The sequence below is a fragment of the Mytilus californianus genome, unplaced genomic scaffold, assembly GCF_021869535.1.
Source record: "Mytilus californianus isolate M0D057914Y unplaced genomic scaffold, xbMytCali1.0.p SCAF_11, whole genome shotgun sequence".
NCBI classification, from domain to species: domain Eukaryota; kingdom Metazoa; phylum Mollusca; class Bivalvia; order Mytilida; family Mytilidae; genus Mytilus; species Mytilus californianus.
Genome location: NW_026262593.1, coordinates 16452964 through 16573993, shown reverse-complemented (window position 1 = coordinate 16573993; position 121030 = coordinate 16452964). Strand labels below are relative to the sequence as shown.

General features: G+C 32.9%; 3 protein-coding genes across 3 annotated transcripts; 1 reads left to right on the top strand and 2 right to left on the bottom strand.

Annotated features, from left to right (window-relative positions):
- Positions 1-4271: 4271 nt before the first annotated feature.
- LOC127719670 (dnaJ homolog subfamily C member 11-like) lies at positions 4272-44437 on the bottom strand. The gene is made up of 17 exons (XM_052225902.1): positions 44352-44437; positions 41857-41986; positions 40163-40236; positions 39353-39445; positions 37957-38021; positions 36110-36287; positions 33407-33474; positions 32495-32559; positions 29442-29569; positions 28064-28158; positions 27197-27313; positions 23185-23340; positions 19162-19231; positions 8588-8691; positions 7164-7257; positions 6261-6390; positions 4272-4713 (listed from the first exon to the last, which is right to left on the bottom strand). Exons 1-17 carry the CDS (start codon positions 44421-44423, stop codon positions 4679-4681), a joined length of 1674 nt encoding a protein of 557 aa, XP_052081862.1. The 5' UTR covers positions 44424-44437; the 3' UTR covers positions 4272-4678.
- A 98-nt stretch (positions 44438-44535) lies between these two features.
- On the top strand, positions 44536-64562 carry LOC127719669 (dnaJ homolog subfamily C member 28-like). The gene is made up of 6 exons (XM_052225901.1): positions 44536-44644; positions 48757-49565; positions 51729-51842; positions 54631-54797; positions 61012-61212; positions 61772-64562. The coding sequence occupies exons 2-6, from the start codon at positions 48945-48947 to the stop codon at positions 62160-62162; spliced, it is 1494 nt and encodes a 497-aa protein (XP_052081861.1). The 5' UTR covers positions 44536-44644; positions 48757-48944; the 3' UTR covers positions 62163-64562.
- A 3311-nt stretch (positions 64563-67873) lies between these two features.
- Positions 67874-76423, bottom strand: LOC127719668 (ankyrin-2-like). Its single transcript, XM_052225900.1, has 4 exons — positions 76157-76423; positions 74235-74452; positions 72463-72640; positions 67874-71978 (listed from the first exon to the last, which is right to left on the bottom strand). Exons 1-4 carry the CDS (start codon positions 76392-76394, stop codon positions 67954-67956), a joined length of 4659 nt encoding a protein of 1552 aa, XP_052081860.1. The 5' UTR covers positions 76395-76423; the 3' UTR covers positions 67874-67953.
- Positions 76424-121030: the final 44607 nt, after the last annotated feature.

Genomic DNA, 121030 nt, shown 5'->3' with positions numbered 1-121030 from the left:
CAAGTAAGACTCTGGTTTGTTATAGGTTTTTTGTTGCTCAATGTTAAGTTTTCTGTGTTATATTGTATAGACTTGGTTATTGTGTTGACCTTATTATGTCATATATACTTGTTTCATATCAGTTAATTCAAGGAATCTGTATATTAATAAGAAGATGTAGTATGATTACCAATGAGGCCACTATCAAAATAATGTAGATTAAAGCAATTGTAAATACTTTGTTATGCTTCAAATTGTGTTTTCATTATACAGAATGGTGAATTTTATTGGTAGGTCGACCACTGCCTGTTAAAGTTAACACCTCAATATATCCCACTTGAACACCTTTAATATATTAACCACTGTTCTTCAAAACCCATGAGTTCAGCTTAAAATCTTACAATTCAAAAAGTTAGATGGACAAACTATGAACTATGTACTATTTGTTACACAGTTTGCTAGTGACCTAATATGAGATATATGGGGTCAGTAAATTCCATATGGGGTTCAAGCTTCTCTCTAACCCCATATGGAATTTACTGACCCCATATATCTCATATTTGGTCACTAGCAAACTGTTTATCTAATCATATTAGGTCACTAGCACAATGTGTTACAAATTTATCTTGCCGACTATCTTAACATGTGGCATTTCAAATTTCAAATAAAGAACCTACTTCCATTAGTCTATACAAAAACAAATGCCAACAGTAACAACTTGTTAGCTTTTAATGTGTTTTCTGCATTTATTTCAATCGTTCATCATCAATTTCTTCATCTGTTGTCCGGTGACTTTTCCTTGACGCAGTGTTGTTTTTATAAAGGGACGAAACACCACTACTAACCGTGTATTAAAATAAGCCAGAACTACTAACCCCATATGAAATATACACGGTCTCCACATGGTTGCTATTAACCAATGATATTCCTAGAAATGTATAGGAGGAAAGATAATGATGTATATATATGTGAAATTACATCAAACTCATTTTAAAAACATTGTAACTTAAAAAAAAATAGTGAAAATGAAGGGAAATGTAGATCCTTCTTAAAAGGATATCTTCAGTTTAAGAACAATTGTTTGGCAAAATACAAAGGTGTTATCCTGAAATCTTCAATAGTTGACAAACAAACCCTGTACCCTATTTTGGAAATTTACCCAAATTGTAGCCAATTTCAACATGTAATTTTTGGAAAATTTGAAAGAAAAGTTAGAATGTTTTCCACAGGCACATCTTCTATATATTTTAAAACATATTCTACAAAATAAAATTATACCTTTAAAAGTAGAGGTAAACTTTGTCAAACAAACCATACTCTATAGATGGAAAAATGTACTTTAAGGGGGTAATTCAATAACCCCAGCAGAATGTCAGGTGGCATACATGTCATTTTCAAAGGAAAAACCTGGGGAACAGCATGTAAAAAATGATTTTTAATCGTCATAAAACAACATAAACAAGAATGTGTCCATAGTAAACAGATGCCCCACTTGCACTATCATTTTCTATGTTCAGTGGACCATGAAATTGGGGTCAAAACTCTCATTAAAATTAGAAAGATCATATCATAGGGAACATGTGTACTAAGTTTCAAGTTGATTGGACTTCAACTTCATCAAAAACTACCTTGACCAAAAACTTTAACCTGAAGCGGGACAGACGGACGGACAGACAGACGAACGGACGCACAGACCGAAAAACATAATGCCCCCCTTCTATCGTAGGTAGGGCATAAAAACGCTTAACATATACCTATTCAAGTCCACATTCAACACATTAATCCAGTAAAGCCCAGACAAGATCATCCCAAATGTTTCAGAAAACAAGATGACAACAGACATCAAGTGATGGCAATAGCTTAACCAGGTGCCATGGAATGATGATTAGTTTATATAACCTCTAACCACCGATAAATCCACTGAGAAAATACTCGTAAAAAGTAGTGTTTAATTTGTTTATTTGAAGTCATCAAACATAATATTTTCCATCATCCACCGACAGCATCAAGAGCATTGATACATTCTAAAGTTAACTTACTGATTTTAGTGGACTTGACAGTGAAATAATATTTTAACATTGCAAAACACTTTAAGGTACAATAGTAGTAAGAGTCTTCATATTTAAGATGTGAATTCCTCCAAATTAAAATAGTGAACATTTCAATATTAAAGAAAAAAAAAAAAAAATACTGGTAATACAAATTTTAATAATAAATGACCAAGAGTAGAATTCAAAATACTTTTTTGTTGTTGAATTTTTTTTTTTTTTTTAATAATAAGGAAAATATTGAAAATATAATATCTTAATATCTTTGGTACACATGTTGTAATTAAAATCATTATAATTAAAATAAATTGAATAGATCATTTCAATCCAAATGTAAAAGGTATTACCAATTTTTGTAGAATCTGTGACATTTTGTCATAGTTGTAGATTCAGTCTGTGGTTAAATTTATTTTAGGCATCTATAACATTGTCAAAACTTCATAAAAAAAAGATACACTATGTTTCATCATTGTAGGTTACATAGTATCCAAGATCTTAATTTTTAAAGCTAATCTTTATATCAGTAATAAAGTTTAAAACCTGAATGAAAGACATTGAACCGTATGGTATGTTTCATTTGACCTTTACCTCATGGCTCATGGTACAGCTACCCTGTGTCCATGTATGAAGTTGAAATAATCTGTTAACACAATTTTCTAAAGGGAATCTCCTCCCCTTTTTTATATTTGTAAATTCTCAGGTTTAAAACAGCAATACATGACACATCTTGTCTTACAAAAGAGCAAAACAAGATACAATGTTTGAAAAATAATTATACTTGTTCCACCTGAGCAATTATGGCTCAATAACTGACTCTTCTAAAAATGTATGATTTGTGTTGTAAGATTTTTCTTCCTATTTCATGACAATCATTATTTTCACTAATAGTTAAAAACAAAACACACCAAGTAAAATAAGGCAATAGATATGAGTAAAAGTTATTATATATAAAGAGTAAAACAATTTGGTACAGTAAATAAAACTGTTGACAGAGATATTAAATAGTCTTACTTGCTTTAAAGTCAATGCCCAATGTAAAAAAAGCAATAAAACGGACAACAAAATTTATATGCATGTAATATACATGATAATGAAAATCTTTCCTTTGCATAGAATACTGGGTCAATTGTTTGAATTAAACAGTGAATAATGTAAACCAACTTTTTATGCTTTTTTTGCAACTTGTAGAAAAACATGAAAAATACCAGAAAAATAAATCACAAATAATTCAATAGTGGATCTTTTCTTAAAAATTCCATTGAAATAGCATTGGTGAAAGTATGTTGGTTTACCCTTTTAAAGACTGTAATTTTACATCATTTAATGTCTGACATTGGAATGCAGGGTCAAGTTCCTGAACAGTATTGAGATGCCAGTGTAATGACATATCTGTCTTGTCCAATATCAATAATCATAAGTAATTATGCATAAAGCCAACTGATAAGAAAGCACCAATTTTGCAAATACTATATTTCGTGTTAAGCACTTTCTATGGAACTTCCTGACAATTTATTCTTGCGATTTTCTAATGTTCTTGATCAGTCAGGGGTACTACTTAAAAAAGTGATTTCAGAATCACTCCCTCGAGTGATTTTGGTTGTGAAATATTAAAAATTTTCACACATACTTTTTAAAATCACTGAAACAAGTAATTTTAAAAGTTAAAATGTAATCACTTTAATAAGTGTTTATAACATTTTCTTGATATTTTTCCCACAAGCTTGATTTTTTTATTGGTAAAAAGACAACAATTCCATTGAAAAAACAACTATGTATATGCAGAAATTGTCTTTTGCTTGATAAGCCTGACACTTTTACAGTTTTTTTAAAATATGCAAAAACTGGAATAACTTGTAGATCAGGTCATAACCTTGAAGTAGATCATTCTAACTCTAAAGAAAACCAATCAGGTTACCTAATATTGTTGATCTTTGTCTGATAGTAAGAGTAGTTAATGAATTTTTGATTACAGAAAAATTCCCAAGGGTACTTTTAAAAGCTTTAGCGCACTAACTTACTGCCCAAGCGCACTGGTGAAATTAATATACAAAGAAAAAGGGATAATTGATTTATGTAGGAAAATTATAGAAAAGATTGTGAAAATATGGAAAATCAATGAAATTAGCATTTGAAGATCAAAGAAAACACTAAAATCACTTAAATAGGTGATAACTGAATTTATCAAATCACTGAAATAAGTGATGATGAAATCACTTGTTTAAGTAGCACCCCTGACTGTTGATGTTTAGGTATAATATCAATAATTTAACAAGATATGTTCAACAAAAAACCTGATTTGAAAACTGAACAGTGTTGATACTTTATGTGAAAACAAAAAACAGAACAACAAATCCTATGTTTTGTCTCTTGAAAGAAGTAACATAACAATGAATAATCAAAATATTCTCAGTACCAGATCATCTTTCAACACGTAATTTATCATGTTTCAACAACTTCTCATTAATTGTTATATTTTGATTTGTCAATATAACAGAAACCACATCCAGCTGTAGTAAACACTCTAGTGATTAGATTCTGTCAGGAACCGTTCTGTTCAGTGATAAAACAGACTCAGTTTAGAGTCCTTCAGTCAGCTGGTTTGTATAGAGTACAGATTGGCACACAAGTTTTCTCTAACTATCTTCCTTATGTCATACACCTCCAGAATCTTCACTTATTAAATGACCTGAAAAAAATAATTAAATTGTATTAATCTATCATTTGGTCTAAACTATTTTCATGATTTTATAGTGCCCCCAAGTTTCTATTCATTAGGTGGTAAACTAGGCAGGCAGCACTTTGTTGACTTTAATTGTTTGAATTGACTTAATTGTAGATCTTGTTTTTGTCCCCTCACGTAAAGCATTCCAGATGACATAGAAATACCAGGCTTCCATGTGTTCATCTGTCTGGTCTTGTAAGTGCTCACACTTGTACAATTCTTGCCAGATTTATAAACTTATAGACGACTATCAAATTTGTGCACTTTCCCCGTAAATTTCCTATGTCATTAATTCACAGTAAGAACTGATTGTTCAATGACGTCAATTTCGCTGATTGACCTTGGGTCAACCGGTGTTACTCATTAATTAAAAACTTCTCGAGATTGGTGTATATCAAAGGTTTATATCACGAATATCTTGGACAAGTTTGAAAATGTGTGCCTGTCAACTATTTTTAAAAGTGTTATGCCATTTGTAAATATGAATAACTTCCACAAGCAGTCAATAAACTTTTTTGTAGATATTGTCTTGTTGATTATTCTGGCTGTTTACTAATACTCTCTATCAACTGAATTTTGCTAAAAATGCAAAACTGGTTAAAAGTCATCAGGAAAGGGCAATAACTCTTATACAAATTAGACTGACAATCAGGTTATATTTCTTTATTTGTAAAGCTGGTCTTCTACTTCTGTTTTCAAGTTAATAGCATAAAACTAAGAAATGTGCGACAAATGGATATTTCAGGGGCAATAATCCCAAAAAGGGTTTTCCAATCTCCTGATAATTTCAAGGTATAAGGATCCTTAACCTCCTGATCAATTTTACTCACTTTTGTTGTAACTGCTTTAATTTTTTTTAATATAAAGCAAAAATTGTGGTCGTACCGATCTTCTTTTTATAGTAACAGCTGCCATGTTTGCTGGTCTAGGAACATAATTGACTTAATTTTGAAAGTGATACCTATATCAACACATGCAATCTGATTGGTTCTGAACTGATAGAGACTGTCTGGAACTATTTTATAAATGTTATCTGATTGGTTCTTGATTGGCAGAAACCATCCTCTACTTCCCTTGTAAATTTTTAGGTAATCTGATTGGTTCTTAAATAATAGAGTTTGTCCTGTACTTACTTTGTAAAGGTAATCTGATTGGTTCTTAGATAATAGAGTTTGTCCTGTACTTACTTTGTAAAGGTAACCTGATTGGTTCTTAAATAATAGAGTTTGTCCTGTACTTACTTTGTAAAGGTAATCTGATTGGTTCCTAAATAATAGAGTTTGTCCTGTACTTACTTTGTAAAGGTAATCTGATTGGGTCTTAAATAATAGAGTTTGTCCTGTACTTACTTTGTAAAGGTAATCTGATTGGTTCTTAAATAATAGAGTTTGTCCTGTACTTACTTTGTAAAGGTAATCTAATTGGTTCTTAAATAATAGAGTTTGTCCTGTACTTACTTTGTAAAGGTAATCTGATTGGTTCTTAAATAATAGAGTTTGTCCTGTACTTACTTTGTAAAGGTAATCTGATTGGTTCTTCATCTGGTACTGTTGTTTCATGAAGTTGGTCTCTAAATCTGTATTGTATATAAAGTGATTTGGCAACACCTGGACAAGGATCATAAAAACCTGGGATATCAGCCTGCAAATACACAAAAAACAATAAACAGTCAGCCTGAAAATAGACAAGGATCATAAAATCCAGGGATATCAGCCTGAAAATAGACATGGATCATAAAATCCAGGGATATCAGCCTGAAAATAGACATGGATCATAAAATCCAGGGATATCAGCCTGAAAATAGACATGGATCATAAAATCCAGGGATATCAGCCTGAAAATAGACATGGATCATAAAATCCAGGGATATCAGCCAGCAAATAGACATGGATCATAAAATCCAGCCAGCAAATCAACAAGGATCATGATAGAAAAATCAATGGGGAGCTTTCTCTCATTATATGTGACCCTATCCAAGGATGGATGGTTGCAATATGATTTAAAGTATTTTATGTTGTGTTTTGTATACTGTTGATTGTCTTTTTTGGTAGTTTTTCGTTATTTCAAATGGCATTGTCAGTTCGATTTTGACTTATGAGTATGATTATTCCTTTGGTATCTTTTGTATATCTGTTATTAAGCATCTCCAAATCAAGATAACCAAGATGACTGATGCATGGGTCAAAAACTATATACCCCTGCCAATGCATGATGGTGATACAAATGGAAGACTATGGAAAAATACCTTTTATCCACAAGGAACAGAAGTTTAAGAGCATGTACATGTATGTATAATATCTTAATAGAAACAAGCTGCTAAGATCATTTAGCAAGTCTTTTAGCAGAGATCCCTAGAAAAAATTCCACTGGAATTTAATATTCTATTCCTGAACCAGCTAAAAAGTTAGAAATACCTTAGATTTACTTTCTGGTAGCTGTAGTCTGGAATCCTTGACTAGACATTGTAAAGGAATGGTCACATTTATACATTCATCTTCAGATAATTCCCTGTAAATATATTTTATTAGTTCATATGTATATCATAATTATATTAATAAAAAATCACTGGACTCAAATGCAAATCAGTTCAAGTAGATTATTAGAACTGGTCCTATTAAAATTAAAGAACCTTTGTGAGCATGCTCACATACCCCACGTCTCCACATTCTCACTGGGCAAACAAAATCTCACCAGATTCCTAAGTTCAAAGACTCATAACTCCTATAAAAGTCAACTAAAAAAATTTCCTTGAGGATATGCACATGTACATATTATGTCCTTATTATCTACAAAGTTTCATAAAATTCTGTTGTGTGGTTTCAGAGAAGTTGTGATAACAGCAGTATATTTAGGCCAAAATTCTAAGTTCACAGTGGCTTAACTCCTAGAAAAAAAAAAAAATCATAATTTCCTGTCGATATGCACATCTACATAGTATTTCCTAACTAACTTTAAAGTTTCATGAAATTCTGTTGTGGGGTTTCAAAGGAGCTGAGATGACAAACTGTTGCAATAGTATATTTAGGCCAAAAGTCTAAGTTCAAAGGGGCATAACTCCTAGAAAAAAAGTTGAATCAAATTTCCTGTTGATAAGCATATCTACATAGTATGTCCTTATCTATGACGTGTCATGAGATTCTGTTGTGTGGTTTCAGAGGAGTTGTTAAGACAAAAACAGGACTAACAGAGGGACAGACAGACTGAGGGTCAAACATTATACCCATCTTTTGGAGCAATAAAAGTCATGTTCTAAGACAACTGATCTTTACTGTTGATAAAATAACTCCTTAAATTTAATTCATACCTTAATGCCAGTAACAAATTCTGGAGAAACTGGTCAGTTTTGGTTATTATTGCACTATCTTTATCTGTTACTATAGTAACTTATCATTCTGACAGAAGTCTACCATAAACAGCTTTGATTATATTTAGAACATGTTTATCTGTTACTATGGTAACTTACCCTTCTGACGGAAGTCTACCATAAACAGCTTTGATTATATTTAGAACATGTTTATCTGTTACTATGGTAACTTACCCTTCTGACGGAAGTCTACCATAAACAGCTTTGATTATATTTAGTACATGTTTATCGGTTACTATGGTAACTTAACCTTCTGACGGAAATCTACCATAAACAGCTTTGATTATATTTAGAACATATTTATCGGTTACTATGGTAACTTACCCTTCTAACAGAAATCTACCATAAGCAGCTTTGATTATATTTAGACCATGTTTATTGGTTACTATGGTAACTTAACCTTCTGACAGAAATCTACCATAAACAGCTTTGGTTATAATAAGACCATGTTTATCTGTTACTATGGTTACCTACCCTTCTGACAGAAGTCTACCATAAACAGCTTTGGTTATAATTAGACCGCTTTTACTTTCCTCAGTTTCTATAATTCTCTCCACTGTTCCCATCATCAGTTCTATCTGTCAATAAAGACCACACCATCAACAAAATTGTTATAAACACTGTTTAAACTAGAAAATTAACAAGCATGGCAATACATAGTCCACTACCGGGTCATGGTGTAAACAAAAAGAAAATATCAAGTCAATATCTTCAAGCATGACTAAAAACAGTGTGGAAAACTGAATATATGAGTGAATTTTTTCAAGTCCAAGGACCATAACTCTGCACAAAATTATCAGACCGAAACAAAAATTTGAACTTGATCCGTAACTTGTCATGATAAAACTATATACCAATTGTCAATCAATATCTTCAAGCATGATGAAAAAAAGTGAGGAAAACCTATAATACTCTAACATTAGATATGATTAATAGTTCTCTAAAATTAGATATGATGTAATACAATGTATATCTATTTTCAAATTACAATCAAATATAATTAATAGTTCCAAATATTTTTTCTTTCATTTGTCACAAACTAATAAAGATTTGTAACTTATCTATAAAATGTCAACAACTTTTATCTACACAATGTAATGTAATGCAATATATACCTTAATAAAAATAAATTATTATCTAATTAAAGGGTTTCACTTAATAAAAAAGTATATATATACATGTAGCATTCAGAAAATTAGTTTATACAAAAAAACATATAAACCTGCCACAAAATTCCTCAAACAATTTACCAAAGAATGTCTTTTAAAAAATGAGTTATCTCCCTTTGTACAGATATATGGTCGATCCTATTATAAGTTGGGGGCCCTTTTCAGCTCCAAATTCTAAGGATTTAGTCTTGACCCTCGTATAAGTCGGACAAAATTTGGGCATTTTTTTTTCAGCTGACAGTAACTGAACCGTGAACGCCGGTAAAACCAATGCAAATCCAGGAATAATATTCATTTCTGCATTAATGTTTGTTGGTTTGAATTTAGTTGATGCTCATCATGATAATTTATATTGCTGTTAATAATAAAGATGTATTCATTTCTCTTGTTTTGTTCACTGTTCAAATGTTAGATTAGCCATGTGTTGTTTACGTAATGCATCAATAATTTTGTAGGGTATGACTAACAACCTATTGTTTGAGAAAAGCGAATATAAACCAATATGAACCTGAAAAATTTAAAGTCAATCAACACTTGATGAAAATATTTTTCACAGCATACATAACTCGGTGTTAAATGAGCATGTACACTTCATAATTCTTATTATATTGTGATGATTAAAGGATTAAAAAAATTAAGTGAAGCTAATCAATATATTAAAATAACTAACTCCAACTCATTAGTGTCATCTGTTTACCTATCACTGATAGTTTTCACACCTTTAGTAAATACAACTCTTTGTCTCTTAATTGGGGTTATCAATGGATTATATTGGCTTGTCAATCAATTTTGTAATTTGTTTACTGAGACACTTTAATGAATAATATTTTGATTTTGGGAATGAATCTTAAAATTATTTTTTGATTATTATATGATTTATAAGCATTGAATTGATATCATGATATCACAATAATGACACAATAACTCCGCTGAAAACATCCTTTCACATATTTGGTACATTATTATCTCCTTTTCATTTTTGGTTCTTGGCTCTTCTTTTGGGTTTATAGGAAAACCATGTGACCATGAAAATCATTAACTGGCCACCCGCTGATTGATACTTCGACACAATGTTTACCAAAGAACAAATAAAACACAAAGACAGTATTGTAGTCATTTATTTTCAACAAAAACTTTTTATTTATTGATTTATGTAGGTTTGGCAATCAAAAACGTAGTTTTGACCAGGAAATTCACTCCTGACCACTTTTCTCAAGCTTGGATTTTTATAGCTATAAATACGTTACCATCATAAATTCTGAGTGTAACCCCAATTGCGTCATAGGTCAGATGGAAAATCCCGACTAAAAATAAACGTACTCTCACTGGTCCGGACATATACCCCTGTTTGCCCATATTCTCCCATTCAATTTCCATCTGCGACATCGGTCACACGTGCAAATATATACAGATTCAACAGAGAAGTGTTTAGTTGTTTGTAAAGTTTTTGAATAGCTTAATTGCTTTTCATATTGTGTATATTATTGGAAATTTATTCCCTTGTTTAGTTTGAATTTCTAAACAAATTATTTGTGTTTTTTTGACTAAAGTAAATTTTATTATGGACTTTAATTTGAATAGTCCGTATGTAAATATTCCTGGTTCGGACTATCTCTTAGATGGGTCACTACCTTTAAGTCCCCCCCAAACTACCAGTACAATGACCGGAGTTTCGACAACGGTGTCTGGTAATGCTACCTATCCGACCCTTTCACAAGGTTCAGCCATGCATTTTGGGGGGGTACCTACGTCAACTTCGGTGACTCATACTTTATCTAGGCCTGTTAATTCATCGGGTACTATTAGTTCTGTCCCAGGTACAGCTATGGGCTTGAACTTGCCAGGTTCTAGACCCCCATCATCCTATTGTGGGTATATGCTTCCCAACTCGGGCACACAACCTTTACCCTCATGGTCTCAGCCACCTTGGCCACAGTCTTACCCTTATGGTGGGTTTATGCCAAACCAACCTGGTTTTTGGCCTTATAGGGACAATTTCTATGGTCCCCCTTCTGGGGTAGCTACTGCACCACCTTTAGCTCCTGCTCCACCCGTAGCAGTATCTTTGACTCCTGCAGTAGCTCCTTCTACCACCGTACCTGACTCTCGAGCTCAATCTTCTAGCTCTTCTCATGGTACTCAGGGTTCTGATCATGCATCATCTTTGGATGGTTTTCAGAAGTTGCTTTTGGACTTTAGTGAGTCTTTCAAGGCTGAATTTAGTACTCTATCCAGTCGTATGTCTCTACTGGAGAATAGAGTTTCTTCTCATCAACCTTCTCCAGCTAAGTCTGTAGAATGTGATGAGAGGGAGGATGACGAGCTTTCTGTTTCCCCTGGGAGTCATGAAAGGGCTTTCCTCACTGATGAGGATGTTGAAAGTTCTTCTTCTCCCAAGGTATCGAAGACGGCCCCTGAGCCTTCTTCTAAGTCAGCTCAACAACCTCCCACCAAGGAGACTGAGGATCCTCCATCCTTGAAGGATCTTAGGGATAAGGTGTATACCTTGATGAGGGATGAAGCACATATCCCTTTTGCCTCTCCTTCCAAGCCGAAGAAACCTTCTTCAACTTTTGAAGCTTCCTGTGGTATTTCTCAGGATACTGTGACTTCTCACAATTCTTTTCCTGAATCTGGCCATATGGCATTTGCTTTACAATTTATTAATGAAGGTATCGCTAATTCTGCTAGTGAAAAGGTTGCTAATAACAATATCTCTGGATTTGGAATGTCATCCTTTTCTGATCAGGTTAAGTACAAGGATTTTGATATCTTTGATTCTTCACTGGGTAGACTTGTTCCCAGTTGTGACAAATCTATGTCATCTTTATTGGGAAAAAAGCCAGTAGATGGTCTTCGTCTCACTCAACCTGTTTGGTCAAAGACTGAGAATCTCCTTCGTAGTGCTTCTCAAGTTCTTGGCACAGCCGAACATTTTCTAGCTGCAACCGGACATTTGCTTAACAGCGAAGATTCGGTTGTTCCAGCAGAAGTACGATCCTTCTTACTTCAACTGGATAAAGCTCTAGGTTCATCTCAGTTGCTTTTAATGGGTTCTATTGCTAATTGCACCCTATCTAAAAGAGCAGAGTTTCTTGAAAACTTTTCTGTTGCTGAGCCTTTGAAAGATTCTTTACTGAAATCTCCACTTACTGACAAGATGTTTGGTTTACCCTTACAGCGGGTTCAAGAGGAACTCAGCAAAAACCCTCCTCCAGTCAAAGTTAGTGTACAAGTTACTAATGGCAAGAGGTCGGTTAATGCTACATCTAGTTCTACTAGTACTTCTGCTTCAGGTGGTCCTCCTTCTTCTGCTAAGAAAAGGAAGAATAACTACGGCAAACCGCAGAACAAACCCAATAACTCCGGAAAAAGCTCAGGTAAGCCTTCTGGTGGTTTTAAGGGTCCCAAGAAACCTGGGTCTAGTACCTAGGTTCTTGCCCCCTCGTACGTTATTGACAGCTTCCCCAGGGGAAAATTTACAACAAGTTCCTCAAAAATCAATACCAGTAGGGGGGAGGTTAAGTTTTTTCCTAAATCAGTGGAAGAAAATTACCTCAGACTGTTATGTGCTGTCAATAATTCGAGGGGGATTAACACTTCAGTTCAAGAACCCACCTCCTCTGTCTGCAGTTCCGATAAGTTTGTCTCATACTCAAGACCCAGTCAAGTATCAACTTCTATCAGTAGAAGTGGACACAATGTTACAAAAATCTGCAATAGAGGAGGTGTCGCTCTTAACTCTGTCTCCGGGATTTTATTCCCGTCTTTTTCTGGTTCCAAAGAAGACTGGAGGAATGAGGCCGGTCATAGACCTATCTATTCTGAACAACTTTCTTATTGTTCCCCATTTCAAAATGGAAACCAACAGATCAATCAGGGCTTCAATCCTTCCAGGAATGTGGACTACTTCTCTGGATCTTTCAGATGCTTATTTCCACATTCCCATTTCCCATACTTACAGGAAATACCTTCGCTTCGTTTGGAACAACAAAGTTTTCCAGTTCAAGGCTCTCCCTTTTGGCCTGTCTACAGCCCCTTTGGCTTTTACCAAAATCATGCAGGCAGCTATAGCTCACCTACATTCCCTGTCTATTCAGATTCATTCCTACCTGGACGATTCCCTTCTCAAGGAATTTTGCCCAATCAAATTGAGGGTTCAGACAGATTTGGTCATCAATTGTTTTCTGTCCCTAGGCTTCCTAATCTCTTGGAAAAAGTCAGAGATAATTCCTTCTCAAGACTTTGTTTTCCTGGGAGAACATTTCCTAACCAGTGTAGGCCTAGTCCTCCCACCAGAGGAAAAATTTACAAAACTATGTCAGAAAATACATTTATTCCTGACGGTTCAATCAGTCACAGCACGTCAATTCTTGCAACTTCTGGGTCTATTGAACTCACTGGCAGATGTAATTCCATTGGGACGACTTCACATTCGTCCGCTTCAGTTTTATCTGCACAAGTTATGGATTCCAGCTTCACAAGAATGGGAAGCATTGATTCCAATCACTCAGCCTTTATTTCCACACCTTCAATGGTGGTTAGTACGGGAAAATGTAATGAGGGGCCTATGTCTGTCCCCTCAAGTTCCCAGTCTAACATTATTCACAGATGCCTCCACCCTCGGTTGGGGAGCATATCTGGAGGGGCTTACAATCTCGGGAGTCTGGAATCCAGATCTTTTGGAAGAGCATATCAATGTATTGGAAATGAAAGCAGTTCTGTTTGCACTGAATCATTTCCAAATGTCTCTAAAGAACCAGTCTGTCATTCTGGCCACGGACAACACAACAGTTGTAGCTTATCTCAAGAATCAGGGAGGAACTCATTCACCTTCTCTTTATCAGATAGCCAGAGACATTCTCCTTCTGTGTTTTCAACTCCAGGTTCATCTAGTGGTGAGACATATTGCGGGGCACCTCAATATTCTAGCCGACACTCTATCCAGATCCCTTGCTCCAGTAAACACGGAGTGGGAACTACTTCAAGTAGTTTTCAAAGCTGTGACTCTTCATTGGGGGTCACCTCAGATAGATCTGTTTGCGACCAGTCTCAATCACAAACTTCTAACATTTGTGTCTCCGGTTCCAGATCCAAAATCTTTTGCGGTAGACGCAATGAGCCTATCTTGGAAAGGAATGTTCGGGTACGCCTTCCCTCCTTTCAGGTTTCTCTCCCCAGTACTTCAGAAAATAGCAGGGGAAAATTGCAAGATCATAGTTATTGCTCCAGCATGGCCGAAACAGTCTTGGTTTCCAGACCTTCTGCGCCTATCATGTGCTTGTCCTCTAGTTCTACCTCTGAGACCAGACCTTCTGTCTCAAATCAAGGGCAAGGTTCTTTATCAAAATCCAGAAAAACTTCATCTACACGCCTGGCTTCTCTCAGGGTTAGCCTCAGAAAGAGAGGTTTTTCTGAAGGAGCAACCAAGCATCTCACAAAGTCTGTCAGAGACTCCACTAGCATTGTCTATGATGCAAAATGGTCAATCTTCTCAGATTGGTGTAGTGAGCGGGAAATTGATCCTTTCCAAGTCACTGTACAACAATTAGCAGACTTTCTAGTTTTTCTTTTTGAATCCAAAGGATTACAATGGATTATGTCCCTCTACTATTAAGGGATATAGATCAGCTATTTCAAGAACTATTCATATTTCTGGTGGCCCAGATTTTGGAAACAATGAGCATATTTCTCTTTTGGTTCGTAGTTTTAGTCTTGAAAGACCAAGACAAAAAACTTTAGTTCCTAAGTGGGACCTTGGACTAGTTTTATCCTTTTTAAAACTTCCTCCTTTTGAACCAGCAGAAACAATAGATTTAAGGTTTCTTTCCTATAAATGCTGTTTTCTTTTAGCTTTGGCTTCTGGACGGAGAAGGAGTGAAATCCATGCCTTCTCTATTTCTGATGCTTGCCTTCGATTTAACAGGGATAAATCTTCTGTTACTCTTTTAACGGATCCTGCTTTTTTGGCAAAGAATCAGATTCCAGATAAGGGTGCAGAATCAGTCGTGATTCCTGCACTCCCTAGCGATTCTATTTCTGTACTTTTATGTCCAGTAAGAATCCTTTCTATTTATCTGGATAGAACGAGTAGTTTACGTTCTGTTTCTAACTCAAGACTCTTTATTCCTATTAAAAAAGGAATCTCAGATCTTTCTGTTAAAACTATTTCTACTTGGATATGCAAATGCATATCTTTAGCTTATGGTTCTTCTAAGTCAGAACTTTTAAATAGTTTTAATGTTAAAGCTCATGATGTTAGGGGTATCTCTACATCCTGGGCTCTGTTTAACAGTGCATCTTTAGAAGAGGTACTGTCTGCAGGTTTCTGGAGAAATGAGAACTCTTTTATATCTCATTACCTCCAATCTATGGCTACTTTTGCCGAGAGTTTATACTCTCTTGGACCTATAGTTTCAGCACAAAGATTGAACTTTCCTCCTGTTTCTTCTGTTACAGGGGATTCAGCTTTACGTTAGATTCTGTTACTCAGAATTTATGATGGTAACATATTTATAGCTATAAAATATTCAAATTTTAAAGTAAATTTGGATTTTATTAGATAAATACTTACCATCATAAATTATAGGTCCCACCCACCTCCCCTTCATCCCCTTTCCCTACGTTTCTGTCTTGAGGAAATTGAATGGGAGAATATGGGCAAACAGGGGTATATGTCCGGACCAGTGAGAGTACGTTTATTTTTAGTCGGGATTTTCCATCTGACCTATGACGCAATTGGGGTTACACTCAGAATTTATGATGGTAAGTATTTATCTAATAAAATCCAAATTTACTTTAAAATTTGAATATTTTCCTCTGGTCTCTAGATCTCGTCTATTAGTCGGTCCCCCTCTCTGGATTATGAATTTTACTCCCAATTTTCCGACTAATAAGCGAGTAGGAACGGTAGTACTCTAACATTAGTTATGGAGTTTTTTTATGGACCATAACGCTGGACTAAATCATCAGACCGGAAAAAAATTCGAACTTGATCTATAACTTGTCATGATAAAATTATATACCAAATATCAAATCAATATCTTCAAGAACTAAGAAAAAAAGTGTGGAAAACTGAGTTGCCGGACTGACAGATGGACAGATGGACAGAGTGGAAACCTAAAGTCCCCTTCGACTTCATTGGTAGGGGACTAATAAATGTGCAACAAGATGAACATCACAACCATTAAAACTCACATTTCAATTTCAGCTAAGGGCTTTTCCAGAAAAAAATTTGTAAGGGTTCCGCGGAACCCAGTGTCTCGCCTACTTTTGCTGTTAGTCGCAGGCTCAACAAAAATGGGGAAAAAATTATTAAAAAAATTCCTCTAGATACTGTCTTTTGATTGTAAGAAGTTCTGTTCAAGTTTGGTAAAAATCAAAGAAGGCTTATGAGTCTAAAAAATGTTTTAAAAACTTAAACTGCAGACTGTACATAATGTTAACTGGAATAAAACTAAGTCCATTTATAAGTAATATACGGAAAAACAGGAAATAAATTTTTACAAAATTTCCTTCTACATACTAGCTTTTGATCATAAACAAGATTCTGTCCAAGTTTGGTACAAATCCAGGATAGTTTAAGAAAGTTATTAAAATTTTGAAAGCTTTAACCACAGAGTGAATGTAATGTTAACTGGCAGAAAAACTAAGTCCATTTATAAGTAAAATACGGATAAACAGGATTTTTTTTTTAACAAAATTTACTTTTGAATACTATCTTATGATCACAAACAAGCTTCTGTCCAAGTGTGGTACAAATCCAGGATAGTTTAAGAAAGTTATTAAAATTTGAAAAACTTTAACCACAGAGTGAATGTTATGTTACTTTAACTGGCAGAAAAACTAAGTCCATATATGAGTAAAATACGGATAAACAGGATTTTTTTTTACAAAATTTTCTTCTGGATACTATGTTATGATTATAAACAAGCTTCTGTCCAAGTTTGGTACAAATCTAGGATAGTTTAAGAAAGTTATTAAAATTTGAAAAACTTTAACCACAGAGTGAATGTAATGTTAACTGGCAGAAAAACTAAGTCCATTTATGAGTAAAATACTGATAAACAGGATTTTTTTTTTTACAAAATTTACTTCTGGATACTATCTTACGATCATAAACAAGCTTCTGTCCAAGTTTGGTTGGAATGCAGGATAGTTTAAGAAAGTTATTAAAATTTAAAAAACTTTAACCACAGAGTGAATATTTGTGGACGCCGCCGACGCTGACGGAATGTAAGATCGCTATGTCTCGCTTTTGCGACAAAAGTCGCAGGTTTGACAAAAATATATTAGGGAGGGGTTGGGGGTTGGATGGCACTTGAATTATTTTTGTATGGGAGGGGGCAGGTCACGAAGTTCAAATTGTGTGTTTAAGTATGCAAAGTAAAATGCAATTTTATGGGTGATGGCCATACAAAACTAGAGGCTCTAAAGAGCCTGTGTTGCTTATGTTGGTCTATGTGCATATTCAACAAAGGACTCTCTCCAACATTGAAGACGAGAATAGAATTCATGACAAAAATCTCTGTTTTGTTGATCTTGTATTTCTGATCATTTAATCTGTTTAGTTTCTCTCTATCATCTTTAGGTTTTGCTCAAAACACAAAAGAGGGTAAAAAAAATCCCCATTTAAGGGCAATCACTCTTAAAAAAGTGACAGTCTACTAACTATATCGACAAAGTTTGACTTATTTGTAGATCTTGCCTTGCTGATCAGTTTTGTGATTTAAAGTGTCTATTTATCTACTAGTATTATAATTTTATCATATAAGGCAAAATGCAAAAAAAATTGGTAAAAATCGTCATTAAAGGGCAATAACTCCTATAAGGAGATGTTGGATGATTTCCTCATTTTGTCTTAATTGTAGATCATGTCTTGCTGATCATTTTTGCTTATTTAAGTTTCTATCTATCTATTATAATTTTAAGCTACAAGGCAAAAACGCAAAAAATTAGTAAAAATGGTCATCAAAGGGCAATAACTATAATAAGGAGTTGACTGACGATTTCGACCAAGCACACTTATTTGTAGAACTTGTCTTGATGATCATTTTTGCATTTTAAAGTTCTCTTTATCTATAATGATTTTCAAGATAATAGGCAAAAATTAAAAAAAATGATAAAATTTTTCATTTAAGGACAATAACTCATATAAGAAGTTGTCTGACAGTATTGACAGTTATGGACAATTGGTAGAGCTCATCATTCTGGACATTTTTGCCCTGTCAGATTTTCTCTCTTTATTACGGTTTTTAAAATAATAGAAAAAATTTGCATTTTATCCCTATGTTCTATTTGTAGCCATGTCTGCCATCTTGGTTGGCAGGCAGGGTCATCGGACACACTTTTTAAACTAGATACCCCAATAATGATTGTGGCCAAGTTTGGTTAAATCTGGCCCAGTTGTTTCAGAGGAGAAGATTTTTGTAAAAGTTAACGGAAGGCGTGCTAAGTGATGAGAAAAGCTCACTAGAACCTGTGGGCCAGGTGAGCTAAAATGTGCTTTTTTTATGGAACAGGCCAAAAAAATTCATGAATAAAATAATGAATTTATTGGATCAAAGGACATTTTACTATGCATTTAAGACAGCTTCAAATAAGAATATGTATGTGTCCATAGGACAACTTGCCCCATTCTCACTATCGAATTACTAAGCCTTTAATATGAAGGACCCAGGTCTTCATATTTGATACTGCTAAGTCAAACTAGTTATACACGAAGATGACCTGAATATTTGCAATAAGCCTGTTTGAATAGCATCTAAGCTATCTTTAACATTTACGGCTTGTGCCATACTCTAAATACAAGCTTTCGAACTTGCTATTTCTAAGCCTAATTATTCATGCATGAAATGAACCTTAATGATCTATACATACTGCAGATTCAGCCTCTTCTTTTTGTTGGGCATAAGTCTCCGCATGGTCTTTCTTCCTCTTCTCCAATTCTCTAAAATGTATGATACTCATTTTATAAGAAAGAATAAATTGTTTTTAAAAAAGCATGTTAAAAGACACAATTTTAATTTCAGAACTATTTCTTTGTTGTTTTATTTCTATTTGCCATCAGCTTTTACACTACAAATATTTGTCATGGTGAATTACACAGGTAAACAGTGAATTGATGTTTACCTCCTTACACAGGCTTTAAATAGTTTCAATTCATTAATTCAATGTTTACATAATTTACTAGTATAGATCACCAATGCATCAACTCAAAAGCTAACAAGAGTGCACACGCTGAAATGTCTCGCCTTCTTTACTAACCATTGATATTATGTTGATAGTCCAAAATATAAAGCTTTACTACAACTATCAACCTTACAATTATTCAATACACTAAATGTAGTTGACCTGTTGCTTATAATTTCTAAGAAACAGACTTAACCAAGAAAACTAAACATTTACCAATGAACCATGAAAATGAGGTCAAGGTCAGATGAACTTTACACCTTACAATCAACCTATGCATTAAATATAGTTGACCTATTGCTTATGGTATCTAAGAAACAAACTTAACCGTGAAAACTTAACATTGACCAATGAACCAACATATGAGGTCAAGGTCAGATGATACCTCCCAGACAGACATATACAGCTTACAATCCTTCTATACAAAAAATATAGTTGACCTATTGCTTATAGTTTAAGAAAAACAGACCAAAACACAAAAACTCAACACTGAGCAATGAACCGTGAAAATGAGGTCAAGGTCAAATAAAGCCTGCAAGACTGACATGTGCATCATAAAATATTTTCATACACCAAATATAGTTGACCTACCGGTATTGCATATAGTATTAGAAAATATCATATAAAGTTATAAAGGGACATAACTGAAGAATGGTAAAAGTGTTGCTACCCAAAATTATTATTGATCTGAGTTTTGTAGTAATAAGTAATGTGTATAAGTTTCATAACATTTGGTTGAGGCAAACTTAAGTTTGAGAACGGAAACAAAAATTTCAGCAATTTTTCCTTTTGTAAAGGAGCATAACTCTAGAACAGTTAAAGTGACACCACCAAAAATCAAACTTGATCTGTATTTTGTGGTAATAAGCATTGTGTAAAAGTTTCATAACATTTGGTAAAGGCAAACTAAAGTTAGAGAACGGAAACGAAAAATTCAGCAATTTTTCCATTTGTAAAGGGGCATAACTCTAGAACCGTTAAAATGACACCACCAAAATTCAAACTTGATCTGTATTTTGTGGTAATCAGCATTGTCACAATTTGTGTATAAGTTTCATAACATTTGGTTGAGGCAAACTAAAGTTAGAGAACGGAAATGAGATCAGCAATTATTCCATGCGTGAATGGGGCATAACTCTACAACAGTTTAAGTGACACCACCAAAATTCAAACTTGATCTGTGTTTTGTGGTAATAACCATTGTGTATAAGTTTCATAACATTTGGTTGAGGCAAACTAAAGTTAGAGAATGGAAACTAACTTTGGGACGTATGGACGGACTGACGTACGGACGGACGGACTGATGTACGGACGGACAAGGGTAAAACTTAATGCCCCCTCCACTATGACGGGGGCATAAAAAAGACCAAAACTCAAAAACTTAACTTTGACCACTGAACCATGAAAATGAGGTCAAGGTCAGATGACACCAGCCAGTTGGACATGTACACTTTACAATCATTTCATACACCAAATATAGTAGACCTATTGCGTACAGTATAAGAAAAACAGACCAAAACACAAAAACTTAACTATAACCACTGAGCCATGAAGATGAGGTCAAGGTCAAATGACACCTGCCAGTTGGAAATGTTCACCTTACAATCCTTCCATATACCAAATATACTAGACCTATTGCTTATAGTATCTGCGATATGGACTTGACCATGAAAACTTAACCTTGTTCACTGATCCATGAAATGAGGTCGAGGTCAAGTGAAAACTGTCTGACGGGCATGAGGACCTTGCAAGGTACGCACACACCAAATATAGTTATCCTATTACTCATAATAAGAGAGAAATTAACATTACAAAAAATCTTAACTTTTTTTTCAAGTAGTCACTGAACCATGAAAATGAGGTCAGGGACAATGGACATGTGACAGACGGAAACTTCGTAACATAAGACATCTATATGCAAATTATGAAGCATCCAGGTCTTCCACCTTCTAAAATATAAAGTTTTTTATATGTTAGTTAACGCAGCCGCAGCCGGATCACTATCACTAATGTCTAGTTTGCTGCGACAGAAGTCGCAGGCTCGACAATAAATTATGCTCTATTATATCACATAAACACAAAAAAATTTGTGGTCATCAGCACAATGTATATTAGAGATTCTTTATTTCTATTTAGTTAGAGAAATTTTTTACCAGTCAAATTCTGTTAAATGCATTGAAGCTTTTGGTTTGTCTGAATGTTAATTCAACTGTTCATGTTGAACTCTGATTTATTGCTGTGAATGCTTGTGCATTCTCCCTATCGTTTAATTTTGCATTGTTTTTATTTTCCTTGCTTGTGTTTCTTTTATATAAATTTTTATGATTTCAGATATTTCTTCCTTCGCTGCTGATTTCATTTACAATTGCTACCTGTTATTTAAATTGGAAAAATGTTTTATTGCATATAAATTATATATAATATATCCTGTTACAGTGTTCCAGCTTGAATCTCAGGGCAGAAGGGTGCTAGTTGTCTGAAAGGGCACTTTAGTGTTATAACCCAGATTTTAAGGGCAATGTTGGACAGTGTATAAATTACCTTGAATATTGCTAGGCTCAGCTGGAGAACATTAGTTGTATTTAAACCATATTCAGAAATTAATGTGTTCTTGATGTTGGTTCCAATAAGATTTTTTTTATTAAATTATCATACCATGAAAGATGGAGTTATACATGCAAAATTGAATGTTTAATGTAATTAAATTATCTACATTTAAATTACTTGTTCAAACATACAGTATATATGTTATTGGGAGTTATTTATTATTTGAATTGTTACATAAAATTTTTTTTAAGTGCACACCAAAGTGCTCCTCAGTAAGGAGTTTTATAGATATAACAGGTGAGACAGGAGATGATCATATTATATTGATGCAATAATATATTGCAGAGGTATAAACAGTTACTTCTCCATCATTGTTAAAAATAAATTTGTTGAGTGCTCCTATGTCAGGAGGATTATAAAATACAAGAAGTAAAACAGGAAGTGAATCTTGTTATGTTCAAAGTACAAATTTCTTTGATTCTTCTTTTAATTTCATACTCATGGTTATGAAACAAAACATTTTTTACCAATTAAGTCAAAACTATGTATGCCTTTAAAATTGTTTAAGATTTTATTTTTTATGTTATGCCTACTGAAATAATTTTTTTTATGGTGTACATGCTGTACATAAACATTACAAATGGATAACATGTGGACATTTCATTCTGTATTAAATATCTAGTATTTGTTCAATTATCTTAAATCCACTAATTAGCAGTAAACAATCATTAACAAAGGTGATAAAACTGCCAAAGCATTAGGTATTTAACTTAATCCCATTGTCAGTTAATTAGTGTTACACAATCAGGTAACAATTTTACCAGAAATGCCGGTAGGCATCAAATTTGGGAATTTTATTTTTTTGAAAAGGCAGAGGGGGGCATTCTTTTACTTTGGAGGGCCGAAGGGCGGGGATAAGGGCACCAAGAGCGGCCCGCCCTTCTATTTAGGGCAGGCGGGAACACTGTGTTAAATAAAAAAACAGGGATAAATAAACAACAGGTAACCAGACTACCTACTGGTTCTTTTTCTCCTCTTAGTAAAGTACTTATAACAAGATAACCTACTTTTTCATCAGTTGTACAAATATGTGATCACATTTTTACCTACAAAACATATTACTACTGCTTTCCAAACTTCTTGACAGGTAACCAGTTTACTTACTCTTCTTCCTGCTCTTTGAGGTAGGGTGTCACAACAAGTTTACGTACAGCAAAATATACAACCACAGGGAAAAATGTTCCATAGAATACAACATTGGGCATTATGTGTTCTGACAATTTCACCGGAAAAACAAAAGTCTGTTGTCCTCTTACTAGTCTGTAACAAAAGAAGTCTTTATTTTAAATAACTCATACAACAAAAAATATTTTTATTCAGCGAGACAAAAATCAACATACAGAAATATCTCAACTGTTATAGTAATGACCGGACTATATACTGTAAATTCAGATATTATAACTGCATTTATTATAGTTAGTTTTGAAGAACGGACAAAAATGCAAGATTATTTATTGAGATCTTAGGAAAATCTGTGTACAGATAAATGTATCAGATATCAGAATGTGAGTTCTTATTATTGCAATACCAGCCTGGTCGCATTATTTGCATTAATAAAAACCTCCCAATAATTTCTGAATTTACAGTAATCATAATGTTCAATAGTTGTCGTTTGTTGATGTGGTTCATAAGTGTTTCTCGTTTCTCGTTTTTTATACAGATTAGACCTTTGGTTTTCCCGTTTGAATGGTTTTAGGTGTAATACCACCAAATCATAGTACGTCACATCCGGTTGCATACGAAAATAGGTCGAAAAAAAATATTCCCTTGAATTTGACAGTTGTAGGTAATTGATCCTACATTTCATTGCAGTAAAACATTTCTGAGTCACAAACATATATCTTGGGTATTTCAAAGCACCATTATTTCTTTATTTGGGGTTTCAATAGAATATTTTGGAAACTTGAGGTTACATGGTTACTAAAGCTTGTACACAGGTTAAAAAAGGGGGAAAATTTGATTGGTTAACTTCCAGTGATGGTTATTTTCTTATATGCAATGAAATGTTATGTGAAATTTTTTCTATAGTACTGGACAGGATAAAACTTTACTCATGCCAAGTATTTCTTTATTTGAAACAAAGATAAATTCTGCACAATTTTTTGAAAAGTGCAAATTTAACAAAGACTAATAGGGGAAAATCAATGGTGGTATTACACCTAATATGGGAAGCTGTACATGCACCTTTGACCTTGTGAGTACTCTCATGTGTTAAAATTTCTTGCTATTTAAGTGAAATATTACAAATAATGAAATATTCTGAGTGGATTGAGTCTCCAAAATACATTTTATGAGAAAATTTCCTTGAAATAGGACTTTACCATGAATATTAGTTGACAGAACAAGCCATACTTAGAGTCTTGGGGAGCTTTTTCTCCTTATTTCTTATATTCTGCTATACTAGAAAATTTTTCCTAAGAAATACTTTAATAAATATATAGTTTTAAGTAAATGAAATTATTTTTAAAGAAGTAACAACAAATTATTCACCAAAAGAGAAGTTTTTTATGTCCCTCTCTGGAACGCGGCGTAAATTTAAGTTTTACGCAAGGACTTATTGAAACCTCCTTGGAGACAGTAAACTTTTATACGGATAGTTCAAGCAGCTTGAATACTTCAATTAATCATTTATAATAACATTCCTATCATAAATGAGTGAAAGTTACCCCAAAATTTTTATTTATTGGCTTAAAAAGTAGAAATTTTGAGGAAATGAGAGGTATAAATGGACCAAAAGAGACTTTATAAGGAAGAATAAGAGGTCCATTAGTAGTATTTATCATCCTAAAGTCATCTTTTGTATCATATTCAACTGTTTGTAGGCAGATGAGATAAATATTTGATCATTTATTGGTCCACACTATATTCTATCATGATGCGGCTTGGTTTGAATTTTTCGAAGAAATTTTGCTCGAATCGCTGTAGATGTCGTCTTACATTATACTAGATTTTTCTCAAACTATTGAACTGATTATGACAAAACTTGACAGGAATGCTTGAAATAACCAGTATTACAAAGGAAAAAAGTCACATACAGTTTATTCAACAAAAAAGTCTTCTTTAGGTGTAATACCACCAAATCATAGTACGTCACATCCGGTTGCATACGAAAATAGGTCGAAAAAAAATATTCCCTTGAATTTGACAGTTGTAGGTAATTGATCCTACATTTCATTGCAGTAAAACATTTCTGAGTCACAAACATATATCTTGGGTATTTCAAAGCACCATTATTTCTTTATTTGGGGTTTCAATAGAATATTTTGGAAACTTGAGGTTACATGGTTACTAAAGCTTGTACACAGGTTAAAAAAGGGGGAAAATTTGATTGGTTAACTTCCAGTGATGGTTATTTTCTTATATGCAATGAAATGTTATGTGAAATTTTTTCTATAGTACTGGACAGGATAAAACTTTACTCATGCCAAGTATTTCTTTATTTGAAACAAAGATAAATTCTGCACAATTTTTTGAAAAGTGCAAATTTAACAAAGACTAATAGGGGAAAATCAATGGTGGTATTACACCTTTACACTAGTCATTTTTGGGCCCTTTATAGCTTGCTGTTCGGTGATAGCCAAGGCTCCGTGTTGAAGACCGTACTTTGACCTATAATGGTTTACTTTTATAAATTTCGACTTGGATGGAGAGTTGTCTCATTGGCACTCATACCACATCTTCTTATATTTAATTAATGCATGACTTTTTTGGGACTTTTTTTGGACCTGAGGCGATCTAAAGCTTGACAAATTGAGTTGAGTATATATTGTTGATGATTGTTGAAGACTGTATACTGACTTCTATATGTAGTTTTTGTTATTTGTGTCATTGGGTTTTAAATTCATTAATGTCAAATATTGTTTACCCAACATCTCCTTTTATTCATAAATATCAGATTTTATCATCATATAACAACCATAATATCAGATGTAAACAATAATTTGAAAACTCAACTTTAATTCAAAACTGGAGTTGTTCAAAAAAGACACATCCTTGTCTTTTGGTTTCTGATGGTTAGTTGTCTCATTGGCAATCATATCATAACTCCTTATTGTCATTTCTGAATCTAAATGTTACTCAACTAATCCAGATCAAAACGATAATAAAGCAAGAGTATTGAGAGTTTAAATAAGTAGTTTCAGCTGAAACATATCAATGGTCCTGTTCAAAGCTGTGAACCTCATTAAAAGTTGTATTAAAATAATATTAAAAAAATCCCCAAAAATTTCCCTTTTAATAATTGAACAATATAGTTGATGACAGATATCTTGGATTAAAAGCTCGACATATGGTACAGCTATTGCAAAATGATGTTGACATCTAGTTGTCTTTGCTGTTTTACGATATAGACCAATCTAGGGTTGTTTTTTTATGACTGAGTTACACTGATTGATCAGAGGTCAATCGGCAAACATGACGTCATTGAACAATCAGTTCTTACTGTGGTATAATACATGTAACATAAGCATTGTGACAAAGGAAATGTACGGGAAAGTGCATGAATTTGAAAGTTGTCTATTGGGTTTCTTTCTCATCAACATGTATCCTACACATCCTTTCACAGTCATTACTGTTTTTTTAAGTTTTTTATTCTGTCTGTGCATTTTGGTGACATTATACGAATGGAATATTTAAATAAATGATATTCTTTGTCTACAACGACTCGTATTGACTGGTAGCCATCAGTTGTACTGAGCAGGGTTTTTTTATGTACTTTTTTCCATTTATAACATATAGTGTAGATAGGCAAGGGTAAAGCTTGGGATAATGGAAAAGTAGTTAACTGACTAGACTTAAGACAATGTTTTCTTATTGTTTGAATGTGTTGGTTGTGGATTCACTTCACTATGTTTTTCAAATATTTTCTATTCATGTTTTTCTGAAAAAGTGTATATTTTCACTAATCTTATACTTATTAGTCAAATATGTGTACCTACTTTGATATAATTACCAAAAATAAACCATTTACCTAATAACATGTATTTAGTTCATTTGAACATCTTTTGATCATTTTAGCATTTAACAAAGTGTTAAAAATATACCTGATTTGTACATACATGTATACCCCAAAAGGAATCCTTATCATTTTCGCACCTATCCAGCTGATGAAACATACCTGATTTGTACATATACCCCAAAAGGAATTCCTATCATCATTTTAGCACCAATCCAGCTGAACTGTGAGATTTTTTTCTGAATACCATATTCAATATAACTTTCTATTGTACCAAGCCTGAAACATTAAAATATTTAATAAACATTTATACTGATCAATATTGTAATTCATTCTGTTTCTCAAACAAATATTTAAATCTTTTCATTAAATGGTAAACATTAATTATAGGTAGCATTTCTCGATATATAAATTGTCTTTTAAGTGGTTGATTCTTTTTCTTTGATACTGAAATAACTATGAACAAGTCACCTGCTGAAATATTTTATAATACATGTGTTTTTTTAAGATGAATGAACTCTGGAACTGAGATCAAGGCTAAATGACATTTGTCAGACACACATTTATTCTTTATGAAACTGCATACCAAATATATTTAACAAAAAACTTGAACATAGACATTGGAGTTTATTCAAATAAATCCCTCAATTGTAACTTGAAGTCAATCCCTTACTGTACAAGATAGAGAGGAGGGAGATGGGAGTGTCATCCCGAATTCCTGGATAAATAAACGCTGAATCATAAATTCTTGAAAAAATTAAGCTTTCTTTCCCAGATACCGAAAAATAAATCATTAATTCCCCAAGTCCTGATGAGTGTAAATCCCAGATTCCCGCACAAATAAAGACCTAATCCCAACGTCCTGAAAAAGATATTTTTCCCCTCAAGATAAACATGTCAACCCTTAACCATAATGAATTAGAACATCATCATGACACTACCTTAACTGTCATAGCCCAGTCTGCCACTTCACTATCAAACAGATGGCAATTACAAAAGAAAAAGATGCCTTCTTGCAGCCATACTTACTTCCCTGCTACACGAACCTCAGCATCATGCGATTTAAATTTTCTAGATAAAGCAGCCTGAATGAAATTTGCTGGTATCCCCATCTGTAACCCTAACTGTAAAATAAATTACAAATAGATGGAGATGAGCATTGGAGTCAATAATATGTAAATGTATATTCTTGTTTGTTTGCCCTGACACTTATCTGTGTCACTATTGTAGAAACCAGATGTAAAATTCTCAACTGATATCTATGTTTTAGAACTGGCCTGGAGATTTATTAACTAGAGGCTCTAAAGAGCCTGTGTCGCTCACCTTGGTCTATGTGCATATTAAACAAAGGACACAGATGGATTCATGACAAAATTGTGTTTTGGTGATGGTGATGTGTTTGTAGATCTTACTTTACTGAACATTCTTGCTCCTTACTATTATCTCTATCTATAATGAACTTGGCCCAGTAGTTACAGCGGAAAATTTATGAAAATTGTAAAAAATTGACTATAAAGGGCAATAACTCTTTAAGGGGTCAATTGACAATTTTGGTCATGTTGATTTATTTGTAGATCTTACTTTGCTGTACATTATTGCTGTTTACAGTTTATCTCTATCTATAATAATATTCAAGATAATAACCAAAAGCTGCAAAAGTTTCTTAAAATTACCAATTCAAGGGCAGCAACCCAACAACGTGTTGCCTGATTGGTCTGAAAATTTCAGGGCTGATAGATCTTGACCTAATGAACAATTTTATCCTCCTCAGATTTGCTCTCAATGCTTTGGTTTCAGAGATATTAGCCAAAAACTGCTTTTTACCCTATGTACTATTTTTTAGCCATAGGCCATCTTGGTTTGTGGGCGGGGTCATCGGACACATTTTTTAAAATAGATACCCTAATGATGATTGGGCCAGGTGAGCTAAAAATACAGTGAGGATTTTCCACTCTACACTACACTTTAAATCTTCCTGTAAAAAGCCTAGAGGCAGTTATAAAAGATGGGATGCACAGCTTTACTACCATGGATGTATTTATATCAATTTTCATGGATTGAGGGAAAAACATATATTTCTTGATTACTTGATTCCCTGGTATTTTTATTTTGATAAACACAACTTTTTTTAAATATACACCTACAAAAGTAGTGCCCAAAAACTAGTTATGAATCCTCTCTCAACAATTGATATAGTTAAGATGAATTCTGTTCAGTGGTTGGATGTTAGAATGATAAAAGCAGATATCACTGTGAACTTTCACTAAATCTCCTGTAGTTTTTACTTACAACGTTAACATAGCATTGTTTGACTGATAATACATCACCATATATATCTCAGTGAATTTTAACTATAGATTAAATGTAGAACATGAGATAAACAATTAAAATAACACATGGAATATACCTGTAATGATAATTTAGCTGTGTAAGGTTGATGTTCAAATATAAGCAGAGTTTTCACTGAGGAGGACGACATACTGGCATTAAAAAGCATTTTTCCTTGTAAATTTTTGTCCAGTTGCCATGCTATCACTGAAAAATAAATAAAATGTAGTCAAGACTCAAAAGTTAAATACATAAGGTACTTTTTTGGTCAGGTTGTTGTCTCTTTGACACATTCCCCGTTTCCATTCTCTATTGTATTATAATACAATAAAATGCTCCGCAGGGCGCAGCTTGATACGACCGCAGAGGTCGAACCCTGAACAGTTGGGGGAAGTATGGACACAACATTCAAGCTTGATACAGCTTTGGATTTGGATTGTGATTAAATATTTGACACAGCATAGGTTTCTAACACAGATTGAATGTGGTCTAAGAACTTAAAAATTTTAAATTGGACATTCACCTATTATGGTCCAATATCCAAAATCTAAATACATGGTTAGATTCAGCATATCAAAGAACCCCAAGAATTCATTTTTTGATGAAATCAAACAAAGTTTAATTTTAGACCCTTTTGACCTCAATGTGGACAAAGTTGATAACGGGGCCCAAAAATCAAAAATCTAAATACATGGTTAGATTCAGCATATCAAAGAACCCCATATATTCAATTTTTGTTGAAATCAAACAAAGTTTAATTTTGGACCCCGATTTGGACCAACTTGAAAACTGGGCCCATAATCAAAAATCTAAATACATGTTTAGATTCAGCATATCAAAGAACCCTAAGAATTCAATTTTTGTTAAAATCAAACTAAGTTTAATTTTGGACCCTTTGGACCTTAATGTAGACCAATTTGAAAATGGAACCAAAAATTAAGAATCTAAATACACGGTTAGATTCGGCATATCAAAGAACCCCAATAATTCAATTTTTGATGAAATCAAACAAAGTTTAATTTTGGACCCTTTGGACCTCAATGTGGACCAATTTAAAAACGGGGCCCAAAATCCAAAAACTAAATACACGGTTAGATTCAGCATATTAAAGAACCCCATGAAATCAAGAATAAAACCCCATTGAAATTGGTCAAGAAATAAGCAATTTATAGGAAGTATCTTCTTTTGCACAATCCTGTGCTATTAAATATTTCTTGCTATTGCGCAATACTGTACAATTGACAATTTCTTGCTATTGCGCAATATTGTGCTATTGGATATTTCTTGCTATTGCGCAATACTGTGCAATTGAAGATTTCTTGCTATTGCGCAATACTGTGCAATTGAAGATTTCTTGCTATTGTGCAATACTGTGCAATTGAAAATTTCTTGCTATTGCACAATACTTATTATATAATAATTTACACATCCTGTTTGGTGTGTATCTCCTACCATATCATTATTATTTGATTTTAAATATAAATCAGAAATAACCAACTTAAAATGGAAAATTTTAAAAGAAACAAAAAAGGAAAAAAAGAAAAAAAGGAAAAAAAAATAAATCCCCCCCCAAAATTTTTTGAACCCCCATTATGATTCATCACCCCCAAACTCAATACCAGCCTTCCCTTTGTGGTATGGTACCTTGCAGTACAATTTCAGAGAGATCCATACACTTGAACACAAGTTATTGTCTGGAAACTAGAAAAAAATGTGTTTTTTTGGCCCCTTTTTGGCCCCAAATTCCTAAACGTTTAGGGCAATTACCCCCAAACTCAAACCCAGCTTTCCCTTTGTGATATGGAACCTTGTAGTACAATTTCAGAAAGATCCATACACTTACACACAAGTTATTGTCATGAAACTAGAAAAATGCTTGTTTTTTGCCCCTTTTTTGGCCCCTAATTCCTAAAATTTGGAGGCAATTACCCCCAAAATCAATCCCAGCATTCCTTTAGTGATATGGAACCTTGTGGTACAATGTCAGAGAGATCCATACACTAACACACAAGTTATGTCTGGAAGTTACAAAAATGCTTATTTTTGGCCCCTTTTTGGCCCCTAATTCCTTTACTGTTATTACCATAACCCCCAAAATCAATCCCAACCTTCCTTTTGTGGTATTGAACCTTGTGGTAAAATTTCATAAAGATCCATTCACTTAAACTAAAGTTAGAGTGCGAAAACCAAGTGTCTTCGGACGACGCCGGAGACGCCGGACGACGACGACGCCAACGTCATACCAATATACGACCACAAAAATTTTTTTGCGGTCGTATAAAAATAAAAGCATACTTGCCAACTCACATGCATTTTAAGTGTAATGCCAGCTTTTTCAACTGTTTGCACATGCTTTTTTCATCAAACAACATGTACATGCATTCCATGTCTTTACATGCAATCACATGCATTCTCATAAATTCTTGTAATGATGCAGATTTTGGTTTTTTAGTTATTTACTTCCTGTTCGAAATCCTCATGTTTTTTTCATTGATCATTTATAATAACAAGGTTGCAAATGGTTTAATAGGATGATTTTCAGAGCAAATAAGAAACCGCACATGTTTTTAATGCATTTTAATATGATGTTTCAGTGTCCTAGGTAGACAACTTTGAACTATAGAAGATAAAATAAAAGTGTGTATGTAATAAATGGATTATCCTTTATTTTGGTTTTCATTTATTTTATACTCATAATAATCATATTTGATTCATTCTTTCTGTCATATATTCATACTCTTAAAGTCATCTGAGTTACTCATTTTACTAACCCGATTTGACCTTCAATGACCTGACCTTTTCATATACATGTGTACTAACATTTATATGCAGGGGTTTGCATTCTTTCAATTAATAAAGTTGCAACAATTAATGTTTACTCTTGGTCTATTAGTGAATTTTGTACGGTCCTTTGGGAGTAACATCCACAGCTTTTCTCTTAGTAGATATTTATATGTTTAATTTGTTTTGTTTCAGAAGGTTTCTTAAAAATTATAAAGAACAGAGTAATATTCAATTACCCTTTATTATAATCATGATAAATATTGAAAATTTGGTTTATGCTAAAACAAATTTGAACTATCTAGATAAAAGATTTTGTTTTAATGTACAGACCCAATACACAAAACTCACCTGTTGACAATCCAGGTTTTATTCCATTTGGCACTGCTAAAATTGATACTGACCCTACACAAAAGCTGAAAAACAGTACCAGTTTGTCTAATTACATAATGTACATACACCCTATACAAAGTAGACATTTGTAATAAACATATATTTAGTATTCATCTCTATTTTCTTAAATTTTGCTTTGATCATTTTGTGTGATAGTTTTCCAAGTCAAGCTACTCAACTTCTGATTTTTATCAGTCGAGAAGAGTGGGAAGATGATGGAGTCACAGGTCAATGTCATCTATATCACTTTCAATGAGATTGTAGACCAGAAACTCCCTCTTGTTTTAAAATCCATAGATAATCAATAAATATCTTTACTTTCTTTATAATCTAATAAGTGGTCAGTTTGTTAAGGATGTCTGATAGCAAATGCATGGTAAGGTGTGAGTTTTATCCTATACCATTGTTTGATTTTTCTCTTTATATTTCAGTTATTGTCACATGTACATCAATCAATTACTTTGATGTTTATATTATAGGGGTCTGAAAAGTCTTCAGTAAGGTATGAGTTTATCATTGTATAGAGTTGTCTGACTGTTTGTGTATATTCCAGATTTTGTCTATATGTATGGGGTCTGAATAAGTCTTCAGTAAGGTATAAGTTTATCATTGTATAGAGTTGTCTGACTGTTTGTGTATATTCCAGATTTTGTCTATATGTATTGGGTCTGAATAAGTCTTCAGTAAGGTATAAGTTTATCATTGTATAGAGTTGTCTGATTGTTTGTGTATATTCCAGATATTGTCTATATGTATAGGGGTCTGAATAAGTCTTCAGTAAGGTATGAGTTTATCATTGTATAGAGTTGTCTGATTGTTTGAGTATATTCTAGATCCAGTCTAATGTACACCTTTTCATCGTTATATTACCATCTTCTGTTAATTTGATAAAAAGCCTGCAATCCTCCTCTAAAACCATTACCAATGGACACTTGAAACTACAAATAATAAATTCTACTTTAAATCATGATTACTATGAGTGAAATGTTTCTGTATTAAATGGAAAAGGAACCCTAATTGATGAGCTGAAGCATAATAATATCATATAAAAATAAAATTGATATAAATGGGGAATGTGTCCATTGGACACGGATGATGCCCCCCTTTTGCATATAATGTCATAAAGGGACATAACTCAAGATAGGTAAAATTGACACTACTCAAATTTTTACTTGATCTGAGTTTTGTGGTAATAAGCATTGTGTATAAGTTTCATAACATTTGGTTAAGGCAAACATAAGTTAGAGAACAGAAACTAAAAATTCAGCAATCTTTCCATTTGAAAAGGGGCATAACTTTAGAAATGTGAAAGTGACACCACCCAAATTCAAACTTGATCTGTGTTTTGTGGTAATAAGCATTGTGTATAAGTTTCATAACATTTGGTTAAGGAAAACTTAAAGTTAGAGAACGGAAACCAATTTTGGGACCCTCTGCTACGGCGGGGGCATAAAAACATACATGTACATGGACATTCAATGCTGTATTTTGATTTGAGGAAGCTTTGCATTTAGCTTATGCACTTGTCATATTATATTTTTATACTATATAATCAGACAGATGTCATTTCCTATTATCATATTAATGGGTTAGAGCCTCATTGATTTATACACCAAATATCATTTTATTCATATTTCATTTGAGCACCCCCTAGCTAGGTTCAATTCTGTCCAGGCTCTTCAAAGAGTTGCAGATAAACTTAAAACTGTGACAGAATTGATCTTTTTCTGTCACTAGCAATAGCTGGTCACTGTCAGGTGACTCAATAAATCATTTACTACCTGTGGATGTTTGTTTTTGAATATATATGTAGTTCCTGAATTCAAAAAGAGGCTAATAAAAGGCTTGTTCTCTATCACTCTTAGATACATAATTTATCTGACCCTAGCGTTATTTATTGATTTCTGAAATAATCAAAGCCTTAAAGGCTGTAAAAGCAATTGCTGCCATGTTAATGTTTAGGGGACTTTTTCATCCACATATATATAAGAATTAAACCTGACAGGAGTGTTGTTTAGTGAGAAGTAAGAAGGTTTTAACTTTATATCAATAAAAGACTTTAGCAGAAAGTCATTTTTGATATAATGTTTTATATTTTACAAGGAGACAACACGTTTACCAGGCTAAAGTTGGGGTCAAATTTACATGTGCTGAAACATATAACTCAAAAAGAAATTATCCCCTGGTAGTGTTTGTAACTGGGCAATAATTTCCTTTATTGATTTAATTTTAACAATTATCATAATTAATTTAAATTTAACCATTCAATTAAAACATTTCAACTTTCCAGACGCAAATGTTGAAAAACAGGAAAGAAATAAAATATCTTACAAGACATAAACATGTAAAAAATAAATATATATTTCAGCTTACTAAAAATATTTTCATAATGTTACTTTGTCTTCATTTCTTAAAACTAAGACCCAAACATTATTGCTCAGTTGATATGTGTCATCCTCATGCGGTACGAGATAACTATGATTCTCATGCAATCCCGAAAAGGGGGGGGGGGGGTAATCACAGACAAACATGACATTAAATCGTCATTATACGAACAAGAACAAACAGCTCTTCGTTGCTTTCATATTTATCAATTTTCAGGAAACAATGCGAAAAATGATCTTCAATATTTCAAAAACGTGAAATAAAATTGCAAACACAGTGGACCGTCGAGTGTCAACACACGTAGTAGACTCGTCCACTGGAAAGACGAGGATAATGGTTTCATCATTTGTCATGCATACCCAGTTTTGATTATGATATCCAAAAGGACGTACTATCTATGAAACTAGAAAATTCCAAATTGTAAATATCTCTTCATCTGGACTTGGCATCTATCACGTTTTGACGGGTCCATTTCATTAGTAAGGTGATCGATAAAATCTTACGGAGTTTTAATAACAAAAAAGGAAAACGAACTTATTGTTATGTGTTTTTAACAAGGGTTTCGTTCCGCTAAATTATTTGCGCAAACAAATCAACAAAATAGGTCAGTTAAGTTTGTCTATTTTTAGATTACAGGTAATCATTTGACACTACATATAACCTGGGTAGTGATTTTGATTTTACGATAAATTTACGAATGAACGATAATTTTATGAATGAACAAGAGTACCTGGCCTCTTTCTTAGAGAAACACCAATTAAACATATAAAACCATATTTAATAAGAGATATCTCAGTAAAATTTTCAATACTAAATCAACAACTGAAATGATTCGATATTTTGTTGAAACATCGTACAAAAGGAGAACGGAATCGCAGGTGTAAAAATGAACTTTTTTTCACTCGGACTTCTATGTTTTTTGATAGTCAAACGGTTGTCCCCCTAAATACAAAAATACATCTACAAGAACATATGCTGAAACCTCTTAAATCCACTAACGTTTTTCAAAAGTTTCAAGCTATGTATTGCATTAGAAAACATACATAGGTGTTTAAGAATGACAGACCAGGAACCTGTTTAACAAAATACTATGGCTTGATCTGGGCGGAGTCTCTGATTTGCGTCACAAAGATGGCCATACGCGATGGCATAAAAGCAATTGCTTTAAAAACTGTATAATTATAATACCTCATTCCAACCTTTAGCTGACCACACCCTTCTCCATACTGTTGTAAACATTCCCTGTCCATTTCCATTCTGTGCCGTCACGTTACCACCAAGTCTGACTGTGTCTCGCCGTGTAAGAGGACATTCCACAGTTTGTACTAAACTCATACTACTAACCTCTAAACCACTTAAACCAGAACTATAATGTAACAAATACCATTATCACCAATAAACGATAATACAGAAAATTAAACCGTAACTACAATGTCTCATAAAACCTCTATCACAAATGTAGCATATTACTGCACTTAAACCAGAACTATAATGTAACAAATACCATTATCACCAATAAACTATAATACAACAATTAAACCAGAACTATAATGTAACAAATACCATTATCCACCAATAAACTATAATACAGAAAATTAAACCCTTACTACAATGTCTCATAAAACCTCTATCACAAATGTATCATAATACTGCACTTAAACCAGAACTATAATGTAACAAATACCACTAAACTATAATACAGAAAATTAAACCCTTACTACAATGTCTCATAAAACCTCTATCACAAATGTATCATAATACTGCACTTAAACCAGAACTATAATGTAACAAATACCATTATCACCAATAAACTATAATACAGAAAATTAAACCCTTACTACAATGTCTCATAAAACCTCTATCACAAATGTATCATATTACTGCGCTTAAACCAGAACTATAATGTAACAAATACCATTATCACCAATAAACTATGATACAGAAAATTAAACCCTAACTACAATGTCTCATAAAACCTCTATCACAAATGTATCATAATACTGCACTTAAACCAGAACTATAATGTAACAAATACCATTATCACCATTAAACTATAATACAGAAAATTAAACCCTAACTACAATGTCTCATAAAACCTCTATCACAAATGTATCATATTACTGCACTTAAACCAGAACTAAAATGTAACAAATACCATTATCATGAATATATCATACAGCTTTCACAAACTTATCATAATACTGCAATTAAACCAGAACTATAAAGTATCATAATATATACTGCAACATAAAGGCAAAACAATATGCACACCTACATTTCCTTACATTTGAGCCTTCCCTTGCAAAAAAATAATATAGAAATTTTCTATTGTGTGGATCTAACAGACAAGGATTCCTATTTTCATAAAACTTACAAATTAAATTTTGAGAGAAAAAGTTGTCATGACATTGTAAATTTTAAAAGTTTCATGTAGCCTGCCAATAATTCTAGAAGTGTAGCAATAATAATTCTACAATTCTAGAAATCTGGATTGAACTGTGCAAAGTCATTTTTCTGGATTCTGTAGATAAGATAAAAAAAAATTCAGCCCTACAGATCCTATTTTTGTGGGTGGAAACAATGTCAATATTTTTGGCCGTTTAATACTGCACTTTATACAGAAGTGTAATCTATCTATTAAATACACAAATATCTTATAATAGTGCACAAAACCAAGACTCATTTCACAACAAATCTTATGAGAAATATACTATACATAATAATGTGTAAATAAGGAATTATTTGAACCTGGAATAATTTTGAATTCTGGAAAATTTTTAAGCAATGTATGATGAAAACTAACCAAACTAAACAGGTTAGCCATGCATGCATGCTAAAGTTAATTTTACTTTCACAGATATTTCAGTGTGAATTAACTAACCCCCTTAAATTGGGTTAGTTTTGTAATAGATTTCTTATCAATTTTCCGGAATTCAAAATTATTCCACATTAAATTAATTCCTTGTTTGGAGTCATTTATTATCATTTGTACCAATTTTCGGGAGGACATTTTTTATTCTACAATTATTGTTTACCTGTATTCTTTATATTCTTCATTATAAAATAAATCAGAGGCGTTGAGTTCTATAACTACTTGACCCTGCAAAAAATAAATAAATAATGAAAACTGCTCTAAGCACTTAAAGGATATTGTCCAAAAACTTGAAAATCACCCCTTTTTTTATGAATAAAATCTTATAACTCAGAAACGTAAAATCTAAAATTTATAAAAATCAAAAGGGAGCTTACAACAATATATATAAACAATTTACCAAAGTTTCATAAAAAATGCTGAAAGCATTTTTGAGTTATTGTCCTAAAACTGAAAAATCCCCCTTTTTGTAATGAATAAAACCCCCATAAATCGGAAACGTATAGTCTAAAATTTATAAAAATCAAAAGGGAGCTCATGTCGATAGAATTAAACAATTCACCAAAGTTTCTTGCAAATTGGTGAAATTGTTTTTGAGTTATTGTCAGAAAACTGGAAAATCCCCCCTTTTTTAATGAATAAAACTCCAAAACTCAGAAACGGTAAATCCAAACATTATAAAAAACGCAAGGGAGCTCACGTCAATAGATATTAACAATTCACCAAAGTTTCATGCATATTGATTTAAGCGTTTTTGAGTTAATGTTCGACATGTTGACGACGGATGGACAGACGGTCAACGGTATACCATTATACGTCCCGTAAACGGGCGTATAAAAACAAGTCATTTACATGGCTGGATCATACAAGCCATGAAACAGCTTTGGGGAACTACTTTTTTATACAAAATTAATTGTACTCATTGTAATAAAGCCATAATTGTGGAGAATAATTCAATTCATATTATTAACAAATAATAAGTATATCATCATGATCATGTATATATAAAAAGAAGATGTGTATCTATCTCAAAACAGTATTCCTTAACATGAGATAATCTAATTGATCTACTATAACAATACTAGTAAAGGCATCTGTATCTAAGATTTTCTAGTTTCACAGTTGCTAAAGTATGGATGAAAACTACTTCATGGATTTCAATAGATAATTTTATTTTCATTTTATTTATTTACAACATAAGTTGAAATTTGAATCAAAGGATTGCACAGACTTCCTCTGTCAATAAAATTTCCACATTAATAACATACTGTTGTGAGGAAAGTGGCATTTAACAACAAGCAATCAATCAATAAATCAGGGTTTCTGCAGGCGAAAAAATAAAAATTGTGGCAATTAAAATTCATTATTGGCGAAGGAAATATAAGGGTTCAACTTCGTCCATCTTGTTGATTTTTTCTGGTTTCTTGGACTTTTTCCTTAGACAATAATGGAATTTTACTTTCAACCAGTGTGTTACGATTTTGACAGAAATATAGCTATCAACAACAATGGACTAATTAATGAAGATGTTGATTGTATTTTTTTCATGTAAATCTTACCCTTGGATTAGTCATCTGTTGTAATTTTCTTTCCTCCTCTTGTTTCGCTAACTCAGCAATTATTTCAGCTGCTGACTTTGATTTTGATATTAACTGCAAACAAGTCAAATATTTAAAATCTACTATTAGACTGGTTGCTATGAAATACATTTATTTCCCAATAAATAAAAACTGATAATTAGACATGTAAAATAATGCTAATAATTTCTCTCCTTTGACTTCATTCAGCAATGGGTGTTGCCAAGACATTGTTGAAGAAGTTGCACTAAAATGAATTGATAATGCACTGAAATGGATATGGTTCCTTGCATGTTCTACTTTATTTCCATTCAAAAGTCCATGGTCATTGAATAAAAAGAATAACTTATCCAAGAATTAGGTCTAATCTGATTGGTTCATCAAAGTATGTGTCAACAAACAACAGAATCGTTATCTGATTGGCCAATTTTTTTAACATGTCTACAGTTAGAATGGGAAAATACTAAAACTTATTTTGTTGATATTGTTGGGTTGATTGATGATGATTAATGGATAAAAAGAGAATTAATTAAGACTAGAGTCTGTGTTATTGACTTTTTTTCACTTTTAATTTTTTTACTAGCCATCCACGACAAGAACTTGCCTAATGATGACTTTCACTTGTAACAGGCAATCGGACAGTTGTTATTGTCGAACCCTGATAATCATCATCTCAATGTGCCCTAACAGTATTGTCAAGTTCACTGAGTTTTAGTATACCATACCCTGCACTCTGACAACATTGCAATTTGAATCAGCAGTTAATGTCATCTTTCCAACAAACATACATACCTCCATGCCTTCTATTTCTAAACCTTTCATTCCAAATTGGTCATAGACTGGTCTTTTGTTAGGATCTGTTAAAACTAAAATATAATATAAATTTTTTTTATCAACTTCATGTAGTTACAAAAATCAACATTTAATTTCAGATTAGATAAATATACATAAAAACATTTTTAAAACTTCAAAAGAGTTAACAAACAAGTTTTTATTTATAAAACTGTCATAAATGTGTGTTTTATTTAATAATTGAACCTAGAACTGTGAATGAACTCACAAAACATTATCTCCCACTTGCAAATTCTATTACATGTATTATATCTCCTTCAAATTGTTGGAACCCGATAGCATTCCTATAGACATATCATCAGGTAAAGTTCTACAACTGTGTAAAGTTTTATCCATATCCATCTAGAAAGAGACCAGGAACATGGACAGATGGATAAGAAGATGAACAGTTAGATAGACATATGAAAGGTTAACTCCTATATATAGAGTTGGGGTAAAAGTCAATGAGAGAGTAACCCAATGACACAATAATCTATAGAAATCTAAGACAGGTTTTTCTTGTCTTCTTTTTATTTTCTCCATTTACAAAAACATACATCAGACTCCTGGAAATACCAACTATGGGTGGGTGTCAAAAACAGTGAAAATCTAAGTCAAATTCTCAATCTTCCTCTATATTAGGTAGTTACCCCCAATCTTCCTCTATATTAGGTAGTTACCCCCAATCTTCCTCTATATAAGGTAGTTACCCCCAATCTTCCTCGTTACCCTCAATCTTCCTCTATATTTGGTAGTTACCCCCTAATCTTCCTCTATATTAGGTAGTTACCACCAATCTTCCTCTATATTAGGTAGTTACCCCCAATCTTCCTCTATATTAGGAAGTTACCCCCCAATCTTCCTCTATATTAGGTAGTTACCCCCAATCTTCCTCTATATTAGGTAGTTACCCTCAATCTTCCTCTATATTAGGTAGTTACCCCCAATCTTCCTCTATATTAGGTAGTTACCCCAATCTTCCTCTATATTAGGTAGTTACCCCCAATCTTCCTCTATATTAGGTAGTTACCCTCAATCTTCCTCTATATTAGGTAGTTACCCCCAATCTTCCTCTATATTAGGTAGTTACCCTCAATCTTCCTCTATATTAGGTAGTTACCCCCAATCTTCCTCTATATTAGGTAGTTACCCTCAATCTTCCTCTATATTAGGTAGTTACCCCCAATCTTCCTCTATATTAGGTAGTTACCCTCAATCTTCCTCTATATTAGGTATTTACCCCCAATCTTCCTCTATATTAGGAAGTTACCCCCAATCTTCCTCTATATTAGGTAGTTACCCTCAATCTTCCTCTATATTAGGTAGTTACCCCCAATCTTCCTCTATATTAGGTAGTTACCCCCAATCTTCCTCTATATTAGGAAGTTACCCTCAATCTTCCTCTATATTAGGAAGTTACCCCCAATCTTCCTCTATATTAGGTAGTTACCCTCAATCTTCCTCTATATTAGGTAGTTACCCCCAATCTTCCTCTATATTAGGCAGTTACCCTCAATCTTCCTCTATATTAGGTAGTCACCCCCAATCTTCCTCTATATTAGGAAGTTACCCCATTTTTAAAGCATCTTCACTACCGGTAATCTCCTACATGTACCTTTAAAAACTTTTGAAAATACATATATATATTAGTTTACCTTCATGAGCCTTCTTGATTTTATTGAACATGTTTTCTGCATGCTTTTTCTTTTTATCATCTAAATGTTTGTCTGGGTGGAAGATTTTACTAAATCTACGAAAGGCAGTGTTGATTTCATCTGTACTAGCCTGAAATATAAATCAAACTTCTGATTGACTTAGGGCAGAAATGAACATTTTTGTTAAACTGGTAAAGACATACATATAAAAATAAGGAGATGTTGTATGATTGCCAATGAGACAACTATCCTTCAAAGTTAGAATAAAGAAAATGTAAGCAATTAAAGGCAACCATACAGCCTTCAACAGTGGAAAAAGCCCATACCGTATAGTTGGCTATAAAAGGTCCCGACATAAAAAATATGAAACAATTCAATTTAGAAAACTAACAGCCTAATTTATAACAAAACAATTTACGAAAAACAAATATGACAGACATGAACCAACAACATGTTATTTCTTGAGAATCGAGCTGGCTCAATCTAATTTTGAATCTGTGAACACCAATAAAAACATAGAAAACAGATAAAAGTTGAAGCTGAGAGACCAATTTTCGTGAATTCAGAAAAAAGTGTTTCTTTAGTGGATATTTTAAATATAAAAATAGTACTCTGTTGAACATTTAAATTCGTGGTCCACCAGTATTCATGAAAATTAGTATTCCATGAATAATAATGAATCCAAAGTATTGGAACACAGTATTGGAATTTTGTGCATAGAAAGATAACTTAAACATTTATTTCCCAAAAAAATTTAAGAAAAGACAACAGTTCAGGGTCGGCGATAAAAAAAAGTAGGGTTAGTCAGATGATGGTTGTAGGGAGGCAAAGGGAAATTCTCCTTTCCATAACCTTACAATAAAGTTTTATTCTATTGCCCGAAATGGAGAATTTCACAATATTGATGCAAATTTATTTAAATATTTAATTAATAAATAAGAATTTGTGCTGATTTCTTACATAACTGATCTTCTTTTTTTATAAATATTTTTAATCTAAGGATTTTGATGTGTACATGGTGGATGGAAAGAGAATACATCACTGGAGAAACACATTTGCTGTATTTCACTGATAATTGTAACTTATTAACCTAATTTTGTTTCTCGTTTCAAAATTACTATAGGGAACATATATTACATTATTGTAGTAAATAAACCATTTTTTAAGACATTTCAGCAGCTAGCCATCTTCAGATTCTATATTATCCTTCTTAACTACATGGTGAACATTTCACTTTTAAAATCATTAAGATGTTATAGATTTAGTTCCTTGGTAATCAGGTAATGTTATAACATCATGATAATTTGACGTCACAAAATAATTTGACGTCACAAAATAATTTGACGTCATAAAATCTTATTAACTTTTTTTTTACTAATATCAGATGATTAAGACAATGAATTTACAAGTAAAAAAGACTCTGCTTACATTTTTTATACAGATTTTATTTTTTGTCTTTTCCATTTTCATGATTTTGTGAACTTTGAAAAAAAAAATCATCTTATTTTCAGGGTTGGCAAAAACCTGGGTTTTGTGAATATTGTCCAGCACAGTGGGAAATACTAGGAAAACAGGGGTTTTACAGAGTAATACCAGTTGGTGCTATTATAAATACTGGTTTGAATTTTTAAGGGGATTCTGTGATGCAATGCATAAAAGATTTATATAGATGTAATATTTCAATTATTGATAAGCCTTCTTATTTCAAAGTGTTAATTTTTGAGAAAGTATAGGTCCAGCAACTCTTTAGATTAAAGAACCTTTGTGAGCATGCTCACATACCCCACTCCCCCACATTGTCACTGGACACTGTAGTGTGGTTTCAGAGGAGTTGCAATGACAAACTGTTGCAGTAGTATATCAAGGCCAAAAGTGGCTTAACTCATAGAAAAAATTGTTGAATCATAATTTCCTGACAATATGCATATCTACTATGTCTACATAGTATGTTCTTATTATCTACAAAGTTTCATGAAATTCTGTTTTGAGGTTTCAGAATAGTTGCGATGACAAGAACCGGACTGACAGATTGACAGAATTTTACGAAGGACTGACAGGTCAAAAACATTAAAGCCTACAGAACTGTGTTCCGTGGGGTATCATAAACATGAGAACAAATAGACTAATGTGAAAAGTTTTCTCAATCAGAATTATTTATTGAAATCATACGAACATATCTTTTGCTCTGCCCCTGGCATCAGACATTTTATTTTGTGACATCTTAATTTTATGGTAAAAGCTGTGATACACTGAAATTGCAGTAATAAGGTGTAATGATCACTGGCTCCATTAATAACACATCAAATTTGAATTTATCAATACTATTATTTTTTTTATACTGTAGTACTAGTATATGGTATATATATAGATGAAAAATGTGCATGATGTAATTCAATGTCAAAAGGGTCAGTTTAGTCAATTACGTGGCTTTCAATTGGAAATCAAATTAATTTGTCCTAAACAGTTTTTAGCTGATAAAAATGCTATATCAATACATTTCGGTCAACGTTTAAAACAGCATATAAATCTTCAGATGCAAGACCATCTTCTTCCATGAACGCTGCCATTCTTCAATCTGGTACCTTGTAAAAATACAGTGTAGAGCAAAGGCTATGAAATGCTTTTTGATACCAGGTCGATAGTCAAACTGGTTTACGTTTGACAATACCAGTATGAATAGGTCATGATTGAGGTCATGTTGTTTTATGTAACGGTAGAGGTGAGGGCTATACTAAAGAGCATCGAGCATACACATTTTCAAAGAAAAGCCAAGTAGATGATTCCTGATGTATGTTATGTATTTGGAACATTTATAATTTTTGTTGAAAAGTGAGATAGAAAACAACTGTTTGTGCTGTTTCATGGTTTTTACCTAAAGTCAGTAAAGAAATTTGTGTGCCTAGTGCATAAATTGGTCACATAAGACTTTTTCACAACCATTATGCTCATAAGGAGCAAGCATTCGCCACCACTAGCAGATCATTTTTTAAAACACTAAAGACAAATTAACTGCCAAAAATAAGTTAATATTCATAATTGTGAAATATAGTCCAAATAATTATGAAGTCTTAAAAGGCTATTTTATTTTTTTGCTTTGACGCCTTCCTGTGACAGCCTTTCAAGACGTCATAATTATTTGGACTAAGTGAAATATAGACATGGTGCGCTTATTTTTTCTTATCATTTTTATTCATTTGCGCCATGCAGATACACGTAACCTTAACCCTCTTGCTGCCTCTAAATTTATGTGGTTGTAGTTCCTGTGCCAGAAAATAGGATAGCTTGATGCTTGTTATGACGTATGCCCAACAATGATGTCTTTCGACATGTCACCATGCAGGCATGCCCTAATGATGTTACGAAGAAAAATATTACACAGTTTAATCTTCGATATTTTATTTGAAAGAGATACAGCAATGATAAGAAGCTTGCACAATTAAACATATGGACATATGTGTCCCTCGGGTAGCAAGAGGGTTAAACCAGTCAACTGGGAAAGTGACCACATGTACATCTCCTTAATTTTATATGTGATGCACTATCATGTCAAGAGAATGATTTTTTCAATCACTGATTATATCTGTATGATATGATAATGATAAAGCATGTAAATATTACTATAAACTGTTTCACGAGTCATGATCAAGCTTACCTCCCTTTTTTCACCATTGTGGAGGCGCAAGTGCATCAATTTCTTCATAAATCAGCCAATTTCATCTTGTTATACTGACTGCTATACTTTAGAATAAGTTGTTTCCTGCTATTCCGTATCAAAATAAGTATGAAGGGTGAGTTGGATAGGGAGAAAATGACAATTTTTTAAGATAACTTCTCTAAATTTAATTATCACAACTATAATCAACCAATTTTTTTGCTACTTAGAACTTACAAAAATTAATATGTCTGTATTTGCATAGTTTTCTGATCTCACATAAGCATGATAAGCAAAATATAAGCAATAGAAAGTTTGGGCTTCAAACGTCAATATAAAATACATTGTACTTCACATCTCCTTTTCAAAGCCTTAATTTCTTTAAGATATTATACAAGCAAAATCATTTTTTGAAATACTACAAAAAATTTCATTCTGATTATTCATGTTAATTCAGTTGGATACATGTAGGACTTTCTTGAAATTCACTTCGGATAGCCTAAATCTGATTTTAAAATTACAATTTAGTACAAATTATTTCCTTTGTTGGGAAGTGTACTGGTATACATACTGGTTCACTGCAGTGAGAGCAATTAGAAGTAAAAGAAACCTAGTATATGTTTCTTTGATTCATAAGCATTTCCAGCTTTATAATAGAGTTTGATTATAAAAGAGGGACGAAAGATACCAAAGGGACAGTCAAACTCATAGATCGAAAACAAACTGACAACGCCATGGCCAAAAATAAAAAGACAAACAGACAAATAATAGTACCGGTACAGATGACACAACATAGAAAATTAAAGACTAAGCAACACGAACCCCATAAGTATGTTGGAAGGCAAAACACCATTAGTAATTTCTAAATTTATATAAATCAAATATTATCTTTAAATCAACAGGGATTAAAAACTGCTAATCAATGACTCATCATTGAGCTTTATTTTTGTTACAGAGCATTTCTCACAGGCAAGGGAAATAACCTGTGTTAAATTATAATTTAAGTGTAAAATTCATGATTCAGTAAATGAGTTCATAGAAAGGGCTATTGTCACGGCTGGTAATCTACACACGCAGAACAATCGGTTCTGCAATGAAAACCGTGAGAGGATTTTCCGGTTATGCTTGAGTGGAGTAATTGTCACCGCTTCGAAAGGTATGTACATTTCTAAATCGAAATTTTCTAGTTCAATTGATCAAAATATTGAAAATCGGAGAATGCTATGCTGTGGTGAATACTTTAACGAAGAGACACATGTATCATTAACTGTTGTGCATGGAGTAAAACTCCTACAAAATCAATCGTCCCACGAGTAATTGATGAAAAAAGTGACATTTCAATTTTGAGATGGTTCTATTAACAGACCTACAAGTTCAAATTTAGTTTTTTTTCTGTCAACGGGATTGAATGTCGTTTTGGGCGGCGTGTACGCTGTCCGAAGTTGAAAGACGTCGTAATTAATCTAGAAACTGCCAATTTTCATTATTTCATGCGTGAGGGGATCGGTTCTGATTAAGGACATCGTGAATGCGTGAGAGGAAGTGCAATTATAGTCAATCATAAATCTAAACCACTTATATTTACGTTGCAGCCATTTCCATATTCATTGTCAATTTATATTTAGTATGAACTTCAATAAAACTGTGCAAGTTACTTGCCTTTCTTTGAAAAAAGTAAAATCACAAAAATACTAAACTCCGAGGAAAATTAAAAAAAGTCCCTAATCAAATGGCAGAATCAAATGATAAAACACATCAAACGAATGGACAACAACTGTCATATTTCTGACTTGGTACAGGTATTTTCAAATGTAGAAAATGGTGGATTGAACCTGGTTTTATAGCGCTAAACCTCTCACTTGTATGACAGTCGCATCAAATTCCATTATATTTACAACGATGCGTGAACAAAACAGACATAATAGGTAAAGTTGTCAAAATAGGGGTCAGCAGTCATCACCATGTCACAATCTCAATTAGAACAAAAACAAACAAATATTTAACAAAGAAGCATAAAAAAGTATCTATCAAATTTAGCAACCACATTCATTGCTTACTTATATATGTATTTTAAATCAACCAATAAAGGATTGAAATATTTGAAGGCCTGTGACTGAATGGCAAGGTTCACATCAACTCTAGTGTAGAGTCGCGTGTTTGACGTCAGAATGTAAACGTCACACAGTAAGAGATATAAAATAATTTTGTCGTTGAAGTGATTGTTGCATTTTTCGATATAAAGATATGTTTGCACTTCCCCTCACGCATTCACGGTGTCCTCAATCAGAACAGTTCCCCTCACGCATGAAATAATGAAAATTAGCAGTTTTTAGATTTATTAAGACGTCTATCAACTTCAGACAGCGTACACGCCGCTCAAAACAACATTCAATCCTGTTAACAGATTAAAAACTAAATTTGAACTTGTAGGTCTGTTAATAGAACCATCTCAAAATTGAAATGTCACTTTTTTCATCAATTACTCGTGGGACGACTGATTTTGTAGGAGTTTTACTCCATGCATAACAGTAAATGATACATATGTCTCTTCGTTAAAGTATTCACCACAGCATAGCATTCTCCGATTTTCAATATTATGATCAATTGAACTAGAAAATTTCGATTTAGAAATGTACATACCTTTCGAAGCGGTGACAATTACTCCACTCAAGCATAACCGGAAAATCCTCTCACGGTTTTCATTGCAGAACCGATTGTTCTGCGTGTGTAGATTACCAGCCGTGATTGTCATCAAATGCTTTTAAAAGTGAACTTCATATAGCAAACATTGAATTCCCTCACAATTTTTTTTCACTCACTATAGTTACAAGTTAAAATGAATATTCTATCCACGAAAAATCCACTTGATGTATTGGCCCTGGCAAAATTGAAGATATTGGTCCCTAGATTAACCAAGTAGAGGGCCAATATAGCTAATAAAAATATATACCAGGGCCAATGTAGAAACAGTCAGTTCATAACAGTCCTTCATTATACAATAAGTAATAACTAAACACTTAATCTTATTCAGGTGCAGGAAATCATACATAAATAATTTTTTTCAGTCATGATGTTGTCAATACTAATGATAGTTCTGATTTCCAATCCTAGTACTTCAGTATCTGCTAACAACTTTCATTATTTTGCAGATAAAAAGAACATGGGAAGGATAAATCAGACATTTAACCATATTTATTCTAAGTTATGTCTGGGTAATTAAAATACACAATGTTATATTTATTTTATAGAACTATAGAAATAAACATTACAGATGGTTTGAGGAGAACAGTCATGTTATGCTATTTTAAGGAGAACAGTCATGCTATTTTAAGGAGAACAGTCATGCTATTTTAAGGAGAACAGTCAAGCTATTTTAAGGAGAATAGTCAAGCTATTTTAAGGAGTCATGCTATTTACTGATACAACCCCCTAGGAAATGCTACAGAAAAGGATACACATATTTCATCAACATGTACATTTATTACCAAAGAAAAATACATTAGTCTGTCCAAACCTCAGCATATGTCACAGATCTGTTCACTGTAGTAAAAGACTGACCTCATTTAATGTGAAGTCCAGATTTACTTTTTGTTGTAACAGGTACATTTCAACTGCTCTATTACCAAGATCGTCAAGTATTGGTTTCAGATTTACCTCAAATGAACTGATAAATTTACCTAGAGATAATGTTGGAGGACCTCACATTATTTTATCCTACTTCTCCACATCAGGTTCTGGACACAATGAAGTTCTTTATTTTGCAAATGTGAGAAGAAAAACGCAGAATGTTTCTTCAGTTTTATCCTGGAAAGGAAAGATAATTTTATGTGGACAACACTTCTTTTTCACTAGCAGTATAAATTGCCAGATTGGTTATAAGCTGAAAAACAATGTCAAAGACTGTTATTCTTTATTTAACCTGTCACCTGACTGTACGGAGGAGGAGTTACGAGAGGCCTATCTACGCCTCGCTAAACAGTATCACCCAGACAGTGGGACATCAACAGCATGTCCTCGCAAGTTTTCACAGATTCAGGATGCTTATAAAGCCATAAAGGTATGATCAGTTGATTCATAAATCGGGAGTGAATTGAAGATCCTTTAAAATATTCAGAATTTAACAATTGTGAATGGAGATATAATGTATCAAACAAGATGCACAGAAATTGAATCTGTTTCTCTAATGCATTCTTTGTTACATTACTATACACATGCAATATGACATAACAAAATCGTAAGAACGGAAGAAATTTGAATGTCATAATTAAATTTTAATAAATGGTGAAATAATTTTGGACATTTGTATTCTTTTCAAGCGGGATGTTTAAAGACACACCCACGTTCATTTTGATCTATAAAGAGGCTAACTCCTAACTATCCTACTGCCTGTCGATACATTTATTTTTGGCATTGCACAAGTCATATGTCTTCTTTGACTGTCCATGACGTTAAAATACTAAATCCCTGGGATGTGTTTTAGTTGATTTTAGTCTCTGATGCATGATTTTTTATTACTAATTGCTTTTGGCTTTTAACTAGCTGTCAGTAACTGCGAGTACTCTCAAATCATACTTTCTTGTTTATTTGACCTGTTGATACTAATTGTAATGCTTTTTTGTTATTTAATGTTTACTTATTAAGGGTTATATCTGGTCTATATACATTTGTACCAGCTTTAATAAGTGTTTGGTATTACTATAAATTTTCACTTCTTCGTACTATGAACATCAAAATTATTTATTTTGTAAAAATATTTCCTTTCTCCATTTGAACTGTACACGTATACCTAACAACAAAATTATTTTCATTTACCTGTGTTTAAAGTAATTGCAAATGGCTGATATTTTTGTTCATATTGTTTTTCTTAAATTGTTTAACATTTCACAGCGGTATAATATGTTACTTTAATTATTCTTCTCTTAGTTTATTTATTTTGTATTTACATTGTATCATAGATCAAATTTATTTGTTCAGTGTATGTTCACTGGTGTTAATATGTCTTTTGATTGAGTTAAGCCATTTCAATTGATATTTTATAGTGTGTCTTTCTATGTTGTGATTTTGCACTATTGTTTCAGAGAAGGGTGAAGGTTTGGTACCATTAAAACATTTAAACCCGCTGCAATTGTTTGCACCTGTCCTAAGTCAGGAATCTGATGATCAGTAGTTGTTGTTTGTTGATGTGGTTCATAAGTGTTTCTCGTTTCTCGTTTTTTATATAGATTAGACCGTTGGTTTTCCTGTTTGAATGGTTTTACACTAGTAATTTTTGGTGCCCTTTATAGCTTGCTGTTCGGTGTGAGCCTAGGCTTTGTGTTGAAGACGGTACTTTGACCTATAATGGTTTCCTTTTATAAATTTTGACTTGGATGGAGAGTTGTCTCATTGGCACTCATACCACATCTTCTTATATCTATATGTTACAAAATATATATGCAACAATTTTTTGAACCAAAAAATCTCATATATTTTATGTATTTTACCTGAAAAAGACTTTTTCTTGCTGCATAATAAAATATTTAATTTAAATTAACATTATATTCTATTATCATGATTATCAAACTGAATTGAGCTATCTCCCCTGAGAGTTGTAATTTTTTTTCAAAATGTTGAATCAATAAAGAAGTTGTATATACTTGAATGCATCTGCAAACAAAGACAGCAAAATACTCAAATACTACCGTAATTAAATGTTTCACATTCATATACCAACTTGAACAACTTAAAAATCTGATTAATACATTTACCATTCTATCCATACATATAATAAATATCCAACATTATCCCATTCAATAGAACTTTGACAGCTTAAAATCAGAGGAAGTTAAAATACAGATAAACAAATATGTGAAGCTAGTAAAATAATCACTACTCAGAAAATGTAATTTGAATAGGCAGTGTTAAAGTCATTCAAGTTGAATAATAATGTTTAAAACCCTTGAAAATGCTTAAGTGAATGGGTGGTTGATGGTAAAAAACAAACAGCTTTTAGGTCAAAGTATCTGAAGAAGAAACTTAAGAAGCTGATATGGAGAATTGTGGCACATTAAAAATCATGACCAGACTGGACCCAGATGGACTATACATGTATGTGTATGCTGGTACATTATAGAAAAGTAATGTTTTTATGTACATGTACCTTAAATGACAAAGGTAGGGAGAGGGGGAACCCTTTTTCTGATCTTTGTTTGTTAATAAATTACTAATTTTTTTGGTGCAGGAAAATATGAGAGCTGATCTACAGATGCCAGTTGACATTGTTGAAGAGGAGGAAAAGGGAGAATTTGACTTTCCTCACACACTACCTCAACATAGACAGTACCTTGGTAATGAGGTATGTATATACACACACACACACTACCTCAATATAGATGGTACCTTGGTAATGAGGAATGTATAAACACACACTACCTCAATAGACAGTACCTTTGTAATGAGGTATGTATACACACACACTACCTCAACATAGACAGTACCTTGGTAATGAGGTATGTATATATACACACACACACTACCTCAACATAGATGATAATTTGATAATGAGGTATGTATACACACACACACACACACACACACACTACCTCAACACAGATGATACCTTGGTAATGCGGTATGTATACACACACCCACACACTACCTCAACATAGACAGTACCTTGGTAATGAGGTATGTAAACACACACTACCTCAACATAGATAATACCTTGATAATAAGTAGATATAAGAAGATGTGGTATGAGTGCCAATGAGACAACTCTCCATCCAAGTCAAAATTTATAAAAGTAAACCATTATAGGTCAAAGTACAGTCTTCAACACGGAGCCTAGGCTCACACCGAACAGCAAGCTATAAAGGGCCCCAAAAATTACTAGTGTAAAACCATTCAAACGGGAAAACCAACTGTCTAATCTATATAAAAAACAAGAAACGAGAAACACTTATGAACCACATCAACAAACGACAACTACAGAACATCGTATTCCTGACTTAGGACAGGTGTGTATACACACACACTGCCTCAATAGACAGTACCTTGGTAATGAGGTATGTATACATACACACTACCTCAACATAGACAGTTCCTTGGTAATGAGGTATGTATACACACACACACACACTACCTCAACATAGATAATACCTTGGTAATGAAGTATGTTTACACACACACACACACACTACCTCAACATAGATAATACAACATGTACCTTGGTATAAATAAGGTATATATGCACACACACTACCTCAACATAGATAATACCTTGGTAATAAGGTATGGATACACACACACTGCCTCAATAGACAGTACCTTTGTAATGAGGTATATATTATAATACACACACATACTACCTCAACATAGACAGTACCTTAGTAATGAGGTATGTATACACACACACTATCTCAACATAGACAGTACCTTGGTAATGAGGTATGTTTATACACACACACTACCTCAACATAGAAAATACCTTGGTGATAAGGTATGTACACACACACACTACCTCAACATAGATAATACCTTGGTAATGATGTATGTATACACACACACTGCTTCGATAGACAATACCTTGGTAATTAGGTATGTATATACACACATACACTACCTCAACATAGACAGTACCTTGGTGATAAGGTATGTATACACACACACTGCCTCAATAGACAGTACCTTGGTAATGAGGTATATATTATACACACTACCTCAACATAGACAGCACCTTGGTAATGAGGTATGTATTCACATTCACACACACACACACACACACACTACCTCAACATAGATAATACCTTTGTAATAAGATATGTATACACACACACACTGCCTCAATATAGACAGTACCTTGGTAATGAGGTATGTATACACACACACTAACTCAACATAGATAATACCTTGGTAATAAGGTATGTATACACACACACTGCCTCAATAGACAGTACCTTGGTAATGAGGTATATATACACACACTACTTCAACATAGACAGCACCTTGATAATGAGGTATGTATACACACACACACACACTTCCTCAACATAGATAATACCTTGATAATAAGGTATGTTTACACACACACTGCCTCAATATATGATATAAATTAGAACTGGGTATGCCATGTATGCATAAATACATACTGTTTCAATAGAACTCATTCAATTTTCAAGTGCTTTATTTTGTAATTTATTTATCAGTTTTTCCATGTTCTTTTTGTTTATTCTGGAGCACCAAAATGTCAATTGGTGTAAAACTAACCTATTTCTATTTGTTTACAATTTTGTACTTTTTTTTAAATTTTTTGAGAGATGATCATAATTTGTAGTAATTTGCACAGTATGTCTTAAAAATCCAGACAAATTGGGAAGTATAGCGAATATACTTATAAATAGTATATGATGTACATGAAGCTGGTTTTTGTCTCACCCCAAGGTCACAGAAATGAGCCTTAGGTGTACTGTTTTCAGCAAGAGCATCTTCAACATTTTTTTTTAGAATTTGGATTAGATCAGTTTAATGGGAACCCCTAATGGGAAGTTAATGATATTTGGCATGTAGCTATATTGGCATTGGCACATCTAATTTCCAAGGAGATTACTTGGCTCTGCCCCTCAGTCATTGATAATTTTGCATAGTTTACATGTTAAAATTTGTGATTATTTCAGGTTAAAACCTCTAATGGTAGGTCAGTAATTTTAGGTATGCCTTTATATTAGCATTAGTTCATCTCATTTTCAAGGAGATTATATGGCCCCATTCTCAGTGATGGTTCATTGACATTTCAACTTTTGCATGTTTTACATGTTAAGGGTGTGGTAAGTTCATCATACGGGGAACTACTTATTATACGTCAATGATATGAGATAAACACTTGTATAAGCATTGACATGTCTCATTTTTACTGAGATTATTTGGCCCTTGACCTTCAATCATGGGTCATTAACTATCAATGTTTTGCATAGTTAAAGTATTGCCATTTTAATTTCGACATTTGCATTTTACTACCAAAGTTACATACATGCAAGACAAATATCTGTGTCAACAGTTTATTTATGGATATAGTAAAACCAATGTTAAAACTTAAAACCAATGTAAAAGAACATGTATAGACATTATAATTTGTATATTTATTGCAGGGTGTAGGGTTTGGTAACCCTAGCCAGAGACAGAGCCAATATAACAAATATAAAGTACAAAGAGCATCAGAAGTTGTGACTGAGTTCAGAATGAGTAAAAATGTCTTGCAAACAGAAACATCAGCATTAGCAGTTAATAAGAAGCAAGCCAAGAAAAGTAAAATTAGGTCAGCAGTTGAAGTAACTTGCAAAATTAATGAATAACCAGTATGAATGGCCTATTTAAATATTAAACATGTTTGGTTTCATGTAAAAAATATCCTCTGGATTTCTTTATCGAAAAATTTCTGACTTTTATAGAATAAGGCTATTTTTTTAAAACTATAATAAGTTGTAGCAATCTGTAAAAAATGTTTGTTTTAAAAAAAATTCTTATATTTTCTAGTTTTAAATCCTTTGTTTTTAAGCTTTGCAGGCACAAATTGTAGAATAAATGTCCTAATTGAGTTTACATAGAAATGTATGGCCAATAAGATAAAAGGAGTATTTACAACAGTATAATTAAGAGTATTATTGTTCACATTAAAAGCTTAAATGCAATCCACTTATGTCATTTTTGTTGAGCCTGCGACTTTTGTCGCAGAAAGCTCGACATAAGGATAGTGATCCAGCAGCGGCGGCGTTAACTAACTTCTTAAAAGCTTAATATTTCAGAAGGTAGAAGACCTGGATGCTTCATACTTTGTATATAGATGCCTTATGATATGATGTTTCCGTCTGTCATATGTCCATTGTCCTTGACCTCATTTTCATGGTTCAGTGACTACTCGAAAAAAAAAAATCAGATTTTTTGTAATGTTAATTTCTCTCTTATTATGAGTTATAGGATAACTATATTTGGTATATGCGTACCTTGCAAGATCCTCATGCCTGTCAGTCAGTTTTCACTTGACCTCAACCTCATTTCATGGATCAGTGAACAAGGTTAAGTTTTCATGGTCAAGTCCATATCTCAGATACTATAAACAATAGGTCTACTATATTTGGTGTATGTAATGATTGTAAGGTGTCCAACTGGCAGGTGTCATCTGACCTTGACCTCATTTTCATGGTTCAGTGGTTAAAGTTTAGTTTTTGTGATTTGGTCTATTTTTCTATTGCTGTATGCAATAGGTTAACTATATTTGGTGTATGGAAATATTTTACGATGTAAATGTCAGTCTGGCAGGTTTTATTTGAACTTGACCTCATTTTCACAGTTCATTGCTCAATGTTAAGTTTTTGTGTTTTGGTCTGTTTCTCTAATACTATATGCAGTAGGTCAACTATATTTGGTGTATGGAAATATTTTACGATGTACATGTCAGTCTGGCAGGTTTTATTTGACCTTGACCTCATTTTCACGGTTCATTGCTCAATGTTAATTTTTTGTGTTTTGGTCTGTTTTTCTAATACTGTATGCAGTAGGTCAACTATATTTGGTGTATGGAAATATTTTACGATGTACATGTCAGTCTGGCAGGTTTTATTTGACCTTGACCTCATTTTCATGGTTCATTGCTCAATGTTAATTTTTTGCGTTTTGGTTTGTTTTTATACGCCCGTTTACGGGACGTATTATGGTATATCGTTGACTGTCTGTCCGTCCGTCTGTCCGTCCATCTGTCTGTCCGTCTGTCTGTCCCTCCATCTGTCTGTCCGTCCGTCCGTCGTCAACATGTCGAACATTAACTCAAAAACTCTTTACCCAATTTGCATAAAACTTTGGTGAATTGTATATATCTATTGACAAAAGCTCCCTTTCATTTTTCATAAATTTTAGATTTTACATTTCAGAGAAATGGGGTTTTATTCATTATAAAAAGGGGTGGGGGGGTTCCAGTTTTCGAACAATAACTAAAAAATGCTTTCTCCAATTTGCAGGAAAAATTCTGGTCAATTGTTTTTATCTATTGACATAAGCTCCCTTTCGATTTTTATAAATTTTAGATTTTACATTTTCGAGTTATGGGGTTTTATTCATTAAAAAGGGGGATTTTCTAGTTTTCGGATAATAACTCAAAAATGCTTTCAGCAGTTCTCATGAAACCTTGGTGAATTGTTTATATCTATTGACGTAAGCTCCCTTTTGTTTTTATAAATTTTAGTTTTTCGTTTCCGAGTTATGGGGTTTTATTCATTAAAAAAAGGGGGATTTTCAAGTTTTCAGACAATAACTAAAAAATGTTTTCACAGTTCTCATGAAACTTTGATGAATTGTTTAAATCTATTGATGTAAGCTGCCTTTTGATTTTTTTAAATTTTAGATTTGATGTTTCGAGTTATGGGGTTTTATTCATTAAAAAAAGGGGGATTTTCCAGTTTTTTGACAATACCTTTAAAGTGCTTTGAGCAGTTTTCATTAAACTTTCGTGCCTGGTTTATATCTATTAAGATAACCTCCCTTTATTTGTTTATAGTCTGACAACAGATTTACTAAGTATTGCGCAACAGCACAGTGTATTGCACAACAGCAAGAAATCTTTAATTGAATATAAATTCAATTCATATAACCAATTTCAAGTTTTTTGACTACATTTATTCAGAAACCTATAATATGTCAAATATTTAATTACAATCCAAATTCAGACCTGTATCAAGCTTGAATATTGTGTCCATTTTTGCCCAACTGTTCAGGGTTGGACTTCTACGGGCGTATCCAGCTGCGCTCAGCAAAGCAGTTTATTCTAATACTGTATGCAGTAGGTCAACTATATTTGGTGTATGGAAATATTTTACGATGTACATGTCAGTCTGGCAGGTTTTATTTGACCTTGACCTCATTTTCACGGTTCATTGCTCAATGTTAATTTTTTGTGTTTTGGTCTGTTTTTCTAATACTGTATGCAGTAGGTCAACTATATTTGGTGTATGGAAATATTTTACGATGTACATGTCAGTCTGGCAGGTTTTATTTGACCTTGACCTCATTTTCATGGTTCATTGCTCAATGTTAATTTTTTGTGTTTTAGTCTGTTTTTATACGCCCGTTTACGGGACGTATTATGGTATATCGTTGACTGTCTGTCCGTCCGTCTGTCCGTCCATCTGTCTGTCCGTCCGTCCGTCGTCAACATGTCGGACATTAACTCAAAAACTCTTTACCCAATTTGCATAAAACTTTGGTGAATTGTATATATCTATTGACAAAAGCTCCCTTTCATTTTTCATAAATTTTAGATTTTACATTTCAGAGAAATGGGGTTTTATTCATTATAAAAAGGGGTGGGGGGGGGTTCCAGTTTTCGAACAATAACTAAAAAATGCTTTCTCCAATTTGCAGGAAAAATTCTGGTCAATTGCTTTTATCTATTGACATAAGCTCCCTTTCGATTTTTATAAATTTTAGATTTTACGTTTTCCAGTTATGGGGTTTTATTCATTAAAAAGGGGGATTTTCTAGTTTTCGGATAATAACTCAAAAATGCTTTCAGCAGTTCTCATGAAACCTTGGTGAATTGTTTATATCTATTGACGTAAGCTCCCTTTTGTTTTTATAAATTTTAGTTTTTTCGTTTCCGAGTTATGGGGTTTTATTCATTAAAAAAAGGGGGATTTTCAAGTTTTCAGACAATAACTAAAAAATGTTTTCCACAGTTCTCATGAAACTTTGATGAATTGTTTAAATCTATTGATGTAAGCTGCCTTTTGATTTTTATAAATTTTAGATATGATGTTTCAAGTTATGGGGTTTTATTCATTAAAAAAAGGGGGATTTTCCAGTTTTTTGACAATGCCTTTAAAGTGCTTTGAGCAGTTTTCATTAAACTTTCGTGCCTGGTTTATATCTATTAAGATAACCTCCCTTTATTTGTTTATAGTCTGACAACAGATTTACTAAGTATTGCGCAACAGCACAGTGTATTGCACAACAGCAAGAAATCTTTAATTGAATATAAATTCAATTCATATAACCAATTTCAAGTTTTTTGACTACATTTATTCAGAAACCTATAATATGTCAAATATTTAATTACAATCCAAATTCAGACCTGTATCAAGCTTGAATATTGTGTCCATTTTTGCCCAACTGTTGAGGGTTGGACTTCTACGGGCGTATCCAGCTGCGCTCAGCAAAGCAGTTTATTTTAATACTGTATGCAGTAGGTCAACTATATTTGGTGTATGGAAATATTTTACGATGTACATGTCAGTCTGGCAGGTTTTATTTGACCTTGACCTCATTTTCACGGTTCATTGCTCAATGTTAATTTTTTGTGTTTTGGTCTGTTTTTCTAATACTGTATGCAGTAGGTCAACTATATTTGGTGTATGGAAATATTTTACGATGTACATGTCAGTCTGGCAGGTTTTATTTGACCTTGACCTCATTTTCACGGTTCATTGCTCAATGTTAATTTTTTGTGTTTTGGTCTGTTTTTCTAATACTGTATGCAGTAGGTCAACTATATTTGGTGTATGGAAATATTTTACGATGAACATGTCAGTCTGGCAGGTTTTATTTGACCTTGACCTCATTTTCATGGTTCATTGCTCAATTTTAAATTACTTTGTGTTTTGGTCTGTTTTTATACGCCCGTTTACGGGACGTATTATGGTATATCGTTGACTGTCTGTCCGTTCGTCTGTCCGTCCATCTGTCCGTCCGTCCGTCGTCAACATGTCGGACATTAACTCAAAAACTCTTTACCCAATTTGCATAAAACTTTGGTGAATTGTATATATCTATTGACAAAAGCTCCCTTTCATTTTTCATAAATTTTAGATTTTACATTTCAGAGAAATGGGGTTTTATTCATTATAAAAAGGGGTGGGGGGGGGGTTCCAGTTTTCGAACAATAACTAAAAAATGCTTTCTCCAATTTGCAGGAAAAATTCTGGTCAATTGTTTTTATCTATTGACATAAGCTCCCTTTCGATTTTTATAAATTTTAGATTTTACGTTTTCGAGTTATGGGGTTTTATTCATTAAAAAGGGGGATTTTCTAGTTTTCGGATAATAACTCAAAAATGCTTTCAGCAGTTCTCATGAAACCTTGGTGAATTGTTTATATCTATTGACGTAAGCTCCCTTTTGTTTTTATAAATTTTAGTTTTTCATTTCCGAGTTATGGGGTTTTATTCATTAAAAAAAGGGGGATTTTCAAGTTTTCAGACAATAACTAAAAAATGTTTTCCACAGTTCTCATGAAACTTTGATGAATTGTTTAAATCTATTGATGTAAGCTGCCTTTTGATTTTTATAAATTTTAGATATGATATTTTACGATGTACATGTCAGTCTGGCAGGTTTTATTTGACCTTGACCTCATTTTCACTGTTCGTTGCTCAATGTTAAGTTTTTGTGTTTTGGTCTGTTTTTCTTAAACTTTAAGCAATATGTCAACTATATTTGGTGTATGGAATGATTGTAAGGTGTATATGTCTGTCTGGCAGTTATCATCTGACCTTCACCTCATTTTCATGGTTCTTTGGTCAATGTTCAGTTTTCCTGGTTAACTTTGTTTTTTAGATACTATAAGCAATTGGTCAACCATATTTGATGCATGAATTGATTTTAAGGTGTACATGTGTGTCTGGCAGGGTTCATCTGACCTTGACTTCATTTTCATGGTTCATTGGTCAATATAGAATCTTCACGGTTTGGTCTGTTTCTTTTATACTATAAGCAATAGGTCATCTATATTCTGTGTATGGAATGATTGTATTAAAGGTGTACATGTATTTCTGGTTTGGTTTATCTGACCTTGACCTCATTTTCTTGGATCATAAATGTTAATATGATACTTGTAGTAAAACTTTAAATGTAGGATTATCAACATAAAATCAATGGTCAGTATAGTAGGCGAGACATTTCAGCGTGTGCACTCTTGTTATAATTCAATATTTGTTTTAATTTTGATTTTTGTTCTTTTTTGTTTACAAAAAATGTATATATGAATTGCAAATTTAATACACAAAATGTTAGTGTCACTTATAGTCATAGAAACAAAATGAAGTCAGAAGAACCCTTTTTCTGTAAAATATTTACAGACAAATACCTTTTGCTTCATTTACACTTCTGATTTGGAACGATTGAATTTTTACAATTATTTTAAGTGTGTCACTTTCCCAACACATGCATTTGCATTAGCATCCCCATTTATACCAAAAATAACCATTTATTTAAGCAAACCGCCATTATTTTTAAGTCTGTTGAACATATTTCTAGTGTAATCAGAGTGTTTAGTTTTGAATCATAAGTCTTTTAAAAAGGTTTCTGAGATCAGCGGTGTAAATTTTATGCGTAAAAAATTATTTCCAAGAATATTCTGAAAATTAAGTAAGTTTTTCTTGGCTACTGCAAGTGGATTAAACTTTACCCACCTAAATTCAACAACACAAACATACTGAATTGGAATACATTTTTTTTTTTTAAATTTTAAATTGTTATATTCTCAGTAACACTATAGACAGAATAGTAGAAGACTTGATACAAGAGTCCATGAGTAAAGGAGAGTTTGACAATCTGTCAGGAAAGGGGAAGCCACTGGACTATACTGAGAGAAATCCATTGGTTGATACCATGACTCATAACATACATAAAATACTGATCAACAATGGATATGCACCACAATGGATTACATTAGAAAAAGAAATAAGGTAAAGCAAATCATGCTTGCAGTATGTTTATGAAATATATTTTTGTTCAATCCTAGGAGAAGTTTAGATAAATGCAGTAAAAAAGCCACCGTTTAAACTCACTTAACCTAAAAAAAACCATTCCTTTATGATCAATAAAACCAAAGGGTACTGGAAAGTGCATAAATTAGATAACATAAGATAAAGTTGTTGCCCAGTTTCATTAGGGGAAAGTTAGGCAGGTTGTCAAATAGATAGACAGGGGTATGGAATGAGTAAGGAGGTGAAAAGAGGATAATCAATTTTGTTATAAAATCCTGTTTCAGTTTTCAACTTAGAGCCTTCAAACTTTTGTAGAATGTTTTTATTTACATTGAAGATGTGCACCAAAATTTGTGTACACATTTGTTAATTTGTTTGCAGATTTTCCAGATGGTGAAATTTACTCATATTTCAGCAGCATTATAGAGGAAGGTTCCCATATTGTGTTATCAACTCCTCTTATAGTTCTCAACCCAGAAATTAAAGTGCATAAACATATGTTTAATGATTAAGATTAATATCTATTCATCATTTACAGGGAGGACATAACAAATGCAAGACAGAGATTGGCCATTGAAAAAAAGAATATGAATAGTCTCACATCATCTTCTTCACTAGAGAAGAAATGGAGACATCACGTTAAAGTGTTTGAAAATTCAATTTTAGAACTGAACGAAAAAATAATGAAGTTCAACATGATAGTGCCTGTTACACTTTTACAAAAACAGAAAATACCTTATAATGTTAAAAGGGAAATCCAGAGGGTTTCCGAAAGATATGAGGAATACATACCACCTGACAGTCATGTGACTTCTCCAGATATATCATCAGAAATGGACAGTTATATTGCTGAAAGGGATAGTGATAGTATAGAATGGAAAGGAACATGGAAATTTATTAAAGAGACGTTCAAAAGTATGAAATCATAAGACAAAATCAGCACTAAATAATATATAAATATAAGAATGAATAGTTGTTCACCAATGCAGTTGAGTGTTAGAGCTAGAGTTTTATTTGAATTTTAAGGTTATCTGGGATTAAGCGCAATGAATTTTTCCATCATTTGGCATCCATCGCAGTCTGTGGTGTGGTGTGTTTCCATCATCTGTCCTAAACTTTAAAATGTTTTTAAGGATCAATTTATACAATTTTGGTATTCAGAAATGTTAGGCATTGTGCTATAGATTATTCAAAACTCATTTCTGTTTTGAAAAATGTATCTGAGAATTATCACCCTATCATATGTACAGCCTTTGTAAATTTAGATGCGGTAGTCACCAATTGCAAGTCGAGAACGGGAGATGGCGCAATTTGCCAAGAAGCAAAAGTGTGTCCTCTTTGTGACTAGATGGAAATCGGTGACGACTACCACTCATATTATGTCATGTAGCTACAATGTACTTGAATAATTCTAGAAAAATCTGCTTCCCCCTTTTTGTCATGAAATTGTTAACATTTATAATTTTTTACAACTATTTTCTTCAAACAATGTAATCATATAAGAAAAACTGTGTAAATTTATTAAGAACATCCAAGAGAAGGTCGTTCCTCCAGGTTAAAACTTTTTAGTGTTTATCATATATGTAATTCACACATAAACTACTGAACCCATTGAAACTAAACTTCAATTGATTTATTCCTAGAGTGTCCAGATTATCCTTTTTAAACTATATTAAGGTCTATGAACTAACATGGGTGCCACAGCTTAAAATAGAACATAGAGGTAAATCAGTTTTCTTATATCTTGAAATCGATAATTGATAGAGAAAACCTGTCCAAATGAAAACTTTCAGAATTTCAGGATCTACTCACCTTCCTTTTGTATCAAAGTTATCAGATGAATCCTTATAGGAGTAATTGGCCTTAACTGACGATTTTCTTTTACAAATTTTAGTATAGTTGCTTAATAACCTAAAACAATATAATAAATAGAAGTTGTAATCATCAGCAATACCAAATCTACAAAACTGCAACTATGACTGAACCATACTGATTTTCACACAATTACATGTATTTGAAGCAGTTTTGCACTTATGTCATTGCTATGTAATATGCAACATGTGTTAAAGTCTTATTTTATTCATCATGTATTCTTTTGAGAACTTGTAAAGGTCAAGACGAGGTACAAGTATGTAAGAAAAAGTCATATCTAGCCTGAATATACGGAGATAAAGAAATGGTACATTATGTTTAAACTCGAAACATTGTTATACAAATAGGCAGGTGTGATAGGATTTCTAAAGGGCAACTATCCCTAACGACAAAACGACAAAGATGTGAAAAATTTCAGGTCACAGTACATCCTTCATTTAGTGAGTAAAACCCATACCTTATGTTAAGCTATAAAAGGCTCTTGGATGACAACACATGAAACAAATCCAAAGAGAAAACCATAGACCTGATTATTCTACAACAATAACCCAATGAATAAACAGAAAACAATTATGACGGACAGCAATCAATGACAGCTACTGGATTACACGTTCATAGCTTTGGACAGGCACATAAAGAATGTGGTTGTGTGACAAATATTTGTGAACGCACAACCTTTCCTTAATTGTAACATGTGGAATAAGGACAGATCACAAGAACAAACTAAAAATCAGTTGGAATGAGCTTAAATCATCAGAGCGCTTCTATGCACAAAAACAAATAACAAAAAGACAAATGACACCGAGTAAAGATTTTTTTACTCTACTACCGGTAATTCCCTTTCTCCAATTAATGAACTTATTGTTATTTTAATAAAGCAAATTGAAATAATGGCATTGATTATTTTTGAAGTGTAAAAATCTTTCAATGTTTTAGATAATTAACATGATTTTGATGGTCCTTTCATATCAGTTGACAGTTTTGACTTTCGGATTCACTACACTAGACTTCTACACAATCTTATCAAACAGATGTTTTCGTATTCAATCAAATATTCCTTTAAATTGCAATTGCTTTTTTTCTGAGATACATATGAAACATTTTACTGTAATAAAAAGGAAATATATTAGGCTATAAAGTTTATGGACATGTTGTAGGAATTCCTATTGGCACCAATTGCCCCCTTTAATAGCAGACACTTGTTTCTTAATTGTTATGAATCACAGTTTATTATAAAACTCAGTAACGATCTGATGTGTCAAATTACATTTAGTTTACAAATTTCAGAAAAAACTTACAGTTTCTTTTATATTAGTTTCGTTTTAACTAATAAAGAGTTCTCTAAAATACTACAAAAATTTTAAAAAAGGAACTGGCTTGAATAATTAATAATTTCAGTTTAACATTTGGGACGCTATATATGAACATTTATTACAAAAGAGACGATTTTACGCTCATATTGTTAGTTTTCCTTTTTAGGGTTTTTATGTCACTTCTTACGGTGTGTTTATTTCTGGACATATTAGCTATCCCTGTGTCTATATCAATTTCAAGGAATGTAAACTATGTCCAATTGGAATATTATATAGAGGGGTTTTATTACCACAAATTATTCAAATCATTTACGAAATTCTTTCTAATGAATTTGATACAAAGATGTGGTTTGGAAGTTTTCCAACACCTATAAAACTTTATTACAAACCGGATATCACTTCCTGATTTTTACAATGATGTTGTTATAGAGCCCATAAATTTAGATATGTTTCATGCAAGCTTATTTATTGTTTGAAGAACTTATTCAAATGGGTTATCGTTTTAACATTAAGGTAAGACTTTTGAATTTAATTTTTTATAGGTACCAGTAGTTTTTTTTGGATAAATTTAAAACGAACATAAATAAACATGTATTGGTATACAGTTATAATACTAATGGTCCATACACCTGTAGATTTTTATACGGCCTCAAAACTTTTGCGGTTGTATATTGGTATGACGTTGGCGTCGTTGTCGTCATCGTCGTCCGAGGACACATTGGTTTTCGCACAATAACTTTAGTTTAAGTGAATGGATCTCTATGAAATTTTACCATAAGGTTCAATACCACAAAAGGAAGGTTAGGATTGATTTTGGGGGTTATGGTTAAGGAATTAGTGGCCAAAAAGGGGCCAAAAATATGCATTTTTGTAACTTCCAGACAATAACTTGTATTTAAGTGTATGGATCTCTCTGAAATTATACCACAAGTTTCCATACCACAAAGGGATGGTTAGGATTGGCTTTGGGGGGTTATGGCTCAAACTGTTTAGGAATTAAGGACAAAAAAGGGGAAAAAACAAGGGTTTCATGGTTAATGGACAATTTAAAAGCAGTGTAAGGGAGGTAATCCAAAAACAAAATTGTACAATGTTGTACAATGTTGGATTACCTCCCTTACACTGCTTTTAAACTATCTATTTAAGACTTTTATGATGTATTTAAATTGGTAATTATGGTTGCAAACTCCATTGGAAATTTGAATTGAGATTATGACCATATCTTGAGGGAAAGAATTTTTTTTTTTGGAAAGGGGGGGGGGGGGGGGGGAGGGGTAAAAAAGAAATTGTTTTTTTTCATTTCAGATTTCAGAAATTAAAAAAAGAAAATTCTTTTTTTTGCCAAAAAAAAAAAGTGGGGGGGGGGGGGGTAAAAAAAAATTTTTTTTGGGGGGGATCAATACGCAACAGCATAGTGTCTTTCACAAAAGCAAAAAAAAAGGGGGGTAAATTTTTTTGTTGTTGTTAGGGGGGGGGGGGGGGGGGGGGAGGGGGTCAATTCGCAACAGCATAGTGTATTGCACAAAAGCAAAAAATTGAATATATTTTCAAATCATATAACCAATTCTAAGTTCTTTGACTACAGTTATTCGGTGTCTGGCGTATTAAATTATAAGCTTGGTACCTTTCAAACTATTTACACCACTGGGTCGATGCATTTGCTGGTGGACGTTTCGTCCCCGAGGGTATCACCAGCCCAGTAGTCAGCACTTCGGTTTTGACATGAATAACAATTATATGGTCATTTTTATAAATTTCCTGTTTACAAAAGTATGAATTTTTCGAAATACTAAGGATTTTCTTATCCCAGGCATAGATTACCTTAGCCGTATTTGGCACAACCTTTTGGAATTTTGGGTCCTCAATGCTCTTCAAATTTGTACTTGTTTGGCTTTATAACTATTTTGATCTGAGCGTCACTGATGAGTCTTATGTAGACGAAACGCGCGTCTGGCGTATTAAATTATAAGCCTGGTACCTTTGATAACTAATCAGAAACCTAATATGTGTCAACTATTTAATCCAAATTCAGACCTGTATCAAGCGCGCATATTGTGTCCATTTTCGCCCCAACTGTTCAGGGTTGGACCTCTGCGGTCATATCCAGCTGCGCTCAGCGAAGCATTTTATTATGTTTTGGCATTGCACAAGGTCATGCTTTTTCTCGGGCTGTTTATGACGTCCTTACACTAAATCCATTTGATGTGTGTTGATTGTCTTTTTATTCCTAAAAGACATTGTTCACTTATATTTGAAATAGGCTTTGAATTAGCTTTCAGTAACAGCGAATATTCTTGTAATTAACCTTGAGGCTCTTGTAATTTTTATGTATAGTGGTTTTGTTCTCTAACTTTAGTTTGCCTCAACCAAATGTTATGAAACTTATACACAATACTTATTACCACAAAACACAGATCAAGTTTGAATTTTGGTGGCGTCATTTTTACCGTTCTAGGGTTATGCCCCTTTACAAATGGAAAATATGCTGAATTTTTCGTTTCCGTTCTCTAACTTTAGTTTGCCTCAACTAAATGTTATGAAACGTATACACAATGCTTATTACCACAAAACTCAGATCAAGTACAAATTTGGGTAGCGTCACTTTTACAGTTTTTGAGTTATGTCCCTTTATTACGTTATATGCTAGTGGGGGCATCATCTGTGCCCCATGGACACATTCCCAATTTATTTGGTTTGTTTCGGTCTGGGCCATTAAGCTCATTCAAACTAGTTTTACAGTTTGTTATAATGTTATGCTGTTACAAAGCTGCATCAGAATAGGGAGATGGCTAAGCGCTCACATCTAAACCCGCTATACAATGTATTCTTCGTGTGCCAGCCCAAACTTGGGAGTCTGTAATTCTGTGGTTGTTGCTGTCTACTAAATTTGTTTATTGATTTTATCAATGTTGGTCTCCCCTTTCCTTTCTGAATCTTTTCAAATTTTGTCATGCCGGGGCCTTAAATAGCTCACAATACAGTATTGGCTTTTGCTCATTGTGGAAAGCCGTATGGCGACCTATTGTGGTTTAAATCTTCGTCCAATGATCTTCCTGGATAGTTGACCATTAACAATACATGTAATATCACATCCTCTTATTTTTATATTATAGTGGGATCATATTAATTTACGGAGTTAGTCTGATACATACACAAAATAGAAAATTCACAATTGGGAGGCTGAAACTCCCTTTTGTCGTAATGTTCTGTTCTCAATCAACCCTCATTGTGTACTTCTAGATTTTAGTCAAGATATTATGCACACTTAACTGTATCCTTTATTTAGGATGCGCTCAACATAGTCACTTAACTTTGAAAACACTGTGAAAGGACATCATTTATAAGGTGGAACGTTAAAGTTAAAGTTAAAGGATAATTCCAGCTTCTTTTGCATTCTTCGCGAAAAACCCCGTTTGAAATCTGCCTCATATGAATACAGAAAAAAAGTCGACAAGAAGAGGAGCAAATTAAACATTTTAATAAAACGATTCCTCTACAAAACGAATGGATTTGATTAAAATGAATGATCCATTCTTCATTTTTCTTTCATCGTTATCATTTCAATAAGATTACATATCAATTGAAAGTAAATCGAAAAAAAATATTTTGTGACATTGCCGAGATAATATAATGCTGTTCTTTGTTGACTATCTTTGATATTTATATCACATTCACTTTTTAATAATGCATAGATAATGTCATTATGACCATATTGTATGGCTGTCATTAATGGCGTCTGACCAGAATTTGATTGGGAATTTACGTCTGGTTTTTCCTCCAGGCTTAAGAGCATTCGAACTGTTTGTACGTGGTTATATTGACAGGCTACGTGAAAAGGGCTCCTTCCTTGTTTATCTTTTAAACTGGTGCTGCTTCCCTCTTGAACCAACATTTGCACTATTTCTGAATATCCTTTATAACACGAAATGAATAATGGCGTTTGTCCAGAAATGTTTGGAATGTCGGGAGTTTTTGTTTTCTTAAGTAACAGCTTTACCAAATTCATTTTTCCGTGTTCACATGCAATGAAGAGCGGAGTTTTTAGTTCTTCGTTTTGCAAGTTAATATCACATCTAGAGCATTGTAACAGTAAGTCAACTACATCCTCGTAATTTTCTAAGATAGCAATGTGTAAGGCAGATCCTCGGTAATAATCGCTTATATTGACATCGAAGTTTGACTGTAGAAATATTTGAACAACTTCTTTGTTTTCTTTTTCGACTGCTCGATGTAATGCCGTCCTTTTATACTCATCTCGGATATAAACCTTACAATTATACTCTAACAAAATCTTAACTAAGTTTGCATAACCAAAATATGAGGCAGTATGTAACGGAGACTGACATTCATCGTTACAAAGATTTGGGTTACAATTTCTTTCAAGGAGTTCTTTAACAGTGTCTTCATGACCTTTTTTCACTGCGAAGTGCAAAGCTGTTTGTTGATGTGAGTCATATGCGTCAATATCAGAAGCATATGTCAGCAGTAGTTTGAGTATGTCTGTGAAACCATACATGGAAGCAACATGCAAAACATTGCGTTGATTAACATCACAGAGAGTAAAGTCTGCATCATGATCCAACAAAAGCTCTACAATTTTTATCTGATTTCCTCTAACTGCACAAAATAATGCTGAACGATTTTCTTTATCACAAAGATTGACATCACATTTATTTTTTAACAGTAGTTCAACAACAGCAATGTTACCTTTGAAACTCGCAATTATAAGAGGTGTATAACCCAAGTCATTAAGGCTTATGTTTATATCAAGTTGAACGTGGTGTTCCATTAGTAAATTACAAATATCTATATGGTTGTTTTGACAAGCTATGTAAAAGGAACTACCTCCCTTTTCGTCCAATTTGTTTACTTCGCAGTTTTGCTGTAGTAACATTTTGACGATTTCGGTATAACCCTTAAAGCAAGCTACCCAAAGCGGTAGAGTACCTATCTTGTTTCCTTGGTTTATATCGCATTGAAATACTGTATTACTAACACATCTGATATCTAAAAGCAATTGCACAATGTCAGTATGCCCTTTCTCACAAGCATACAGTAAGGCAGACTTCTGTTGACTGTCTAGGAGATTTACATCAATACTATTTTCTAACAAAATTCTCACAATATTATTATGATTTTTAAAGACTGCATAGTGTAAAGCTGACCTCAATCCTTTATCCTGTAAATTGACATCACAATCATGTTGTAACAATACATTAACTAATTGTAAATCCCCTTTAAAACTGGATACAATTAATGGAGTATGTCCAAAATTATGTGGCCGGATGTTTATATCTGGTTTCGCAGTTTGTCTTAACAACAGTTTACAAATATCAATATGGCTGTTTTGGCATGAAAAGTAAAATGGACTTCCACCTATATCATCCAACTTGTTAATATTACAGTTATAATGAAGAAGCAGTTCTACAATTTCTAAATGACCTTTTAGACTTGAAATGAATAGTGGTGTTTGTCCTCGCGTATTAGCAAGATTAACGTCCGCGCCTGCCAGCAACAAGCATTTTACAATTGGTGTGTATCCATTCCTGCTTGCAACATAAAGTGCGGTATTTCCCTCCGACAAACCTTCTTTAATCTGATGGTTAACGTTAGTGCTATACTTTAAAAGTACATCAACAACTGTGCCATGACCCATTTCACAAGCAATTATTAACGGAAAAGCATCCCCTTTCAAACATGTATTCGATTCGGCTCCATTATCCAAAAGAAGTTCAACAATATGTAAATAGCCCAGTGCACATGCTTGAAATAATGGACAATTCTGCTGATCTTCAAACTCATTGATGACAGCTCCTTTACGTATTAAAAGTTTTGTAATATCGTATTGATTTTGGGAAACCGCTAGTACCAATGGCGAATTACCAAACATATCAGGAGTATTGATATCAAAGTACTTTATAAACAGTTCTGTTAGATAAAGGTGTCCGAGAGCACAGCAAACCATGAGAGGGGCATTGTTTACTTTCAAATATTCGAAAAATACATTTAAACCTTTCCTTTTATAATACTCTGTTAGGTCCTCATTATCAGTAGAATCAGCGTTTTCCTCATTCACTTTTTCACAAGAGATTTCATTATAATCTTCCATATTGTTATAAATATTATGATCGGATTGAATAGACTGTATCTTACGTTGACCCAATGTTATAAAACTCATCAAAGTTTCATCTAATGCGTCATCACAGGTCATAGCATATCTATCACTCGTTTCAACTGTCTCGGATACGATAATGTCACTCTTTGTATTGTTAGTTTGTTTGGCCATAAGAAAATTTGCAACTGTTCTGACATCAAACCAAGCACAGAGATAAAGAGGCCATCGATTTGATGTTAAAAGTTTAACTGTATTCGTGTGTTTAGAAATAAATGAGAGTAATTTCCTTTGAAACGATTCATATTTGATTTGATATATGCTGAATAAATTCAAAAACTTTCTTTGCAAAATATCTGAATGAAGGTTTTTGAAGTACAAGTCCTCCTTGTTTACTGGTAGTAGAATGGTAAATTTGTTATGTTCTTCTTTTATTGATTCAAATTGAATACGTTTGCGAACAAAGTTTCTATTTCCATAATGTAAAATACTAGAAATTATTTGTCTGCCGAAGTACAATGAAATAATATCGAATATTCTGTCATGACGAGTAGCAATTGTTTTCGCACTTTCTTTAATGAATGTACCTTCTAGGGAAAGCAGACAAGACAAGATATGACTCCTTGTAAACTTATGGGAAACGTTGCAATCTTCAAACAAACTGTCAAACATATTATTGGTTTCACTGGAAAGTGCATCGAAAAACAAATTTTTGTTAATGTTGTTGTTTAAAACAACCAACAAAGCCAGGCCAACAGTACATCCTCCATTGAAATGCTGCATTTCATTTAATTCTCTCTCAAACACTTCATACGGGCACAGGAAAAATTCGTACACATTTTTATGTTTGGAGTTAGAATAAATTGAACATAGAAGTGGAAACATTTCTGCTTTGTTCATAACTTCATCAGAAATTTCTCTTAAAACTGCTTTTCCAAGATATGATTCTGCAATTGAACGTTTTTCTTCCGTTGATATTGCAAAATGTTCACTGGATAAATTGCATTCTGTTGTAGCAAAATACTCTTTGAATCTTTCAAAAGGTTTACTATTCCATATTTGCAACCTGCATGTTGCAATAATTTTACAACTTTGCGATTTAAGAAACCCATTTATTTTCTTTTCAAGTCTAATCCAAATGTTTAGTTCATTCTGGTCCGGCAAAAAATTACCACACAGATCATCCACTAAGAATATTTGATTGTTGTCTTTCTTGACAGACTTGATAATGTCACTTGGTTGCAAACCTGTAATTACAATGAACTTTTCTGTATCTTTCAATAGTATACACAAATGTCGAGCTATTGCAGATTTTCCGATACCTTGACTTCCAGTTAAAACAGTAAAACTTTTTTTCTTAATGATATCAAGAATGGCTGTCACGGCTGTTGTGGTAACGAATTTTTCATTTTCTTTTCTCCACTCTTCGAATTCTTCTTCCTTATCGTCTGAATATATACAAGATCAACGCGTTATTATGCAATATGTACTTGCATTATTTTTATGTTCAAGTACTAGTAAGTGATTTTGTAAAATAGTTCGGCTTCGAGCATCACTGAAGACATTTTTGTCGAAATACGCATCTGGTGCATAGAAATGGGTACCGTTTATGTTATTAGCGGCAATCCTGTTGGTAACTAAAATGCATTGAAAAAACCCATAGTTATTTTTTAAATTTTGATAAATATTGTTTAGAAAGGTGTATGGGAGGTTTGTGTGCATGTTAAACTGGTCTGGATCACGTATTGTTCATGGTCGTTTATCTTTGTTTTTAGGGATAAACGGAGACGTATAATTAATGTCATGTTATGAAGAATTTACATCGTTCCAATAGGTAAGAAAAATCGTATGTAAGTATAGTAACTATATCTAGTGAGCGCACATTTGTGATAACTATTTATCAATCATCTATTCTACGCATCATTATACTACCTCTTGTATATTCCGAAATCTTTATTTCTAGTTTCTTTAGCTTTTCTTCGACTTCTTCTAGTCTATTTTCTTTACAAATTTGTTGTAAATATACATCTCTGTACGACCTATCCAGTTCTCCTACAAGAAGTGAGTCACACTCATCTTTTAAAGCTTTTCCACCCAGTCTTATAACAGCCTGTAAAAGATTAGATGTACAAAAATGAAACTCGTAATCGTTAACAGCATATGTGGGACATAAAAGATTATGAACATCTATTCCGGAAAGTATCCCACTCTTTTATTCGATTTAATGGATGACCGTTTCAATGTCTTAGTTTTCCGACTCAATAATGAGTATGATTTTAAGTCATAGGTCCCATTTATGCCATTCTAACACCATTAGCGTTATTATAATACTGTCTCTGATATTTACTCATGCATATAATGCACTTTTGAATCATATGACGGGTGATGTATGCCTAGCATAGCAGAAGATGGTTATGACATGCATATTCTTAATCTGTTTTTAGTTCATGCAATTCCGATTGTTTTCACTACAGGTTTATTATTTCTTGACTAATGAAAAGTAAAATAACAAAAATACCGAACTCCAAAGAAAATTCAAAACGGAAAGTCCTTTATCACATGACATAATCAAAAGCTCAAACAAATCAAACGAATGGAAAACAACTGTCATTTTCCTAACTTGGTACAGGCATTTCCTTATGTAGAAAATGGTGGATTAAACCTGGTTTTATAGCTATTTAAACCTCTCACTTGTATGACAGTCGCATAGAATTCCATAATGTTGACAGCAAAGTGTGAGCAAAACAAACAGACATAATAGGTTAAAATGTCAAAATCTGTGGAACAGCAGTCAAATACCGAACTCCAAGGAAAATTCAAAACGGAAAGTCCCTTAACAATTGGCAAAATCAAAAGCTCAAGCACATCAAACGAATGGAAAACAACTGTCATATTCCTAACTTGGTACAGGCATCTTCTTATGTAGACATCGGTGGATTAAACCTGGTTTTAAAACTAGCTAAACCTCTCACTTGTATGACAGTCGGAAAAAAGGCGGAAGTGTTCCGTTTACGTTCATTTTGATCATATTTTCTGTTTTCATGGTTTTCTGTTCAGAAAATGTCTTTGTCTGATGGTAAATCTGTGTGCAAATATATTTTGCAGTTATGTCGGCTAATACGATTTGACAGAGAGCATGTCCTGATTATGGCGAGGGGTCAAAACATATATTCAAGAAGATGGTCCAAATATGGCTATTCCAAAGACTAAGGTTCATTTCAATGTGTGTCCGTATGAAACGATATTTCAACTAACATCGGTATACACGGGCAGATAACCTTGATACTTTGTATCATACCGCATTCAATCTGTTTTGATTAGGTTTAAAAATGGGTAACATAGACTATTTGTGTTATCTGACAAATAACACAAAAGAAACATAACTTCTCAATAGAGAAAAAACTAAAGATTTCTGTCACAGTTGTAATAAGCAAATTTAAACATTAGAAGAATAAAACATATTATATAAAAAATACGCTTTATTCTGATAAAAACCCATGCTGATACAAAGGTATACAGAAAAATACAATAATAGAAAATAATACAATTGTACAGTGGTGAGGTAACAATATATGGTAAACAATAACAGAAAAATATGAACTATAGCGTAAAGATAGTGGAAAATGTAGTTGTTGTTTCGCTGACGAAATGATTTGAGAGAGAATCCATTTCTCTATTAATAATTGTGATGAATTTACACTTACCTCTGATACCTCGTTCCATACATTTGTAAAACTGTTATCGTCAATTATGCCTTCCGTAGCATGCACAAAATCATTTCTGTAATATTTAATTCTAGAAAGGTCAGCTTCTTCACTAATATCAAGACAGTTTGGAAGAACATCATGTATTTTAAGTTTGGCTATATTCCGCAGTAGGCATATCATCAATGTTATATCCATATGCTCTGATTTAACCAAGCCTAAAAATGTAAGTATGTATGTATATAATATGTATGTACGTGTATCATAGTGTGTCGATACAAAAGTAGTAAAAAAGAATACCTACTGATTAAAACATTATAAAATAAAAATTTCGGATAGGAAATATCCTATTGCATTATTAGTTCCCCGGTGTAAAATGGCAACAAAAACATGTGATTCAAAGTAATTTCAGATAGGAAATATCCTATTGCAGTATTAGTTCCCCGATGTAAAATGGCAACAAAAAACATGTGATTCAAAGTACAAAACCCACAACGTCATACAGATCGTTTGACAAAATATTCACGTGTTCCTGTCTGTTCCCACTCATCAAAGATACGAAGTTTGTAAAATGGTACGTCAGACGCGCGTTACAGATTATAAAATAAAATGGTAGGACAGACGCGCGATACAGTTAAAAGGTCAACTCAAATATGAAGTTGAAGTACATTAAACCGAAAATTATCGAAAAGTTGTACCAAATCCGGCTAAGGTATTTTAAGCCTAGGGTAGAAAAACATTAGTGTTTTGAATAACTTAACTACAAAAAGGTATATCTGAGCAATATAAGAGAAATATCAATATAAACAAGTCACTGCACTTCACGTACAAGAATAAGGTGACGCATAAAATATGTGTTTCTAATGCAGAACAAATATTTACAATCTTAATGTATATGTATATGTATGAAATTTTGTGATTAATAAAAGTGTTCCATATATGTAACCCCAAATGTTGTCATTATCTTTTAATGTCACAAACTTTGGTTAACGAGAGTACAAAAAAAAAATAGTCGTACAAGGGAGAGGGAGGTCGGTTAGCCTCGCAGAAATCTTTTGTTGTCAGTGTGTCAAAACGGTTGCTCCTAACATGATACATTTGTATTGTTCTTGTGCAGTTTACAAATAATTATGTAGTTGTATACAAAACTAAGGCAACCCGAAAGTATATAGAGGACACTTTAAAATGATATGTACGAGTAGGTAGAACTCTCATTATTTTTGGTTACAGGAAACCCCAAAATATGTTCTTCCATTAAAGTTGTAGTATAAAGTACGAAGTTGAAGAGCACTAGCGATCCAAAATACCGAAAGGTTTGGCCAACGACTGACTGAAATCTACAAAACAGTCTAACAATTGAAGCCATCATGTTAAAAGGTCGCCTGTGTTTAAAAACAAATATAAAGCACTGTACATCCGTCATTTGTTATATTATATTTTTACAAATCGATAGATATTTCGTATATTTCAATTTTCCCGCTAGAATGGGCAAAAGTAGACATAAAATTCGAAACCGATGATCATTTCGGCAAGGACGTCCGCAAATCATTTTGTTTTCCAAATTATTACACAACTAACCCAAAACGATATATCATTAGAAGGATAAGAATCTACAGTGTCCATACTTGCTTGGGGGTAATGACTCATATTGATTGATTTGATCTGGAAGACGGAAAAACGACCCCCCCCCCCCAAAAAAAAAAAAAATCATGTCTCCTCGATTAATGTTTTAGATACTTTTCAAAGGAATGATTTCGGTACTTCTGTTCGAAGGAAATGCATAAAGCTGCTTATTGTATCTTGTACATGTAATGTATGTTAAAATTATTATTATTTTTTATTTGAAGTATCTTGAAGGAATAATTATCGAATTTTGACACAATGTTAACGAGGACGTTTAATGAAAATGAATACCACCTTACCAGAACTTGAAAACAATATATTCATCTGTAACTGACTGAGGATTCTTTTGCAAAACAGTTTGTTTATTTTGCTCTTCTCTCGATTCAAAACAATGTGTAATCCACCAGGGTTGAAGTGATGATTGAATCGAGTTCTAACAGCTCTAGGAGAAATTCGAATAATGAGATGAGCTAATCGAAGAAAGTTTGTCTCGTCTTTTGAAAGCGATGTCATAGATGTATTTCCTAAATATGTCATTCTTATCTGCAATATAGAAAGGTAATGTATATTTCATACTATATCTTATTCAGAAATAATTACTGATTTTCTTATTAATTTATATAGAACAAAATAAATAGACATCATTATATAGCTAATGGATTTTTTGGTTCTAATTATGATAGAAATGTTTGTTCATCCAACGAAAGAGACGTATCAACGTTTTTGCATAATACATTTAGTCTTTTGTGTTTTAGAATTTCGGAAGACAAAGGGTCAAGTAAGATGCATACTAAAGACTTCCCTTCTGTATAAAAAGTTCAAAGTACTTAATCTTTTGATATAGAAAAAAATCCATAACTTCTTGTTATATCGACTACCGTTATTTCAAGATAATGTCATTAAAACATAAGACTAAGTCTGTACTACTATACATTTATGATCACGTATGGTTTAACACTTTGTTGTTATTATATCAATGCATTACACAATGTCATGTTTTTCGAAAGTTGTGTATGACGTCTTTACACTAAATTTATAAGATGGGTACTGATTGATATTTTATGTTTGAAAACATTACTTTTATTAGTTGTTATAAGCTTTAAACAAGCTTTCAGTAATTGAAGGTACTCTTAGATTGGTATTTTGTATTTTGTATCTTTTGTCATTTTATTACTTGTTTGTTCTTGTGCTTCGTGCCGATCTGACAAGTTGAACTTTATCAAACTAATAATGTACAGTTTTTCCTTCTGTATTATTTGGTTTTGAAAGAGTTGAGACTTAATAAGCATTTGTGACGCTGCAATATTATTGTGTTTGTCACAAGTCAGGAGCACGTAATTCTTTGGTTGTTGTTGGTTGCTGTCTTGCTATATTATATTTCGGTTATCGGTTTTGTCTAATCCAGAGCATTTTGTTTTTCTCGTTTGTATTATTTCAGTTTTTTGCAAGCGGGACTATAGATATGGTATGGATATTACACTTTGTTAAAACTGAATGATAACATGTAACTGTTAACTTCAAGTTTTTTTTTATTTACTAGTGGATAGTTGTCTCAACAAAAATCATGCCACAAATCCATATGTTTTCTAAAACCATTTGTAAAATGACCACTTAGGTCAGACATGTATTTTTTCAATATGTTGATGATGTCTTTATGTTTTTTATCTTTAATGTTCAGATTATTAAAATCCATTTATTTATCAACAGGACTGGCGTGATGATGAAAGGATTTCGCAGTTTTGTTTTTATTTTAGTGCCAGATAATTGCTCTAGTCATACCTCTTCCTTTGAACAGTGTCTGTTGTATGCTTTTAATGAATAATTTGCTGCATTTAATTAATTGTCATGCTGGGAATAATGAATTATGGACAATTTCTTACCCGGCATAGTTTTACCAAAAGTATTTCCCTTTGAGCTAGCAAAAGAACAACAACCACGAAAAGCAAACGTTTAAACAAAGTCTAGTCCTATATTCTCGACGTGAAGGTAAGAGTAGCTAGTTGGTGCTCATTGTTGAATGCCTTGCGGTGACCTTTAGTTGACATCCACGTCATTTAGCCTCTAGTAGATAGTTGTCACATTGTCAATGGTACCACACCTGCTTATTTTCATATTCGCAAATTATACAATGTTTAAATCTCTCCGACATTTTGATATATGCAGAATACCTCAAAATGACTTAGTGGATATCAAGATATGCACATCTACGGTAGAATTCAAAAAGCAAACTATGCAGTATTTCTATATAAAAGGTCCAGTAGAAACAATTGGAATTTGGATCCAGTCGACCTAAAAGCATTATGTTGGTATCACAAATAAAATATCAATTAAAAAAGGACCTTTAAATGGATTTTAAACAACGACTTAACCTTAGATATTGTAAAACATTTGTCACATCATTGATTCATTATATCATTACACGACAACTAATTATTAACTTGTGACTATAATTTGCCACATATAATCAATCTATCATTACTTGATTCGTAATGACATTTCATGAATTATGAATATATAAAAATAAGGAGATGTGGTGGTATATTGCCACTGAAATAACTATCCACAAGAGACCAAATGACCTAGAAGCATTAAATATAAGTCACGGTATGGCTTTCAAAAATGAAAGAAACTCATACTGTAAAGAAAGCTATAAAAGACCCCGGAATGTTGTGAAAGAATTCGAAAGACAAAAAATCAATGGCATGATTTGTTTTAAAACAATAAACGAAAGACAAAAATGACAGGCAGCAACCAAAAACAACTATACAATATCTGGACCCTGACATGGGACAGGCCCTTACACAATTTACCATGCTTAAATAATTGCTTTACCTTTGATGCCATATCAAAAATATAGAAGGTTCAAAGCAAGCAATGATTACATATCTGTTATCAAGTAACAATTGAGCTTCTCCCTATTTCACTTACATTTTTCTTTTACGTTTTTAAATTACTCAACCAGAGTTACATTGCATAATTCGTCAAGCTTTTATGCATTTAAAGCTTATTATTTGTACCCTTTGTAAACATAATATTTATACGAATAAAAGATACTATTATCATTGTTGATAGAGGCCTCCTTATAGATGTGAAAAACATTAATTTATTCATGGGCAAATAAAGAATTATTTAATTAAAATTGAGAATGGAAATGGGGAATGTGTCTAAGACACAACCACCCAACCAAAGAGCAGAAAACAGCCCAAGGCCACCAATGGGTCTTCAACACTGCGAGAAAATCCGCACAGGGAGGCGGGCTTCAGCTGGCCCCTGAAACAAAAAAGTGTACTAATTCAGTGAAAATGGACGTCACACTAAACTCCGAAACATATAAATGAACTAAAATAAAAAAAACATACAAGACTAACAAAGGCCAGAGGCTCCTGACCTTGGACAGGCGCAAACATGCGGCGGGATTAAACATGTTTTGTGAGACCTCAACCCTTCTCCTATACCTCTAGCCAATGTAGAATAAACAAACACACAGCAATACGCACAGTAAAACTCAGTTGAAAAGAAGTCCGAGTCCGATGTCAGAATAGGTAACAGAAGAAACTAAGCAAAATGACAATGTGACATGGCAGCTGTAGACCTCAATTAAACTGATTGAAAGATTATGTCTTCATCATATGAAAATTAAGTACAATCCCTTCCGTTAGGGGTTTAGTATCATATCATCATAAAATATATGAGAAGAACATAATCCGTATCATGCCAACAACTGGCTTTACGTGTTTATTTCCGATGCAAAGACCCTACGAGTAAATCAATATTAATTCCAAAATATGCCATCTTTAATGACCTGACAACAGTATCGTAACCATATCCCTTCTGAATACGTCTGTTTAAAGGTTTGGTTAGCTTTTGAGGTAAATGACGACATTTTTGTGCTTTGTATAGAATATTACCATTGGATGTGAAATACCTGAACGTATAAGATGTCTGCATGTTGATTTATATTTACGAATGATGTCCTTGTACCGATGATAAAATTTTGTAAATGTTTTGACTAGTTTGTGATATCGAAAACCCTGGTGTAATAATTTTTCAGTTATACAGAGATTTATTTCGTTTTAATCAAATACGTTGTTACATACACGACCGAATCTGAATGTAGACCTGCTTTAATATTCAAACACATGTTGATAACGGTTTGTTATATCTGTTTAAACATGAATTATGTAGTATTTGTATGAAAATAAATATCTCACTCTTTATGGAGAAAATAAATATACACTGAGGACAAAAGATAGTTCTCTCACGTTTTTTTTTTCGAATTACTCTTTCTCTTATCGAATATATTTGAGTGAACATGCAGTGAATAAATTGTGTCAGGTTGTCACTGAACAGGTTGTTTGTCTGGTTACGCGCTGATTATTTGATGTTTGAATATATATATAATATTTGTATTCTATATCGTTAAAAACGAACCACACAAAAAATAATATTACAAAACAAGTAGATCATCTAATCAATGGGAACTTTAAATTGTATACCCTCATATTAAACTTATAAATGTAATCATTTGTGGACAGAAATAACATAAATCGTTAGTTATAAACTTTCTTAAATGTAAAGAATTTTAATGATGATGAACCAAAACTTTATCCCAAAGAAAAAAGCTGTTCTGTCATGCATTCAGAGGCACATTACAAAATTACAAAGTACCATGATCACACGGGTTTCTAACTCATTTAAGAAGTCTGAGGTTGGGGATGCTTTATTCTCTCTTCCCGTCAAATATGTTGATGTTCCAGCAGACAAACAAACAATATTGTTTTTGTAAGCAAAAATCAACCTTTTGTATGTTTGTATGTTTAACAAAAGAGCTTTGCATTCATAGCAAGGCACATATATCCCTACGTCATTCATTAAAATATAAGAATTAAATGAAAAACAAATCCGTACTTTCTCTTTTAGTATAACATTACCAAAGGACGATAGAAACCCCAAATCCTTATACTGCATACCTTAATTTCACAAAAATCCTTTAAAAATATATATATATGCCGGAATGTCTAGCTATTCCGATTAAACATCTTTCCAATGTACTGCCTACAATTTGTTCTACAATAAATGATTTTCGTCATAACAAATTGAAAATAACTCGTTATGAATTTCATGCGTCCGAAGCACCTTTCGAATATTTGTAAGCCAAGGATGTATGTGAACCGAACCAGTTGAAGAGCTATATGACCAAAATGGACAAAAACAATAGCCAAATCCATCTAAGGTCAGCTTTGCCTAAGATATCGTGATGAGATATATTAAACAAGTAATTTCAATCAGATATGGATTCTTAAAACTCTACATGCCTTCTTCAAAATCTTCAATCACACACTACTATTCACTACTATTCCCCATGTTGATATGGATTCTTAAAACTCTACATGCCTTCTTCAAAATCTTCAATCACACACTACTATTCCCCATGTTGAATTGAAAAACTTCACATTCTCATTGAACAATTCTTTTTCTACACAAATGGGAATCGTACAAGAAGTCCTTATTTAAGATCATAGAAAGATCTTACTTTGTAACAAAAGTCATTGATTCGATTAAATATTGAGACTGTTCTGTACTCTACTCTACAATTCCGCACAACCTTATCAAACAGAATTTTCAGGATTTTACCATGATCTTCTGAAAAATCTAATTGCAAATGTACACGGTGGGTAAGGTTGTCCTGCGAGAGAACGTTCTGTTCTGGTGATTTGGTCCTGACTGGTGCTGGTGATCATTGGAAATATGTAAACAAAGACAAAAATAATGATTTTTGTCGTTTTCTCGAATAAAAAATGGAAGGAAACAGTTGAGACGTTTTATTTTTGTTTCTTATGGGTTCATATGCAAACAATTAAAAATGTGACCCTCCAAACTGTTTCAGTAAGCGTAACACAAAAGTGCTAATTTTTAGAAAATCTAGAACTGAAATAATAAAACAGAAAAGCTCCTGGAGACCGCTTTCTATACCCAAATCCACACGACAAAATTATTTTGTGAAAAACCTGTGCAATTTATTAAAATTGTACATTTTCTCAGTTTAGACATGTCCTGATTCTGTGCTGGTGGGTCCTGGTATTGTGCTGGTGGGTCCTGATACGGTGCTGGTGATTTTTGGTAAAAAGTTGATCCTGTTTGAAACAAACGTTACAGAATCAATAAAATTGGGCAGAGAATTGATTTCAATCGAATTTTTGACCCTTATTTTTACTTTTGTGAATCCATTTGGCTGTTTAATAAGCGTTGTCAAATAATTGTAACTTATTTTACATAAAAGGGCAACATCTTCCGTCCAATATCATATGAAAATATATCTAATTAGAATAATTTTATTTAAGATATTAAATGCCCTTAAATTGATGATTCTCAACATAATATGGTAACTAAAACAGTTTTAAAAGGTGCTTAAGGTAAAGCGACATTTCTAATGACAATAAAAGTTTGACTGGTTTATTTCAGTTACAAAATCGAGGTTAGTTGATCTAACTACTGGTATCTCTAATTCTTCCTTAATATATACATTGTCTCCAATACATTTCGACTCGGGATAAAAAAAATGACCTAGATTTACTTTTTATACATGACTAATAAAAACTTACTAGAATGGAACAAGATGTGATCAACTGCAAGTCAAAGTATGACCTTCAATATCGAGCAAAAACCATAACGAATACTAGCTATAAAAATCAAAACGATTAAAAAATGAAGACCTTCGGCCTGATTTAAAATACAAAAAACAAATATGACAGATAGCCAACAGCGACAACCACTGTTTTTAAGCACTCGTGACAGGGCTTAACATGTTTGTTTGCGCTCTCCCCTCCCCACCTACATCCCGCAAAACTTAATTTCACATTTAAATTTTTAGTTAAGCAGAATTTCAAAACTGTGCAGTGAATCTTGTGCTCACAACAGTTATTGTCATAAATATGTATACATCATACATTATAAAGTCATGTGGAAGATACTAAGTAGTATTTTACAGTTCAATTTATTTATCGTAAAGGGATGGAGTTAAGCATAGAAGTAATTTATATGATTTTTTGGCGAAAGACTTTAAACCTACTTTGCATTAAATTCTAAAAGCTTTCTTGTTGCAGTAAGTGATAAAATCCTCAACAAAATCTCAAAAACCTTGTTGGAATGAATAAAGGTTTAAAATAAAATGTTCATGGATATTGGTCCACTTTTTAGCTTCAACCCTGACGAGGCATGTGAGCTGTTTGTATCTTGTTACACCCACCGCCCTTAAAATTTCTCATTCCCATCTTCTTTTCTGAAATATTTTATTAAATTCATACTTGACAGGATTGTTATCCTAGAAGCCGGTGTTACCAATGTATCGAACATCTTAAGTTAAAAAATTCCACATTAATATATTCATTTATTCATTCTACAACTCGAATATTTTAACAAACAGTGGTCATGTTTGTTGATGAATATTGTTTTTCTTTGATTCACTCAGGAAAATTTATTTGCTAACATTTGGTCAAGTAATATCAGAGAAGGTTTTTTTTAAATACGGAAGCCAAGTCAATAGCTCACACGGCCCCTCGACCCAGGTGTGCTTAGGGCGAAACAGGTTGGTATCCACCAAAAAAAGGGAACTCTTTATTAGATAAAGTTTGTATTTTTAGATTGTTTAAAACTGTTTTATGGCCTTTAAAAGTTAAATGTAGGTGTATAATTTAAGATTTTTGCATCTTATACACTTGTTTATATTCAATTGGTAGTATGAAACTACGAGATATTTGTAAATTTTTAAATTAAAGATACATTTAACAAAAAAGCCGATTTGGGTAGGTGCAAATACTTCGGGATCTTTAATCATAAATTCAACTGAAAAAAAAAAACATACACGAAAAGATAAAATATTGATCTTCAAGCATTTATTTGCATCTCTGCCTCCGGCAACAGTATTAGTTCGATTAGGGGGGGGGGGGGGGTCTTTAAATTGGCAATGATCTTATCGTTAAGAGAGAGTCGAGTACACATTTAACGTTCAGACGTGTTTGAGTTGATTGTTTTGTCCTGAAAACGTATAATATAAAAACTGTATGATATATCTGGCTTAAGATTCGATTTTTATACGACCGCAAAAAATTTTTGCGGTCGTATATTGGTATGACGTTGGCGTCGTCGTCGTCGTCGTCGTCCGAAAACACATTGGTTTTCGCACAATAACTTTAGTTTCAGTGAATGGATCTCAATGAAATTTTACCATAAGGTTCAATACCACAAAAGGAAGGTTGTGATTGATTTTGAGGGTTATGGTACCAACAGTTAAGGAATTAGGGTCCAAAAAAGGGCCAAAAATAAGCATTTTTGTAACTTCCAGACTATAACTTGTGTTTAAGTGTATGGATCTCTCTGAAATTATGCCACAGGTTTCCATACCACAAAGGGATGGTTAGGATTGGCTTTGGGGGGTTATGGCTCAAACCGTTTAGGAATTAGGGGCAAAAAAGGGGGAAAAGCAGTGTAAGGGAGGTAATCCAAAAACAAAATTGTACACTGTTGTAGAATGTTGGATTACCTCCCTTACACTGATTTTAAATTATCTATTTAAGACTTTTATGATGTATTTAAATTGGTAATTATGGTTGCAAACTCCATTGGAAAAGGGAGGGGGGAGGGGGGTAAAAAAGAAATTGTGGGGGGCAATTTTATTTTCATTTCAGATTTCAAAAAAAAAGGGGGGGAGGTCAATACGCAACAGCATAGTGTATTCAACAAAGCCAAAAAAAAAAGCGGGGGTAAATTTTTTTTTTGTTGGAAGGGGGGGGGGGGGGGGGGGGAGTCAATTCGCAACAGCATAGTGTAAAGAAGGGATGGAGTTAAGCATAGAAGTAATTTATATGATTTTTTGGCGAAAGACTTTAAACCTACTTTGCATTAAATTCTAAAAGCTTTCTTGTTGCAGTAAGTGATAAAATCCTCAACAAAATCTCAAAAACCTTGTTGGAATGAATAAAGGTTTAAAATAAAATGTTCATGGATATTGGTCCACTTTTTAGCTTCAACCCTGACGAGGCATGTGAGCTGTTTGTATCTTGTTACACCCACCGCCCTTAAAATTTCTCATTCCCATCTTCTTTTCTGAAATATTTTATTAAATTCATACTTGACAGGATTGTTATCCTAGAAGCCGGTGTTACCAATGTATCGAACATCTTAAGTTAAAAAATTCCACATTAATATATTCATTTATTCATTCTACAACTCGAATATTTTAACAAACAGTGGTCATGTTTGTTGATGAATATTGTTTTCTTTGATTCACTCAGGAAAATTTATTTGCTAACATTTGGTCAAGTAATATCAGAGAAGGTTTTTTTTAAATACGGAAGCCAAGTCAATAGCTCACACGGCCCCTCGACCCAGGTGTGCTTAGGGCGAAACAGGTTGGTATCCACCAAAAAAAGGGAACTCTTTATTAGATAAAGTTTGTATTTTTAGATTGTTTAAAACTGTTTTATGGCCTTTAAAAGTTAAATGTAGGTGTATAATTTAAGATTTTTGCATCTTATACACTTGTTTATATTCAATTGGTAGTATGAAACTACGAGATATTTGTAAATTTTTAAATTAAAGATACATTTAACAAAAAAGCCGATTTGGGTAGGTGCAAATACTTCGGGATCTTTAATCATAAATTCAACTGAAAAAAAAACATACACGAAAAGATAAAATATTGATCTTCAAGCATTTATTTGCATCTCTGCCTCCGGCAACAGTATTAGTTCGATTAGGGGGGGGGGGGGGGGGGTCTTTAAATTGGCAATGATCTTATCGTTAAGAGAGAGTCGAGTACACATTTAACGTTCAGACGTGTTTGAGTTGATTGTTTTGTCCTGAAAACGTATAATATAAAAACTGTATGATATATCTGGCTTAAGATTCGATTTTTATACGACCGCAAAAAATTTTTGCGGTCGTATATTGGTATGACGTTGGCGTCGTCGTCGTCGTCCGAAAACACATTGGTTTTCGCACAATAACTTTAGTTTCAGTAAATGGATCTCAATGAAATTTTACCATAAGGTTCAATACCACAAAAGGAAGGTTGTGATTGATTTTGAGGGTTATGGTACCAACAGTTAAGGAATTAGGGTCCAAAAAAGGGCCAAAAATAAGCATTTTTGTAACTTCCAGACTATAACTTGTGTTTAAGTGTATGGATCTCTCTGAAATTATGCCACAGGTTTCCATACCACAAAGGGATGGTTAGGATTGGCTTTGGGGGGGTTATGGCTCAAACCGTTTAGGAATTAGGGGCAAAAAAGGGGGAAAAGCAGTGTAAGGGAGGTAATCCAAAAACAAAATTGTACACTGTTGTAGAATGTTGGATTACCTCCCTTACACTGATTTTAAATTATCTATTTAAGACTTTTATGATGTATTTAAATTGGTAATTCTGGTTGCAAACTCCATTGGAAAAGGGAGGGGGGAGGGGGGTAAAAAAGAAATTGTGGGGGGCAATTTTATTTTCATTTCAGATTTCAAAAAAAAAGGGGGGGAGGTCAATACGCAACAGCATAGTGTATTCAACAAAGCCAAAAAAAAAAACGGGGGTAAATTTTTTTTTTGTTGGAAGGGGGGGGGGGGGGTCAATTCGCAACAGCATAGTGTATTGCACGAAAGGAAAAAAATGGAATATAAATTCATATCATATAACCAATTCTAAGTTCTTTGTCAAATATTTAATTACAATCCAAATTCAGACCTGTATCAAGCGTCACAGATATTTTCAGAATAACAGTTAACAAAAGTTAAAAAATACCTAAAACACCTTAACAAAAAAGATCTTGCCCCCTCTCAAAAATCAAATTAAAACAAAATAAACTCAACTTTGCTCGTATGAAATATCCACCAAATATATGCTAGGTATATTTTCTATCAATTACACTATTTTCTGCATCAATGATCTTGAATATTTGCTACTTTTAACTAAAATTTAAAGGCACAGAACCAGGACATAGGTGCACAGAACCAGGACTGTTTTTCTAATCACCAGCACGTCGTCAGGACAATTTCGTTTGGCGAATTTGCAAGACTTCTGCAATAAAAAATCGTTGTAATATACCTCAAATGGTACTTAGGGCGTATCAGAGAAAAAATTAAGCAACAGAACGGTTGTTTTATTGCCGTTCTGATACAATGTAAACAAACCCACCAGCACAGAATCAGGACCCACCAGCACCAGTCAGGACCGAATCACCAGCACAGAACGTTCTCTCGCAGGACAACCTTACCCACCGTGATGTATTTGATTCATATTAGTCTTTAGTGCCTAGTGAAAACGGTTATTATTTTAGATGTACTTACTATAACTGTAATGAGATGAATCTGTGTTGAGACAATTAAAGCTGTTAAATTTCACATCGAAGAAAATCTATTCACGTTCCGGCAATAAATATATAGACAGATTGTAAGTATTCCTAAAGGTGCCATAATAGCAGACCTGTTATGTAATGAATCACTGTGTACAGCCAAACTCAGTAGATATACGTCTATGTTCCTCTTGGAATTTCTTACCCTCAATTCTCTTTAACTTCGTACTTTCTTTAGACTTTTGACCTTTCATTCGAGCGTCACTGGTGAATCATGTGTAGACGAAACGCGCGTCGGCGTACAAAGTTATAAGCCTGGTATCTTTGATGAGTTTTTTTCTTTTAATAGAAATAATTAATAACACTTACAGTTAAATTGATGATATTTGTGCTATTAACAAACAAGACAATGACTTTCACAGTTTATTTTCGACTTATGAGTTTGATCACTTTCGCCTCTCTTTTAGTCTAGTGAAAGGAGTAGGTCCGGTAAGGGCCGATTTTGGCCTCAAAATTCAGGTTCATCTGATGAAAGATTTTGGACACTTTTTAAACACTTAAGTGTCTACTTCAGTCGATTCAATCAGTTTATGTGAAAGATTTGAACTGATTTAGTCATTAAAGACGCTCAAATTCAAGCTTTTATATGAAAAATCTATCAAATATGCCATAATATGTCACTTTTCAGATGTGTTTTGTCAAAAATGAAAGTGGCCGCATCCGTGTTCATTCTCAACCTTCATATATGTTATGTATTATCATCAAATACAACTTACATTTAAATATTAAGAATGAACACAAATGCGGCCACTTCCATTTCAGACGGAAACCGTCGAAAGATTAACCAAAATGCTAAAATTTCGCAGGTTTCAGTAATTTAGCATGACTTAATGATGCTAGTACCCGGTACATGTGCATTGTATTGTCAAAAACAGCCCATATTTATGTAACAGAAGTACTCTTCTTTCCAATAAATAGCTAAAAATTTACATTTTAACAATTTTGTAAAACTGCTATATTTTGGTGCCAAAAAGGGGTCTTACTGGGCCTACTCCTTTAACAATATGACTTGGTAGGAATTTGAGCAACTTGAACTAGTAAAACATTTAGAAAGCTTGCATAATTTTGACCAGCAATGAATTGCAGATTATATCATTACAACTATGCGTAAACTATCCCTTCATTTGAAAATATACTGACGTGCTTTCAAGTCCATATGAACTGACATTCTCTAAACACAGCTACACTTTTCCTTCGCCTCATTTAACATGGATTCTGTAGTATTTGTATGTAAATGAATATCATGATCTTTAAGTAGTGAATAAATATACTCTGAAGACAAAAAGATAGTTCTCTCACCTTTTTTTTGAATTACTCCCTCTCTTATCGAATATATTTGAGTGCACAGTGAATAAACTTCGCCTACATTAAACAGGTTATGTGTCTGGTTACGCGCTGATTATTTGATATGTTTAAATATATATATATATATATATAGTATGTATATTGTATATCGTGAAAAACGAACCACAGGACAAATAATATTACAAAACAAGTAGACCATCTAGCAGATGGGAACTTTAAATTGTATACCCTTATATTAAACTTATAAATGTGATAACTTTTAGCCAGAAATAACATAATTCGTTAGATATATTTTCCTAAAAGTTGAGAATTTTATTGATGGATGCAGTTTACAATTATGCTAGCCAGTTGAACCAAATTTGTATTCCAAAGAAAAAGCTGTTCGGTCATACATTCAGAGGCATATTACAAAATTACGAGGTACCATGATCACACGGGTTTCTAACCAATTTAAGAAGTTCGAGGTTGGGAATGCTTTATTCTCTCTTCCCGACAAATATGTTGATGTTCCAGCAGACAAACAAACAATATTGTTTTGTAAGCAAAAGTCATTCTTTTATATGTTTAACAAAAGAACTTTGCATTCACAACAAGGCACATATATCCCTATGTCATTCATTAAAATATGAGAATTAAATGAAAAACAAATCCGTCCTTTTCTCCTTTAGTAATATATTAAAAAGGGACGATACAAACGCTCTATCTTTAGAATGCATACCTTAATTTCACAAAAAAATCCCTTAAAAATTTATATATGCCGGAATGTCTTGCTGTTCGACTGAACATCTTTCCAATGTACTGACTACAATTTGTTCTACAGTAAATGATTTTCACCAGAAAAAAATGAAAATAATACGTTTTAAATTTCATGCGTCCGAAGCACTTTTCCGGATTTACCTTCATCAAAAACACTCAAAGCCGAATTTTTGTAATCCAAGGATGTATAGGAACCGAAACATTTGAAGAGATATATGACCAAAATGGACAAAAACAATATACAAATCTTAGGTCAACTTAGAACAGGATTCTTAAAACTCTAAATGTCTACTCCAAAATCTTCAATCAGACACTACTATTCCCCATGTTGAATTGAAGAACTTCACATTCTCGTTGAACAATTCTTTTTCTACACAAATAGGAATCGTACAAGAAGTCCTTGTTTAAGATCATAGAAAGAACTTACTTTGTAACAAAAGTCATTGATTCGAGTAAAAATTGAGACTTTTCTGTAGTGTACTCTACAATTCCGCACAACCTTATGAAACAGAATTTTCAGGATTTTAACATCGTCTTTTGAAAAATCTAATTGCAAATATACTTGATTCATATTAATCCTTAGTGTGTAGTGAAACGGTAATTATTTTAGATATACTTACTATAACTGTGATGAGATGAATCTGTGATGAGATAAATGAAGCTGGTAAATTTCCCATTGAAAAAAATCCATTCACGTTCCGGCAATAAATAAAGGTGCCATACGTGCTCCTTTAATAACAGACCTGTTATGTAATGAATCACACAGTAGATATACGTCTATGTTCCTCTTGGAATTTTTGGCCCTCAATTCTCTTTTACTTCGTACTTTCTTTGGCCTTTTGACTTTTCATTCGAGCGTCACAGGTGAATCATTTGTAGACGAAACGCGCGTCGGCGTACAAAGTTATAAGCCTGGTATCTTTGATGAGTTTTCTTTTCCTTTAATAGAAACAATTAATAACACTTACAGTCAATTTAATGATATCTGTGCTATAAACAAACAAGACAATGGTGTTCTCGGTTTATTTTCGACTTATGAGTTTGAATGTCTCTTTCGCCTCTCTTCTAGTCTAGTGAAATTTAACAATATGACTCGATAGGAACATGAGCAACTTGAACTCGTAGAACATTAAGAAAGCTTGCATAATTTTGACTAGCAATGAATTGCAGATTATAGCATTACAACTATGCGCAAACTATTCCTTCATTCGAGTATATACTGACCTTCTTTCAAGCCCATATGAACTGACATTCTCTAAAGACAGCTACAATTTTTTATCAAGATATTTCTGCTTGGAAGAAAAGATCATATGTGGTTTTTTCTATAAAGGTTAACAGCCTTGAAAATAATACTAAATTCAGTTGAAACGCACATAATATATTAATGCATTACCGGATGTCGAGCAGGAACTGCATATCACTCCCGATCACTAGAGTTTATAAAGTTTATAACTAGACAACTAGAAGTCAGAATAGTCCTTCAACAATAGACGAATAGCTGTACATTATATCAATCATGAAGAGTCCCTAGTGTAGAAGAGAAAAGCAAAGGATACCAAGGGTACATTCAACTCAGCAGTCGAATACAAACTGACAACACCATGGCAAAAAAGCAAAAACGACCATAAGACAAATAACAGTATACAAAACACAACATAGAAAACTAAAGACTGAGCAACGCTAACCCCATCAGAAACCGGGGGTGATCTCAAGAACTCCGGAAGGGTAAGCAGATCCTGCTCCACATGGGGCTCCCGTACTGAAAATTGTGAATAAATAGACTAAAGACTAAATAATCTTTTACCCAAAACAAATATTCTAATGATAAACAACAAAACCTTTATTAATCAAGCTTGCATAGCATATGCCCTCAAATAACTGTCCTATAGAATAAGGAATTTTTTGTTTATGAAACTGTATCTCGGTAGAATATCAGGTGAACCCGAAGGTGTTTTAACAGGCAGAGCCAAACTTATAAACCAAATGTATGTATCTATGAGAGAATTTAGTGAAGGTTTTAAGTAATTTGGTCTAACGCAATCCCTGACTGAATAATTTACCAGTTATACATTGCGTTCATTGTAATATTAATCTTTATTTACCAAAGTCATAACAATCATAGGCATACAACTACACACAGTATACATAGATAGCAGAAGGTAGTGTGAAACATATCACAATATGTTAGAACTTAATTTTTGTCCACGAAATATACATTTACCTAAATTACATAGTTCTCTAAGATTATTCGAATTCATTAATTGTATATATTTATACATAGAAGGATTTCCCAAATAAGGTTTTTAAAATAAGATCTAAGACCTTGATAAGTGGAACATTTTAAAATGAAATGTATCTCTTCCTCAATGTCATTTTTACAAAAACTACAGAGTCTATAACTTCTTGGAATTGCAGAGTAACGTCCACATTCTATAGCTAAACCACTTATTTTGACTATTGAACAGCGGTATACTACCGTTGCCTTTATTTGGTAATACATGTCTTACAAATGACTGGTATTGGTTTACATAAGTAACATTGTAATCACAAATTTTGAACCATACCGGTATATCTATAATTTGAACATTTAACTAAATTACTCAGTTGGCTGTCAAAATCTTGCTTTAGACAATCAAACAGGCGCTGTTTAATTATCAAGTAAAAAGTACTGGAGAGCTTAATATCTAAATATAAACCTTGATTATACCAGATATCACCTAAACCTATACTAAGCAGCTCATTTTTAATAAAATACAACAAATTTGTCTTATTATTTGTTCATTTTTGTTAATCATCATATAAAATACAGCAACGGTTTTTCAAAATACAGTTTGTGGTACACAGTAGCTTAAACCAGTATTTAAAAGTTCTACATTTTCTGGTGTGCAATAATGGCAATCTATCTAACTTATAATACACCATGACATTACATAGAGCTTTTCACTTTCATAATATTTTCAACAAAATAGCCCAGATGTATCCGCTCTATAGCTGGTGCCTTGAGAGCACCCCCTATTTCGCAGCCATAACAAAGTACACTGTTAATATAAGTATCAGAAAGTAAAAGTAAAGTTACAAAATTCAAATTAATATCTTTTATATAAAACGGATTTTCTACCCTGTTCTGAGAGTTTCTGCTGTAACAGATTGTATTTGCCATTAAAATGTAACAATATACGAAGATAACTACACTTATCTACAACGTCTATTTCCTGGTTATTTTATACCATTTTTTATTGTCATGTACTTTCTGCCCTTTCTAAAAACAACAGTTTTCGTTTTTGCTATATCAACACTAATTTACCATTTGGCGGTATAATCATACAAATATCAAGTAACGTTTGTAAAACATATACAGTTTCAGAAAAAATAACCATATAGTCAGCGTACATTAGTAAAAATAAAGTAAGTTCCTTTACCTCATAAGGAATACGTCACTATTTATAAAAGCCATTTCATGATCGTCGATATACACTGTACAATATATAGGTGATAATACTTCACCTTGCATTAGACCTTCCTCATGAGTAAAATAACCAGAATTAAACACACCAACACTTACACAAGTACTTATATTAGAATACATTGCTTTGATTACCATTATCATATTTGTAGCATGAATACATTTTTCAATAGAAAGTTTATTAGAAAAACACTCTTTGATGAAAATTACAATACATCCTCCTTAAGTAGATTTAGACTCGTCTAGCATACAAAAAAAACAATTATAACTAGGAATAGTAATGCTAAATTCATTGTTAAAGCAACATTCTTTAAGTAAAAATATATATCATATGTGCAAATAAAATTCAAAAAAGGAATGTTATCAAGTTTACACCATTCACATTCCAAGCAATTACTTTTAAGTTGTCACAGTTTATTGATTTAGGCACAGAAACTTCAACGCTATCCTAGTCTTCTTTTGTAGTTTGATGAGTTGTCCTGTCAGTACAGAGATCTACATCGTTCTCCTCACTCAGTTTTTGAGTTTCCATTTTAGTTATGTTTTGCTTGTGATTTACCATTCGAAAAGCTCGTTATTTATATACAGGTTGTCTCTAATCATCACTGCTTTAGCTTGTTGAGTACGAGCTTCTCTTTGAATTGGGAGCAGTTGTTTTCCTTTAGCGAGTACATCTGGCGTATACTGCACGATGAGAGTCCTTCAATTTGTAAGCAGATGACTTTACAACCTCATGCTGTTTAAAATTGCCAAAAGTTGCAATTATCGGCCTTGGTTTGTATTTGCTATTCATACGACGCACACTGCTGAAATTGATATTTCTTTTTACCTCCGATTCATTGAAATATAAAACATCTACAAAGAAACGAAAAAGAATAACACCGTCTAAAAAAGGGAAATTAAAAATAGGAAAATCGAAGTATACATGTCTATTTGAAAAAAAACATATTTTTTAAATACATATATCAGGAAATCGTTGTTGCTAGCAAAACACTTTAAATGTATTGCCAAGGGAAAAAACTGTATGGTTAAAAGTTTAAATTCTATGTAGCGAACAAACTAAACGTAAAATGTAAAAAGGATATGAATCTAAAAAATAAAATCCTGTAGACCTAAGAATCATCTATTGGCATAAGCCTTGTCATGGTTTATAGTTGTAGATTTATGTTATTGTCCTGGTTTATAGTTCTAGAAAAAAACATATGTCAAAAAAGACAAGCAACTCATATCCTGACAAAATCTCAAGACAGACCTAAGACGAACAGACGAACAGTTCAGTAATTTCTACACAGAAAACCATATGTGGAACAACACAAAATTGTCGGTAAACTAACATTAAATCATATTATAGTTCTGATTTTGTATGTCATGCAAACATATATCTCTTAAAAATGAATGAAAGCAGCCTATTGACATCCGTCAGTATAAACAAATATTACATATGGTGTAGTATTCTCCTGTTTTCCTTGGATATTACGATCACAAATGTTTCAAATAATATTTCATGTATCTGAAGCCTTGTTTCTATTTTTAAGAATATTGACGCTATGTTTCTATTTATACGTAAATTGATGGTCAATATTAAATTTCTGTGACGTCACACATAACAATCATGGCGGAAGGGCCACAGCCGAGTATGAAAAGAAAATTTGCAAGTAAACTGAAATAAGTTCAATTTGAATTCTTATTTGTTCTATACAGAAAAAAAAAATGTTGTGTTTTTGTTTACAATAAAACAAGTTAATCTTATTTATTAATATTTTCAATAGCATGTTAAAAATCTTGCAAAATAAAATTAAAAAAAAAAAAAAAAAAAAACACGTAAAGAACATTAAAGTCCATTTTTCTAATACATTATTTACATATGTAATATATAATTAAGGACTTTTACTCAGTCAATACGTTATATATGGACCTGTTAGATTATATTGACACTCGGACTTTGTCATTTTCATGATCACCTATTTCTGAACATAATTGGACAATTAACAAGTAAACACCAGACACTGGTGCTATAAATAGGCCAGAGTCATTATTATACCCTCCGCCATCATTAGTAATGGTGTGTTTGAATACCAGAATCTTTCCGTTTATATTGATATCTGACCTTAATCCAATTGCATTGAAAAGAACTGGCGGCGATGTGTTATCTGTAAAAAAAGTCATATAAAATGTCGCGCTTATTATAATAGACTTATTTGATAAAAATGTGGTTAAAAACAGTTAGCTTTTTCAATATATTGAGTGATTTGAGTGATTATGGCTACCTCATCGATAAGTTATATGTAATCGCTACAATAAATTCACGTTTTGATAAGGTTTCTGGCTTTTGATGGAAGTTCGGAAATATAAGGATCACATAAATAAAACTTTTAACAGTTTTTTTATCAAGATATTGTTATAAGATATTTGCCAAGTGACTGTTAAAAAAGAACCATCGGTATTCTCAGAAATTTTTCTTGCATTTAATCAGCAATTACAATAAGAGAAGTTCAAAAACTAAACAAGGACACAAATTTTGAACAACTGGACAGGGAATCAAGCTCGAGTGTTCTTATATCATTATATTAATATTTTCTATCAAAATTCCAAATTGTAATATTTTTACTTTTCAGCATCCGTTTATTAAGATTATGTTTGTTTTTAAGAGTAGAAGTTTATATATTACATAGATAAACAGAAATAATAAGAGGCTGTTGTAGACAATTACAGTTAAATTCGTTCTTACACTCTGCAGCTGGCCAATATTCAAGTTAAAATTAACTTTTGTTTTGGCAACGGAAATATTGTATGACACTGGGGGATAAATATCCCCCCTAGCCACACAGATTTCTGTAATTCGTCATAACGGATTAATTTTGCTATAACAAATTTAAAAAAAAAAACCTCCACAAGGGTATCATCAACTCAGTAGCCAGTGATTTTGGTACTGACATGATTTTTATCAATTTCTTTCTTCAATTCTCCGTTGATAAATTCAGAAATTATTAAGAAGCTAAGGTTCCAACTCCCTCAGACCTTAGATAAATTTGGCTTTTTTTTTAGTCCCTAGTCTTAGCATGTTTAGGTCGTATACATTCTTAGCTTTCAAATGTTTGGGTTTGAGCGTTGATGATGAACAGATATCTAGAAAAGCGCTTCGAAACGCATGAATTTTATAAAGTATCATTTTACTTTGCCATCTAAATTAAATAAGTGCTAACGAATCTGAGTTATATTTTATCTACGATTTTTGTAATTATTGAATACGGATACATTTGTTGTCGTACAGTCGTATTGGCTTGAGGTAAGCTTCATTGGCTCGAGGCGTTATACTTAGACATAGGTGCAGAATCAGTATGAAAACACTTTTTTAATAACACTTTATTATAAATCTATAATAGTACGAAGTTGAAGAGCATTGAGAACCAAAAATTGCGATACATATTGTCCAAGAGAAACGACAGTTATCAGTAGACATACCACAGTTTGTATGAAGACTTTATATACGCATAGAGAACAAATGTACCAAGTTAATACGGCAATTCTAGCAGGCCCATTACATTCACGCGCATTTGTGGATTTAATTGTTTTACGTTTGCACACATCTTTATATTATATTTGCACGCATCAATTTTAAGGTAATGCACAATTAACATGTCGATAGTTGTCAATTTTGAACATATTTATCATTTTAAATTATATATTTTTCATATTTCATATTTATTGAAAAATATATATACTAGTGATAATGGGAAATCCCGTAATGACTTAAGACATTCATGTAACTTCTTGCGAACATTGCCGAGTGAAGAAATGTTTCCAAAACTAATGGACGTGATACACCAGCATTTGCAAGTAGAAGTAAGGAAAAGAAAATAGAGTTTCTAATGGAGCAATACCGAAGATATCAGAATAGAAAAGTTGACATAATTCATTTTCCTAAAGCAGTAGGCTTCAAATATTCAGCATTTATATTCATCCTTAAAGTTGAAAGAGAGCAAAATAACTTTATTTTTGAAGACTGTATTTGACCTTAATAATGTCTTATGTTTCCAAGACAAAACTATCTCACTGATGTATACCTTGCATCTCCTTTGATATCCAGTATTGTGATAAGTGACCAAGTATCTATGTGTTGTTTTGCAATGTGGAATAATTGTATCCTCAGACTAAATAAAGATCCAGTGCTAATAAAACTATTTATCAAAACTAATATATAATATGAAAATAGAAATATTACATTGGAAAAAACTGGGGACTAACAGCTGCATACACATAATAAACATTTAGAGTTACCCCCCTTTTAACATATAAATGAAAATTAATATCCAGAAAACTTGGGGGATAAGATAAAATTTGATGATAAAAGTATACAATTTTATCGAAAAGTCCAAATACAGATGCATGTTAATTTCTCCTTTTATTGCCAGTACAATAGTTTAAGACAATGAAATTGGTGAAACTAACTGATTTTGTGCTTGTTGAATTACTCTTGGGCTGGTATGAATATACCTAGTATAACAATCTGATGACCACCTGCCTAATGTTTTAATCAAGTGGTCTTCTAATCTTACTTCCTGTGCGGGTGTTGCTGCTCCAATTCTGAAAGAATGTCCATTATAACTTTTGCTTTGCAGACCTAAATTGTCTAAAATAATTTTGACATGTTTGATGAAAAAAAGTCTACTTAAAGACTTGCCATCATCAGAGACAAACAGAGCATCAGATGTAATACTTGACATTTTTCTCCGAGGAGACAAATAATTTTTAACAGCAATGCAAGGACAAATAATATGTCCACTTTTGTATAAGGGTATAGTATCATCCTGTCTGAAAGGATCTGTTTTAGATTTTTTCAAAGTAACAAAATGTGATCTTCAAAAATTTCTAAATCACCAACACACAAATGTGTTTCCGAATCAAAATTGCTAAGTATAGTGAACTCTCCACAACGCAAAAAAGCAAAAAAGCTACAACACAAGCTGCCTCTAACATAACATTGTTACAAAGACTGAAAAAATTGCTTCTCAATAGCATAACCATTTTGTACAACAAAGACATAGTAATTGGCAATCCAGGCCTTTTAACACAACTGCTTCTTTTTTTAACCATTTAAAATTGTTTGTAAACATGATAATGGCTTGCCATATTGTTCTAAAGGACTAAATCCTGAATATTGCAGGTAATAATATCTTATATCACATAAATACAGTTTAATTGTGCTATATTTTAAACTTTTATGTTCATCGCAAAAGGCAACAAATCGCATTAACAATGTGTCTTAAACAGGCGGCATTTCATTCGAAGTCCAGAATGATCCCTGCAATAAGGAGAACTTCTTATATAGATCAAAACCTGTAGTATAATGCAATCTTATACTATCAGCTACTGAATATTTCCATAACCTGTCTACTGAGCTGTCCAAAGAATGTCTGAAAGCTGTGGGCAAGTAGTGGCTGTTACTTCTGCTAAAGGTGCTAAAAGTCTGAACTTGTTCATCTGAAAACGAGACAATGCATCAGCAATTACATTAGATTTCCCCGGTAAATGTTCACTATAGACAGCAAAGTTATAAGTTGCAGCACACATTGTAAGTTTACGCATTAATTTCATAATGTTTGTTTCTTTCGATCGACCTTTAGCAATAATGTGGACTGTTGCTAAATTGTCACAGTAAAAAATAATCCTTTTACTACACCACTCCTTACCCCATAGCTGCAACAACTATAGGATAAAGTTCCAAAAAGGCCGTAGAAGCAGCAAAACCGGATTTGCATGGTAAATTTTCAGGCCAACAGTCACAAAACCATTAATGCTGGTAATATCCACCAAATCCTATCGAAGAGGACGCATATGTATAAAGCATCATATCTGCTGCTTTAGTTAAAGTCTTTTCATAAAAGAAATTGATGCTATTTCAATTTTTTAAAAAAGATAACCACATGTATAAATCAACTTTGCACTCTTTGTTTAGATGAACATGATAAAAACTCTCTTTGACAGATGACATTAATTTGTACAAATAACTAACAAAAGAGCGTCCTGGAAGAATAACTCTAGTTGCAAAATTTAAATGTCCAAGCAACTGTTCAAGTTCTTTCCTAGTACAGGACTTTTTACTTAAAATTAACGTTATAAAATCTGTAATTCTTATCACTTTGTCTTGAGGCAATCTAGCTTCCATATTTACAGTGTCTAATACAATGCCTAAATATTCTAACACACAAGTAGGACCAACAGTCTTTTTCTTCGATAGAGGAATACCCAATTTGTTAAAAATTAAAGAAAGTAAAGCCATTGTTCTTTCTCCACACTCAGTAGGCCTATCAACTGTTAAAAAATCATCTAAGAGGTGAAAAATTACATTAATGTTATAATTATTTTTGGCTATCCAACATATACTTCTTGACAACATAATTTGGGACTAGATCGACAACCAAAAGGAAGTCTTACATAATGATAATAAAAATTGTCCCATTTAAAACAAAATAAATGCCATTGGGAAGGTAAAATAGCCAACTGTTTGAACGCATCACAGACATCTATCTTACAACAGATACTATTTACACATATTCTTGAATTACATTGAATGCATCATCAACTTTAATGTAACTAAGTGAACATAAATCTTTGTCTATCAAATCATTCACACTATCATGATCACAGCTATTGTGAGGCGAGGAAAGATCCAATATAAGTCTTTTCTTAAAAGAATATTTATGTACTGCTATACCGATTGGACTAACCCTATAAACAGAAAAAGGGGGTGTAAAAAAGGTCCCTGAATGAAGCCTTTAACCAATTCATCTTGAATTAGAGTAGTTACTGAATCTGGATCTTTCCTGGCTGACAAAGCATTTTTACATTCATATGTAGAAATATTAATGTCAGAAACTAACATATCAAAACCATATCTAACACTATTACACAGTAAGCTAACAAAGTTTTTGTCAGGGTGATTTCTTAGCTCAAATTCTAACTGGTCACAATTTATAGGTGAAGAAGCTCTATAATCAGAAGGTAGTCATTTTTTCGTAACTAATTTACTGTTTGCTTTAACTAAGTTTTGATCATTGTGTTGATGACCTTCTTTGTAGTTTTGACAAGCAACTTTGCCATGAGTTTTACTTTTACAAGTTTTACAAGCATGTACGTATTTACAATAAGGTTTAGAGCAACCTTTAAACCCATTGAAATTGTTGCAAACAGGTAAACCATCTACAAATATAACATCACGGCCAAGAGAATCAGGTGTGTTTCTGTATGAAGTAGAATTTCTTTGTGGCTGAAAATTTTGCTGCTGTACACTACACATAATGGTGGAGTGAGTTGTTGAGTGACACTTCCTACATGTGTTGATCTTAGAACCTGCACATACCATATTACGTAAATCTGAGTCCCCTTTTGACCAATCTATTTTGATGCTGTGCTGAATTAGCATAACAGCACATTTAGCTGAGAATATTTTGTGATATTCATAAAAACAGTCTGGCCAGATGTTTGCCGTTTTAATAATGTGTGCCAGGTATAAATCTAGCTGCTCGTTTCTGTTAGGGAAAGCTGTACCCATAATACGTTTGTAACGCCCAAAGGCAATTACAAATTCGTCCATTGATAGATTTCTCTGGAGTCTTACATCTGATTCTATATTCTTTCTAATAGTAGTGTTTTCATAGTTTGGAATTAATAACATATTAAGATTCACATCTTTACCTGCAATAATATCATTCCTTAATTCGGGGAAACCATGTCTACAGCTGAAAACGAGGAAGCTGAGTATCCGAATTTTCCTGGAGTTGAAGAATTTGCAGAATAAACAGGAATAGTCGAAGTAATTGACGACGCAATGCCTGGTGAAGTTGAACCATTTCCAAAAGCTGTTGATAAAGTAAAACGTGGCTGTATCTGATCGCCTTGTTTATTCATATGTTGCATTGACTGTTGACAAAGTTGAATAGTGTTCATGAGGAGGTTTTCCATGTTTACATTTTGATTGTTTACATTCTGTGTCGTTGCGTGCGCAGATGAAGCAGTGGGTGGAAGCTGAATGGTTGCGTGCGGAGATGAGGTAAAAGGCGTAGTGATCTCCTGTTGAACGGTTGTAATTGAGTGAATACCGGGTATTCAACCGCGGATTAACATCGCTATCAGAATTATTCATGTCAATAGAATCAAATCCGGTTGCAGCACTTACGTTTAAAGAATAGCTTCCATCTGAAACAGAATTTCTTTCAGCTGAATTCTCGGAATTATCAATCCCTGCGGAACTATTTTCATTAGATTGATTGTCCAAGTACAATTTTCTCAAACTACTGTTTGATAAATGTCCCGTAATCTTAATCCCGATTTTACCGAGGGCAGCCTTTAGTTGAGACGCAGTCCAATTAGAAGGATTTTGGTCGTTTAATGTTTCTGTTTGTACACGACTTGCCGATTTCCTCCTTGTAGCCATTTTGGTTCCATAAGGTCGTGGCAGAAAGTATGTTAAAGAAACAGGATACCATGAATTCGTAAAGTCTTAGATCACACAGAATAATGTACAAATATCAATTTATAAGTATAAATATCCAATCAATAATTTAAGATATGAAAATCCAATCAAAACGTAATGAAAATATCTGACGACAAAAGTGCACTGCTATTGATCTGAAAGCAGCAAAATAGATGACGTATATCCCAAACTAACGTGAAATGAGGCCAACATGATCTAGAGGTACGAAAAGGGGAAACCCTATCTTATGACTAAAACTGAGATAATCAGAACTTTTAGTCGATCTTCAGACTTAATGCTTGTGCAGAATAAAACGGACTTATCCTGCTAGAACCCCTACTTCAACCCCCTCGTTAATGGGACTAAGACTAATGGAACTTGTAAATATTTAAATAAATAAATAAATAGATAAGTATTTTTTACCTCTGCTTGCCTAAATTTACATGTGTTTACCTGTAAAACGAATGCGCTCAAATGTTATCAAAAGCTGCTCGAAAATGTAACCAAAAGCTGCGCGCAAACGTAATGATTTTTACGCGCAAATGTAATGGTAATGCGCGCGAATGTAATGCACCGATTCTAGCATTTATTTCTTGATATTTATGTGATAAAACATTAATCAGTATTTCCGTTACATAGTTCTTACTTTTTTGTAAAAGAAAAAGAGACACATTTAAAATAGATATGATTAGTGAGTACGTATTCGTTTGATGGTCGATACAATAGATAACTAATTCAAAAACCTATCTTACTTTTTCGAAGCTGATTTAACTGTCCATTGATTCTATTCATCAAGTCAGTTCTGACTTTCATACCGTTGATAACATTTTGTAATGAACTTTTAAACGAGTTCTTTTCATCTTCAACACTATCTTTCATCAATTGCATATTGTGTTCCTTTTGTTTCTCCGATTCATTTAAGTCATTTATTTTGGTCATCACAGTTTCTACAAAGTTCTTCATGTTTTGTTCATACGAAGCCTCATTATTAATGGATGTATGTGTTTTTATAATAAATATTTATGATCAGAAGAGTTTTAATGGAGCACATAGGGAAAAGAGAAATAAATTCAAATCTTCTTAAAAGTGTATTTTGTTATGTATATGATACTGTTTATAATGTAAGCTTTTATGTAGCTTTATGGAGTGGAAAAGCATTGTCCTATATTTTGTATGATTCCACGCTTGTAATGTTGACATCAAGAAGGTTTTAGTCATTCCGAATAATTAAAGACTTTATGCATGTTTTAGCATTACATTTGACTGAACACGATACTGATTTAATAAAAACTTCAAGCGTACAATTAATTAATTTGATTATGAATGGCGAGTTTTCGGCACAGTGTTGTACCTTCATGTGATATTTTTTCATTAGTACCATTTTACTTTTAATCAGTTATTTAAGAAGTGCGCACGAAATTGATAAAGTGTTATTTTCATTTGCTAGCACCGGTTCTTCGATACTGTTGATGGTGGACTGTTAATCCCCATGACATACCGAAGCCCTTCTTCCATCTATTTAATTAACATTTGTTTATAGCAAATCCGAATTACTCTTGTTAGATATTCAAGGTTTAAAAAAAACCCACAGATGATAACATCTGCAGGAAAACGGATACTCACAAATATCTTATCTTTTCTCCTACCATTCATTGTATATACACCACGTTTAGAAAAAGATTCAATAGGACATACACGCTTTTCATCTATACAAGGTAATTGGATCAAAACATTAGGAATGCCAAATCAATAACGATGTCGAAGAGAATTGAAATCAAAACATTCCAGAAAGTTGAGGCAATTCTGGCTCAAACTATCTTTACTTGGGGTAGAAAACCCCTAGTGCTTCGAATGATTTTAACACTTTATAAACTATAAATAGTGAACATAAAACGGACGTATATATGACATTACATGCTGGACAGAAGCGCTGAATAGTGGGCTGGTGTACCCTAGGTCACGAAATGTTCACAAGCAGTGTACAAAGTCATCAAATAAATCAACTTTATTAAGTCGGTAGACGGACGCTTTGTCTTCACTAAAATAACGATTAGCGCTCGAATCACAACAATTTAAAGGCATAACTAACAACAAAGAAAAACCCTCATTGAAGACCAAAAATTCCCAAAGGTTATACCAAATCTTGTTAAAGCCACTTATACCTTTGAGTTCAAAATTTATCGTGTTTTAATGTAATTTTAACATTGTATAAACAGTATAACGTATCAATGATATATCATTCCAGCAACAAAATCGCTGACTACTGGGCTGTTGATATACTCGGGGACATGTGTTTGTTAAAAATCACAAAAACTACCAGGATTAAAATCTAGTACGCCAGACGTGCGTGTTTTCACAAGACTCATCAATGGCGCTCAAACCATGCAAAATAGTTGGAAGGCCGAAATATTCAACGCAGTTGAAGAGCGTTATAGTGGTGGTCACATCTTAATTTTTTTTGAAATGTGTGACATTATTATTTATCATTATTATTGTATAATGTTTCTTTTGGTTGTATGACCTTTGACTTGAATCGGTATTCATGCCTCCCGCTATCGATTTTTTTTACTTTGGGAGTTACTGGTGCAGGTGGATCCTGAAGTGCGATTCGGACGCAAGAGATTTTTACCGTGTTGTTTCCATTTTGTTACCCTTGTGTTGATATTTTACTTAATGTGTACTTTATCAAGAAAGTGTATAATATATAAGGTATGTACTATCAACTAAAAAACTTTTTTGTTGGCATCTTTGTCAAATTTACTATCAACTACAATAACTTTTTTGTTGACGTCTAAAGTTAGATTTATGTGTATGAATGTTTGTTTGCGATGTATGTTTACAAATTTTAGGCTGCTGGATCCCAATTATTGTCACATTAATCTATCATGTCTGTTTGGGTTGCGTACCCAATTTTGTATAACGGAACTATAAACAACTGTCATCAAGTGGGAGGTTTAGCTAGCTATAAAACCAGGTTTAACCCTCCATTTACTTTGCAAAATATCTACCACGTCGGGAATATGACAGTTGTTTTTCACTCGTTCCATTGGTTAATAACGTTTATTCTGCAAGTCTTTTTGAATTTACCTTGGTAATCGATCAAATGGATATTTTTGTTATACTTTTGAATTTACAAATCCACCTTGTTCACGGGTAGTAACCTCGTCATATCAAAAAGCGTTTAGTACAGTGATTTTGTCATAGTTTGGTTAAGATGAACATGGTTGTGTTAAGTGTTTTTGTTGACAAACAGTTTCAAAATATAAATATTCGAATAGTTTGTTAAAGGAACTAATGACAACAAATTCAAGCTGGTAAGTATCTTTGTTTATAGCTAATATGTTATCACATCAAAATTTGTATCATATAGTTATCAATTTGACACAGAATATGCTTGCGTATGTCAAAATTTAAAAGTTGTGATTCGTTTCTAATGCACAAAGAAAAGTGGTTTGCTTACTGTCTGCTACATCACATATTTTGTTATGATATAAAACTGCCGTCAATTTTCCCGAAAAACAGCCCCTAGTGCACACAATTTGAGATTACAGAATATTCGGTGTCATGGTTTCGTTCATTCGTGTCATGGTTTATTTCATGTTGAACATGGTTCAGTTATGTGATTCTATTCGTGAATGAAGGAAGAGTAACGATCAAAATAAACAGACATTATATATATTGAAATACTCTTTTTTAAATCGTTTAATTTGGAATACAAAAGACATATATACGCACATTAAATGTAGTATTAAATATATTATTAAGTACATGCGGTCTGATTGCCAATGAGATAACTATCCACCCGAGACCAAAATGGCGTAGATGTAAGCAACTATATGTCGTCGTACGGCCTTCAACAATGAACAAAATCCATACCTTTTAGCCAGCTATAAAAGGCTCCGACAAAATTATATGTATAAACAATTTAAATGAGAAAACCAATGTATTATACAATATTACAAAAACATAATCATTTTTATTCGTTCGTAATAATAATTGATAAAAGTGGACATTAAATCGGCTTCATTCTAATTCGGAATTGTGATTTTTCATAGATTTGAATTCTGAACTTGTTTGTATTTTTTTTTTTTTTTTATGTTTACTAATAGTTTGTAAAACAAATAATTTTTAACTGTTGTCCATGTCACGCGTTTACTATTTGTTTCGTGGATGGTTGAAGATTTATTGTGTCCTCTTGATATCGTTTAGTTAGTTTTGTAGTTGGGATACTATAGCATGGGCGTATAACCCCACATCTCCTTTTATTCCTCATAAACTGGTTCAAAATAAAACAACAGATATATAGTTTAGTAGAAAAAAAAAAGAAGAACAAAAATTACTTTTTGACAAGCTGATACGTTTTGCAACTTTACAAATTGAACAAGTGATGCCGCTCACGATATCATCGACAGAGTCAATCATGGACAAATAATCTATGTGAAACAGAAGCAGCGCTTTCTGTTTTTTGTAATTATTATCTCAAAAGATAGTTTAAAAGAGCAGAGACTATTTAAATTATAAAAGCAAAATAACAAAAATACGGGACTTCGAGGTAAATTCTAAACGGAAAGTCCCTAATCAAATGGCAAAATCAAAAACTGAAACACATCAAACGAACGGATAACAATTGTCATATTCCTGACTTGGTACAGACATTTTTTTCTGTAGAAAATGGTGGATTAAACCTGGTTTTATAGCCAGCTTCACCTCTCATATGTATGACAGTCGCATAAAATTCCATTATATTGACGACGATGTGTGAACAAAACAAACAGACATAATAGTTAAAAATGTAAAAAAATAAAGGTACAGCAGGCAACATTGTGTTATAATCTTAGTCATTATAAAAACAAAACAAATATTTCAACAAAGAAAAACAAAAAGGCATATAGACAAAGCACATAAGCAAAAACGAAAGACAAGAATACTAAAATTTACCATAGCACAATAACACAATGACGGGATGTATAAGTACCGAGCCACGTCAAATGGATTGGGCCAAAAATAGACTAAACAGTTAAAGTAATAATTTACAAAGACAAAAAAAAAGAGTACCATAACACGTCATTAAGATGACAAACAACGTCAGTACTTAGAATCTATACTTAAAGACCATCGTTTATTATTTGTGAAGTTGAAAAGGAATATTTACCCACAAGGTCTTCCAATGAACATTTTTGGAAAAAGGACGAGACGTTCTTTGACATACCACTGGCTCATCAACTTTCTGCTCAGACACTGGTGACGGTTTACAAAGTCTGAGTAGCATCTGCAAGCTCTTGAATATCGAATGAGTTGGGAAATGTATATCCCATATGCAGGAGAAGTTGGTATATTGCTACTAAGGTTGGAGAAACTGATAATTTCAAAATTGAAATCGTCTTGTTTGTCATAAATTCTGGTACTAAGATGACCGCTCATGCCAAATTCGAGGTATAAGTCTAAAAATGAGGCAGAGGAAGCCGTGTCTGTTGTTCCTTTAATTTCTAGTTCTGAGGGATATATTAATGGAATTCAATCAGAAAAGTCTGGATTGTTAATGGAAAGAACAATATATATGAATGTGAAATTAAATGATATGGCTTCTTTGATCTTCTTGTTTTTTACAAATGTCTGAAGGAACTCCGACTAATATGAAGATAAGAAGACATCGCTGCCGCACAGTTCGCTCTCATAGAAAAACCGATAATTTGGTGACAAAGTCTACCTCCAAATTCAACAAATATGTTGTCAATAAGAAACTCCAGCATACTGGTCACTTGTTCCTCTGTGTAGCATGTTTTATTTTTTTGTTCACTATTAACAAAATATGCCGTATGGTATCCAAAAGTAATAAACGTATAGCGTGCGCTACCATTTTTATGTTGAAAAGCATTGTAGATTTGAATTATTTCTTTTAGACGATTTTTCAATTACACATAGGGAATGGTGGTACACAGGGTTAAAAAATTAAACGTTTTGATAGAACTAATTTCAGAGAAAGATCGAGATTTACATTTATTCAGAAGTTCTTTAAGAGTTTTTTTTAAAATCCATATATGGTTAATACCACTACGCGAGTGAACAGTTACACGGTATTTCTGAAAACCCTCTTTCATTGCAGAAAGAATCTTTGTCAATCTAATGGACAATTCTTTCGTCGAACATGCAGATGAGCTGGCAATGTACGGCTGTTTGTATGGAATTTTGTGAAGCTTAGGTATCCAATACAAACAAGGTAAGTCCTCCGATTTGCTGCTCAAAGTAATGTTCATTGAAGCTATTAAGGACTTATGAATCACCAAAATCTCATCCTTGTCAAATGATGTTTTTGTATGTGGGATTACATGAGTGCTTATTTATTCCTAATTCTTTTACAAGACACTCGTAGTAGTACGATTTGCATACTAAGACAAGTCACGAGTAGTTAAATTGTTTAATGTACGTTTTGCCAATTACAGCATCTAATTTTGGTTTAAAAGGCTTTTTTTCTTTTTAGTCAGTTGGTAAATTGTGTAACCTCGTTTAATTACAAGCGTTTTTAAACAAACTATCAATATTGAGCTGAAACAAATATATATTAATTTGGATTTAAACCATGACAAACTTGATCAAAACCATGACGAATTTCTAGACACTTAACCGAACCATGTCATAACTTAACCAAACCATAGCAATTTCGATAGTTTGCTTATTCTGCGTTAGTTTCTTGAAAACAACAATTCCAATGTAGATCGTTTGACTAACAATGCAAATTCAAACATCTTATTTGCTTTTTATTTGCTCGTTTGAATAGAACTGAGGCAATTGTTCGGGAAAGTAACTTAACACAACCATGTTCATCTTAACCAAACTATGACAAAATCACTGTACTAAACGCTTCTCGATATGACGAGGTTACTACCCGTGTTGTTAAGACTTTGTAAATGCATTGGACTATGTGTCATGTAATATTCATGTAATATTTTTCTTGGCATTCAGAAAGAATAAGACAATCGATTTTCTTTTTATCTTATTAATTTTCTGTTTTGTTTTGTTTTTGCGTATATTTGGTTTTTCACATGGGATTTTTTGATAAAGGATTTGAGTTATCATTCTTTAAGCGCTTATAAAATGTTGAACTAATTGAGATGATACTGCGGAAATGACCAGTTACTGGGCACATTCTACGATGTTATTGAGGATTGATAGACTTGCCTTGCCTTTCAGAAGTTTCTGTTCTCTGTCCACGATTGAGGCTACGGAAGGAGGGGTAATTACTCATATGTTTGTTATACTCTTGTCCTGGAAATTTCATTTTTATCAAACAAATATACTTACAAGTATAAACAAGCGGTTCTATTATTTGAGATCGTAAGTTATATTGATGAATTATATTTTTTAAGCATTTACTATTAATTTAGTTACAAATTCATTTAACTAATACCGAAATAACAATCATAGCTGCCGAGATCTAAAATGATGTCTCCCATGTATCTGTTACCCCTTAGAAAACTTGAAATAGGAACCAGCTCTAGTTCGCGCTATTTTCGAAGTCCGTTATCAAGATGAAGTTTTCAACAATATTGATGTTCTTTAACTTTTTATCATTTCTTCTGATGAAAAATGTCAACACTCACAGAAATGAAAAAGAAAAGGTATGTATTAATTATTTGTAGCTATTTGTTAATTGATAAAAAGCTTGTACGCACAATTCAAGTATAATCATCAAAGTGCAAGTAATATGCCGAAATCTTTTTAACATATAAAATTCTTTCATGTCAAAATAATTAAATCCAAATGATAAAGAGATAAACAAGAAACATTTTTTTTAAACTTATACCGCTCCAACCATAACCCAACTTACCCTATTTGATTATATTGACATGTTCTCAAATACCGAAAATATAGTGTGAGGGTTCAAGAAAAAACTTTAAGGTTTGTCGAGGAAGAAAAATTCGTAAGATATCTTAAGTTTAGATAGGCAATTGTTCTAAACCTCATAACTCATTTAATCTATGTTTTTGAACATCAAACTCTTACATTTATATGACAATGGGACGATAATTTTATTTTGCGAGGGTGTAAAAGGGAAAGGATTAAAATTTTTGTAACTTAAAACTTCATTCTTTGTGGATAAGAGAATAGGTGTGCATACTTTTGTAACAAATCTAACACAGCTGATCCCACAATACCTTATACTCGATATTTCAATTTTGCCGGTGATTAAACATTTGTAGTAATTATTCAACCGGAAAGTACAGCATCAAATACTGTACAGCAACACAAACATTATCACAAATCAAATTTAAATATTACTAATCCGACAGAAATAAACAAATATCATATTTTTTTGTTTTTGTTCTGGGATTTTATAATACTATTTAGAGGGTACACCGTGTATATATATAATACATAAAAAAGAGCGGATCGATTGGTTTGAGCGTGTTCGTATTGAAATGAAATGCTGGTAAGCTCATACTAGTATATTATTTATTTTTTTTCCCTTTTCAACAACTCTACAATATGAGTTTACAAATACGACCGACTTTTTTTACTTAAAAAGGTGTTTTCTCATTTAAATGGATATTTTGATATATATGGACCTTCGAATTTTCCTGGAATAAAATTCAAGTAATTTAATTAATTATTTTATACACTAACAGTGTATACAAAAAAATCTTGAGCTATACTCTAAAGGTACCACCGCTCTAAGCCCCCTTTGTTTGTTTTACTGATGATGTATCGAAATAAGCAGTATATGCAACTGAACCAACAATTACAAAATTAATAAATTTGTCAACATTCAGTCATTACCGTCTCCTCGGACTGCGGCTTTCTTACTACCTGGTTGGAAGATATTACTGACGCTGTAATAATTAAAGTTCTTTGATTGGTTGGGACAATTCAAACCTAGTAAATGTCTTTTAATCCCGTAGAGTGTCGGATCTGAACTCTTTCATTTAGTAAATAGATTTGCCTGGTTACCAATCATGCATATCGGTACAGCACAGGTAACACTTATCTATACAAGTAATAGCTTTTCTAAAAAGCTTGCCGTATTTTAGCTGCTTATACATGTATTGAGATCGGTGGTTTGTGGGTAAATGGTTTTTTATTGGAATCTTGCACTCCAAGCATTAGAATATATAGTGTCTTTTTTCTCCTGGTTTTTGATTTTAGTTGTAGTATTGGTGAATCAGGGTTATCATTGAAGGAGGCTTGATAGTCACATATGATAATATATATTATATATATATGGTTTGTAATAGCTAGAGTAACGATACACACACTTTTTTGTTTGTTTTGTGGAATATGATTGTTTACTCTTTATAACAATGCAAGTAGTTTTGACATGCATACTGTGTCTTGACAGTTATGTAATAGTTAGCAAGGTTATAATCAAGTTGATAAGAAAAACGTATTATTTACTTTTGAGGATTACTGCTAGACAAAATGGACTACCAGTGGGAGATCTAGAAATTTTCATAAGAGGGAGCCCGCTCCAGTCATGCTTCAGTGATTCACTACATATATATGATCAACCAAAGTTTTCCCACGAAAAGGGGGGGGGGTCCCCTGAAAAACTCTCTTAATCCGCCTCTGACTACTATAGTTGGCCGTTCGAATATGAGAATATTACATCTTATATTGTATAGAAGACAGTGGTCTCTTTAGCCCAAATTAGAAGGGCGCCGCACCCTGGGTGCCCTTAGCCACGCCCTGGGTGCCTTCAATTGCGCCCTCCCTGACGCCTTTTTCCAAGGGGCCGGGAGGGGGGGGGGAGAATAGTAAGTTTATTTCGCTTCTTTTGGTTAATAGTGATCTGATGTATGAATGTGTATTGCCATGGTTTATGAACATGTAGTATGAATGACTTTTCTAATGCAAATTTTATAGAGTAAATAATCAAAACAACAACTTATGCATATTTATTAACAACATATACGTAAAAAAAAAATGAACTCGTGATACACACAGAAACGGAGACAAAAGAAATGAGAAGTGCCTTTTCCTATCATAAAAAAGTGCCCTGCCCTTCACTGGCACCATGCCCCTTTCTATTTCTAGCTGGAGCACTTCAAGTGATGAATATCTCATCTGGCTTTTGTCTTAGAAGAAGCAATTAGTTTTGTAGGAACAGGTTAAGTGTTGTTATTACTAATTTCCAGATGTAGTATAACTGTAAGAAGATGTTTTGTGGTATTATGGATTTGGAATGAAATATTAATTGCAAATAATTTTCTAGAACATGTTGTCAGCTGGCTTTTTATATTTTTTATTATTTTGTTGCGGTTTCTAATCTTGACATTTTTTTTGTAGGTTCTATAGATAAGAGCTTCATATTGGTATTATCATTTAGTGCTTTATATTTGGTTGCATGTGTGAGCATATGCTTTTGTTAGTTGGAATATTTATATATTCATTTCTGATGGCAACAAGTTCATGTAATACATATAGTCAGGATTATTAGTAAGCGATAGTAGTTTTGTTTGTTTATGTTTATTGTCATGATTGATATGGACTATATAACTTGCTGTTTGGTGTGAACCAAGGCTTCATGTTGAAGATCGTACTTCAACCTATAATGGTTTACTTTTACAAATTGTGGCTTGGATGGAGAGTTGTCTTTGGTACTGATATGACATTCTGTTATATCTATCGACAAGATTGAGAAACATTTATTTGTAATAAAACATATTTAATTCTATGATATCATATTTAACAATTTATCGGTAATTTATGCATTTTTCCTTTGATGTGTACTCTCTGATAATGTCAGTATCAGTTGACTGGTCGTGATATATAAATTTTTGGGTCAATTCGCAATTGACATGCTCAGGTGATCTCAGGTGCGCTGTGTCAGGATCTTCTTTCCCCTTTCATTCACAAAATCAGACATGATTTTTTTTTGCAAAATCGCAAGAGTGTTTGGGTGAATGAAACACTTCTCATATTGTTTGAAAGTTTCATTAAAGTTAGTTTTGTCTTATTGACAGATTGTGTGAAAATTCGAACAGAATATGAATAAAAAACCCAATAAACTTTAAAAAAATGCACTATTATCAATAGCTTTCCTTGCTTATTCACAATGATGTACAAAATGTATAAATATATCATCCATGCTATTCCGATCTGAGTTTTTATTCATACATATTCAGCTGGTGCTGTTCCAAGTGGTCTTCTTTTTCTGTTTCTTGAGAAGTATTTGTTTTACCTTTTCAGTCACTTTAAAGTGTTACAATTAATTTAATATTTAGACGCAACACAGAATAGTGACCAAAAAGGTACTGCTATCATATGAGAGGAGCTAGAAAATAAATGAAATGTACACATTATCAACATTTTTGTGGGACCATCAAGATGTGGTTTCATTGTCAATATATAGACAGATATTCATAGACCAAATAACAAATAAGCAACACATTCAAAAGTAGATGTAGGATGAATTATAGAAAGAAGGGGTACCCGGGGGCCCGAAACTTGACAAGGTTTGGTTTGGAACAAGTAATATGTCTGCATTAACATTAAATGTAAGTTTTAAAAGGGGGACCCAGATCGCCTTTCCCTAAATCCTTTTCTGAAATTAAAGGTAACCACATATTTCTGGGCGCAGTTGAAAAATAAATGAACATGACTTTGAAAAAGCAAGAATATTAAACTAAAAGAAATAGACCAAATTTCGATGACATCTATTAAAATGTTTGAAATAATTATGAAGTTGACAAGAAATGAACTTGTTCAGATAATATACAGTCAGCCTACAGACTTGTTGCTTCCTGAAATGTCTGCTTACACAGTGCTTTCCTAAAATGATTTGTAATGTGATCGTTTTCATGATGAATGCTGAGCAAACATAGATTATGCCATTGGCTTTCTCGTTTGAACTGTTTTACATTGTTATTTCGGGGCCTTTTATAGCTGACTGTGCAGTATGGGCTTTGCTCATTGTTGAAGACCATAAGGTGACCTATAGTTGTTTATTTCTGTGTCATTTTGGTCTTTTTTAGAGAGTTGTCTCATTGGCAATCATACCACATCTTCTTTTTTTATATTATAATGACAAGATAAATGTTATGTTACCCACCCAACTAAGTAAAATATATAACTTCTCGTTGAACTTCTAAAACAACGATAAATCTGCTCAGGCGGAAACCCAGTTGAAATAGAACAAAAGAATCGAAGCTCTTTGTTAGAGAAGGCGATAAATGCTTACTGTAATGTTTACTGTAGTAACTCAAATTTTAAAAGTTAATAGAAACAAATAAAATGACAGTTTTTGGCTAAATTACGAAATATTTTATCATAAAAACACAATTTGCATAAGTTTTCAATTTATCTATTACATAATTAAGCAGAACAATTAGATATCAGGTCGACGACATGGGTGTCTATTAAGTTGGATCTAAAAAATGCATAACCTCCGATTTTTCAAAAAAAATTACCACGGACGGAGAACATATCAATCTATTTGTTCCTTAATTTTCGTTTCTGCCCTTCCATTATGTGACTCAAGAAAAAATTCCAAAAAATTGGTAACAATTGCATCGAAAAGAGAAAATCGAGCGCACCTTTTTATGTGAGGGCGTGTTTGAGTTGAATATTTTGTCTTGAAAACGTATAAAACAAAAGTATTTGATACATCATCTCGCTTCAGATTCTATCGTTTTTATATATCAAAGCTTCAGGTTGACTTTATAACATCGAAAATTCACAGTACTAAAAAAATGAAATATATAGGTCAAGTGAAATACCTTTCTAATGAATCACAAAAACAGAGTTGGTGTGTTCGAATAGCAAATTTTTACTAAAAGTACTTGACGACAGACTTTTTAGTTGGATCTTAAAAATGCATATTTTCCAAAAAACTTCATTTTTTGTGTGTGATATCTAGGGTTTATAGTCTTCAACCACTGAAAATTTTTAGTCTGCCCTTCCACGAAATATTAAATTAGAATTTTTTCAAATGTTTATGAATTTTCGAAAATTCCACCTGACAACCGATCAGACAATAGTTTTAAGTTGACTGAATGCAGACAAGTACATTAACTGATGCTCATTAGCTAGTAGATACATTTTGACGAAGTAGAATCCCGACTGTGCTGATTCATATCGTATCATTCAATGCTGTCAGATGCTATGTGAAAAATTAAAAAAATTACCTTAATGTATGCTTCCATTGAATTCGGCATTGTTATTCAGTTATGTCCAAAGCAGAACTTATGAAAGGCATGCAATAATTTATTTTCAATTGATGCATTTGAAAAATTTCTTTTCGGCACTAGTAAAGCGACGTCTATGTTCATGATGTCATGTGATCATCTATATATATATAAGAATATTTCATTAGAGTTGATTTATTAAAGATTGCTTTGAATCCTACTTATTGCTATTTGTCTGCAATTACTGGCCATCACAAAGGTTCACGTAAACTTTTGACGTCATAATACAAAATATCTGACGCCACAATGGAAAAGTGATTGTAGTATGATGTCAATGGTTGAAGCGGGACAGATTCTCAGGTCAGCTGGGACAGAATTCCATAAAACGATTAGGTGTATGGTTATTATATATGGGTTCTATGTTCAGGAGGATGAATTCTAATATATATACGTAAAATACCTGTTCGGTTTTGGATTAACATTCTGGATCTGGGGGGCCTCGGTGGCCGAGTGGTCTAAGTAGTTACTGCTGTAATCACTAGCCAGTCAACACTGAGGTTGTGAGTTCGAACCCCTCTCGTGCGGGTGCACTCGACTCCAATCTTAATTGACTAGGATTGTCAGTTTTCCTATTGAAGGTCGGTGGTTTTCTCCGGGCATTCCGTCTTCCTCCACCAATAAAAACTGGCCGCCACGAAATAGCCCAAAAGCGGTGCTTAAAAGTGGCGTTAAAACACCAAAAATCAAAAAAAAAATCCTGGATCTGGATTTCCTTATCAACCACCATCATTGTTAACGCATCCGAGTCATAAACTAGAGCCTTTACATAGTCAGTTCGATCTGCCAATATCACATATTACAAATACTTATACAAATACAGCCGATAGATTAAACTCAGCACCATTGTATATTGATGATTATACACAAAGTATCGGCTCATTCAGATTTGAAAAGGTTAGCAAAATAGCAGCACCATCTGAAAATGGGAAACCTTGATTATCTCGAGCATGTGAATCAAAGCAAATAGTAATTATCGTCACGACGAAATATACTTATTGTAAGATCTGATACATTGTACATTGTAATGTGAACAAATTAGAATTGGATTTATCTATATCAAATGCAGTTCTCAGTGCTGTTGATATATCAATACTTCAATTAACAATGACAGCTGAGCACCACTGTGTACAGTGGCAGATCCAGAAATTTCATAAAGGGGGGCCTATATAATCAACCAAGGGGAGAGGCGGCCCCCAGCCCCCCTTTTGGATCCGCCTGGGGTGTACAACGGCCCCGAGGAATAAATCATCATGTACGAGTACATTAAACTATCTACCCCACATGCGAACATCATTTGGGACCTCGATGTGTTGCAAGTATCTTGGGTTTTCAGGCATATTAATTCAAATTGCTCATTGCTGCCTTTTTTAATTTCATCTATCTATAGTCGTAGACGTCCAGCTAGAGCTTAAACAAACTATAGTGCACTGAAACCCTTGCCCATAACTAAATCGTGATGCTTGGTGTTTGCTTCCTTGCACACACACAACCATATTACTCACCTTGTTTTCTATTCTTCCAATCAGCTGTTTATCGGCAGTTGTCTGTTTTGTTTGGTCTTTAGTCTTTAGAAGTGTCAAGTTGACACTATAATCTCTCTGTACTTTCGATCACTCTGGTAATTTTATGTCACTTTTGTATAAAACTCATTAGTACATTTGTATTTATGATGTGGCACTGCAGAGAAAAATAGATAAATAAATAAATAATTAAATAATTAATTAAAAAAAAAAAAAAAAAAAAAAAAAAAAAAGTGAATAAATAATTAACCCTTATAAAACCTTAACTATCTATTTTGTGAACCTTCCAGTATCTTTAATAAAGACCCCTAACAAATGTTGAATATCTTCTACATGTGATGTTTGTAATTTTCATTTTCTTTTGTTGCTAATAATACTTCTGATTCAAGTGTTAGTTTTGATGTTATGAAGTAGAGTGCAGAGCGGAGTTTCTCTCTAGCCTCCTCATAATTTTCACAATACAGTAGATAATGGTCAGCTGTTTCTATTTGTCCACAGCTGCATTTGTCGATGAGTGCTGGGCATATCATTGATTTGTAAGAGTTTAAATTACAATATCCTGTTCTTAAACTAGTGGTTATCCGATATATTTCAGTTGACGGTTTGTCTTTTGGAATTGTATTCTTTACATTTTGTTGAAAGGAATAATATCTTCTTCCTTTATCACTGGTGTCCCATCGGTTTTGCCATTTAAACATTACACTGTCTTTTGCTCCTTTTTGTATATCTTGTTTTGTAAATATTGGAATGCTTTGTATTTTTTTCTGCCTCCTGTGCTGCTTTTTTAGCTAGTTGGTCTGCTAGTTCATTACCTTGTATATCAGCGTGTCCAGGGGTCCATTCAATGGAAACAATGATTCCTTCAGATTTTAGTGCCAATATACCGATTTTAATATCATGAATAGTTTTGCCGTAATTATCTGATTTCCAATTTAAAGTTAAAATTCCAATTGCTGATTGGCTGTCTGAGAAAATTTTGATGGATTCAGTGTTTTTTCTGTTGTTTGGAATTATTAGAAAATCTATTACCAGCTTGATAGCTACTAATTCCCCTAATAAAATAGATCCTCTATTGGAAACTGGCTGTGTTAACTCCACATGTTCTGTGCTGTTTGATATTAAAATAGCTGCCCCAGCCCCGCATGGACCTGGGTTTCCTTTGCAGGAGCCATCAGTGAAAGCTAATGTTGTATTCTTTTTTAGTTGATGTATTTTTTCCAAAATAATAGTCTTTCCCTGAAATGCTTGTTCCTCTGATCTAGACTTTGAACTTCCGAGATTTTTCCAATACTCTGGTGGTGATTTTGAGGCTGCTAACCCTCGGAATTCAAATTGAGACTCTATACAATCAGAATCAATCTCTGTTGACCTCTTCATGTCTTCAGACTGTAATACCATTCTTCCAATTGGTGAGATTATTTTTTCAGGTTCATTTATATTTTTCCAATCTTCAAAAATTTGTTTAATAGGGATAGTGATTTTATATGATTTTATTTTTGCAATTTGTCTTATACCGGCTTCTTCTCTTTTGAGGTCCAGTGGAAGTATTCCTGCTACTACTTCTAAGGCTTCTATACTAGCTGTAGTTGGTTGGTTGAGACATAAGGCTAGTCCTTTTCTTTGAATAGCATTTGATTTATTTATATGCGTGTTGTTGTTGATTTGCCATACACTGCTAGCATATAACATTGTAGACAGCACTATACTTTGATATATTTGTATTAAAATTTTTGTAGATACCTTTGCTATTCCCTTGATGTTTCTGATTATCCCTAAGGACTTTGTGATTTTTGCTCAACAGTGTCTATGTGTTTATTGAAATCACATTTTTCATCTAAAGTAAGGCCTAAAAGTTTGGGGTTTGGATTGTATTTTAATTCCTTTCCTTGTAACATTATCTTGATGTCCTCCTTTGTCATACCATTTCTGGAAAATACACAAAGTTCTGTTTTTTCTATACTGAGGTTTATTCTCCATTTTGTTGACCATTCATGGATAGAGTTAATATCTTTTTGTAACTCCTTCACTAATTCATGTTTGTCTTTGCCTGTTTTCCAGATTGTCCCATCATCAGCAAATTTACATTTGTTAGAGGAAATTTTAGCAAAAATATCAATAATAAAGATGTTGAAAAGTAAGGGGGATATAACTGAGCCTTGTGGAAGCCCAATTTGAGTTTTAAACCATTCTCCCTGATGCTTGTTTATATTACATCTTGCTTCTCTGTCTTTTAAAAAATTCTCTATCCATTTCCAGATTTTACCTTTAATTCCATATCCATGTAGTTTTGTTAAAAGTCCTTCTCTCCAAACACTATCATAGGCTTTTTCTAGGTCAATCATTAATGCGATAGTACTTTCATCTTTATTAAATCCATTAAAGATGTTTTGAACAAATGATAATAAAGCATTGTCGGTGGAGCGGAAATGTCGAAAACCTTCTTGTTCTTTATCTAATATAAATTTTGACTCTACATAACCTTCTAACCTTGATGTTACTATTCTCTCCATTAGTTTACCTAGTATGCTTGTTAAGCTAATTGGACGATATGATGACGGATTATTGTAGTTTGGTTTACCAATTTTTTTTATGAACTTGACATTTGCTTGTTTCCATGATTTTGGTAAGGAACCTTCATCCCATGATTTGTTCATTATATATAATAAAGTGCTATACAGATTATCATCTCCATTAATAAATAGTAATGAAAAGTAATTATCAGGTCCTGGACAAGTTTAATTTTTTAGTCTGTAAACTGCACCAGCCAGCTCATCTTGTTCTATGGCAAAGTTGATATTAATATCATTGTCATCCTCTAAATGTTGTTCTTCATCCTCTGAGATTGAATGATATTTGTCCATTATTTCTTTATAAAATTCTGCATTAAAGGAAATGGGATTTAAGTGTTTTCCCTTGAAGAAAGTTGTTTCTAGTTCTTGACATTTTTCTTCTTCTTTAAATGTTACGTTTCCATTTCCATCAACAAATGGAAGTACCATGTTATTATTTTTCTTCTTTGTCATTTTTCTAAATACACTCCATTTGTCCTTGACATTAGATGCGTTTGAAAGCTTTTCTGCTAGGTTGTTTCCCCATTCCTCTTGAGCCAAATCCTTCACTTTGTTGAAATTAATTTCTGCTTGTTTGAGATTTTCTAAATTATTCGGAATACTTTTAACTTTGAATTTACGTTGTGCTTGATTAAGGCTTTTTTACTATCTTTTACGGCGTCATCCCACCAAACCGGGTGCCTATGAGCAAAGAACTTTTTTTTCTCAATTTTTGGAATTGACTCTTCCATGCATTCCATAATTTCCTTTTCAAATCTGTTATACAAATCATGTACCTTTTCCTCTCTATTAAATATAAAATTTTGGAATCTCTCTTTTGTTGATTCTTTCCATTTTTTCCAATCTGCTTTTTTCAAGTTCCAGGTTTCATCTATTTCTTCTATTTCAACATTTTCTTCACTTTGGATGTTTAAGTATACAGCAATATGGTCAGATTGTACAGTTTCATGAGTAAGAGTAATGCAGTCTGAGACAGAATTGTATATTTCTTGCGAGACAAGTGCTATGTCAATTACACTTGAACTATTTCTTCTAGTATATTGTCCATCATTTGTACATATTAAATTTGATGTTGTCATACAGTTTCCCAATAGTTTACCATGTGAGTTTTCCTTAGGATTATTCCATTCCATACTTTTTGCGTTTAAGTCACCTAATAAAATTTGATTTTTCAATTTTTCTTTTTTAAATAACATTACAAAGTTCCTCCATTATTTTAGGTTTTTCTGGTGGAACATCAAAAATCAATGAAGCGGTGAATGCGCGGGGAAACGAAAGGACATCTTCGTATCAATACGGTAAATTCCGTGATTTGAATATTTTCTAATCAATATGTTCAAGCAATGAAAAATATAAGGAAAACATTTTTAATAATAAAGCACACGTTTTGTGTATTTACTTTTAAAATTATAGTTTATGAAGAAATATAGCAAAATATGTTTCAATACGCACTAAAAAGTGAAGATTAAATGTATTATTGTTTTGTTTTTGAAAGAACATTAATAATCCGTAAATACACACCTTTGTACCAAAATTACAACAAAATTTCAAGATAACATAAATTTCATCATCACAGAATGATATTATTTGCCCAAATTGACAGGGCTTCGTGAACTAAATTTGGTTTAAATTATGATAGCAATTGAACACTTCATTATAGTTTCTACCGATGACCTACTATCATGATTTTTATCCGACCCCACTTACGGACGCGTTGACATATAATGCATACAACTCAATAATAGCCAATCAGACGTTAAGATATCCTTCACTTCCCCCAGAAAGAGGCCGGAAGCAGATGAGATGCAGCCATTTAATGTTATTTATAACCAATGAGATACCGTTAACAGATTTACCACATTCCAGACGTCCAGCCTCTGACTAATCAGACCGTATCACCATGGTGATACGGTAAATAGCCGAATCTCCTGAAGATTTGTAAACACACACGTGATTATTTCAATCCAGTCGCTCACGGTTACGTACATTTTATACGTGAAAACATAAGAAAACTTTTAGGAAAATGTTTTTTTCTTAGGTTATATTTATGTATACTCATTAAGATAATCTAAAGGCAACACAAACATTTTAAATCGGAGATATCAAATAATTTCTTTTCGATTAATATTAATTTACACGAGAATTTTTATCTCAGGGGGCGGGGGCGGCGGTTCTTCGACCTTTCTATGGCAGGGGTGAGCAGCTGAGACATCCAATACCCCACCCTTTATATATATATATATATATATATTGAATGATAAAAGAACATACATGTAGTTACCCTAGCTATCATATATTTTTTACAATAAGAATATATACCTGCACATAGCTATCATTGTTACGCTATTTCATGGGGAGATACTAGTAAATAAATTTGACAAATATCTTAAACATTTACGAACGTGATTTTAGAGACATATATACACAATCTCTGGTAATTTTAATTGCATCTGTAAAAAAAAATATCGACATCTGATTAGTTTCAGATTCATTCATCAACCTTGCAAGA

Bases quoted from the DNA above. Each gene is read 5' to 3' on its own strand.
- LOC127719668 (XM_052225900.1), bottom strand. From the start codon at position 76,394: ATGACATATTTAGGAAATACATCTATGACATCGCTTTCAAAAGACGAG. The intron at 72,641-74,234 runs GTAAGTGTAAAT...AATCTTTTACAG, and splicing joins TATGGAACGAGGTATCAGAG to GCTGTTATAAGACTGGGTGG. The intron at 71,979-72,462 runs GTAGTATAATGA...GTATATATTCAG, and splicing joins GATTTCGGAATATACAAGAG to ACGATAAGGAAGAAGAATTC.
- LOC127719669 (XM_052225901.1), top strand. From the start codon at position 48,945: ATGCTACAGAAAAGGATACACATATTTCATCAACATGTACATTTATTA. The intron at 54,798-61,011 runs GTCAGCAGTTGA...TTATATTCTCAG, and splicing joins GCCAAGAAAAGTAAAATTAG to TAACACTATAGACAGAATAG. The intron at 61,213-61,771 runs GTAAAGCAAATC...CATCATTTACAG, and splicing joins ACATTAGAAAAAGAAATAAG to GGAGGACATAACAAATGCAA.
- LOC127719670 (XM_052225902.1), bottom strand. From the start codon at position 44,423: ATGGCAGCGTTCATGGAAGAAGATGGTCTTGCATCTGAAGATTTATAT. The intron at 38,022-39,352 runs GTAAGATTTACA...TATTTTTTGCAG, and splicing joins AACAGATGACTAATCCAAGG to GGTCAAGTAGTTATAGAACT. The intron at 32,560-33,406 runs GTAATATAACGA...ACTGTTTTTCAG, and splicing joins TATCAAATTAACAGAAGATG to CTTTTGTGTAGGGTCAGTAT.